Source organism: Aethalodelphis obliquidens, unplaced genomic scaffold (assembly GCF_003676395.1).
Source record: "Aethalodelphis obliquidens isolate GAN/ISIS:26980383/991018 unplaced genomic scaffold, ASM367639v1 scaffold35, whole genome shotgun sequence".
NCBI lineage: Eukaryota > Metazoa > Chordata > Mammalia > Artiodactyla > Delphinidae > Aethalodelphis > Aethalodelphis obliquidens.
The window spans coordinates 61,362-184,787 of NW_020837979.1; the positions used below are offsets into that span (position 1 = coordinate 61,362).

The 123,426-nt window shown below is 46.7% G+C and overlaps 2 protein-coding genes and 2 long non-coding RNA genes across 8 annotated transcripts; 1 reads left to right on the forward strand and 3 right to left on the reverse strand.

Annotated features, from left to right (window-relative positions):
• Nucleotides 1-51,966: 51,966 nt before the first annotated feature.
• LOC113631983 (uncharacterized) lies at nucleotides 51,967-53,642 on the reverse strand. Its single transcript, XR_003437607.1, has 2 exons — nucleotides 53,591-53,642; nucleotides 51,967-52,860 (listed from the first exon to the last, which is right to left on the reverse strand). It is a non-coding gene; the product is annotated as an uncharacterized LOC113631983 (long non-coding RNA).
• Nucleotides 53,643-53,807: 165 nt separating this feature from the next.
• SOWAHC (sosondowah ankyrin repeat domain family member C) lies at nucleotides 53,808-56,330 on the reverse strand. The gene has a single exon (XM_027128648.1). The coding sequence runs from the start codon at nucleotides 56,114-56,116 to the stop codon at nucleotides 54,800-54,802; it is 1,317 nt and encodes a 438-aa protein (XP_026984449.1). The 5' UTR covers nucleotides 56,117-56,330; the 3' UTR covers nucleotides 53,808-54,799.
• A 154-nt stretch (nucleotides 56,331-56,484) lies between these two features.
• SEPTIN10 (septin 10) lies at nucleotides 56,485-110,029 on the forward strand. Its single transcript, XM_027128647.1, has 11 exons — nucleotides 56,485-56,874; nucleotides 76,474-76,542; nucleotides 80,602-80,722; nucleotides 81,139-81,334; nucleotides 88,351-88,537; nucleotides 92,317-92,478; nucleotides 94,079-94,175; nucleotides 95,513-95,681; nucleotides 101,793-101,925; nucleotides 107,052-107,239; nucleotides 109,079-110,029. Exons 1-11 carry the CDS (start codon nucleotides 56,848-56,850, stop codon nucleotides 109,092-109,094), a joined length of 1,365 nt encoding a protein of 454 aa, XP_026984448.1. The 5' UTR covers nucleotides 56,485-56,847; the 3' UTR covers nucleotides 109,095-110,029.
• On the reverse strand, nucleotides 80,034-121,512 carry LOC113631982 (uncharacterized). 5 transcript variants are annotated; one of them, XR_003437606.1, is made up of 5 exons: nucleotides 113,057-116,359; nucleotides 110,676-110,816; nucleotides 106,403-106,491; nucleotides 90,084-90,184; nucleotides 80,034-80,346 (listed from the first exon to the last, which is right to left on the reverse strand). It is a non-coding gene; the product is annotated as an uncharacterized LOC113631982 (long non-coding RNA). The 5 variants fall into 5 exon arrangements; XR_003437605.1 differs by lacking the exon at nucleotides 80,034-80,346 and adding an exon at nucleotides 88,544-89,388; XR_003437604.1 differs by lacking the exon at nucleotides 80,034-80,346 and adding an exon at nucleotides 88,544-89,819.
• Nucleotides 121,513-123,426: the final 1,914 nt, after the last annotated feature.

A 123,426-nucleotide genomic window follows, 5' to 3' on the forward strand; every position in this document is an offset into this window, starting at 1 on the left:
GAGCCTGTGAGCAATTTTATTCACACAGGCACAGCCCCGGTACAAGCTCTTTCCTGTTCAAACCAGCAGGTTTCAGGTTAGAAACGAAGCAGGCTTACCGGCATCACGATGGGTGTGTTTACATTTAAGCACCGAAACCGGTTTCCTTAATAAAATTTGCGCTTGATGCTGCGATTGCTCCTAAAAAGCCATTCTGCCTCCTCACAACCGTCCGGAGGTCACTGGTTCAGGGCCTTGACTTGCTCTAGCAAAAATCCAGGGCCCCTGGAACCATTCTCACAGGCTGCCTCTAACACTGCAAAAGCCCTGAGACAGGCACCCAGTTACCACGGGACTGAGCAAAACGGGTGAAACCATCTAAAAACAAGTATTGAGATGTGAAGGCCAGAGGCTGGGAGCCAAGGAAATCCCAAAATTCACAAAATTAACCATGAATCCCTCTAAAAAATTACTCTTCTGTGATATTTCTTCAGGAATTTTAAAACGCCAAATTTCCCCCACGGTTTAGGCTTCCCCGGCCCCAGACATGATCTGCTCTCCAGAGTTCCCCCCCCCCCCGCCCCCCGCCGCTGGCCAGCACCCGTCACCCTCTCCCATCCTCCTCCCTCCTTCACCGTCCCTTCCTGGCCCTGGGAACCGTTTCCCCCTGTTCTGTGACCCTGAGGTGACCCTTCCCACAAACAGACCAGAACCCAGCGCCCAGGAACCTAGCCTGACAGGCCCCTGGGACCCATCGACGTGCGACTGCTGATCTCCGGGGTGGGGGAGGGGCGTCCCGCCAGCTGGCCAGCCTGTCGAGCCACAGGGGCTTTCAGGGGTCCCACCCCCACGGCCCGAGCAGAGCGCTATGGGGGCCTGGTAAGACCAAAAACCCTGCCCGGCTTCTGAAAACTACACGTAACTTGGCGTGGCCTCTACAAAGGCAATGCAGCACTAACCGCCCAAATTTGAAAGAGACGCATCCTGAGGCCCAGGACTTCTCTTCAGTGATTACCCTTCACTGGTGCAGGTACAAAACTATGTCTTAAAAGCTATTCAGTGTGACGTCATCTGCCCTACAGGCTCACCAGGGGTCACCTGGTTGAATAGATCACGTGCCTCTGCACGTGCACCAGCGCACAGCTGTTAGAAAGAAAGCAGCAGGACTAGGTGCGCTCCTACAGAAAAGCCGCAGGGTGTCTGGAAAGTGACGAAAGCAACGTGCTGAGCGTCATGCCGTTAGCGAGAAAAATGTGTTCACAGAAGCCCATAAACACAGGATGTTTCTCGTAGGGTTCCCAAGAAGCCTAGTAGCGGTTGCCTGAGGGAACTAAATGGAAGGAAAAGCCGAGGAGAGAGGGAAACTTGCTTTTCTCTTTCTCCCCAAAACTGTAACTTTACAATTTTGTTCATGTACATATTTACCTATTCAAAAAATTAAAGTATTAAAAATATGTATAGTTTTGTCTCTAATAAAGTTGGGGAAAGTGAAAGGTTACTGAATTTAACCCGGTGGGCCTGGCGCTTATCCCGAAGAGACACAGAGAAGAACATGACGTGGTCTCTACTCAGAGGGAAAGGGCCATTGTGGCCCCCAGCAGGGTCCCCCAGGGGTCAGGTCGTGGACAGGAGCCGGAGGGCCCTGGGGGTAGCCCGGCCAGCTCAGCTGGACGCCAGCCAGCCGAGTTCTGCCTCGCAAGCCGTGCATTTGATCAATCTGCCAGCACTTTGGCAGGACGGTCACCGACTGCAGGGCTCGAGGCCAACAGCCTAACAGGACACAGAGGTGACCAGGTCAAGGTTCTGGAAGCGATGTTGACTCTGCAGGTCAGGCTGACACAGAGGAGGGAGGGGCTGCCTGGCCTTGGGCCTGTGAGCTGGTTTCTGACCTTCCCTGGGGCCCTCCCGCATCCCGGCCACCCCACGCCCACCGCACCACCCGTGGCCCTGCCGGCTGTCCGCCGGCTGTCCTCCCCGGCCCCAGCTCACCCCCGCCCCTCCCCTGGCCCAGGCCCTGCACCTGTCACCCCCCCAGTGGGGCCTGCTCAGCAAAGTGCTTCCCCCTCCAGGCCTCCCAGCTCAGGGGTTTTGTTCTGAGGGTCACACAGCTGGACCTCTAACCACTCCTGGTACCCTTCTCCATCTCAGTCCGCTTTCCCTAACGCGTTATGAGCTCTCTGAGGGCGGGGACGATGTTATTCCACGTTTTAGCAGCCTCCCACTCAGGACTTTTCCAACAATCAAATGACTTCATCTCCCCTTCCTGCTCATCACCATCCGAGCCAGCCTTGGCCATCTTCACCCAGGCCATCCCGTGGGCAACCCTTAAAGGGATATTTAAAGAGAAAGCACTGTTTGCTTCTTATTTAACTAGGAAAATAAAGGAAAGGGTGATCTGTCCTGGTCAAAATCCTTAGAGGCAGTCTGCCAAGGAAATGAGATGACCAGGTCCTCCCGATGACGACCCGCCTCTGACCTACAGGTCGACATCCCACTGGCAGCAATGGCCACCGTGTAGACTGACGGTGAAAATTCCACTCCCACCACACAGCGCCAGAGCAGTTTCTGGGGTGTTGGTTTTTCCTGTCCCCAAAGTCCCATTGTGTGTCCCCATCCCTGCCGTGTCTGCAGATGGCACATAGCCATCCCATGGTCTCAGAGTTAGGAGCGGAGCCCACCTCACTCCCGAGCTGGGGGAGACCTCAGTGCCCCTCCACGCACACACAACCCCACACCAGCCACCTGGGGTCAGGCTTGGTGCGGGCTCACACCACGGTCGGGCCTTCAATGCCCTCTGGTTTTCCTTCCTGAAAGCCTGTGCTTCCCAGTTCCAAATGAAGTGCAAACCCCATCTCGCCATCACCAGCACATGCACACACGCACACATACACACATATGCACATGTGTATCACACATATGCACACGCGGAGCACACACACTGGCTCTTCCGGCTGATGAGGAAATGAGGTCATTTTTCTCCAGATACTGGGTCCACACCTGCCCTAGGTGGCTCTGTGGCAGCTCCCTGTGGACTGCCCACCGCACGGGCATAAGCTGCTCCTGCTCGGCCCTGACAGCAGCCCAGGACAAGAGGCACAGGCCCACCTTCTGTTTCACCCCATCTTTGCTCAGCTTTTGGCTTGAAAGGTTCCGAGGCAGCTTCTGGATCCCCATTCGTATAAATTTCCTGACGTTCGCGTCGTGGTTCTCAGCCCCATCCCACCTTTCAAATTCCCAGTGCCTTTACTTCCCTCCAGACCAATTAAATCAGGATCTCTGGAAGTGGAACTCAGAAACCAGGGGGATTTTGTTTTATTCTGTTTTCTTCACAGCTACCAAGTGGGTGTAATTTTCAGCCGCTGTAACTGAGAACCACTGCCTGGCAGTAATTAGCTGTGTCAGGTTAGGACGCTCTGGACTGCAAGAAACAGAAGATCCCAGGTCAACAGTTTAAACCCTAAGAAATGTCTTACGTCCTCTAACTACAAGTTCAAAGGTGGAGCAGTTCTGGGGCTGGTTTACCTCCCGGACGCGATGGCATCACCACCTCTGCGCTGGGAGGGTCCATCTCACCTCATCAGCCTCTGCCCCGATTCCTGGCACTACATCCTCACATGGACAGGTCCATGGGGCTCGGCAGCAATGGGACGGGGCAGGGGCACGCTGCCTGGGGTATGGAAGTCAACTCACCTCCCTTCTGGAAGTCAACTCTCTGGACTTGTCACGTGCCCTGGCTCTTTTCAGTGATGTCATTAGCTTATCTGAAACTCACTTATATTTTGATCACTCTGGCCTCAGGGAATTCGATCTGGTAACTCTGATTAAGAGCACGCTTCACTGAGCTCCTCCAAGACTGAATTCCAAACTGGGAGGAGATGACAAATGGATTTAAAGACGCAGTTGGTGGGGGGACAGCTATAGCCCCTCGATTCCGACGGCCACACTAAGCAGCACCATCCAGGCTCTCGCTGGGGACACACCTGCCGGTTACAAAGTGCGGTTGCCTGCCGGTCCCTTGAGCCCACCTGTGCCTGTCACCCTGTGGGTCAGCGTCCCTCAGCCTCAGCTGCACATCAGAATCATCTGTGGTTGAAAACACACTCATGTCCACCTCCAGAGATTCGGACTTAGCTGGCCTAGAATGCAGTTTGGACGGTGTTATGGGCTGAATTGTGTCCCCTGAAAATTCATATGTCAAAGCTGACCCCCAGGACCCCAGGATGTGACTGTATTTGGAGATGGAGCCTTTAAAGAGGTGACCAAGTTAAGTGCGGTTTTTAGGGCAGAATGTAATCCGGTAAAACCGGGGTCCTCATACGAGGAGGAGATTAGGACACAGACTCACAGAGGGAGGACCATTTGAAGACGCAGGGAGAGGACGGCCATCTACAAACCGAGGAGAGGGGCCACAGAAGGAACCAACCCGGCCCACACCTTGATCTTGGACTTCCAGCCTCCAGAATCATGAGAAAATAAATTTCTGTTTCTAAGCCACCCAATCTGTGGTATTTTGTTACAGCCTCCCGAGCAGACTGATACATATGTTAACATTTCTCACTCCCTAAGTGATTCTCACAGGCAGCTGGGTTGACAGTCAAGTGTTCAAAATGGTGAAGCCTGGGCCCCACCCATGGGTTTACCTGATCAGGTGTGGTAACAGCTCATTAGTGGTTTTGAAGGTCCCCAGGTAACCCCACCCTGCAGGTGATCCCGGATTATTTGGATGCTCATCTGGGCACAAGTCACAGTGACACCAGCACCCAGGAAGGGGAGGGATGGGCCACGTTCCCCAATTCCCCCTGCTTTGGGATTCAGCAGAGTTTACTGAGGTGAGTGGGGTTATTTACACTTTACTTCTTAGCTTGGGTTCCTTTCACTAGAATTGCTTTCCTCTTCCTACTAAGATGACATCAATCACCCTGAAAATTAGAATTTTGATTGGGGGAGGAAGAAGAGAGTGCAGAAGTATGAAATAAAAAGAAAAATCACACCTCTCTTCCACCCCAACAGCTCTCCCCAAAGATAATAATAGTTACCACTATCAATAATTAACAATGGGGCTTCCCTGGCGGTGCAGTGGTTGAGAGTCCGCCTGCCGATGCAGGAGACACGGGTTCGTGCCCCGGTCTGGGAAGATTCCGCATGCCGCGGAGCGGGTGGGCCCGTGAGCCATGGCCGCTGAGCCTGCGCGTCCGGAGCCTGTGCTCCGCAACGGGAGAGGCCACAACAGTGAGAGGCCCGCGTACCGCAAAAAAAAAAACAAAAATAATACTAATAATTAACAATGGTTACCAATATTAATAATTTCTTACGTGTCCTTCCAGAAGACGTTTATGTATATACCATCATGACCAGCCTCTAAACTTTTACACAAATGGGATCAAACTATACATGCCCTATTACACTCTACAGATACGTGCGTATACACACATTTGTGGCTACTGTTTTTAACTTAATGGCACACTGCAGCTGAATTCTGCCCTTTGGCTTTTCCATATTCAAGTTTCTCCCACTCAAAATGGATCTTGCAGTCCCCTCACCCACCTCCATCCGCCGCCTCACTTCCCTCAGTTTCCACAGTTTTCACGTTTCTCTAAACCTTCCTTGACTTTCCCCGTGTTTGCTTTTGAGGCTCTTGGGATTAACTGCTTCTTCCCCAGCACTGTGACCAGAACGTTGTAATTATGGTGACTGTGGGATGAATTCCTCAAGGGCAGATGCAGAAAAGAAGAAAGGTGTCTTGGGGAGCTTTCTAGCTCATTCCTTTTAATACTTAAGTGGAATTTGATTTTGCAAAGAAACTACAGACTATTTAATCATTTCCACATTGACAGACACTGAGGTTTATCGTTTCTGCTTTTCTACTGTTACACCTAGTGCTGCAGTAAACATCCTTAGGCAGGTATTTTGGGTTACGCCATATGGTGACTTCCTCCAAGAGACCTGGGTCAAAGGGTGCGTGTACTTTTACTTTTCATAGATGTTACCAAAATGCCCTCCAATAATGTGTTCCAAGTCACCCTCTCCTGGGGTGTGAGAGTACCTGTCCCTCCAATCACTACCAGCACTGCCGTCCTCACTTCTGGCATATGCTCGTCAGCCTGACGTGTGAAAAACAGTCCCACGGCTGTGATTTGTGTTTCCTTCATTACGATCCTATAAGAGTCATGTTTTAATGCTGTGCCTTCATTCGCTGCCTGGGTGGGGCTGGCGGGAGGGAGGGTGAAGGAAGACCAGTTTCTGTAAAGGCAGGGATGAAACTGGGAAGACCCCCGCTGCCAGGAGAATGGCTCGCGTTTCCGAAAAGGTGGAAAGTCTTCCCAGGGATGGGCAGTCTCCTGCTGGGTGCCAAGTCCTCCCAGACATGCCTCTGTGCCAAACTGACGCCCACTGTGAGGTCTTCAGTGGGTTCCAGGGAGCCTCCTCAGTCCTCAGACTGCCCGGGGGAGGGGGCTGGCCGACGCCTCTTGCTTCCCTGACCAAGTGCTGCTGAGTTGTCAGGTCAGCCGCAGGAGCACACATGGATGAGACACAGTGGGAGCCGACGGGAGGGTGGCCAGCCCTGGGCAAGGCAGCCGGAGGTTTGAGAAGGAGCCGGGGGGAGAGGAGCCAGACCAGTGGGGCCTCACTTTCCACGGAGGGGCCGGAATTCAGGGATCAGAATCTCTGACGAAGTTCTAGAACCAGCACCCCCGCCCCACCACTGTGAGCCCTGGGCCAGCACACGGCAGGTACACAGTCAGTATTAGCCGAACACAGGACGGACCGGGCCGGGGCAGGGACCACCCACGGTGAAGAGCCCCATTTCTGAGAACCCTGGCCTCTCCCTGGTGGCGGCCAGGCTGGCAGCTGGTCCAAGGGCACGGGTCAAACTGCCTGGATTCCTCACTGCCGCGATTTGGACCAAGTTACAGCTATCTGCCCCGTTTCCCATCTGTAAAAGGCGGATAAGAATAAACCTGACATCATAGGTTAGGGGAAGCAGTAAATCCACTATATAATGTGAAGTGCTTACGTAACAGTCAATCAATGTTCCCATCATACGAGCCTCTGACTGCCCCTCTGACCCCACCCAACCTGCCAGTTCCCTTCTGCAATGGCCCCAGCAAACATCCTCGGGGTCCTCAACCCTCTCCTGGATGGTGGTCAGATCTAGCGAATAACAATGCCGAGCATCCAGCTAAGTCTGAATTTCAGATAAACAGTCTAAGAACATCTCATTCCTACTTTACTAAAATATTATTCGTCGTTTATCTGAAACTCAAGCTTAACTGGGCAGCCTGTATTTTCATGTAGCAACTTCACTGCTGCACGCATTGGCAGGACTCCCCTTCTCCTTTTCCCCTGCAGGAAATTGTAAAATCATTACAATATCTTGGACGATTTTCAAAACGTCATCTCACTATTTACAGTAATGTGTTTATTCTTTTCCAAAGAATGTCCTTTGCACCAGAGCACTGTTTCCTAAACTTGTCTGATTGGAAGAAGAGCCTGGGGTCCTGGATCCCGCCCCAGACCAACTGAATCAGAGTCTCCAGGAAACGGCCTTGGGAGGACGTTTTCGGCAAGCGCCTCGGTGATCCTCAGACCCAGGACAGGCAGGTCTGGGGAGCACTGGGAGAAAGGCCATCTCTGCTCAGAGAACAGAAGAGATCATCCCCCCAGGGATGTCTTGTCTCCACCGGGCTTGAGGTGGATGGAAGGAGGAAGGAGGAAGAGCTCCGTGAACCTCTGACGGCCAAACGAACGAAGACGCGTCCCTGGGAAGCAGACCACAGCCATGCAAGCCTCCCCAAGGACACGATGGAGAAGGGCGGGGCCCCTGAGGTCACTCTGGGGCGCCAGGGCCACGCAACCTGGCTGTGACTCTCCAGGTCAGCCTCTATGAGTTCGACAGTTTCTGGGTTTCATCTTTCAAAATCGTCACAGTGAACAGTCCTTGACTTCCCTTCCTCTTTAATGCCACTTGATTTTTCTCCATCTTTGACATTGATCCCTGCTTCCAGCCACACACTTCTTCACAGCCCTGCCTTTCTTTTCTGAGTAAACTTTTATAAGATGTAATACAGGGGCTTCCCTGGTGGCGCAGTGGTTAAGAATCCGCCTGCCAATGCAGGGGACGCGGGTTCGAGCCCTGGTCCAGGAAGATCCCACATTCCGTGGAGCAACTAAGCCCGTGCGCCACATCTACTGAGCCTGTGCTCTAGAGCCTGCAAACCACAACTACTGAGCCTGCGTGCCACAACTACTGAAGCCCGCGTGCCTGGGGCCTATGCTCCGCAACAAGAGAAGCCACTGCAATGAGAAGCCTGTGCACCACAACGATGAGTAGCCCCCACTCGCTGCAACTAGAGAAAGCCCAAGTGCAGCAACAAAGACCCAACGCAGCCAAAAATAAATAAAATAAATTTTTAAAAAATGTAATACAAATTGCGTAAAGTGCATAAGTAAGCACACAACTAAAGAAAGTTTTCACGAGGTACAGACACATGGACAAGCAGCACAGGATCAAACGCTCAAAAACTCAGAGACCCTCCTGTCTCTCCTTCCCTGTCTTCCGTGCCCCTCGAGGGGACCCCACCTGGCCTGTAACATCACAGGCTTGCCTGTCCCCCTCTCCCCCGTGTCATGCAAACGGAACTCCACGGGGTGTCTCTTTCCCGACCCGAGGGCTGTGCGGTCCCTGCTGCGTGGATGTCCCAGCACTCGTGCCCGCTCCACTGTCAACAGATGCCCCGGGTGCTCCTAGTGTGGTCATTACTAATGCTGCTCTTGCACTTGACTTGGGGTGAACGTACTGAAGGGTGAAGAACGTGCTGCCCCGCTTATGCCGCGTTGACATAATGATGGTTTGGAGCTGAGGGCACTTGTGTCAAACGTATACATATACTCAAGACTTTTTAGAAGCTTGCTCTCTGGGTTTCTTCAACCTGAGGTTTATAGAATTAGGTCTGTAAAACTGTTTGGATGCCTTTCAAGGTTACAGTATTCTTCTGTCATAGTTGGCAAAAGTAAGATCCTAGTACTGTTAAAACTTGTTAATTTACTTTGTTCACAGAACATAGACCATCAGTGCAACGCAAGTAAAAGCACCAAGTAAAAAGCCAGTGAGGGGCTTCCCTGGTGGCGCAGTGGTTGAGAGTCCGCCTGCCGATGCAGGGGACACGGGTTCGTGCCCCGGTCCGGGAAGATTCCCACATGCCGCGGAGCGGCTGGGCCCGTGAGCCATGGCCGCTGAGCCTGCGCGTCCGGAGCCTGTGCTCTGCCACGGGAGAGGCCACAGCAGTGAGAGGCCCGCGCACCGCAAAAAAAAAAAAAAAAAACCAGTGAAAAACAGAAAAAAGAAGAGAGCTGCTAATTAAAGTTCACATAGTTGCATATTTGTGTATATAACTATCAAAAAGGTATTTATTCAGTGCAACAACCTTGGGTATTATTTTATTCACAAATCCATTATAAAATCTAGTTCTTTATACAGTTTTTTACATTACACTTTAAAATAAACGTCTGGAGAACTCTTTAAAACAGGTTTTAAATAATTGTCACTTTGGTAGGTCAAGTGTAGTAGAAGTTGATGAATGAAAAACAATTTTCACAGCGTGTCTTTTAAAGGCCCGTGTCTTCTTAGATTCTGCCCAAGTCAGACAATTGGCCCAGTTCCTTAGGGAAGTGAATGTTAGCACCTGTGTGTGACACAGGTCACCCAGCTCCAAATGCAGCTGCGGCTGTCTTCCCAGTCCTACGACGTCTCCCAGAGCCAAATTCAGACTGGTTTCATCTGCTCACAAGTTGGGAGCGGGGAGGAAGGGCTGTGGCTTGCCTCTTGCCCCCGGGGTCAGACAAAGTTTCCAGGCTGACGTCTCCCACTGTCTGGAAACCTTCACAGGTGATTCTCAAACTGTGAACTTTGAAAACTGTAAAATCTGCCTTCACACTCCTGGGCTCTAGGACTTAGTGAAACCTGATATGTTTCACTAAGTCAGGATACAAGCAGGGTTAGTCTGATTGAGATGGTGTGGGACGGTTAGATTTGGAAATTTCTCTGGGAAAACCAAGTAACCAGAAGTTTGCTCCAATCAGCTGGTGGAGGCCACCTTTAGGGCCATGCCTCCTCATCTTGAGGTGGGTGGTACAAAGAGTGTAAGCTTTACTTTTTAAAGACAAACACATGCATACGGTTGTCACATGTACCCATGCGTAGATGTCCCACTTTGTGTGCGCAGATGTCCCACTTTGTGTGCGTAGATGTCCCACTTTGTGTGCGCAGATGTCCCACTTTGATAGATATGCCACATACATCCGTACATACATACACAGTCGATCCTGTTGTTCACAGATTCTGTATTTGTGAATTCACCTGCTCTCCAAAACCAATTTGTAACCCAAAATCAACGCTCACCATGCGTTCGTGGGCATTTGTCCACACGCTCAGAGTGGAGAGAAATCTGTCACCTGTCTGCACGTTCCCAGCAGAGCTCAAACAAACAGGGCTCTGCTTTCTGTTTCATGTCACACTGTCAGCAAGTGCCCTTTCTGTGGCCTATTTAGTTTCCACATGTTTTTCACATTTCATGCTGTTGGAAACGGCCCCAAGCGTGCTGCTGGGGTGCTGTCTGGGGCTTCTAAGGGCAGGAAGGCTGGGGTGCACTGCAGGGAGAAGATGCACGTGTGGGGTGAGTCTCCTTCAGGCCCGAGTCACGGGGCTGTCGCTGAGAGTTCAGTGTTAATGAATCAACAATTTATATTCAATAAGGTGTCTTTAAACAGAAGCACAGGGACTTCCCTGGTGGCGCCATGGTTAAGAATCCACCTGCCAATGCAGGGGACATGGGTTTGATCCTGGTTCAGGAAGATCCCACATGCCACGGAGCAACTAAGCCCGTGCGCCACAGCTACTGATCCTGCGCTCTAGAGCCCGCGAGCCACAACTACGGAAGGCCACGTGCCACAACTACTGAAGCCGACACACCTAGAGCCTGTGCTCCGCAACAAGAGAAGCCACCGCAAAGCCTGAGCACCACAACGAAGAGTGGCCCCCGCTCGCCGCGACTAGAGAAAGCCCGCGCGCAGCAATGAAGACCCAATGCAGCCAAAAATTAATTAATTAATTAATTATTTTAAAAGTGTGAATTAAACAGAAGCACACAAAACAAGGTTATGTGTTGATTCGCTGATGAAAGTGCTGTGTCACGGAACCTGCCCTTGTACTTTCCTTGGGGCGACGAGCCAGTTTCCAGAACAGACCGGCCACGGAGGCTGTGCGGCTGACCAGACCGAGTGTGGGAGGATTTCTGCCTTTGTCACTCCCGGGTCAGCAAAGGGCGGGCCCTCAGCAGCTGCTGGCTGACAGCTGAGTGGTGGAAGGTTCCAGGTTTATTCACAGGCTGTGCTCCTACTGTGCGCTGGATCCACCTTGGGGGGTCCCACTCTCGGTGGGTTGCAGCTCCAGAGCTACGGGGCAGCGGGGCTTTCCCTGCACCCACAAGCCCGCAGAGCCCCTTGGGCCCCACTCTGCAGCCTGAGTCCAGGCTCCCTTGGGAGCCCAAAGGAAAGAGGAAAAGGAAAAACCAAGTGTTTACTGTGTCTCCGGCACCAGGGAAATCTGGTCATTCCTTACTACTATTTGACTCATGTGCAACATTGTCGATGCAAATCTTCAAGGAACTTAAGTTCACAGGAAGGTTCTGGATGTTTTCTTCCTGGGCTGCGTAAGCCCATCCAGAAGGCATTTCTGTCCCGGTCCAGGCCAGACCACGTGAGCACTCGGTTCAACTCCAGGCCGGAAGCACACCCGCCACCACGGGTGGGATTTGTCCCTCAGGTAGCGGAAGATAGGCTGTGGGCCCCTGGATGGCCTCCCAGTATCCTCTGACACAGTTAACCCTCTGATGAAGTAGATTCTTGGGTGTGAGTATCTGAGGTCCTCAATACTTTTCACCCTCGGGGTCCTTTAAGAATTATGGATTTTGAGCGGAGACAAAAGGAAAGATCGTACCTATTTTTAAGTGAGACCAAAGAGCTAGTCTTGCCCTAAGAATCGTTTGGTCTGTACGTTCTGAGTGACAGGAGAGTGAGGAACTGTTGCTAGGCAGCGCTGCACATCCCCCAAAGCCCCTCATCCCCAGCGCAGGCTCCTGCTGGACAGGAACCCCGCGGTGCATCCCCTGAGGCTGTCCTCTGTGTCTCTCAGCAGCTGGACTTACTGGGTGCTTACGAGTCCCCCTGCCAGGTTCTGGGGATGCATGGATCGAAAGAGGAGAGCCCAGCCTGGTTTTGGAAGGAGACACAGAAACGAAAGAGCAGCAGTTGCTCTGGTAAGGAAATAAAAGCTGCTTCATCTACACAGCTGACACCAGAGTTCTTCATTGGGAGGAAACTGACTTTATCTGGGAAAATGACTTGGTGAAACTTCTGGGTCAGGATTTGGCGCACAAGGGCATGGAGGCTGCCTGCGGAACAGTCCAGGGGTGGGAGGGAGCTCGTGGAAAAGAGGAGAAGAGACGGGAGGGAGGACAGGGATTCAGCTGCGGAAGTCCTGGCTGAGGCCCAGCTCAAGAGCCATGTGGATTTAAGTGCTTTGCTTTTAAAAGCACTTCCTGTGACCCATAAACCTTCAGGAAACTTTCTGCTGCTCCTGGCAGAATTCGGTTCGCTGTTACCATGGAGAGGACAGGCCTTGACTCTTACATGCTGACATCAGGGCAGAGGTGAAGGATGAGCCACATCTCGGAGAGAAAGAGTAGACCGCGGGGCCAAGGCTGGAAACTGGCTAGGCTTGACCTTGAGACGACCATTCAGAGAAAGCTCGGGCGGGGCCCGGGTGCAGTCTGAAAGCTGGGTGATGGGACCTGAGTGCTGCATCCAGGTGTTGGGGTGGTGAGGGCCTGCCGTCCTGTGGGCCATCCTGCAGCGCAGGTGAGGGATGAGTCAGGGAAGGTGCCCAGAGGGGCTGCCGCCCAGGAGAGCTCCCGATGGAGGAGTGCGGGTGCCGATGAGAAGGGCGTGCGCAAAGGCCGTCTGCAAAACGGGGTGTTTGCCTCGGAAGACGGAGAGTGTGCCGTAAAGGGATGGGGCCCCATTTAGTGAGGAGCAGAGCAGAGGTAGAGAAACTCAGAGCTGACTTCTTAGCTTCTGAAAGACAACTGGCCCCTCTGCTAGGATTCAGATCTCACAGAGAAGATGACAGAGACTGACGCCAAAGAAACGAGGCTGCGTCTCCGCAAGCGCGAGTCCCCAGATGCCCAGAGGGCAGCCTCCACTGTGGGCAGTGAGTCCAGGGCTCACAGGAGAATCAGCCGCCCTGCAAAGACAGGATGAACACCGAGGGGCGTAAGGCAGCGTGCACGTGCTCGTGTTGGTAAAAGCTTGCCGGCTTCCTTATTTTAGGAGGAAAAATGCTTCCTTTTCTTTCCATAGGAAGGCTCACGACCTCTCCTTTAGCTGGAATTTCCTGAGCCTCTCATGTCACGTCAGTTCTCTGGCTTCTGCTCTGACAAAGGTAATTTCAGGGCTTAGGGCAAAACCGGTGCTTCCTCCCCGGCTGTGCTGAATAGGTAGAAAATTTGTCCCGTTGCGACGACGTTGCAGGGCCCGGACTCCGGGCCGGGTGTGTTGGATGTGCCTGCCCACACCCGCCTGCGGATCCCCTGCTTCGCTGTGAGAACCACAGCTAACCTGCGCTCAGCAGTTACTCACTGAATTGGGCAGGGAGGGCAGGGCAGAGCACGCCCAGTAAGGGGGTTTTGCTGGGGAAGGGCGTCCCGCAAAGGGCCTTGAGATGCTGAGGAAGAGCCTGCCCCGCTTTCACCCGAGCGCCCAGGGCCTCACGGGTGGGAGGAGGAAGGTGGAGGGGGGACCAGGGCTGGAAGGGAGACGGAGCGCCATCCGGCGTGGTCCCTCCAGCCTGCCGGAGGTCCTCCAGAGCACTCTGCACAAGAAGCAAGACTCTGACGGTTGTTCCGTGGAGGAACCTCCTCGTTTGTAAATGTTTGTGGAAGGAGAAGCAGCCGTAATCTTCCTCCTCGGCCCCTGTGGTCCCCCTGCCCCGCCCAGACGCCTGCGTTCCCAAAGGAACAAAGCAGCCCGCTCCCAGTGACACGGCAGGGCTGCTGCCTGGGTGCCCGAGGGCCAGCGATCCGCGGGACCGTTTTCCTACACAGCCTTCAAAGCCCTCGCAGAGGCGGGCAGGCTGAGCCCCGCGCTGGTGGGCAGACGCTGCAGGACGTACTCGGGTCACGGCTTCGCCACCTCGTCCTTCGAGTTTGAAGGTAGCAGCCGTTCTCCAGCATCAGAGGAAATCGGCACTTGAGGGCACTTAAAAGTGTCCCTGAAAATGAAGTGTAAACAACCCAGAGCTGAATCAAAATAGAAAATTAAGGGAGGGAGGGGCCACGGTAAAAAGACTGGCAAAGAGGATGACTCCACGTAAACAAAGAGTGAAGACTGTTCCACGGTAGGAAGCGTGGTTTCAGAATAAAACGTAAACCTCGACAGCATAAACCTGGCAAACTCAGGAGGCTGGGAGAGAGGAGGAAAGGACATGCGAGAAGTTGATCTCCTTCTTCAAATCACGGCATTAGCAGATACTATCCAAAGTTATAACAAAGCTATTTTAAAATAAATGCTGCGACTTCCCCGGCAGTCCAGCGGTTAAGACTCCGAGCTTCCAGCGCAGGGGGCGGAGTCCCTGGTCGGGGACCTAGAATCCCTCATCCTCGTGGTGCAGCCAAAGCAAACAGACAGACAAAGGTAACCGCTGCCTATTAACGCTTTCCGTAGCCCCTGTCTTAATTCTAGCAGCTTTATTTTAGAAACCAGGAAAGGTGAGGAAAGATCTATCTGAAATTCAGCAATTCCTTCCATTTTACTTCCGTTTTTTTTCTGTTAAATCCAAGTACAGTGACTCAATATTTAATGTTTAAAAGAGGATGTTTGGGGACTTCCCTGGCGGCCCAGTGGTTAAGACTCTGCGCTCCCAATGCAGAGGGCCCAGGTTCGATCCTGGGTCAGGGAACTAGATCCTGCATGCCGCAACTAAGACCTGGTGCAGCCTAATTAATTAATTAATTAAAATAGGATGGTTGCGCTTACCGTCGTGGAGCAGCATTAAGAGAGTGAAAGGTATCTCACCCAGAGCATGAGGCAGTATCTGCAACATAATCCTAACACGTGAATGAGACACAGGCTGACAACCCAGCAGAAAAACTGGGCAGAAGACTCAGACAGGCGCTTCACAAAACAGACACACAAGCAGGCAATAAATGCACGGAGAGGCACTCAGCCTCATCAGCCTTCAGCAAAATGCAAATTAAAACCGCATGCGCTACTGCCTTACTCCCAGAATAGCTGAAATGAAGAAAGGACACCAAGCCACGTCGAGGGCAAACAAGGCTGGGGGTCCTAGAGCCCTCGTGCACTGTCTGTAAAAGTTGAACGGATGCCACTGCCTTGGCAAAGTGGCCTTTCTGACTAAAGTGGAGCGTGCATGCTCCATGACCCAACAACTCCACTCCTGGGAATATCTAACACCAGTGTGCACACACGGGGGCCTCCCTGGCGGTCCAGCGGTTAAGAATCCGCCTTCCAATGCAGGGGAGGTGGGTTTGATCCCTGGTCGGGGAACTAAGATCCCACATGCTATGTATGGGGAAACTAAGCCTGCACGCCACAACTAGAGAAGCCCGCGAGCCACAACGAAGACCCCGTGGGTGACAACTAAGACCCGAAGCAGCCAAAAAAAATATATATATATATATATATATTTTTTTTTAAAAAGTGTGTACACACAGGCCGAAACACGGACAGGAATATCTAGAGCAGCATTATTTATAACAGTCCCAAACTGAAATACACAAGTGTCCACGGACAACTGAATGATTTGTGGAATACAACGGAATACTAGACAACCATGAAAACCAGCTACAGAGACATATATTGATGTTGATGAATTTCACAAGCATAATTTTTTTTAATTAATTTACTTATTTACTTTTGGCTCGTTGGGTCTTCATTGCTGCACACAGGCTTTCTCTAGCTGCGGCGAGCGGAGGCTACTCTTCATTGTGGAGCACGGGCTCTAGGCGTGCAGGCTTCAGTAGTTGCGGCTCGTGGGCTCAGTAGTTGTGGCGCATGGGCTTAGTTGCTCCGCAGCATGTGGGATCTTCCTGGACCAGGGATCGAACCCATGTCCCCTGCATTGGCAGGCGGATTCTTAACCACTTCGCCACCAGCGAAGTCCCTCACAAGCATAATTTTGAGCCAAAGAAGCCAGAAACAAAGTAATGCCGAACAAATGATTACTTTTATAAAAAGTTAAAAAGAGGAACTTTCCCTGGTGGTCCAGTGGTTAGGACTCTGCGCTTCCACTGCAGGGGGCACGGGTTCGATCCCTGGACAGGAAACTAAGATCCCGCATGCCGTGAGGTGTGGCCAAAAAAAAAAAAAAGTTAAAGAGAAAAGGCAAAACTAAGCTATGATGTTAGAAGTCAGGACAGTGGTACTTGGGGGAAGAAGGAGAGAACAGCGATTAGGAGGACTCTTACGGGGGAAGCAGGAGTGGAGCTCTGTGAATGCTGATTCTATTTCTTGACCTAAGCGGAAGTTACACAGATGTATTCATTTTGTGATAATCTGTTGCATTTACCGTTTTGATTTTTTTCCCTTTTCTGTATGTATGCCATACTTAAAAACAAAGTTTTAAAATAAAATTAAAAATTACAAGTAGGATTGTGGTATCTCATTTTGGTATACTTCATTTTACCTACATTTAAGTATTTACTGAGAGATTTCTGTAAGAATATTCACTAAATATTCATAAAGGTACTTTCTGGGTGGGGGATTTGGGGTGATTTTAAATTTTGCACTATTGCTTGAATTTGTAAATGCACACATCATTTCTACAGAAATATAATGACGGCATTTTGCTACAAGCAGAGATCTTGCCCAACAAGAAGGATGGGAAAAAACCAAGATGTTATCAGAAGAGGAATAAACGTAACAAGGCCTGCCCAGCACCAGGACAGGATGGTCAGCTCACAGCAAGTGCCCAAGCAGAAGAGAATGAAGGCTCGTCTTTGGGGACTTTTTCGCCTCGTGCTGCCCCCAGCTCTCAATGTGTCTGGGTCCATGACCGTGCTCAGGTCAGCTGCTGCCCAGTGACCCTGGGGAGGTAGCCCAATGTCACAGAGCCTTTCCCCCAAAGCCAAGTGGAAATGGCTCCTGGACAGCCATGTGGACTCCTCAGCGTCATCACAAAGGCTGTTCCCTTCATTCTGGGTGTTCCATCAACCGTTCGAACTTTTGTCTCAAGTGTTCTTGGCCTATATTTGTGGCTCATTTCACTTTTGTTGGTGTAGTTATGCGATTTCTGCAGACATTGTGAGCCATAATTCCATTTTTTTCCTCCCAAGAGAGATGTGTTTCAGCACCGCCATTACCGATGTATTTCGTCAGTAGGTTATTTTAAATAACGTTGTCCTTTCAGTATTTACCAGTGAGGCACTTTGTCCATACGCAAGAGCGCCCTCAACACTGGGTCTAAACTAGAACGAAGCTCCACAGGGAAAGGGATGCTTTTATCTGTCTTGTTGTTTATCCCCAGCTCCCAGGACAAGAACTGGGGCACAGTAGATGCTGAAAGAATGAATGAATGAAACACCACCCTGCCTTCAGGTTTCTCCACTATAGGAGGAGATAGACATGCACCTAAGTAAAGAGACACAAGGTAAGGGGTCTGTGCAAAGTGCTGTGAGATCCCAGAAAAGGGGAAAAAATAGGTCTCTGAGGATCAGGAAGGGTTTTGAGCTGGGCTCTCATGAATGAAGCGGATTTTGATAGAATGGGAAAGGTGGAAGCCATTTCAGGTAGAGGGAGGAGCCCAGACCAAGGGGGACAGTACAGGTTCAAGGGAAGGACGTGTTCCTGGTGCAGAAAGGACAGTGGGAGGAGGGGCCGCGGAGAGACGGTGAAGGATTTTGAACCAGGTTCTAAGAAATGTAGGGGGATTCCCTAGGTGGCAGGTGGGAACCACTGAAGGCCTTTGGCCAGAAGAGTGACGTGTTAATACCTGCATTGGAAACGGGCTCTGAGGCAGTCTGGACACTCGTTTGAAAAGAAGAGATTGGAGGCCGGGAGGCCATCGGGAGCTTCTGCAGTAGTTCATGGAGAAGGAGGCGCGCCTGAATCGGGCGGTGGCAGTGGGCGCCAAGGAGGGCAACTCTGAAACGTACAGGCCGGCAGAACAGACTGAACTCAAGACATTTGCTGCAGGAAACGCCTGCGAAAGGCAAAGGTGGGAGAGCCTTGGACAAAGCAGAGGTGATCCCGGTGCAGAGAGAAAAGGAAGACAGGTCTGAGAAGCTTCCGCGGGAGGATGGGGCATCCTCAAGCCGAAGGAGGGGCGGCCGGGCCACTCAGCCACAGGGGGGAAGTGTGGGCTCAGTTCAAACACAGAGACAGGCCCAGCAGGGGTCTTCAGCTGCCGGGGCCGCGGCCAGTCACGCTCCCAAGGAGAAAGTACGAGCTGTGGTTTTCATGGCCACCACTGCACCTGACTTTGTAGTGGGCGTCGGAGAGGAAGGAAGGTAGCAGAAGGGACACAATTTACTGGGGACATTAGTGAGCTTGACCTTGGTCAGATTTAGCCCTCATCCTGGGGGGCATCCGAGGGATGAGAGCGGGAAAGCAGGGTGATGGCAGCTGCCCACGAACCCACATCCCCGCCGACCACGCCCCCGGGGGCTCACCACCCGCCTGCACGCCCAGCCCTCCCTGCAGTCAGGGCAGCCCCGCGACCAGGCACGAGGCAGGGGAACAGAAGCAGAAGTGGGTGCCACCTTCACTCCTTGTGCTCCCTCGTTCCCCTCCCCTCCGCCAGGGCACGGACAGCACAAGTGCCAAGCCGCATGCTGAAGGTGGCAGAGCCTCCTTCAACCCGGGTCCCTGGATGACCGCGGGGAACAAAGCCACTCTGCCTGCCCGGCATGACCAGGGCTGTTTACCTGCTGTGCTCAGGCCGTCCCCATTTTTTTATAAATCTATGTATTTCAGCAGATAAGCCAGCCCTAAGTAGCCTAATGAACCCTACCTGGTGCACCAAGCTCCAAGGAAGAGGCCAAAGATGCAGCTGAAGGAACAGATGAGGGCATTCAGGTAGAGCCTGGAAGGAGAGGATGGACACGGTTTCCCGCCTTCTCTGCACCCAGGGCCGGTGGCTGGCAAGGAGTCGGGGAAGGAGAAGGAGGTCTTGGCCCAGATGTCGGGAGGCAGAGCTGCTAGCACTGCTGTTCTTTCAGAAGAGGAAATGGGTCTCTGAGAGCTTAACATCATTTGGGGCAGAACCAGAACAGGCACTCTGCTGCTCAGGCCCTCGACAGTCTGGCCAGCCGGACCCCACCCTTGGCCGCCTGGGTCTGGGGACAGCTTGCTCCCCACTGAGGCTCAGCCCTTTCTGCCTTTCATTTCCTGGGACCAGCCCTGACCCAAGACAAGAGCTGAGCCCCTGCTGCTCCCCCCGTGCCCCCACCTGGCACCCCAGTTCAGCCATCTGTCCACCTGCTTGTGCCTGAGACTCAGCCCCACCCTGGGCCCCCATTCTCATAACTGGGTACCAAGGACAGGCAGACCCATCATTCAGGTGCCCTGGCCCCTCTGCCCCCCTTGTGGTAGAGCTCCCACCATGCCAGGCCGCCTGCATCCCTCTCCCAGCCCCTCCCTCTGTCCAGCCAGCCGGCAGCAAGCCTCTGACCACACTCACAGCTGCCCAAGGATAAGTCGGAAGACACGACTCCGGTACTCGTCACCATTCACTTCTGAAATGGAGCCCAGGCCACTGCATGGCTGTTACACGAGCTTATTTGATTTTATCTAATTGCCTTCTTGGGATATCGCGGATGTCATCGCTCAATATATTTTTTAAAATTTATTTATTTTATTTATTTATTTTTGGCTTCGTTGGTTCTTTGTTGCTACGTGCGGGCTTTCTCTAGTTGCGGCGAGTGGGGGCTACTCATCGTTGCAGTGCGCGGGCTTCTCATTGCGGTGGCTTCTCTTGTTGCGGAGCACGGGCTCTAGGCGTGTGGGCTTCAGTATTTGTGGCACACAGGCTCAGTAGCTGTGGCTCACGGGCTTTAGAGTGCAGACTCAGTAGTTGTGGTGCATGGGCTTAGTTGCTCCACGGCACGTGGGCTCTTCCCGGACCATGGCTCGAACCCGTGTCCCCTGCATTGGCAGGCGGATTCTTAACCACTGTGCCACCAGGGAAGCCCCCATTGCTCAATATTTGAACAGCTTTAATATGATCCTTTCACTGTGACTCAACATTATTCTCAAAGAATCTTAGCACTAGATATCATGGTGTCTGTTTAAATAAGGAGAGAACAGTGCGATCCTGATTTATATTTGTTACAAATGAAATCATTTTATTCAGGAGAGAAAGTGCGAATCAGCTTATACAACATGAATTCTGATTTGTGCTAATTTCAAAGTTATGAATTTGGGTAAGACTTTACGTCAAGTGACTAATGACAAAGGGCTAATCATGCCTTTGGAGACCTCAGTCAACTTGGATTCCCTTCTGAGAGTGCATTCTTCCTCTTCTGTAATACAATGTCATTCTTAGTTATTAAAAGTCACACACACCAGACATGAAGTTATAACCAATTTAAACATTTATTTCAAGTTGGACATCCCTCTGCACACATGTGTGATGTTCTTTCTATGGAAATATAGAGAAAGAACATAGGTGTGTCCCATTCCACTTAACAAACATCTGTCTGGCATTTGAGATGCAGGGGTGCCTGCATGTCCCCACAGGGCTGGCCATTAACCGTCACCAGGTAGGTGAGGTCTAGCTTTGGGCCATTCATGAGAGCAGGCTATCCAGAGGGTGTTTCTAATTTAGCTGAAATGACTTCTCTCAAATCACATCATGGATTTTCTTGGCCCCAACGTTGAAATAATTGGACCAAAGATCAACCTCAGCCTATAGTTAATTTTTACCATCTGCCTTTTTGTTTCTCCACCGGGGAACTTGATTCCTCCTATGAATCTTCCTACTTTTCTAAATTCTTTCCATTTTCTTAACAGAATCATACACCATGTTTTATCTTTTTCCATCCCCTTCAGACTTTATTCTTCATTCACTAAAATTTGAGCTGAAGAAAACCCAGAAGACTCGCATGACATTAATTAATGCCAGAGTGTAAATGAATTTTACAATTGCTAACTAATGATCACATGAGATACACTTCAGAAATGACTGTATATGTTAGGCACCTGAACAAATGAAGCCGGGCTTCCTTTGGGATTTTACTTTTAAGAAAAGGAATTGAAAATTAAAGGAAATAAAGTGGCTCTAACGGACTGTGGACGCTTCACTCGTTCCACACCTGCTCCCCGAGAGGCTCTCTGCTGCGCTTGCTGGGGCAAAGGAAGGTTGGACGCGGCCCCGATAGGAAGGCGTGTGAATGCGTGTACAAGGTGGAGTAGGATGGATCTATGGAGGCCAGTGACGCCATAGGACTTAGAAGGGCTGTGGGTATCACCTGAGCTACTTTGAAGAGTGGGCTGGCAAGTGGACATGGGTAGGGCTGGAAGGGCATTCCAAATGGAATTATTCACTTTACGGGTGAGGAAACCGAGGTGCAGGGAGGTTAAGCCACCCAAGGCCATGAACTTGAACCATGAGCTATCTGATTCTGAAAACAATTCTTTTTCCAGTCTAGATACACACAACAGTGTATTAGGGGTGTTCTTTTTTCCCTTTTTTAAAAACAATTTATTGATTTATTTATTTTTGGCTGCATTGGGTCTTCATTGCTGCACGTGGGCTTTCTCCAGTTGTGGCGAGCGGGGGCTACTCTTCGTTGCGGTGCACAGGCTTCTCATTGTGGTGGCTTCTCTTGTTGCGGAGCACAGGCCCCAGGCACGTACGTGGGCTTCAGTAGTTGTGGCTCACGGGCTCTAGAGCGCAGGCTCAGTAGTTGTGGTGCACAGGCCTAGCTGCTCTGCAGCATGTGGGATCTTCCCAGACCAGTCGAACCCGTGTCCCCTGCACTGGCAGGCAGATTCCCAACCACTGCGCCACCAGAGGTGTTCTTTTTTCCCCAGGCCAAGACCATGCAAACAGTTCAGGTGAAAGGCAGGGTTTTGTTTTGTTGGCTTTACTTCTGCTTGCTTGCTTTCGATTTAAATTAAGGCTACGGGGGTCCCTCAGGGAACCCATGCGCGCAGGGTGGGAGGTGGGGTGGGATGTTGGCACCGGTGAAGCCCCGTCTCCTGCCAGTCTCCCCAGCCTCCACCTCTCCCCTCTTCTCATCCTTCTCATCCTCTCCTTCTTCAGCACCCCAAACGTCCCTAGTAGCTGCAGGGCCGGCCTCATCCTAATTCTCAAACGAGAGCCTTGACTCTATCTGGGCAGAGCCCTTCACTGCCAGCCATTCATAAGCTGCTGCTCCGGTGTCCTCCCAGTTCCAAAGGACTGTGGTTGGAAGCAGTGGGAGTCAGGATGTACGGCTCCCGGCCACTCAGAGGAGTGCAGTGGTACAGAAATGACACAGCTCCAGGGTACAAACCAGAGCCTCCCAGAGAAGTCATACAGCTAGTTCATCATCAAGGACAAATGCTGCACCCCAACACCACGCCACAAACGTATCTGCTCGGGCTTAGATGGGTTCCCGGGTGACCCCAGAAGCGGTCCAGGAATTCTGAGATTGCTTACCTATTTGAGCTTAAATGTCATCTGTGCTGACTCAAGGTAAAAGGCCAGTGGAAAGCAAGACTTTGGGACATGAAGTAGCTAATATACTTGATAGTTATGGTTGTAACGAGGGTGGTAGTAGTAATGGTGATAGCAATGATGGCTAGGGTAGTGGTGGTGGTAATGGTGGTGATGGTAGGAATGGTGGTTAGGGTAGGAATGGCAGTAGCAATGGTAGTTAGGGTAGTGATGGTGGTAGTAATGGTGGTGATGGTAGTAATGGTGGTTAGGGTAGTGGTGGTAGTAATGGTGGTAATGGTAGTAATGGTGGTTAGGGTAGTAATGGCAGTAGCAATGGTAGTTAGGGTAGTGATGGTGGTAGTAATGGTGGTGATGGTAGTAATGGAGGTAGTAACGGTGGTTAGGGTAGTAATGGCAGTAGCAATGATAGTGAGGGTAGTGATGGTGGTAGTAATGTTGATGATGGTAGCAATGATGGTTAGGGTAGAAGTGAAGAAGGACTGGTTTCTTCATGTTGCACTACAGGGCTCAGGAAGAGAAAAAAGCTAAGCTCAGGGCTTTAAACTCTTGGCTCAAGGCAAGGCCTGGTCAAAGGAACAGAACTCCCATGGAGGCCCTAACAGAATTTCTTATTTTTATGTCACAGGCTGAGGACTAGACCCAAAATCTAGTTGTGCAAGCTTCTGAATCACAAGAGAGTTCCACCTTCAGCCTTGTAAAGTCTCTCATGTTAAGGGTTGGAAATTGTTAGTATGGCACGTAGGACCTCGAGATTGAGATGAGGACATCTGGATGGGTTTGTAAGAGTCTGACAACCTCGTACCCCAGATCCACCGAGACTTCCTTACCAGTAGCAACATGCCTTCCACAGCACCTGAAGCCACTCACCTGAGGTAAGTGTCTTTTAAGGAAATGCCTATTCTCCTGAAGACTTACTTTCACCTCTGCTCATTACTTCCAAACCCATAGTTACAGTCGGACCCATGCATCCTAGGTCTGTTCCCAGATAACTTATAAACCAAAACAACTCAAGATTTTGCTAAGTTTATATCCACAGTCACCTGAGATGGAAAGAAATGTTGCACTGGATAATGCACTGGATAATGGGGACTATTATTCAAGACCCTGGACTTTGTGCGCTGGCTCTAACAATCTGGTTGGTTGGTTGACTGAAATGTGGGCCCGACGGTAGTCTACATTTAACAAGAGAGGCCAGAACTTCCCTGGGATAATGTCAAGGAAGGAATCCAAAGATTTAGGAATATGAGAAAGTTGAAAAGAAATTATTTTGTGCAGCCCACCTCCTCACCGCCTGACTGTCTCCCAGGAGGACCTGGAGACTCCCTTTATTAAGGCTCTGAGAGATGCTTTGGTGAGTAGAGGACCAGCAGCCTTGAAAAGCCCAGTGCGAATGACAGCGGGAACCTCTGCACTGAAATGGGCTTTCTGACCAGCAGGAATGGTGGGGTCCTGCAGCAATGGGTCCAGCAGACAAATGGGTGCAATTACTGTGATGTGCAAAAGGGGAGAAGACTGTCTGAACTACAGAGATCTGAAATGGAAGGGCACCCGACTAAGGTTACTTCATCCACACAAGCAGAAAAGTTCTAGGTCAGCGGAAGCATGACTGAGTGACCAGAAAAGGAAGTTATTTCTCTTTTGACTCCCAGACCTTTGTCAGCTCACAGGAGCCCCAAACCCTGAGGAAGAGGAGGCCAGGTCCTCTTAGGAAGGAATCTTCAGCACTGTCAGAAATATAATAATCTACGAGTCTTCCTCAGAGCCCTTCCCAAAGGGACCTGAGGTCAGTTACCAGGTGACTGTACATCTAGGAAAGGAAACAACCAGACTTTCGAGGGCTGAGTCAGCACTGAAATACGTCAACGTGAACCTCTGGAAAGCCAAAACACCCCTGTTTCTACCACCCAGCGCAAATCTATTTTATTCTACCAAGAACTGTAATCCATGTTTTTGAGAAACAGCTGGAGGTTTCCTCCTGGGCTTGTCTAGAGACTGAAAAGTTGACCAGGGGACACCAGATCAGCGGGCACTCAAGCTGCCATCATTACTGGGTGCTGTGTGAGCCACCAGGCCACACGGCTGTGCACGCACAGCAGGAATCGTCCAAGTGAAAATGACTTACTTCTTCTGATGCATGAGAGTCGCTTGGGCAGAGGAAGGTTTTGCCACGATGGTAAATAGAACATTTATCATGATGGTAAACAGAACATTCTTTGAATCCAAGAATAGTGGGGTTAGCAGAAGCAGCGCAGGCAGGGAAAGCAAGTCCACAGCCGGAACAGTTGTCTGTTGTAGTGACAAACTGCCGCCCTGTCCATGGAGGAAAGGGGTCCAATGCAACCAACCTACGACCACGTAGTTGGCCCGTCACCACCCCCTCTTGGAAGCAGCGCCCTTTCGGGGAAGAAGCGTGGGCTCTGCCACCAGCAGGCTGGGCGCTCAGCAACAGCAGTGGCCAGACCAGCCTTGGGGAGGGGTTGTCCATACGCACAGGCTTCACCCCTGTCGCTATGACCACTTTGCACAGGGGGCCACCGAGCAAGTGGGGGCGTGGGGAGCAACATTCACACACTAACGTCGTCTTGTTCACCTGACTTCTGAAAGCCTCCTCTGTAGTGGATGCCATTGGAAGCTCTCACAGGGGACACAGACATCACCGTGCTCTGCCCACTCCCCAGGCTCCCTGTCAGAGCCCCCAAACAACCAGCCAAGCCATGAGCCGCCATCTACGAACCAGTGCAGATCCTTACCTCCGGCTCTCTCTCCAGCTGGGCAAGGTGCCCACAGTGCCGTCCACTGGGAAGGTCTCTCTCCACGCTGTCCTCGAGGGAGGCCCTGGAGAGGGTCTGAGTGCAGCCACAGTCCCTTCCGTGCTGGTCCAGCAGGCTGCGCAGAAGCATCTGTAAACCAGACCCAAGCTTTTCTGTCCTCTCATATGGACATAAGGAGCTTCCACGAGGGCTTGAGTTTGGGTGAGGGAGGGAGGGCAAGGCAGCAGGAGCTGTTATGGGACCCTAACCTCCTGGACCTGCCTGAGCCCAATCTTACAAATGGTTGGTTAAGGAACCAGCTGGGAAGCAAGGCTGGGTGCTGCCCCTGAATGCTTTGCACCAAGGAGGGTATATGTGCTGTTTCTTCCACAGCAGGGTTCACAGGTCCAGGGGTCAGGGTAGAGATGATAGGGACCTTCTCACCACCACCTGGTAAACCATTTCCAGCCTTGAAAACTGGATCCGCAGGCCTAGAGTTCTCGGTTGTCAAGGGGGGGAGCCTTCGTCCGAGGCTGCAACAAGGTGCCACTGACTCACGCTGAGGCCTGGCTACTTGGGGCTCCTCACGCCACTGACCCACCAGGCAGACAGAGAAGGGGACATGCTGAGCTGGCTTTCCCTGGGGATAGGCGGTTGGCCCTAGATCCTGGGGACAAGAGAGGACCAGCTGGGGCGTCCAGGGGTTTAGTGGGTCCTTCTTAATACTTCCACGTCCCAAAGTAAAATCTAAGGGAAAACTACAGGCAGGACCACAGACGCGTCGAACTATTCAGAAGCAAACGTTTGTCATCCCACCAGCTAGAGAATGTCAACCATACGATGGCAAAGGGAACTTGGAATGGGGGTTGAAGAACAAAAAAGTGACCATATCAACCCAGTGACGGTTACAGAAATGAGAACCGTAGTAGTTTTAAAGAGTAAAATACAATGAATAAATAAATATAAAACATAACACGTCAGTAAGTGTTAAAATTACCCATACACACGCACCTATATTTCCGCTTTATCTCTTGCTTATTACTTTAGACAAGGAAAATGGGTGGTACTTAACCCGTGCAGTTCATAGACCACATTTGAAGCCACATCTGGATCTGACAAAGGGGGCTGTGCATCACCAGAGATCCTGGACTTTGAGATAGATCCAGAGATTGCTGAGACTTTGTGTCTCTCCACTTGGCAGGAGAGGGTACATTAAGGAGAGCTATTCCTGGTGGTTGGACCCATGACGTCATCAAACAGGAGTCAAATACAGGCGGTATTTGAGCCACAAATGAGTGCCACAAATGCTGAGCCACAAATGAGTGCCAGCTATTTGCCGTCTGCTTCCAGGTAGGACTGGACAGTGGGAGGTACTGGCGGGAGATTGGCAGGAGGAGGAGGGAGGCAGGGCCCCTCCCCTCCCCTCCACCCCTCCCCTCCCCCTTCCCCCTGCTCCTCTGGCTGTGTCTCATGTGTGCTGTAGCTCTGGCTGGGCAGCTCCTCCCCCAGGGCCCCAGCCCCACCGGGCAGCCCCGGTGGCTCCAGCTCACACGGTGGTCCTTGCTCTTGGACACCTGGATTCACCCCCTGTCAGTGTCCTTTCTGCCTTTCCTGAAATGGCTAATGTCTGGGACAGCTTGCCTTCCACCGTGTTCTGTGGGCTTCCTCAGACATTGCTCCAAATTCCCCAGATCAAATTCCCACTGTCAATCTGTGCAGCTTAGGCCGTTTCCTGAGCCTGGCTGCTACCACGTGTGCCGTCACACCACTAGAATGTATAATGAATTTCCATCATCTCCCTGACTTTTGCTTCCCACAAAATCCAAACAAGCACAAATGTTTGTGAATCAATTGAAAAATCAAAGCCACACACAGCAGTGCCCTGCAAGGCACATCCAGAACCGGGACTGTTCTGGGAAGCTTCAGGGAAGCCTTGCCCTAAGAAAAGGACACAACTGTTTTGCAACAAACGGTTGCATGTCATGTCATCATATCAGTGTGACATGCTGTGAGGGCGGGGTCACAGCCCCCACGGGCTGTCACGCGTCCCCAAGTTCATCTCTGCCCAAGTAAACACGCGAGGGGGGGAATTTCCATAAAGGAAATTTGTGTTCTGGAATTCAGCTCTTAGAAAATGGAATGTAAAAAAACTTGGAATTTTAGAACAGATAAATGAGGAATTAGTCAGATGCTTTACCAAAAAAGAAAACAAATTATTTTAGGTAAGTATAAAATTCACAATACCTTTAAACACTGAACCCCTGTGACGCATTTCAAGCACCATTTTCAGGAACCTGGATCACTAGGACTCTTCTGCTGAGGCAAGGAGACAGGTAAATTACTCTTTTCCAAGCCGTCTCCAAGCTTTCCGTTCCCAGCTTGAAAGAAGCCTCCCTCCGCCACCCCTTTCCTTTTGGCTGTGCCGCACTGCAGTTTGCAGATCTTACTGCCCCTACCAGGGCTGAAACCCAGGACCGAGGCAGTGAAAGTCCTAACCACTGGACCGCCAGGGAATTCCCATTCCCCCCTTTTTGAATGCTTAGGTCGTCAGGTGTTTATTTTCTAGTTCTCAACAAAAGCTGCAAGATTTTCACTTTTTGGTAAGCACTGTGTCTTACCTTCTTGTTTATGGGGTGAAGGTAGCAGTTAACAAGCATGGTTCTAAGTGAAGCAGCAGAAGCCTATTGGCTCTAATTAGGGTAGAGGCAGGTCCGAGCCAAGGTGACCTGGCCAGGTTACTCTACTCTTAGGTCACCTGGGCGCTGGTTAGGAGTTAGGGGTGTCTACCCCACCACACACCTACTGAATCCGCATTCAACAAGGCTCCCAGGTGATGCACATTCGCGTGGAACGTGGAGAAGCCCCACACTGTGGTGTAGGGGTTCCCACTAAAGTCATGAAACAGAATGGTTGTGCTTGGTGCACAGACTGGAGGTTTGAACCTGCTGGCTGTCCCTGGCAGGTCCCGCAGGGCTCCCCACATACCTGGGGCCTCTTCTGAGACTGGGGTCTCCTCTCCTCCCCAGCCCTGCCAGCACAAGGAGCATCTGTGGCCTCAGAAATGTGAGGTGACACCCACTGTCCTAACTGACTCACCAAATCTGCATCAAGGACTCTTTGACTCTATGTAATAGAAATCGGGACTTCCCTGGCAGTCCAGTGGTTAAGACTCTGTGCTTCCACTGCAGGGTGCACGGGCTTGATCCCTGGTCGGGGCACTAAGATCCTGCATGCCACGTGGTATGGCCAAAAAAAAAGAAAAAAAAGAAATCCACTTACACCAGCTGAAGGGGGAAAAAAGGACTTGAGCATAAGGACAGGCGAGTAGATCACGCAACTCAAGGCAGCCTCGTGGGGGAATTTCCAGGACCTAGAACGTTGTTCCAAGTCTGCACATCCCATGTCTTCTGTCTCTGTCTACATGATCAGCCCTAGCTGTCTCCTCACCTCCCCACCATACTCACCTAGAAGGTCTCCTTTCAGACAGAAACTTGGGGGGACCTGGATTTATTTTAATAAGGCACGGTCTCACTCACTAATGGCTTTACACAGAGAAGGAAATCTCTGGCTAAAAGGGTGAGTTTGAGGCATCACCCACTGACCTTGACTGATTGCCCACTCGGCCAATTCATAGACTACCCGCTGCTCTAGGAGAAGGAGCTGAAATTACCGACTAAACTGGTGAGAATTTGCAACGTGAACCCCACCTCCTTCCTCCAATCCGCCTCTAAAGTTCTTTACCTTGGAAGGCTGACCCTGCACTCCTGGCAGTCAAGGCTCAAGAGACAGAGGTCAGGGAATTAAATTCACAGCCCGTGCAGGCACGCACCAGGGAGAACTTTGCCAACAGACTGAACAGTAACCTTGCTGCTGGCATCTGCAGACATTTGGGGTCCCACTGGCTTGTGAATGTGGCATCGTCCTTTGGGGCCACGGAGTCAGGAAACAAACAAAAGCCGCTCAGTTAGCACTGCACCGCTCTCCCTAGGGGTGGGTGGGGGCCAGCAGCAGCAAAGGACCAAGGGAAAGTTTCCCAAGTGGACAGTTCGATCAGCACGGTTCCTGTTGACTTCCTCTTCTGTTTGTTTTAAGTGACAGGCCTGGGGTTTGGCAATACGGGGTCCTGTGATCTGAAAATCAAATACTGACAAGCAGCCGGGGAAGCAGACAGGAAACAAGGTCCAGGTTTAGATGACAGCATTGCTTTTTGGAAAGTGGAGTGCTGACCGCAAGCTTACATTCCACCCCAGGCTGCATCCAGACGGCACCGCAGTGACTTCCCAGTGAGAGTTCCCGAAGCCTGTGGGTGTAGAGACACCAGCCAACACAAGGCGCCTGCGGTCTGAATGTGTGCTTGAACGTGTTACTGCAGAAGCCTGATTTTCCTTTTTGCCTCAGATTTCTTAGTGTTCATCTCGGAGATTCTGGAAAATTCTAGCGCTACACAAACTACTTTTCTTTAACCATACTCTCTCCTAGTGAACTTACTCAATCCCCTAGTTTTAATGCTATCGTCTGGCTGATGAGTCCTAAGTGTGTCTCTCCCCTGAGCCCCAGGGCTGGATGTCTGCCTGGGGACCGAGATTTCTAATCCCATCTCAGACTCAGTGTGGCCACAACCAAACTTTGGAGCTCTGCCTACCTGTCCCATCTCCCAGTTTTCTTCAACAAGTTTATGGCCATCCTTCTGGCCGCGGCAGCCAAAAACTGAGGAATCATAATCAATTCCGCCCCCCCCCCGCCGTCGACCGAAACAAATGCACAACCTAAAAGTTGTGAATTAAGTTTTATTTGGCCGACTACTGAGAACTTAAGCCTGGGATGCAGCCTCTCAGAGGGCTCTGAGGGGCTTCTCTGTAGAGGCAAGGCAGTGGTGGCTAGGTTTTGGGTCGGGGAACGGAGCCAGGATATATAGGAGTTTTTGCAATAAAAACCAGGTCATCAGAACATCAAAAGATTACTGTTGATGAATTTAGAGCTTTTCTATGTATGGGAAGATGCAAGAGTCTGGGCTCATTGAAATCATTCCTTTGATGTGCACCTTAATGATCTAGGGCCAATATCCTGCTTTTCTCCATCCTGAATCTCCTCAGGGTGCACATCAAGGCGGCTGCAGTGGCTGGTGGCTTGATGGCCACAGCATCCTTTGTTTACTGATACGGCAGGTGGCATTCTTCATCCTCACCCCTTTCCTAATACCACTAGAAAACAGCTCTCTACTCCTCCCAAATATACCCCGAATTGATCAATTCTCGTCATCTGGCTGGATAGAAGCAGGGTACAAGGCACCTCTGTCTCCACCTAGACCATATTGTGAAAACTTCCCTTCCTCTCCCTCTCTCACTTTTTTATTTTTACTGTTTTTTGCTTTAAAAAACGTTTTTGTTACAGAAAGTTTTAAACATATAAAAAGCAGAGAGAATAATATAATAAACCTCCTTAAACCTACCACCCAGCTTCAAAAAATCAACATCTTGCACATGTTATTTTTATACTTCTTCCCCACAAACACTGGTACTTTGTTTTGTTTCAGAATATTTTAAAGCAAATCTCTTATATCATGCCTTTCTTCCTATAAATACTGTAGTATGCCTCTGTAACTGATGAAAAGTTTTTAAGAAACATACCCACTATACTATTATCATATGTCACAAAATTAAGTTTTTTTCATATTGTACATATTGTCTTAAGAACCTATTCTTACAATTGCTCTGGTGGAATCAGGATTCAAACAAATTCCACATAGTATATTTGGCTGATCTGTCCCTTAAGTCTCTTTTGTAACCATCCTTCCCTTCCCTTTTTATGCCATTAATTTTGGGAGGACCTGGTCGCTTGTCCTCTGGAGTTTTCCACATTCTGGATTGACTGATGACATCCTCATGATGTCATTTAATTGTTTCACTGTCCCTGCCATTCCCTAACGGGCAGTTAGTGTTACAGGCTCGATGAGATCAGGTTCCATTTTTTGCAGCAGACTATATGTAAGTGGTGCTGAAAGCCTCCTAGTGCCTCACCCAGGGGTAAAGGGTCTACTGCCCCAGTTTTAGTGAAGCTATGGTTGACCTGTGGGTTCAAGTGTCTTACTTAATTTTAAATAGTCTAAAATTCAGAACTCCAAATCAAAATTAATGAAATGGTGCTCTAATTTTACAGATTCTATGGGAATTCTATTTGGGAATCAAAGCCCAGAGCCTACACAGTAGGTGGGATGGGTTGAAGATAAGGGATGGGGTTGAGACCTGGAGGTGAGGCGTCTGAAAACCGCAGGCCACTTGTCTCCCTGCTGGGATCACATACTGAGTGGACACGGTCCTGAGCGGCCAGGTCTGGCCCTCCCCCCCTCCCCCCACGAAGCAGCCCCTGGCTCCGTGCTGGCCTCCTGGAGCAGGGCCTCTGCTGGAAAGGGGCTGCACCAGGCATCACACTGGCTTTTACTTTCTACTTTAAAGAGAAAATGCCGGCTGCTTCGCAAGGACCGAAAAATCCGGGTCTCACAAGAGTGGAGGCATCAAGAGGCATCCCTCGCATATTTTAGGAAAATGATGAAACGAGTTTAAGAAAAAGCTGTCAAGAGAGTGCTGGTCAGCGAGAAGTCGGGGATGGCGAGGTGGTAGCTCTGCGTTTAGGAGGGGCTGTGGCAGGGCCGGTGCTCTCAGCCTTCACGTCTTCCTGACCACCCACTGCAGGCTGCACCCCAAAGAAGACAGGTCGATGGGACTCCCCTAAGGACCCCTATTATGAGGGGTATCCTGTGTGCACTAAGAGGGAGGGGCAGGAAGGAAAGGAAGGAGATAGACTGCACTTCGAGGCTATCACCTCCCAAGAGCACATAAGAGCTTACGCACAACTGGTCTAAAATCAAAGTACAGCCTGTGACTTGCATTCCGAGCTGTGCAGAGGGACATCTGAGTTAATCGCAGCATGTGCTACCTTGTTAAGTTCCTGTAACAAGCCTATGAGATGGTAGGGATCACTCATCTTTACTTTGCTGATGAGAAAACTGCGGCTCAGAGAAGTAAATCATATTGATCTAAGTCTTACAGCTAGTAATATATTTTATTTCTAAAAATGAATTCTGGGACTTCCCTGGTGGCACTGTGGTTAAAAATTCACCTGCCAGTGCAGGGGACACGGGTTCGAGCTCTGGTCCAGGAAGATCCCACATGCCATGGAGCAACTAAGCCCGTGTGCCACAACTACTGAGCCTGCGCTCTAGAGCCCGCAAGCCACAACTACTGAGCCCATGTGCTGCAACTACTGAAGCCCGCGCGCCTGGAGCCCGTGCTCCACAACAAGAGAAGCCACTACAATGAGAAGCCCGTGCACCACAACAAAGACCCAACGCAGCCAAAAATAAATAAATTAAAAAAAAAAGAATTCTGTAGCACTGTCCTCTGAAAGACCTAGAAACAATGATAAGCCCAATAGCAGTGAGCACCTTAGAGGTCCTTACAGCATTTCTCAACAAAAAACTAGGCTGCCTTAGAGAGATGTCCAATTCCAGGTATGCAGAAGACAGTGTACCAAGGAACTTGGAAGATATTGTCATATTGGGAAAGAAAAGAGTTGTGTCAAAGGTGTTATCAGCCAATATGAGAGCCAATCAAAGGTTAGAAAAACCCTCTCAAGTTAGCTTATAATATGAAAACTAGAGCATAAAAAATAATTTCAGAAGGCAGAAGCCCAGTAAATGTGTTAAAGCTCAGAACTCATCATGATGTCTTTGTACAGATCACTGGTCGCCTCTGGAAGATGCTAGGAAACCATTTTGTTGTTTGGAAAACCTGCAAATAAAGGGGAAACCCAGGCATGTACCCTTCTTTTCCTATATGAACTATACCTCAGGGTAACCAAATAATTGATGAGAAGAAGTTTCCTTTTACAGGAGTAGACCAGCTAACAATTGAAGAAGGAATGACACAATTAGAAGGTCAGCATTTTGACCCTCTAATGAAATAACGGATCCAGGCAGGCACTGATCTTCCACACCCGCTACATACAAACAACAGCTCTTGTGGGTCTGCTGTTAAAAGTGTTCTTGCCAAAATGGAGCCTGAGTGTGACTCAGCCTTAGATAGGACACCAATTTTCAGGAAATAAGGAGACAGAAGATCATGTTAAATGACACTATGGGGATGCAGTTTGCAAAATCTAGACTGTGGGAGCTCGACAGCAAAGATGGCCCAGTTTCTTCAACATAAAAAAAAAAAAAAATGTTGATGGGTAACTGGGGGAACCTATCAGTTAAAAGAGATTTAAGAGACATAATGAGAATGACTGATTCAAATGCATGAACCTAATTTTTAAAACAACCAAACTATTTAGAAATATGAGAAAATTGGAGAAATTTGAGCACTCTGAGTATCTGATGACATTAAGGAATTCTTGCCAGTACTTTAGGCGTAACAGTATTGCGATTGTGTGTGTGCGCACATGCACACAAACGCGTTTTTTCAATCTTGAGTTTTAGTGAGAATTTAAAAATCCAAACATTTCATAGAGGACCAGAAATTTCCAAATTACACATGCCCATGTCCTTCACATTCACACACCCTGGTGACGTGTAACCTGGCAGCACAGTAAGTTCTTTTATTTTTACTATCTGTAGAAAACTGGCAAATTTATATTACAAAATTACCAGATGCAATTTTAGACATTTCAACAATGCTTATGAACACTTTTTTTGATGTCCGGGTTTGCTTCACAATAACATGAGATGGGGAAAGTGGGTAGGTGAATAGATGAAAGACAGTTTCACCAAAACGTTGATAACTGTGGAACTTGGTTTGTGGGGACACTGGGATTCACATACCTTCCCTTATTTTTAACATTTTCCAAAATGCAAAGTTAACAACATAAAAACCACCCAGAGGGCTTCCCTGGTGGCGCAGTGGTTGAGAGTCCGCCTGCCGATGCAGGGGACACGGGTTCGTGCCCCGGTCCGGTAAGACCCCACATGCCGCGCAGAGCGGCTGGGCCCGTGAGCCATGGCCGCTGAGCCTGCGCGTCCGGAGCCTGTGCTCCGCAATGGGAGAGGCCACAACAGTGAGAGGCCCGCGTACCTCAAAAAAAAAAAAGAAAAAAAGGAGATTCGGGCTTTGAAAACACAAGAAATCATATAATTTCTGAGTATTCCTGTGAACCCTCCATTACGCTTAATGCACCCTTTCAGAAAAAAATAGAGGGCAGGAAAAAAGAAAATTCCCAGCCCTTTAAGAGCAGGAAGTTCCTCACTGACACTATGGATAAAATGGACAACTGATGGGAACATGCTGTTAGCACAGGAAACTCACCTAATGCACTGTGGTAACCTAAATCGGAGGGAAGTCCAAAAGGGAGGGGATATCTGTATGTGTACGGCTGATTCATTTTGTTATGCAGTGGAGGCTAACACAACATTGTAAAACAGTCATACTCCAATAAAAATTAATTTAAAAAAATAAATAGGGACTTCCCTGGTGGCACAGTGGTTAAGAATCCACCTGCCAACGCAGGTGTCATGGGTTCGAGCCCTGGTCCGGGAAGATCCCACATGCCGCGGAGCAGCTAAGCCCATGCACCACAACTACTGAGCCTGTGCTCTAGAGCCCACGAGCCACAACTACTGAGCCCACGTGCCTAGAGCCTGTGCTCTGCAACAAGAGAAGCCACCGCAACGAGAAGCCCATGCACCGCAACAAAGAGTAGCCCCTGCTCGCTGCAACTAGAGAAAAGCCCACACGCGGCAATGAAGACCCAACACAGCCAAAAATAAATAAGTAAATAAATTTATATTAAAAAAAAAAAGGCTCAGCCATCAGGCTGGATTTGGCACACACACCCACCCAATAACAACAACAACAACAAAGAGCAGCAAGTTCCCTGGGTTCTCTTTCCCTCTTAACCTTGCACTGTTAGAAAATATAAATGACCTTTTGTAAAAGGCAGGTCAGAGCCTCTAGGTTACAACTGATTCCCTCACAGAGTTTCCGAAGTAAGATCACTGTTTCACTGAAGGCTGCAGAAAACTCTGGAGAAATGTCTGGTTTTTTCTTCGAGCAGATCTGGCCTAATGCTTAAATCCATCACTGAGTACAAATACTCTTTGAATTCAGAAGGTAGAGAACAAGTGCACTTGAAAAAATCTGAATGAATCCCTACAAAGGGGGAGATGCTGCAGATGAAACCACTTTGACGTGAACGGTCGATGTGACGACAGAAGCATCCTAAGCACTGGGCAACAAGCTCCTCTTTCCAAGAATATTGGCGAGAAAACCCAGGGGTGCTGCGCTAGATTGCTCCGTGTCTGCTGGAAAGGGGTTTGGCCAGCAGCGTCATCTTCTGGGCCCAGGCTCTGTTTGGAACGTGACCGGAGCACCACTGGAGGTGGGAAAAAGTCCCCAGCCTCTAGTTACAGCAAGAAACACCATCGCAGAGGGTTGGCAGAAGAAACAGGGAGTCTTACAGGAACATCATCTCAACAATGCAACACCCTAGGCATTTGAACTGTTTCTTAACAGTTTTAGTAGTTTTTAACAGTTTAGTGCTTTTTAGGAGAACCAGTCCTAGTAGCTGAGACCATGCCCTCATAAATGAGCCAGTAAAGGAATCTAACAGACAGCAATAGTGTATTATAACCATCAGTCTTGCCAAGAACTAAATGATTCTTAAGTTCAACTACTCCTAAAAAGCCCTGCTGTGGACCACAGTGAGTCATCAGCTCCACCCCGGCTGGAGTTTACCTGCTTTTGGGAAAGGGATCCTGAAATACTACTACTAAAAAGAAAGGATAATTATGCAATGTGATAGAGGTGCTAATTATCGCTACAATGTATAAATGTATCAAAGTAACATGTTGTACACCTTAAATTTATATGTTATATGTCAAATATATTTCAATTAAAAAAGAAAGTAAAAAATTTTAAAAAGAATCTAAATGAGAATTAAACAAAGGAAACCCTGTTGCTGAGATTCCATTAAAACATTTTTTTATTACTGTGCAAACCTACTATACAGTACATGGGGACTCAGGAATTGATTTGATTAACACATTTGTGAAAGCTAAGTCCAACTGGACTGATTTTTAAACGAGTCAATGGAAGAGGTTGCACAGAAGGCCCAGCCCTGTCACTGTTACCTTTGGCAGGTGGCTTAGTCCCACTCTAGAGGTGCCTTCAAAAGCAGGTTCAGGAAAAACAGTAACAAAACACTCAGTCCAAGCACACGACTTGCACACCTGGTGGGGAATTTGGAACTTGAGTTTGCATTTATGGGATATAAAAAAGGAAGTTCCAGGGACTATTAAATCTCATGTTTTCAGAGAGCAACCCAGTGTCTTCCCCTTTAAAGGGACTTAACCTGCTTCTAGTGAGTGCTACCAATACTTGAAATGCTTTATCTTAGTTTGAATAATAGTTGAATAATAGTTTTATTGAATAATAGTTTTATTCTGTTACCTTTTTTAAAAAACTGTAAGTTGCAATAAGAGCACAAAGAATTTCCATGCATCTTTTGTCCTGATTCTTCAAATGTTAACATTTTGCCACACCTGCCCTGCCCTTCTCTGTCTCTTGCTTTTTTCCCTGAATCATATGAGAGTAAGTTGCAGACGTGATGTCCTTAAGTGCAGATAGTTAGTGTGTATTTCCCAGAAGCAAGGACAGTCTCTTACATAACCACAGAACAAAGACCAAAACCAGGAAACTATCATCACACAATACCATTATAATCTACAGGCCTTATTCAGACTTGGCCAATTTAGCTTAATAACGATACTGAGCAGGGCCCTGTGGGGCTCCTGGGCACAAAGCCTTTCTGTGTCCCCCATTTCTTTTCTTTTCTTTTTTTTTAAATAGTAGGTTTTTTGTTTTTGGCTGTGTTGGGTCTTCATTGCTGCGCGTGGGCTTTCTCTAGTTGTGGTGAGCGGGGGCCTCTCATTGCAGTGGCTTCTTGTTGCGGAGCACGGGCTCTAGGCACGCGGGCTTCATAGTTGCGGCACGTGGGCTCAGTAGTTGTGGCTCGAGGGCTCTAAAACGCAGGCTCAGTAGTTGTGGCACATGGGCTTAGTTGCTCCACGGCATGTGGGATCTTCCCGGACCAGGGCTCGAACCCGTGTCCCCTGCATTGGCAGGCGGATTCTTAACCACTGCGCCACCAGGGAAGGACCCCCCCCCCATTTCTTTGATCACAGGAAACAGACTTCTTCCAGCCCCCGTGACCTTCCCTGAGTTCCAACGGGCAGATTCAAGCAGTTGTTAATTAGGGGAGGGAAGGGATGTGAGACCAGGGAGAAACAGTCAAGAGCAGCCTTGGGGCAGGGTCCTGTTTCCCCATCAACAGATAGACACAACAATATCTTTGAGCTATTTTGCAGATACTGAAACCCCCTCCAGGTGGGAGAAGTTAACTGTCTGCTGCCCACAAGCATGTAGACCCCAGATCAGTTGGAACCAGAAGGTTGATGATGCCGACTCCCGATTACCTCACCACCAGCCAATCAGAAGAGTGTCCACGAGCAGACCATGCCCTCTTTGAACAATTACTATAAAACTTCTATCTTCTCCAAGGAGGGGGACACATAGTTTTTCAAGGCAGGAGCCTGCTGTGTCCCCCTTTGCCTGGCAAAGTAATAAAGCTCTCCTTTTCTATTTCACCCAAAACTCTCTCCGAGATTTGATTCAGCACCGGTGCACGCTGAAACTGAGCTTTCGGCATCAAAAACGTCCTTTTAGCAAAAGAAAAGCCTGGCTCCTGTGCTGCACTTGCTGTCGTATTTCTTGAGTCTCCTTTAATCTGGAACAGCTCTCAGTCTTTGTCTTCCACAGGCTTCACAGTTTGGAAGACTACACTTCAGTACACTGTAGAAAGTCCCTCCATTTGGGCTGCTCGGCTGTTTCCTAATGACTCCGTTCAGGTCAGGCACCTTTGGCAGAGACTTCATAGAAGCCGTGTGTTTTTCTAGTGCAACATATCAGAAGCTGACGTATAATCATTGTTAACAGGAAAACTGTATCTCGGTATGCCCTTCTCAGTGAAATAAGAAACCATAAGAATTCTAAACTATCATCGGATTCGTAATAACTGTAGTACGATTCTTTGATTACGTATCAATTTCCAGTCGTAGGGAGAGTAGAGACTGGGTCTCATCCACGTTTATGACTTAGCAGTAGTGAAGGGCATGACCTCCAGTTGGCACCCACCATGGGAATGAGAACCGCCCGTCTTTCCTTTTGGTTTCCACTGTCTCCCCCCATCTCCGTTTCTTCCTCAGCTCAGACAGGGTCAGAAAGTCCAGTCCAGGGGCAGCTGCCTCTCAGGATGTGCTGTGTGGCTCCACTGGTGAGCAGTGGCTAAAACGTCCTCACCCACCACTTGACAAGGTCGGATCACTGAAAAATAAACGATTAAAATTTGAGGGACTTCCCTGGTGGTCCAGTGGTTGAGACTTTGCCTTCCAGTGCAGGGGATGAGGGTTCGATCCCTGGTCTGGGAGCTGGAATCCCACATGCCTCGGGACCAAGAGATCAAGGCATAAAACAGAAGCAGTACTGTAATAAATTCAATAAAGACTTTAAAAATGGCCCACATCAAAAAAAAAAATCTTTAAAATACGATATGCCAAATAGTTATCTCGCTTCTGCTAAACACTGAAGTTGTGTAAAGTGGACTAAAGAACTAGATCACAAACAGTCAAAAACTGTTCTTTTTGCAATTTCAGAAAAACTTAGGATAAAACATCATCAGTTTCAGGATTCTCCATAAACTGGTAATAACATTTAGGCTCTTGCCATAGCCCACGTGCAAGTGGGCGCTGGCACATGACAAAATAAGTAAATGTATCAGCAGTGCAATATTTAACGAGAAAGCGATGACCATGACTGTTTACCAGTGTGAAATAAAATTCATATTTTATGGCAAGACAAGAAAAATTTAAACATAAAAAATTCTTCTCTGCCCTTTGGCCTCCTCTCTCCCCTCACTGAGCATTGTGTATCTGCATTAGGCATCCACCAAGACTCCCCACCAGCTAGAAATACCTGCTCGACCATAAAGAGTAACATTCTCCCAGCATCAACAAGACAACTCCTTAAAAGGTAACGCTCCTTCTGGATCTTGTAAGCGCTCACGCGGCCCACCAGGACTGTGCTTAGACCTGGATTATGTAAACTGTCAATGATATGTCACTGGAAGGGAATTCCCTGGAGATCCAGTGGTTAGGACTCTGCATTTTCACTGCAGGCGCCTGGGTTCGATCCCTGGTCGGGAAGATCCTGCAAGCCGCGCAGGTCAGCCAAGTGAAATAAAATAAAATTAAATAAATAAATAATGTCATTTGATGTACAGCCCGCTTTCTCAAAAAACTTGACTGTGCCTTGACTTCTAATGGGTGGAAGAATTCTCAGAGCTTTCTGAGATGTTCTTCCCAGATTATAAAATAAATAAAATCTTCCATTTAATTCCTAGATTGATTAATTTTTCATGGACACCAGGTTTTTACTTCTTCATGGATACTCATTTGTTGTTGTGACTTTATATTATTTGCAAATAACTAGTATTATAGCCATCATCCCCCACTTTCTGGGGCTTACTGTGCTATCAAGACATCAGCTCTCAGCCTAGCTGTCCATTTTCCAGAGATGACCTCTTTTCTCTCTGGTTTGTTTTAATGTCTTCTCTTTGTTTCATGTTCGTCAGTTTAAGTATGTCTCTAGGCCTGGGTTTTTGTGGTTTGTTGGACTTCCTGGTCAATGACTGGTGTTTTTCCATCAGCTGGGGAAAATTCCCAGCCATTATTTCTTTAAATATTGCTTCTTCTTTCTCTCTATTCTCTCCTACCGAAATCCTAAATGCATGTATCTTTGATGTCATCCTATCCTTTCTGTGTCTTAACTTCTTTTTTACACTAGAATAAAATCTGTCTCTCTGAGCTATATTCTAGAAAAATTCTTCAAATGTGTCTTCCAGTTGATTGTTTTTCTCTCCTGGTGTAAGGCTGTCCCTTAAGTTTATTTTTTGTTTAAATGTCAATTATTATACATTTTATTTATGAACATTTTAATTCTTTTTCAAGTAATCTTATTCAACTTACAGTCTCTTGTTACTTGTTCACATTTTTGTGCTGACTATTGAGAAAGGAACATGAGAAAATCCATGCCCTGAAAAAGCTTACCATGTAGTAGGAAAATAGGCAGGTAGAAAAACTAAATCACAGCATCACAGGGGAAACGCAACAGGGAACACGCAACATATAATGTAGCCAGCTCATCAAAAGCTTCTCGGAAAAAGTGACAAACTGCAATCAAAACCACCAGTTAATCCATATTTCTACAATGGCGTTCGTATGGTATCAGCTGCTGCACAAACTAGATTTTTAAGAGAATTAAATAGAATCAACTCTCAGCTATAGGAGAAGCACATGTCCGCTGACTCTGAAAATCAGCCAGTCGGTGGGAGTCTAGGAAGCTAGCTGTCTCTTAGGCTGAGTCCGACACCCATTTTCTGTGCTGTTACGTATCATCCGTTTGCCCCCAGATTCATTCTCTAGCCAAGTTTCCTTTTTAGCCTTGTCTTCACCGCCACCCACCCCTGAGAATCGCTGCAGGAGGTAGACGAGGGCCGGACAGCAGTGACGTGTCCTTCTGGGGGGCAGGCCCGGGTGGGGGGGCAGCTTCCCTGGGAGCCTCAGCCTTCCCTGCTGGTTCCCTTCCTCCTGTCTATCCTTTTAAAAATCATTACTTCATTTGAAAGTCTTTCCCAAAATTTTAGCTGAATGTGCCTTCTGACTGCTGCCAGGACCCGCCCCGAGCAGTTCTCCCAAACCAGTTTCCACAGAGCATTAGCACAATAAAAAGGAACCACAGTAAGTTTATGGCAACTTATTAAGATTTTGGAGCCGAAAGGAACTGGAATGGAAAGAAACCCAAAATGGTACCTGTGCACTTCACCTTGGACAGCACGTATTGAAGAGATAACGTGACACCTGTTTCCTCCCACCTGGCTGCTGCCCACACCCAGTTCCAGCCACAGGGGTCAGCGTGGGCCCCACGGTCAGGGCGGCCTGGCCTTTTAAAAAGGCTTTGCTGAAACCCTTCAGGGAGCTCGAGGCTTTTCAGGGCAAGAGCCACCTCGTCTCCTTGTATGGCCTTGCAATAAACCTTTCTCTGCTCCGAACTCTGACGTTTCAATTTGTCTGGCCTCAGTGTACATCGGGCACATGAACTTGCATTAACATCATATGTGGACAGCAAGAACTGGAAGAGATGGTACTGCAATCCGATGATGACCACGAGTCAACAGTTCACACAACCTTCAGAGAACCAGTGCTCTCAGGGTATTTTCAAAATATTTATTTCAAGTGTTTAATCTTGGAAACTTTCCATCCTTATACATCTTTAGCTGTTACCCCACAAGTCTTCCCTGATCCTCCAGATGGAAATGATCTCATCTTCTTGAGAAATAAAATATCACCCGCCATATCAGTAAAGAAAGGATGTCACAGTCATCAGCAATTGCACCCCTCCAACCACGAGTTGGTGAGCCCTGAGGGGACTCAGGAAGGAAACAGAGAACACCTGCCATCAGCAGCCATCAGACTGCAGCCACTCTGGTGAGCCTTGAGGAAGCTGGGGATGTGAAAACACAGGATACTGGCCCCAGATAGCTGAGGTGCATATCAAAGGAATGCTTTCAGTGAGCCCAGACTCTTGCAACTTCCCATACAGAGAAAAGCTCTAAATTCATTGAGATATCTGGTTTTCTTTAGTTAACAATAATCTTTTCACGTTCAGGCTACCTGCCCTTTGTTGCAAAACTTTTATATAACCTGGCTCTCCCCTCCCCTCCCTGGAGCAGTTCTCTCAGGGTTACTTGAGATGCTGCCTCCCAGGTCTGAGGTCCTAAGAATATCTGCAGAATTAAACAGAACTCTCAACTTTTAGGTTGTGTAATTTTTTCAGTCAACATTCTAAACCTCTGCATCACCTTGTCTGTAGAAGCCACACAGATGTTTTTCTTATTCGTTCCTGCACTGCAGCTATTTGGGGGCATGTTCTGTTTCACTTCTGACTGGGTCTCTTAAGGGCAGAGCCTGGGACCTGGATCACTGTTTCCTCAATGGGGGAAGCACGCTGCTGCTCTCCTTGTATGAGATCAGAGTGACTTTTAATGAATAAATATCAGCAAATATATAATACACATACACACTTATACAAATATTTTCACACTTAACACTCAAATTGGTACCAAGTGGGATTGAGATTTTAAAATAAATTATTTAGTAAATATTTATAAAGCTAATTTTTATATTAAGGTAGAGATTTATCATTTTTCAAGCTTGTGGAAATAAGGCCCAGTAAAATAAAAATCAGTATGATTTATTTTTCAAAAACTACTTTAGGGCAAGTAATGTTTGTATTTGCTTGTGGCTGCTCAGTAGGATTTATATTTAGTAGGACACATAATTGCCAACTTGCTTGCCAAGAACATGAGATTCCTCTAAAGGGAAAGGAATAATGATCTCACTTAAATTTTTTACGGTTTAAAAATATATACTGTTTAAAAGTAGACTGAATGTACCACCTGAGCTGTACCGCTGTGCAAAGGTAGCATGTCGTCATGTTGGCGAAACGTGTGAAACAGAAAAAGGTATAGAGCAAGCAGACAGACTTTGCTGTACGGCAGCTATCGGCACAACATTGTAAATCGACTATACTTCAATAAGGAAAAAAAAAGAAAATCTATTCCATGTAATTTAAAACAAAATAATTAGCACATTAAAAAAAACGCAGACAGCTTTGGGGAGAAAAGGATGAGTTTAGCATAAATTATTAGAACACAAACGTGGACATAAGTGAGGGAAGCGTACACGTGTAAACTGATGTGGCCACATTCGGGAAAATAGGAAACACCCTTTTTTAATGGTTAGTGATTAGCTGCCTGTGACAGAAACCAGGAGACGGGACCCCTGCCGTCCCCCGGGCCTCGTGAGTGTTAGGGGGTGACCGCAGGCCGTGCTTTGAGGACCCTCCCAGAAAACCACCAAACAGAGGGCCATGGGGCCGCCCCGTCTTCACCACCCGGAAGACGGAGAAGCAGGAAGTCAGGCCCCGCCGCCGCCGCACCAGGACCAGCGCTTCGCATCACACAGCCGCCGGCGAACAGCAGCACAGCACGAGGCCCCAAACAAAAGCGCGCATCGACATCAACAGGAGAAGAGAGAAACTGTTACAGTCACGCAACTACACAGCAAGGAGAGTAAACAATTACCACCATAAGCGAGAACATGGACGAATCTTACAAATACTGTTGAGCAGAAAAGTCAGACACAAGGAGTACAAAACAATCAAAATGAACCTTTGCCATCAGAGTCACAGGCCAGGAGAGGGTCGCCCTTGTAAGGAGGGCAGGGACTGGAAGGGGCGTGAGAGGGTTTTCTAGGGCTGGTATCGCCTTGTGTCTCATTCTGGGTGACCCGTTACACAGCTGCTGTGATGAGTTTATTGAAAAGTCATCAGTGTATACATAGAATTGAGTGCTTTCCATATGCATTTTCTTCACTTTCATACAGAAGTCTGGGTTTTTGCCTCGGCTGTGGATCCAGGCCCGCACTGCCCCAGCCGCGTCCACACCAGGGATGGGTGCCTCCACACGGCTCTAGCATCCCAAGGCTAAGGACCACACCAAGACTCTGCTCCCGGAGGAACCCCACGGCCAGCCTGCCTGTGGGTGACACAGCACTGTAGCCCACACCTCACTTTGATCTCTCTAACCTGAGAGCAGCAGTTTGGAAGCCAGTCTAAGTAAAATTCCCAGATTTGCGGGTCTGACAGGCGTAGCTGTGAGTGGGAGACACGTGAGGCTTGGACGGGGCTGCAATGGAGTTGTGTGACCGCCTGCAGACCAGCCCACTCCCCTTCTGCTCCCTGGTGCTCCTGCCGTGGCCTCTTCCGCGCAATCTCGCCGCGTCTCAGGGACAGTCATGCTTTATCACTTAGATTTTTATCGTGAATGAGTTCAGAGAAGCAGCACAGTGAGGGAGAACGGAAGTGCCGTGACACAGAAGACCAAAGAATGCCTGTCTTGTTCTTTTTTCCCTTGTGCAATATTCCAAACATATAGAAAAATATAGTAAACGTCTACCCATCACCCAGCTTTATCATATTTAAACATCTTGCTATGTTTGATTCAGATTTTTTTAAAGAAACAAAACTCCATAGATACAGTTAAGTTTCTCCACTTCGTTCTCCTTTTCCCCAGAGGTAAAGATCAGATTAAATGTGGTATACATTACCCTATGCCTTTTTATGATTTTAGAAAAGGAAGAAAACAGCCTGATTTGGTGAGAAAAGAGGGAAAAAGAACTCCTGCTTTAATTCCACTTGTTATGTGGTCAGTACTTTATTTAGTATTTTAAACCATCCTCACGATATATCATTTGAATCTCAAAACCACTAAGTGTGATGCGCTGTACATACAGCATTTATCACCTCCAATTTATAGATGAACTACTGAAACTCAAAATACATAGCTGCCTAGGTTTAAATGGCAAGTAAATGGCAGATCAATTTTCCAGTTATAAAGAAATAGTGGTCGCTTTCAAGGACAAAGTAATCTAGGTTTTTCATGAGTCAATTATATCTAAGTAAGTATTTTAAAATACTAAAAGCAATACTAATTGAGGGTGAGATCAACATGAATTGATGAAAAATCTGAATTATAAGATGTGACAAGTGCAATTCATTTCTATTTAGCAAACTCAAACTAGGCTGACAAATGTCTGCTTCAACATAGGTCCTGGGGTTGGCGAACACGTAGCGCGACCTGCAGCTAAGTTTCTGGGGCAGGAGAACAAGCATCCATATCACACGAGTTTCTAATTAAAATGACCTCAAGGTCTAGCCTGGCACTAGTGGCAGAATTAGCCTCGAATGAAAGGCACGTGGTGGTGGTTTAAAGTCCCCCTCGCCCCCAGCAACATTTCGCTTAAATACTCCTCTATTCTGTTCACTTGCTCCACAGTTAGTTAAGGGATTAATTGCAACACAGCCCACACCTGAATAAACAGATCCTGTGTTCAAGCAAGAGAAGGCAGGAAGTGCGTGGAACCCGCCGCAAGCAGAAGGGTCAGAGTCTATTATCCCCGCCAGGGAGGAAGGAGGAGCTGACCTCCAGGAACATAGGGGAGGTTCCCGCAAAACAGTTTTGTATGATGGGCTGAACCATGGCGTTGTTTTCATCTTAGCCTCAGACCACATCCAGGCCCCCATGGTCTCCTTTGAACACTTTGATGCAAACAGCTGCCACAGCAGGGGATGCAGAGCTTCCCTCCTGGAGCCTGCAGACTGACAGGGGATGCCGAGCCCTGATGGTGCACAGAAAGGTGACCATCATATTTCTGTAGACTTAAACGGGCACAAAGATGACGCAGGAGAAGATGGCCATCCGGTGCTCCCCACCGCAGGCTCTCCTGGGTCCTCTCTCCCTTCTTTCCTCTCCCCACCCCAACCTTACCAATCTTGCTGTGGAGTTTTTTCAAGACGCTAAATTTGTTTGAAGGTGGTTTTCCAGCTTTTTGATCAAGGAATGCACGGTTTTCTAGTGGCGATTAAGGTTTAACGTGTTACCTCTCCTGGAAAGAACTTTGCCAGGAACAGGCATTGGGCAAGGCCTTGGGGAAGATAACCAGGGTGGGATGGCTTTTAAACGGACAACATGGCCTCACACAGACCCCAGACTCACCTCCTAGCAGCTCTCCACCAGCGCCACTCAGCACAGGTCTGAGGAAAAGCAGCTCCAGATGCACCCTTCTTGGAGATCCGAAAGCTGTGGGCAAAGTATAGATGGCGGGAGGGCCAGGCGGCCGGAAGAGCCGTTCATTCCTCAGTCTTTAAACAGCTCCTGAGAGGAAGCACGTTCAGGGTGGCTGGGCGAGACGAAGACACCTGCTGTTGGGAACAGACAGGGTCCAGAAAACCAGGGCCCCGGGAGCGGGGGGCGCGCAGCGGCAAACTGTCAACTGGTCAGGGTTGGGGACGGAGGCAGGGAATGGGCAGCGGCAGGAAGCGACCCCGCTGCCTGCGCATCTCGGAGAAGGGTGCCGGGCCTGGAGAGGGCCTGCTGTGGGCAGCGAAGGGCTGGAAGTGAGACAGGAGACCGGAAGCCGGCGCGGGCGGCGGTGGCGGAAGCCCTGGGGCGGGCGTGCGCACGCCTCCCGCTGCAAGGGCGCCCCGGGGCGGGAAGCCCAATACCAGCTTTTTCTCACTTCTTCAATGTCTGCATTCCATATAACCCAGCAGAAACTGGGTAAATCATTTTAAATCAAGGAGAGAGGCCAGCCTGAATTAAAGAAAAGTCCAATACCCAGAAGTATAGAAGGAACCGTTAGCTGGAGTTACACGGAGATGCAAATGGCGGAGAAATGAGTAGTCTTTACTTTCCGCCCTTTCTTCTTCTAACTGTCCATGAGCATACACTTTTTAAAATATAAAAATAGTAAATAAATTAAAACAAGGCATTTTTATTCATTTGAAGTTCATGCATAGTTAATTGGGTATCAAAGTTGTAGCGAGTAACATTTTTTAAGAGTAGTTTGCAAGCAATGAGCAAATATCCTTAAAGATTCTGTCCTTGGGACTTCCCTGGTGGCGCAGTGGTTAAGAGTCCGCCTGCCAACGCAGGGGGCACCCGTTCGAGCCCTGGTCCGGGAAGATCCCACAGGCTGTGGAGCAACTAAGCCCATGTGCCACAACTACTGAGCCTGCGCTCTAGAGCCCTTGAGCCACAACTACTGAAGCCTGCACTCTAGAGCCCGTGCTCTGCAACATGAGAAGCCACCGCAATAAGAAGCCCGCGCACAGCCAGGAAGAGTAGCCCCAGCTCGCCGCCAGCGTGCAGCAACAAAGACCCAAGGCAGCCAAAAACCTAAATTAATTAATTAAATAAATCTATTTTAAAAAAGAGAGAAAAGTAACTTCAAAAAAAAAAGATTATGTTCTTAAAGACATTCAACCATCTTCAACCATCACCCTTTGTAGTAGAGCAAAGGCAAGCGTCTGCCTATTCCAAAATGAGATTTCAAAATTCGGAATTAGTGGGTTACAAATTTAGAAATTTATGGTAAGGAAAGTGGTTGCCATGTTGGTGTTTCTCCTCCAGGTCTACCTATAATCCCAGGATTATGCAGAATGGGCCCTTCCACTAGAGCTCAAGTGCTCAGACAAGTCGGTGGAGGTTGGAGAGGAAAGAGAGAAACGTAACCACACACCGCACGTTTTAGCAACTCCACCACTGGGAGCTAAGGAGATGTTCTTTCCCACCACAGATGAATTTTACCCTAGGTGAGATGGAAAGGACCAAACACCCAAAAGTCCAGTTCTATTCTTTTCCTGTGCGGAAACAATAATAAATGTGCAAGTCCAATCTGTCTCGCCCATTCATGCTTGTCTGCGGTTTGTCTGTCTCTTCTTCCACAGGGACAGTGCGTTCTCTGCATCACAGGGTGGTAGCATTGCCTTCTGTGCTCCCAGAGAAGTGGCACAGCTCGTGGTCCCCGTGCGGCCTGGCACCCAGCTGCCTGAGTTCAAGGCCAGGCTCTGCTGCCAACTCGCTTTGTGAACTTGGGCAAACAGCCAGTTTCTGCCATGGACTCCTCATCACGAAACGTAGATGCTAGATTTGGGGCGGGGGGAGGTGGGAGAATTAAACAGCTTACTTTTCATAAAGTGCTTAAAACCTTGCCTGGCGTACACAGCCTGCCTCCTGGGAGAACTGACGGTGTTTACAGCCAAAGAACACCCTTGGCCAGCTTTCAATCCCCTCGGTGCTGACTCAGCCTGCAGCAGGGCATGGAACTGCTGACTGCAACTAAGTAACTGCCTGGTGAATGCAAGCTCGTCATGGACTGAAGGTTTGTGTCCCCCAGAATTCGTGCTGAGACCCAAACCCCAAGCTGATGGTGTGAGAGAGTGGGGCCTTTTGGAGGGCTTCATCTAATGACAGGATTAGTGCCCTTACCAGAGACCCTCTGACGCGACAGGGGGAGGACACAGGGAACAGCCGGCCATCTGTGAACCAGGAAGCGGGCCTTCACTGGACACCAGATTTGCCGGGGCCTTGATCTTGTGCCCCCGGCTTCCATGACTGTGAAAAACAAGCTCAACTTGTAACTGTTGCTTACAAGCCACCTAGTCTATGGGATTCTGTTTCAGAAGGCCGAACGGATGAAGACAAAACTTGAAGATCACATTCATCAATGTTGGAAACTTCTGGACAAATGTCAAGGATTCTCAATTATCTTTCTAGAGTATTTAGCTCAAAGTTTCTTAGACACCCAGAAGAATATTCTAACAGGCGCTTCCAGGTTCTTTGATCAGAGCGGCGTAAAGTTTGGTTTACAAAAAAAACAACAAACTTGGGCTTCCCTGGTGGCGCAGTGGTTGAGAGTCCGCCTGCCAATGCAGGGGACACGGGTTCGTGCCCCGGTCCGGGAAGATCCCACATGCTGCGGAGCGGCTGGGCCTGTGAGCCATGGCCGCTGGGCCTGCGCGTCCGGAGCCTGTGCTCCGCAACGGGAGAGGCCACAGCAGTGAGAGGCTTGTGTACCGCAAAAAAAAAAAAAAAAAAAAAAACAACAAACTTTTACGATCCTACTTTACTATTAAACTTCATTCTAAGTCAGCCAAATTTGGGCTGAAACTTTGGTCAGAGTGGAAGGCCTAGAGCAATGTTTCTCAATACTGCATCAGTCACAGGGGTGCTTTAAAACGATCTGTTTTAGCTTTTCAGGTCCTCATGCAACCCCTGACCAAATATTTCCAAAGGCTGAGTGTTCTACCTTATGCGACAGTCCACGGCATGTTCAAAATGATTATTAGAAAGTTCTCTAAGCTGAAATAAACTTCATCTCCCTATTCTCTTGCTTTTTATGGTTTCACAGAATAAGTAGTCATTTGTATGCATGATAATACTTAGAATATTTAAAGCCAGTTAAAGCAGATTCTCCTAGGGATTATGTACTTGAATAAACTTGTAAGGTAAAACTCCTTATAATCAAATTTACTGTTGAAAATCTCTTAAGTTGCTTACAAAGTAAAATCCTAATAAAGCCGATTTTACCTCCAGGATTGGAATAGGTTGTTCCTTGGGCTGGGCTGCAGATGCAGGGGTTGGCTGGCAGTAGAGCCACATTGTAGGAAAAATTCTTACCTTTATTCAGTTGGAATGAATGCATATTGTTGAAATTATCATTGTGATGCAACATTATGAAACATTTCCTTAGTGTTTTCCATTAAAACAAAACACTTATTGTGTACCTTCGACATGCCAGGCATTGTGCCGGTGGGGACACTCGTCATTCATTCCCCGATAAATATGGAAGAGCAGACACTTTATTAGCTGAATGGGGAAGTCACTTCCTGAGACAAAACTGACATTTGAAGAGAAGATTGAGGAGAAAAAAGTTTGGTAACATGAAAGCAGTATACTTCAGAAAAAAGAAATCTGATAGTGTTGCAAACAACTCTGCTGCTATATCTTGAAAAACAGGTTCAGGAAGGGTCACCTTCCAGCCCTCTAATAGTAACTATTTGACTCATCATTGAAGGAACACTGGTTTGCAGCAAATTCCCAAGTACTTTTAGGATTAATTTACAAGAAACTAAATAATACCATGTATTTAGCAAAACAAAAAATACTTTCACTAGGAAAAATTAAAGATATCTTCATGGGGGCTCCTCAATGAATCCTTTTAAGATAAGTACTTCTAAGGAAAGAATCATTCTAGAAACGGAAACTAGACTTATCTTGTTTTATAAGCTGTCCTAAATTAACAGCAACAACAAAAAGCCCCAGCAGCAATCATAGCAGGATCTTCCTAAGAGGGACCAATGGCGGACAGTTACAGCAAAGATTCACAAGTCCCTCTGCCACCTGCTGAACTTGGTTAAAACAAAGATCAAAGGCAATGAGGAAATAAATTCATTAATGTCCAATGTTTGATAGATATTAAAGGAAATGGAAAAAGGCATTCCCATCTTCCTTAAGCTCCAGTCTGGGAAGGGAGGGTTTATGGTAGCTGGTGTGTGCTTGAGCCATGGGTTTTTAAAATTATTTTAAATTAATTTTTATTGGAGTATAGTTGATTTAGAATGTTGTGTTAGTTTCTGCTTTACAGCAAAGTAAATCAGTTACACTCATATATACATCCATTCTTTTTTAGATTCTTTTCCCATATAGGTCATTACAGATCACTGAATAGAGTTCCCTGTGCTATACAGTAGGTTCTTATTAGTTATCTATTTTATATATAGTAGTGTGTATATGTCAATCCCAATCTCCCAATTTATCCCCCTCCTTTCCCCTTTGGTAACCATGTTTGTTTCCTACATCTGTGACTCTGTTTCTGTTTTGTAAATAAGTTCATTTGTACCCCTCTTTTTAGATTCCACATACAAGGGATATCATATATTTGTTTTTCTCTGTCTGACTTACTTCATTCGGTATGACAATCTCTAGGTCCATCTATGTTGCTGCAAGTGGCACTATTTCATTCTTTTTTACGGCTGAGTAATATATATACCATATATATGTATATATATATGTATATATACATATATATGTATATATATATATATATATGTATATATGTACCACATCTTTAACCATTCCTCTGTTGATGGACATTTTGGTTGCCTCCATGTCCTGGCTATTGTAAATAGTGCTGCAATGAACATTGGGGTGTGTGTATCTTTTCAAATTACACTTTTCTCCAGATATACGCCCAGGAGTGGGATTGCTGGGTCGTATGGTAATTCTATTTTTAGTTTTTTAAGGAACCTCCATACTGTTCTCCATAGTGGCTGCACCAATTTACCTTCCCACCAACAGTGTAAGAGGGTTCCCTTTGCTCCACACCCTCTCCAGCATGTATTTGTTTGTAGATTTTTTGATGATGGCCATTCTTCCTGGTGTGAGGTGATATCTCATTGTAGTTTTGATTTGCATTTCTCTAATAATTCGTGATGTTGAGCATCTTTTCATATGCTTTTTGGCCAACTATATGTCTTCTTTGGAGAAATGTCTATTTAGATCTTCCACCTATTTTTTGATTTTTTTTTGATATTGAGCTCTATGAGTTGTTTGCATGTTTTGGAGATTAATCCCTTGTCGGTCCTTTCATTTGAATTTTTTTTTTTTAAGGTAGTGGTAGAGGTACTACCCTCTCCCCAAGCTGATTCCTCCACTACTGGTGCCCAGCTGCAGCACCTTTGCCAAAATTTGGCAATTCAAAGTGCAGAAAAGATAATGTTGTGGAAAAGCATCAAGTCTTGAGATCTTACAGTCATTGACTTTGTAACCCTGAACAGCAACAACCTTCATTCCCTTATCTGTAAATTAAGGATATATGGCCAGTGATTTAAGGGATAGAAAAAGGATCAAATAGATGCAAACTTCAAAAAGCATTGTGTGAAATGTAAAACCCCAGACAGGTAAAAATATAAAGAACTATAGCGATTTAGACAATTCAGAGGAAAAATCTAGTGTGAACGTTTTATTTTGACAAAACAAACTTCACAAATTTTACATTCTAAACTCCCAAAGTTTCACTTATTTGAAAAGTAAGAGACAAGGCATCCTGGACTCCAAGATTTCAGGCATGAATAGACTAGTGCCATATTTTCAAGTTTTATAAGCTAGCTGTACTTTATACACCATAAAAGTGAAGAGAGCTGTGACAAATTCACTAGTGTCCAGTGCACCTGTAAGAAACACACCGACACACCTGGAATTTCTAACCAGTTTCACATCAACAACCTCTGAGTAACTGACGTGCATATTTCCATTAATAGTAGGCACAACTCCACAAACATCAAATTACACAAATCACTTGCTTTTTATAATCTCAATTTGGAAATTGAAAAAATAAGAGGAACAGAGTTAAGCAGCTGCAAATGCTGCACTTACTGCACACAAGTACATCATGACAAGGAATGCTAAAAGTTCCCCCAGGAATGATTTTTGAAATTTTAAAGTATATTTTATCTGAAAAGTTGAATTCTTTAATGTGAAAAGCAAGTTAAGTATTGACTCCATCCCTAAAGATCTAGCAAGTTACAGATTCTGTGCAATTAGGCACTAACATACACATTTGAGAGATTAACACTGTTCAGTGGAACATGGAGGTGGTTCCGCAGTGTTTTTATGGTTCACTTTGGCTTCACACGTCCTTGAAACCTTAGACTCAGTGAGAAGTTACAACTTATCCCACACTAGATACAGGCAATGTGGTTATGATCCGGAACAAATGACTGCTTTTCACCTTCAAGGAACCTAATTTTGATTTATACAAAATTAGATTTTCACCCACATGTATGGATAAAAGTGCTTCTCAAATGTACATATCCCACTTCCATAATCCTAAAACAAAAGTAAAGGCACACAAATGGACAATGGTTTATATATTTTATGTGAATGTTTTTCGTTAGTCTTTAAACAAAATCAATTGCTGTCTAGAGAGGTGTGACCAACTTGTTACAAATTTCTACAACTTTGGAAATTAAAGATCTAAGAACTCTCTAAACACTGCAGTTCTGTGCAATTCATGTATTGGTTCATTCACTCTGCAATCTGTTAACTCACTCTGTCATCACTATAGGCTGCAATACTTATATTGCAGCAACTATGAGACCAAAAAGGCCAAGGGAGAAGGACGTTTTGGAATTAGTCTCCCACAAGTCATTTTGAATCTTGTTACAAGTGAATTTAATATGCCTGTGAGCTAAATTGAACAATAATTATAAAGACATTCACCCTAACATATTTGAACGAAATATAATTAAGAACCACAGTTAAACGAGTCTTTAATTTTAATGACCGATGTTTTTTCACTTATATGTGAAGGGATTCAATAACCAGCAGCATTTAAATATAGAAATCGTCCCATCTATTTTCTTTTCCCTTTTATAAAGTGCTATTTTTAACTGGGTAGATTTACTAGCCAGCTTTCCAATAACTTCATTCCATGTCTCTAATAGATTCAAGGAAACACTGGAAAACTGAAAAGATTGAGTATTTTAAACATTTGCAAAACATTGCTACAAAGTATTGAGACTATGAATGTATTTCATTAGTAAAATAAAAAGTGTACCTTGGGCTTCCCTGGTGGCGCAGTGGTTGAGAGTCCGCCTGCCGATGCAGGGGACACGGGTTCGTGCCCCAGTCCGGGAAGATCCCACATGCCGCTGAGCCTGCGCTCCGCAATGGGAGAGGCCACAGGAGCGAGAGGCCCGCGTTCCGCAAAAAAAAAAAAAAAGTGTACCTTATGTGAGAATATTAAGTTGATTTAATAATTACTTCACAGAAGCATCAGTTCATTAACATTTATGTCAATTTTTGTTAATAATCTAAACCAGAAACAGTTTCTGTAGGCAATTCAACTCTAAGCACTGTCAAATAGGGTCATGCCAAGTAGAACCAACGGTTAAATTACCCCCAGAATAAAAACTCAGACAAATTCAGACTTTTGGAAAAGCAAAACAAGTTAGTGAGAATCAGAACCAGAGGTAACATTTACTTAAAAGTACCATAGGTTGCTAAAAAGGGTTTTCTTTAAATAAAAATTTATGTAGTTATTAATAATGTACCTTAATACTAAGTGCAGTGGTATTAGAGATAAGTAAGAGGAAACCACACAACAGATTAACTCAAAAGTGAATGTTGCCTATTTCTTTAGTTCAGTGACCAAAGCTGAAATTGCTTTTGAAAAGAGGTGAACACTACTTACAAGTAGGGTACCAAGAGATTTCCAATTGCATTCACATTATTCTCTAATTAGTATTTGTGCATTTCAACTCTGACCTGACCTTCAGTAGCATCTTAAAATCAAATGCAATTAGTAAAAACACAGGGTAGTATGTCGGTTTGTTCACACTTACAAACACTACCAGCTTCATTACAATTTGCATTTCCTGTTGCTCTTGGAAGAGTCGCCACTATTAAAAACAGATACGAATGTGCAATGCTCCTTACTCTGCATGGTAGCCGGCAATGTTTCAATCAAAGGGACCCTCAGTCATCAACTCTGCACCTGATTTTGATACACTTTCAGTCCTTAGAAACAGGGACTCCAGCGCAGAAGGGTGGCAGGGGGAAAAGAGGCCTAGGTCAAGGTTTGAGGAATCGCTTGGAAATCCACTGCAGCCATACTGCTAAGGAGAATTCCTCCCCGTCCTTTCCAACCCCCCGAAGTAAGAATGCAGCATTTAGCTTAAGTCTTTTCTGGTCTCACTTCCTTGTCTACACCTAGTACCCTATTCCTAAGACGACAAACAAGTCTTAGAACGTTCTAAAATCATTTTTACCCGAATACATTGGACTTGGGTCTCAGTTTGAATGAGGATGAGTGGCCTTTAAAAGACCGGTCTTCCTCTTCGTCCTCCCCCTCCTCCAGGGGCTGCTCCGGGTCTCTGAAAGAGGGTGTGGTGTGGATGATCTGGGTTCGGAAGCGGATTTTGTTGAGTCTGGGTTTCATCCGCCCACTAGAGCTGCCCGAGGCTTTGCGACCCGGCTCCTTCGCTTTGCCCGCAGCCAATCCCTCGGCCAGGTGATGGTGATGGTGGTGGTGGTCCCCGCCGTCCTCCAGACCGTGCGAGAGTCTGCCGGAGATGAGGGTCGAGGGCAGCACCCTCGAGAGCCTCCAGCGCCCTCCCCCGCTGCCCGCCGTGCTCTCGGCTTCGTCCTCGTCCAGGGCGCCCACCAGGGTCCGGATCTCCTCGGCGGTGCTCGGGCTCAGGTACTGCGAAGGCTTCTTGCCGCTGTAGTCGCGCACGTCCACGTCCGCGTCGTAGGCCCCGACCAGCAGCTTCACCACCTCCACGTGCCCGTGCATGGCCGCCAGGTGCAGTGCGGTGTAGCCGCCGCTTGTGCGCGCGTTGATGTTCACCGGCAGCCGGTGCTGGCCCGCGAAGCGCACCAGCAGGGCCAGCAGCTCCTGCCGGCCGTGCTTGGCCGCCCAGTGCAGGCAGGTGAAGCCGGTGATGAAGTCGCGCTTGGCCAGCAGGCCGGGCTCGCAGGCCAGCAGCCCCTCTAGACTGTCCCAGCGGCCGTCGGCGGCCGACAGCATCCACGCGTGCTCCAGCGGGTCCAGCGTCAGCGCGCCCGCGCCCTCCTCCTCTGCCGCCGCGCCGTCCGCGCCCCCGGGGCCGCGCCGCAGCTGCGGGGAGCTGCCCGCCGCCTCCCGAGGCGCGGGGCGGCCGGGCCGCGGCGCATCGCCAGGCACCTCGGGCCGCGCGCCCTCTTCCGCGGGGCCGCCGCGGGGCCGCCTCCCCGGGGGCGCGCTCGGGGCTTCGTCCGCGGGGTCGGAGGGGTCGGCGGGGTATGCCGCCGAGTGCCCCGGCTCCCTGAGGCGGCCGCTGGCGCGCTGCTCGGGCGTCCCGCCCAGGGCGCCGCCGACGGGCTGCTCCAGCTCGGCCTGGTCCCGGGCGCCGCACTCCACTGGACCCTCCATCCGTGGCCGCGCACCTGGTGGGCTCCGCACCGACGCGGCTGGCCCCTCCTCAGGCCCCTCGGGCGCCGCAGCGGCCTGACTAGCCGCCACCGCCCCCCGGCCGCGCCCGCGGACACGCCCCCGCCGGACGGACACGCCCACTTCCGGCCTTCTCACTGGCCGCCTCATAGCTCCCGCGGGCCCCGCTCCTGTCCGACCCGCCCCCTTTCAGTCCCCGCGCAGGCCGCAATCAGTGCTCTCCCCGGAGAACACGCCCTGGCTCCACCCACTTCCGGCCCGTGAGCGGTCCGCAATGGCCGCTCCTGCCAGGGGACACGCCCAGACCCTGCCCACTTCCGGCGCCAGCTCCGGCCGCAATCTGTGCTTCAGCCCCGCCCCGGCGGTCGGAAAAGCAGTGTTCGCTTTTCCGCGCGTCTTTCTCCTAGCGTCCCGAGTGTGCTCCATTCCCTCCCCGGCACTAACTGGTGGTTCGCTAAAAGGTCCGGGCACTCCTGTGACAGGCCCGCTTCGCGCGCGCGGCATCTGGGCGCGGTGGAGACGCGCAGCCCGCCCCGACCCCCAGCTCACTGAGGCCGCTGGACCCCTCCTCTCATTTCCCCTCCCCTCCCTCTTGGACCCCTGCCCGCCGCGCCATCCGCCCGGACCCTACGTCACTGAGGCCACGGGACCCCTCCCCTCAGCTCCCCTCCTTTCCCGACCGGACCCCGCCCCGCGCCATCCCGCCCGGCCCTCTACGTCACTGAGGGCGCCGGACCCCTCTCCGCCGCTCCTCCCTTTCTCCCTCCCGTCCGCCCCCTCCTGTCCCGTCCCGCCCCCAGCGCCCCTCAGCCGCCGGACGCGCCATTCGGCCGGCTGCAGCCGCATCGCTGGCCCTCCGCCCGCCCAGCCCCGCTCGTACCATGTCTTCCGAGGTGGCGCGGCACCTGGTGAGTCCCCCGCCCCCCCTCCCCGGGACCCCCGCCTTCCTGCCACGGCCCCTCCCGGCGGCCGAGGCTTCGCGGGGCTTCCCGTCTTCCCTGAAGTTGAGTCTGAAGCGGGGGCGGTTTCTGTAACGGTCCCGAACGCGCGAGAGCGGGCCGGTGGCGGGCTGGCCCACTGACTCGGCCTCCCAGGCCTATAGAAGACCCCCATTTTACCCAGTATCGACCTCCTTGGGATTGGAGCCTTTTTCTCCCGCCTTGGCGCCCTTTTCTGTTAAAATAACTGATGTGGCTGATTTGTTCGGTGTTCTCTACCTTTCAAGTCCCTTTTATGCACTGCTCTCATTTCAGAGTAAGCCGTGGGATGGTCACAGTTGTGTCCTCGGCCATTCCAAGCTGTTCCTTGCCCTTTTCACTCTCATTCTCTTGTGAGTGCCGTGGAGTTTTCCAGACGCTATAAGTTGTGGAAGGACCACTTGCCTTTTGAAAATTTTGTTTTAATCTCTGATACTACAAATATCAGTGGTCGTAATCCTTGTAAACAAAAACTCTTCGGGGGGGCCACAATAGCGAGAGGCCCGCGTACCGCAAAAAAATAAAAAATAAATAAAAAATAAGGGAATCAAAAAAAAAACTCTTCGGGGGCCTGAGACCAAAAAGTTTGAAAAGTGCTGGTCTAAGCAGTCTCCCAGATTAAAAGTTTAGGTTGTGGGGACCTGAGAGGTTGGGTGATGTTCCCAAGTCACACAGCCCGTTTGTTTGATAGAGCCTGGAGAAGGGTTTTTGTCCTGTTCGGCCCAGGTCTCTTTCCTCTGTGTCCTGTCGTTAGGGAGGTCTCAGCTTTCCTGTCTGGACTGCCTTGTTACCGTTGCTGTGTTTGTGTGCACGTGTGGGTGAGGAAAATGTGTTTTAAACTCTTTGGTTCAGAGTGAAGTTCAGTCTTCAGAATTAAACTTGGGCTGGAGAGAGTTTAATCATTTAATTGATGGTGGATTTCTTGTCAGTTGCTGTGCTTATTTTGCAATAAGTTTACCTTTAATTAAACTTTTTGAGATAATTGTAAATTTTTGTGCAACTGTGAGAAGTAACAGAATTCCCCAGCACCCTTTACCCAGTCTTCCTTAATAATAACATGCTGCCAACCACAGTGAAGAGCACATCCAGGACACTGACTCTGCTGTGTGAGGACAGGGCTCTCCTTCGCCCCAGGGCCCGTCGCTGCCCTTGTGGAGCCACAGCCACTTCCTTTCCACTCCACCTCCTCCTTAGCCCCTAGCAACTACTGCAGTCTGTGATTTCTGTAAGTTTGTCATTTCGAGACTGATATATAATGGGATCGCCCAGTGTGTAACCTTTGGGGATTGGATATTTTTCACTCAGCAGCGTCCTCTGGAGGTTCATTCAGGTGTCGCAAGTATCATTAGTTTGTTCCTTTTAATTGCTGAGTAGTATTCCAGGGGGTGGATATACCACACTTTGAAGGACACCTAGGTTGTTTCCAGTGTTGGGCTGTTATGAATAAAGCTGCTTTAGTAATGTAGCATGAGGAAGGTGTAAGTCGTCAGTTCTCTGGGATTCACATGACAGTTGCATGTTTAGTTTCATAAGAAACTGCCGAACTCTTTCCCAGAGTTTCTGCACCGTTTTTCATTCCCGTCAGCAACGTATGCAAGACCAGTTTTTCCACATCCTCCCCAGCGCTTGGTGTTCCTGTTTTTTTATTTAGACCTTCCGATAGGTATGTAATGATACATTGGGGTTTTAACTTGCATTTTTCTAATGTGCTTGTTTGCCATCTGTATATTCTCCAGTGAAATGTCTCTTCATTTCTTTTGCACATTGTCTAATTGGATTTTTTTTTACTGCTGATTTTAGACGTTTTTAAAATGTATATTCTAGACACCAGTCCTTGCAAATGTTTTTCCTCATTCTTTGTGGGTTTTTTTCATCCTCTTAAAGAATTTTTTGCAGAGCAAACATTTTTAAAAGTTTTGATAACATCCATTTTATCAGTTTTTCGTTATACGGATTGTACCTTTGTGTCAAGTCTAAGAATCCATTGCCTAACTCAAAATACCAAAGGTTTTCTCTAATTTTTTTCCTAACAGTATTATAGTTTGTTTTACATCTAAACCTATGACCCATTTTGAGTTAATTTTTGTATGAGATACAAGACTTAGGTCAAGGGTCATTTTTGGCTTATGGATGCTCCAGCATTTGTTGAAAAGGCTATCTGTCCTCTCTTGAATTGCTTTTGCACTTTCGTCAAAAATCAGTTGAGCGTGTTTGTGTGGATCTCTTTCTGGGGTCTCTGTTAGCATGCAGTCTTGATTCCTGTAGCTACATAAATAAGTCTTGAAATAGAGTCGACTGATGCTTCTCACTTTATTCTTATATTTCAAAAAGTTTTTTGGCTATTCTGGTTTCTTTGCCTTTCATTATAAATTTTAGAATAGTCTTGTCTACCTACAAAGAATTTTGCTGGGATTTTGATAGATATTACATTAAGTCTACATATTAGTTTACGGAGAGGGATTTTTAAACTTACAGATTTCAATTCCTTACTAGTTATCTGGCTATTCACGTTATTTCACATTGGGTGAGTTGTGATGGTGTGTGGTTTTGTGATCCATTCCTTCCAAGTGGTCAAATTTCTGTGTATGGAGTTGTTCATAATATTATCTTATTATCCTTTTGATTTCTTCAGTCTGTAGTGACAGTCCCTGTTTCATTCCTGATATTGGTAATTTGCATCTTCTGCCTTTGTCAGTCTTGCTAGAAGTTTGTCAATTTCATTGATCTTTTCAAAGAACTATTTGTTTCATTGGTTTTTCTCTATTATTTTTGTATTTTCAATAAACTGATTACTGATCTTATCTTTATTTCCTTTGCTTGCTTTTGGTTTATTTCGCTCTTCTTTTTCTAAGTTCTTGAGGGGAGACCTTAGATCACTGATTTGAGACTTTTCCTCCTTTCTAATATAGGCACTTGGTGTTAATGAATTTCCCTCTCAGCAGGGCTTTAGCTGTCTGTGTTCCACAGATTTTAGTATGTTGTATTTTCATTTTCATTCTACCTTTAGTTTTTAAAGAGCTCTGTGTTAAATCTCACTTGAAACTCTTCAGATTTTCAGACCTTTTTTTTTCATAGAAGAGGACATTAAGACTCAAAGATATGTTGTACAACACAGGGGGTATAGCCAGTATTTTGTAATAACTGTAAATGGAAACTGACCTTCAAAGGTTGTATTAAAAAGACTCAGGGAGGTTTAGTGCATGCTCAAGGAATCACAGCTAGTGATGATGAGGTCTGCTTTGGGCCATATTGTGCCTGCCACTGTCTCCACATGTCCCCCATTAGTAATTGCATAAGTTTTATGATTCAAGAGATCTTGACTGTATAGTTATTTATTGCTGACTCTGATAGTGGATCTTGTGATGACGTTGACTACCTTTTCCTGTCTCTTGAGAAACACACTCATAATTTTCTGCTTCTTCAGACTATCCTTACCAAAGCTTTTAAATGGTGTCCAGATCTTTTCAATTTCAAACTGCCTCTGTCATTTCCTGTTTCAGATGCTATACTTTTGAACTCTTATGTTTCTTTTTCAGTTATCACTCAGTGAGGATAATTTTTTTATCTTAGAAGCTTCCCTCATTTGTTTTACTTTCTACCTTGAAGTTGTGACTTTTAATTCTTCTCTTTTATGTCCTGGAGTTAATTACCGTCTCAGTGTTTCTGATGTGGAGAGACATCCCTTCCCACTGGTCCAGGTCCTGTAATCATCATAAGATAATGAAAGACCGAGTTCCTGGCCCATCTTCTCTGAAGCTTACCCAGAGCACTTTAACCTGTGGCAGTCTGTTGTACTGCTTGTTTGCCACTAGTCATGTGCTTCCTTGCAATACCTCCTAACTTATGTTTTGTATTGTTACTTAACTTTTCACATCAATTAAATTTTAGTGAACCTTGCATTTCCCCCCCACCCCCTAAATTAAATGATCTGTCTTCAGGAAAAGCAACCTGTAATATTCTTTGTATCCTCCGTAGCCATGATTATACGTCTTTGAGGACCGGTGTTGAATATTTTTTATATGGGAAGTATGTTCACCTTGAATCATTTTATTCTTGTTGAATGTTACACACATCAGTTATAAAATCTTACGGGCAGCTAGGAGCTGTTAGTCTGCATTTATGTTCTAACGAGGCTCCACCTTCCTCCAAGCTTTTGAGGTTTTTCCATGCTGATTTTGATCCTAACACAGTTCCAGACTGTAACTGTTTGTGTTGATTATTTATTTATTTATTTGGGTGTGTGGGAAAGGAGAAAGAGGATGTTTTAAATTTTTGTAGTTTACTACAGAATAGACTTACTCTTCTCAAGAATATTTATTATCCCTTTATTTTTTATCTATCTATCTATCTATTTATTTATTTTTGGCTGTGTTGGGTCTTTGTTGCTGCATGCAGGCTTTCTCTAGTTGTGGCGAGCAGGGGCTACTCTTTGTTGCAGTGCACGGGCTTCTTGTTGAGGTGACTTCTCTTGCGGAGCACGGGCTGTAGGTGTACGGGCTCAGTAGTTGTGGCTTACAGGCTCTAGAGCACAGGCTCAGTAGTTCTGGCTCACGGGCTTAGTTGCTCTGTGGCATGTGGGATCTTCCTGGACCAGGACTCAAACCCGTGTCCGCTGCATTGACAAGTGGATTCTTAACCACTGTGCCACCAGGGAAGTCCCTGGCCCTTTATTTTTAACCATACTAAATTAATTTTCTCTGCTTAAGATTTTAAGTATTCCTAGTACTAAATACCTGATTCTCAAGGCTTTTTCAATGAGAATAATTTTTACACTTCCTTTTGATCATATCTGGGAGAAAGTCTGATTTAAATGATGCTTTATTTTAAAATTTTATTTAACACCTTTTACAATTTGTGTCTACCACGGATTTGAAGATCACGGAAATAAGCAGCTCACAGTCTCAATAACAAAACCACAAGATTAAAACTACCATTTTAAATACCTTCAAAACCAATCATGATTTAGTATGCTTAGAATTTTTTATTACTTTTAGTAAATACGCATATTCTGCTCGAGTGTTCTTCCTGTCTTTGAAATTTTGTATTTGGCAGTTACACTTATTTGAAATTAACTACTTTCTTTGTATTTCTCAAAAAGTCCGGAGATTTCTTCATTGAGGATCTAGCTGAAGCAGTTTAGATACAATAGAACTCAAGGTTCCTTACACTATGTGATTCGTTCCAGAACTAGTCATTGTAAAGGTGAACTTTTGTGTGCTAATCTTAAAGTTGTCCAGAATTGTGTTTTGATGGCCCCTTTTTCCTCATTTGTTTTGGTTAATTTAAATAATGCCACAGGGATGTACAAGCTCCCTTTTGGCTATCTGCAGGCTTTCCCTGTCAGAGGCAAATGAAGGTGTGTGGTTAGACTTTTACCAGCTTAGGGAAGCTCTGAGCCCTGGGTTTTCTGGAGCACTTCCAAGGACAGGATACTTTTAGACCATGTGTTTGGAGCATCTGTTTTGAGAAACATTGTGACCATATTCTCTCAGGAGCCATGATTGACTACATTCTAGAATTTTCAGATTTCTTTCAGTCTGCTTTTTCTGACACTAGAAAAATTTAAATTATGGAATAACTAAATTGTTGGGGCAAATTAAAAAAAATGAACCGGGTATTGAGACTACAAAAGGAAGGTAGAGTCAAACAGAGCATGTGAAAGATTTTTGAAATGCAGCCTTTGGGAGAAATGAAGTGGAGGAAAATGAACCTAGGTGTCAGAATTTCACTCCCATTTCTTTGTGTTATGAGGGAAGATGCTTGGAGATGCAAGTAAGTGGAAGTGGCAGCTGTGCCATAATGAACATGGAGGGCTGAGGCTGTGGAACCTCTGTTAGGGGAGAGGGATAAAGATACACCCTCTCAGCCGTGTTCCATTTAAGGCCATCCGGAATCTTTTCCTGTTGAAACAATCCTAAATACTCTGACATCTAGGCCTGAGACAACTGACAGATGGAAATGTAAGCATATAGCAGTTTAGCAGAGGTTGCATGGTAGTCATTTAGTTCACAAAGTATGTGTTTCAGAAATACTTATTAACAGAAGTAGAAATTATATAGGAGGAATAGGGTTGTTTTCTGGGATGTCAGACCTGAGTAAAACAACTGAAGCAAGTATTAAAATTATGACATATGCTGAAAAAATAAAATATGCATCGTGAGGCATAAGAAGGAGTTAAGGTTGGGGGAAAGGAGAAGAGGCAGTTTCTGTTTGAGACGTGTGTGCGGAGGGACCGGGAGGACGGGCTGGCCCTGCAGGTTCCTGCCAGGTGTGATGGGGTCCCCGGCCCCTCCAAGCCAGTTTCAGGCAGCCTGGCGTCACACAACCACAGGGCTTACCAAAGATGAGGTGCAAGAACTGTGGGACGTCTTCTCTGGTTTCCTTTCCCTCTCCTCTGAAGAACCGGATCAAGGTTATCCTGCCCTCTATTCGGACCATGTTTATGGAGACAGTGAGGAGTCCTTTTGTTCTCATTAGACAGTGTGATTGGTATGTGTAGGAAGAGGCCATAAGTAATGAAATGCTAGGTAGAGAGTATATTGATGGATACCATAAATGTTTTGTGAGTGGTCTGTACTCGTTTTTTCATGGACAAATGTAAGTTGTGCACAGTGATATTTTTGCTTAGTTGAGTGTATACTAACTGGACTGTTACTTTGCGTTATTAATTAAGCCAGGATTGCTTGAATGATTTTCAAACATTAAAAGATGTCTTTGTTATAAAGGAGCTTTGTTTTAAGATGAGTTATTAACTGGGACCGTCCTGTATGTGTAAGTGGGAAATTGTCCTCATTGGCAAATTGGTAGCTAGGATGCTCAGTCTTCAGGGCAGTGACTCAGGGCTTCAGAAACAAAGGCATTGAATTCTCCTCACCAAGTCTCCTCTTGTGAAAGTATAACTAGCTTAGGGAAGGTTAGTCAGAGGTCACTTTCCTAACCGCTGGTGAGATCTCGGGAACCGAGAAAGGAGTTTGATTAGCAGTGAAAACAGGTGGGCAGTTGATTTAGGACCAACCTGGGTGAAGAGACTGGAGCGCAGGGCAGCGTGGAGAGAGCTGCGGAGGAAGGTGGGAAATGCTGCATGCAAACGTGGCCTGTTTCAGTCTTTTGTCTAGAGCAGTAATTATCATTTTTCATTATTGCCCTTTCTGGAGAAAAATGAAATTTAAATCAAATTTAGTTAATTAATAACATTTAATTAGTCTTATTAAATTAATTGATCCAATTAATTAAGGTTTCCCTAATGAGAGGAATTCAGTACTAAAGAATAAATTTTTTCAGATAGGGTTGATTGAGCTTTGGAGGTCCACAAACCACTGATTTTTTTTTTTTTTTTGGTCCCCCAAGAACCAATTTCTACCACCTTTGTGGTGAGGGGATACCCCCCATTGAGAATGCATGATCTAGAGTTAGTTTTTCTAGGAATAGGGCAACAGGTGTACTTTGTCTGCTGATGGATTTGAAAACTTAGTCTAAGACTGTAAATCGTCTGTACATTATGGGTTAAATAAGGCATTTGTGAACCTACTCAGGACCTTAACTGTAGTGTTGTTTCTATGGAAACTGTATTCTAGATCCAAAAAGCTTACTAAAATGAACTTTTGGAAAATACAACCTATATGTGAGATGGTGATTTGTACTGGTTTTAAATTTATATAAAGAGTGAGGCCTTTTTGCCAAAACTCAATATTGAGCTTAGTATTAAAGGAAGAGATGGCCATGGATCAGCAGAGAAGTAATATTTTAGGCAGGAAGAAGATTCTTCATCTCAGACTCAGCCTGTATACTCAATCTTAAAATATCACGAGATGCGTTTCAATTGTATTTGCCAATCATGAAAAAAATAGCTTTAAAATTTAATGTATATTTTAAAAAACTAAAGGAAACTTTAACCATTATTTTCAACTTATTTAGATGAATCTTTACTTTTTTAGTGGTCTGGTAATCTCTAAAGATCTTTGCAAGCACTAAAGTATTCAAGGTATATTTTTGTCTGGGACACCACTGGGGTAACTGAATGCTCCCCGTGCTAACATGCATTCACTGGGGCAAGTGCTTGACTTGCATTATCACGTTTCTCCTCCCGACTCCATGAGCCGAGTACTGTTATCTCCGTTTTGGGGGTTGAGGGTTAACTCTCTCAAAATTTGTTAACAGACTGTCTCTTGTTTTTCTCCTGTTGTGCTGGTGCCTCTTTGGCCCGGGCCCTGGCACATGGCTTTGGCAGTTGCTTAGTGCTCCCGACCTTTGTATCTCTTTCCACCATAAGCAGTTAGCTCCAGCAGCCCTCTTTTTTAAATTTATTTTTATTATTTATTTATTTATTTTTGGTCGCATTGGGTCTTCGTTGCTGCGCGCGGGCTTTCTCTAGTTGCGGTGAGTGGGGGCTACTCTTCGTTGCGATGCACGGGCTTCTTATTGCAGTGGCTTCTCTTGCAGAGCACGGGCTCCAGGCGCGCAGGCTTCAGTAGTTGCGGCATGCAGGCTCAGTAGTTGTGGCTTGCGGGCTCTAGAGCGCAGGCTCAGTAGTTGTGGCACACGGGCTTAGTTGCTCCGCGGCATGTGGGATCTTCCCGGACCAGGGCTCGAACCCGTGTCCTCTGCACTGGCAGGCGGATTCTTAACCACTGCACCACCAGGGAAATCCCAGCAGCCTTCTTAAGCCATACATTTACACTGATGTCATGTTAACCCTTCTCTCTTGTGACCTCGGTCATTGAGACAATTTCTAGGGGCTCTCTGTTTCGGGAAAAGATAGGCTGCTTGTCATATAGTAACAGAGATTCTGTTGTGTGGAAAAGAATTATAATTTACAGTTTCCACATGACTCTGAGAGCCAAAAGAACCTAATACTTAACTGTAATTTGAACAATTGGAGAGACTGTTTTATTCTCATTGCATATTTGCATATTTTGTTGAATATTTTCTTTTTTATTGCTTCTCACAAATAATCATACATGTATCATCTAAATCATTTAGTTTGTCTGCAGATATTCTGTTTTTGTTAGCTACTGCTTTCCCATGTATTGATTACTTACTTAAAAATTTTTGTTATATCTTTAAGAATTAACTTTTTTATTAAGCTATAACTTATGCACAGTGAAATTTACTTTTTTAGTACAAAGTTTCATGAGTTCTGATGAATACATACAGTCATGTAACCACAACCACAATGAAAAATAGAGAACTGTTCCAGCATCCTCCACCCCACATTCCTTGGTGCTTCTTTGCAGCCCTCCTCCTAGTCTCTATCACTTTTCTGCCCCTATTTGGGCTCAGTAGTTGTGGTTTGCGGGCTCTAGAGCGCAGGCTCAGTAGTTGTGGCGCACAGGCTTAGTTGCTCCGCGGCATGTGGGATCTTCCTGGACCAGGGATTGAACCCGTGCCCCCCTGCATTGGCAGGCGGATTCTTAACTACTGCACCACCAGGGAAGCCCGGTAAGTGTGTTTTAACCTTATAAACTGCCAAACTGTTTCTCAAAATGTTTGTGCCAAAATTTGCATTCCCACTAACAATGGTTCTGCATCCTTGCCAGATAGTTTTTTTTTAAGTCATTCTGATGGGTATGTAGTGATACCTTGTGTTTTAATTTACATTTGTCTAATGACTAATGATGTTGAGCCTCTTGTCATGTGCTTATTTGCCATCCCTATATCTTTGATGAAGCATCTGTTCCAATTTTTTCCTGTTTTTTTAAATTGAGTTATTGTCTTTTGAGTTGTACAAGTTTTTAAAAATAGATATTTCTGACATAAGTTCTTCATGAGATAAATGATTTACAAATCTTTTATCCAAGTATGTGTCTTGTTTTTTCATTCTCTTAACAGTGTGTTTTGAAGAGCAGAAGTTTTTTAGTTTATTAGGTTCAGTTTATCATTCTTCTCTTGTGGATCATGCTTTGGGTACTGTAGCTAGGAAATCTTTGCCTTCCTCAGACGGAAGCTCCTTGACTGGAGAGGAGGAGCCTCTGTGGGGGACGTAGGGAGGAGGGGACCGGCAGCGGGGGGCTGTGTGTGGAAGCTTCCTGTGGTTCACAGACACCTGGCAGCACAGAGCCCCGAGGGGAGGTGGTCGCCACTCCCCATCATTCGCTCTCATCCTGGAAAGTTCCGGGCTTTGACTCTTACGGGCCTGGCATACTGTATGCTCACCGCCTCTGTTCAGCCATCTCTGAAACGCCTCCTGCCGCAGGGCCTGATGGATCTCCAGCGAGTGACCTGTGTGATCGCGGCCCATTTCAGCCTCCCGCCTCCTCTCCTTCAGTGTCCTGCTCTCCACCCTCCACCCTACTTTAGCCTCACCAAGGTGCTAGTGGGGAGCACCTTGACCTTGTCATCATCCATAAGGGCACCCCTGAGATCTCAGTCTGACCACACCTCCCCTCTTCCTGTTCACTCCACCAGCTGCTCCCGGTCCTACGGTTCTCTGATCCCGCCACCTTTCCCTTCCCCTCACATCCTCCATGCCCTCTTGTCCCTTCGTGGCACGTCTCAGCCGCCTCTCTCGCTTCATCGTTCTCCCCCGGCAAACCCACACCGCCTGCAGTCAAGCGGTGCCGGACTCCGCTCCTGCGTCCTCACAGCTGAATGCGATGGGGGAGCATCGTGCTGAGTTGTCTTCCTTCATGTCGTGACCACTCGGCTCAAGAGGCCTTGATGCTGCCGACAGACTGTACTGCATGTTCCTCATTCATTCACCGGCTCATCCTTCTAGGTCGAGGGTTGCCAAACATTTTCTTTAATGGGTCAAATAGTAAACATTTTTGGCTTTGCGAGCCATGTGGTCTCTGTGTACATTGTGTCCTGAAAGCAGCCGCACACGGTCGGTCAAGGAGTGGGGGTGGTACTCATTCTCTTCCAAAGCTTTCTTCCAGGACTCCATACTTATCCGGATTTCTTTCACCCTCTTTGACTGTTCCTTCTCAGTCAGTTGGACTGATTACTCCCAGTGCCCCAAACTTGAAGTGTCAGAGTCCCCCCAGGGCTCAGTTCTGGGAGCCCTCTCTTTTCTAAGCACCTTCACTCCCAGGGTGACTCACCTCGTCCCACAGCGCTGAGGACTTGCCATGTATAGATGACGTCACAGTTGTTACCTCCAGTCCGGGTATCTCTGCTCTGTCCACTTGAGCATCCTGCTGCCTACTCAGGACCTTCACTTGAGCGTCCAGCAGGCATCTCCAGTTCAAGGAGAGCCGCCTTCCCTAACCCCTCCTTCTGCGGTCTTCCCAGTTCCAGGAAGGGAAGCTCCCTCCTCCCCGGTGTTCAAGCCCAGAACTTTGGAACCGTTCTCCACATCGCTCCACATTCTACACTGAGCCTTCAGCAAGTTCCGTTGGCTCTGCTGTCGAGGTGGATCCAGAATGTGCCCACATCTCACCTCTTCCACCGCTAACAGACTGCCATGGGTTAATGCAGTAGCCTTGCACCTTGTCTCCTTGCTTCTGCCTTGCCATCCTTCAGTGTCCTCTCAACACAGTAGCTGTAATGAATCTTTTACTACAAAGATAACTCACGTCCCTTTATGCTAAAAGCCCTTCAAAGCCAAGTTCTTCAGTATGCCGTGGGAACCCTGTGAGGTCCGGCACCACTCTGCCTTTCTCTCCCTCTGCTGCTTCGCCTGCTTGCTGTTCCAGGAACCCAGGAGCGCACACAGCTGCCACATCTTTGCAGGGGTCCATTCCCTCTGCCAGGAATGCTCTTCCTCCTGGTGCCCCTTCACCGCTCTGCTCCCTGTGCTCCTTCCGGCCTTCGCTGAGCTGCCGTCTCCCCTGTAACCACCCTGCTCAGAGCGGTGCCCCTGAGCCATGCCTCCGCCTCATTTCCTACCCCCATCCCCTTCTGCTGCCTTATTGTTCTGTGCTGCACTTATTATTCTCTGTTATCACATCAGAGCATGTGTTTTACTTTGATTTTTGCCTTTCTTCCCCTAACTGGAATGGAAGCTCCATAATGACTTCATGTGTTTTCTTCTATTTTATTAAGTTATTCAGCCCCAGGGCCTCGGACAGTTCCTGGAATATAGGAGGCACTCAATTCATATCTGTTAAATAAATGCATTTTTATAGATATTTGAGGAAGACATATTCTTTTTTCCACATTAGTCGTTGTTAAATTCACATAAGTAATAATATATATATATTTTTTTGCGGTACGCGGGCCTCTCGCTGCTGTGGCTTCTCCCATTGCGGAGCACAGCCTCGGGACGCGCAGGCTCAGCGGTCATGGCTCACGGGCCCAGCCGCTCCGCGGCATGCGGGATCTTCCCGGACCGGGGCACGAACCCGTGTCCCCTGCATCGGCAGGCGGACTCTCAACCACTGCGCCACCAGGGAAGCCCAGATGATAATATTAATGGATATCAAGAAGAAAAGGAAATATTTATTCTCTTCCCTTTAAAATCAGACTCTATACATGCTTGCTCATATGTATAATTTTTACTTGTAACCATGGTGTCAACAAAATCTTATATTCTTTTCTTGCCAGTTAATATCACATATAATTTCTCTTAATTTTCATAATTATTGCTTCTAATCTTTGTAAAAATATTCCCTGTAGCCAGTATTTCAGTATAGACTCAGTATATGCAACTTCATCCTTCCTTTTGAAGATTTATCTTTTTCTGACTTACAAAAATGGGATAATAACTTCTAAACTGTTACTAGTAATATAGTATTAACTAGTATAGTATTAACTATGTTCTGTGTGAAAAGTAAACCTGACTGGCCTAGTGAGTTGGGCTGGATTTTTAGTGCTCTTATCTATGTGGAAGAGTACAAGTCTTATGGAATCAGGGGACACTTTAAGGCAAATGGGAACTACCACTGTATTTGTTTTTAATAACCCTGTAAAAATTTCCCTAGATTTAGTTTACACTTGACTAAAGATGCCAGTGATTAGGTGGAAGCTCCTTGAGGGATCCGGGGCCGTAGGAACCTTAAACTCAAATTTTCTTTCCTGCTAAGCACTGCGGCCTATCAGTTTACCTTTGTCTGAAAGGCGTGGAGGTGCTCCTGGCCTTACTGGGAGGCTGAGGGAATGTCCCACCCTGCTGCCTTCTGCTGTCCTCCTCGCACTTAAACTGAAGCCGCCTTAGGTTACACTGCACTTACTGCAGCTTCCAGCCACGCCAGGGGTGCGCTCATGCTTTTGCACACATTGACTCCTTTACGTCCTTTTCTCCTTCGCTAGGAAAATTCCTATTTCTCCCTCAAGGCTCAGCTCAAGCCTTTTCTTGGCAGTGCCATCTCTAACAGTGCAGGCGTCATTTCACCACAAGCCACTCCTGTGCCCTGTCCATAGTTGTATGCATGTCTCCTACCTGTGCTGAAATTCAAACCGCAAAGATATGACTTATTCACCTTTGAGCCTCAATGCCTGGGGTCCTGAAAATGTAGGTCTTTTAGTAAATACTGTGTATATTTGTGGAATAAACGAAAAGCAATGTATATTGATATATTTCTCACTTATTTCTGAGTATTCTTTTCTTCCCCAAATGTTCCTTGTCAATTTTAAGTCCTTTAAACGAGTTTTTCTGCCTTCCCCTGTCCTAAGTAATTGACTTCTCAACTTTGATTGGCTTGTCACCTAGCCTGCCTGGGACATACTACCTCCCCCTGGAATGCAAACCATCTACTTTTCATTTAAATAAGCCTTTCCGTATCAACTAGGTGTGGTTGTGTTCTGTCTTTCCTTAATCCACTTTGTCTGTACTTGCAGTTTCCCATGACTCATCCTTCATTCTCCATCACATCACATACTTTTCCTCATTGCTTGCTCACAGGTCATACATTCTGAGTTGAAAGCGAACTTAGAAGATCAGAGCAGGAACTGGCGCCACAGTTTGCCCGGGTCAGCAGCTGAATCCTTCCCGGGCAGCCCAGCCCATCTTGTTAGACACCTTTTTTTTAGAGACCTTCAGAAGTTTCCCTTTGTTGTGTCAGGTCAGCCTCTCTAGTTCATTCGTGGGTCCTGCTTTTTCCCTTGGGAGATTCATCTCCATGAGACAGACTATAGATGTTTGAATATGCTTTGCTGTCCCCTGATGCTGCAACAGGCCAACAACACTGGGGAAAAGTACCTCACACAGAACTAGAAAGTAATGTTTAGAAGGCTTAAAAGCTTCTGTATAAGACATGAAGCCATGAGAGAACTCGGAAAAAATTTAGATTCATGTTTTTAAAAAACTTGGAGTGTGGAAAGATTTTCTAAGCCTTACATTTAAGGAAGAACCCATAATAGAAAAGATTGCTCGATTGAGCTCTATGGAAACCAAGAAGATCAGTGACAAATCCAGAAAAGACATTTGTAATACACATGACAAGCATGGAGTTACATCCAACAGCTCTCGTTAATAAGAAACAAAAAAGGAATACCCTAATAGGCAAATGGGAAAACGCGAACTGGTGATGAATGAAAATATACTATGTACTTTTTAGGCCAGTAACCTGAAAAAAAAATGTTCAGAATACCAGAAATCAAATTAAGATTTCAGTTTTTGCCTAACAGATTGACACTTAAAAAATTGTTAACACCTGTATTGATGACTATATAATGAAATGATACTTTATTTTTATACTGATTTTGGAAATGTAAGTTTGGCAATATGTTTATACCTCTGACCAGTAATTACAGTCTAGGGATTTCTTGTGAGAAAACTTATCAGATACACAGTGATCGATGGTTATACAGGTGTGTGTGGGGTCCTCAAGGAAGAGCCAGGAGTGTTAGAGATTGACTGGGGAGCGGTCGGGGGGGGGGGGGGGGGGGGGGGGGGGAGGGTAACGCCCTAGAGGAGAAAGGGGAGGAAGCAGAATCCACAGAGAGACCCTCAGAGGCCATGCGGATCCAGCAGAGTCTGGGCCAGCCCAGTGTCTGCCAGGGCAGCCTGCGTGGGGCAGAAGAGCCCAGGTCCTGACACCGCACTGCGCTCAGGCCTCGGCTAGGGCTGCCTGGGAAGGCGTGGTGTGGGTCCAGTCCTGCAGGCCCAGCTGCTGGAGGCCATCAGCTCATTGCATCCTGTGTAGCCAGAGGGCAGTTCTTGTTGGAGGGATATCTGTGGGGCACACCATTTGGCTGCCACGGAGGAGTGTTCATGGTAGTGTTATTAAAGTGACACAATTAGAAAGGGTGTTTTTTTTCCTGTAATAAACATAAAATACTCCTTTTCTAATTAAGTGGGGGAAAGTAATTTCAAAATAAGATTGCATTTGTATCTAAAGCAGCTACATACACATTACTGTAAGGGTTTCTTTTGAGTTTAAAATCCCTAACTCTTTTTCATATGAATTACTCTCAAGAATTTTCCCATCTTGATGATCTTTTGAGGCTGCATATGAGACTCTGTAGTTACCCTTTAACTTTTATGTTTATTGGAGATGGTGGTAAAATTGAAGTGATATTTTGATGGAACTTGGCCTACCCTAAGCTGCCCTCGACCAAGACTGTCTTGGAGGGACAGGAGGCCAGCATGTTGCTTCTCGTGACAGTGCCCAGTCTTATTGATTCAGTTGGATTGTTTCTTTTTTTCCCTGGTTGTAGTTAGTATCCACTTCCAAAATCAACTTCTGTATAATTTGAATAAGGTAATTTTACTACTTGTTTTTAGGAAAATTTTAGATGAGTATATTAACTTTACTTTTAAAGTTTACTTAAGCTGAAGATTTAATAAAATGATTTTAAATAATGCATCTGTGGAATCTTTCAAAGTATTGTTTGATCCAATCCAAAGAACGTGGATCTCTTGAAACCCATAAAATAGGCCCAGATAACTATTTTGACCTCTCTGCTCTTCATTCTCTCTTTTTTTTTTTTTTTTTTTTTTTTTTTTTTGGCCTAAAGAACTCCAAGCAGTACCAGAGGATAATTTGAAAACTGTGGTTCTATTTCTTGGATTAGCTTTACAAAGATAAAAACTGTGGAAAAGTGAAGTTAAAATGAAGCTATTGTAACCCAAGTCATAATTCTGTTCCTCCAAAGCTCATTGTTGTACCTAGAGAAGTGATGAGGCATTACAGAACTGTTTCCAGGAGAGTCAGAAGAGTCGTCAGGAAATCTAGGGTTCTGTTGTGAAAGAATCACCGAATTTTCCCCATAACTGACCGGCAGGAAAAAGGTCACCTACCACCTGTCTCCAAGGGACCCCAGGACAGACTGTGCGCAGCCTCTGTTGCATTGCCTCAAACTGATATTTTGAAGAAGGTGGAGAACCTGATCTTCCCCAAAATGTTCTGGCATTTTTTCTGTGATTCGTTATATACTACAACTTTAAAAAAATTTGTTAGACTTTGCCAGGAGTTAAAAGTACTGTATAAAGTTTTTCTTTCTGGGATGTAGGTGTAGAGATTTAAATACATGTGTGTTTGTGTATATATGACGTATGCTTGTATTTAAAATAAAAGCTACTGACTCTCATCAAAAATGTAGATGGTGATTTTGTTAGTTTCCCTGGTGCCTTGGAATGAGATTTGATTGCCTATTATGAGCTTGTGTTTTCTCTGAGATAAGTTCTTAAGATCAAGGGCCGTGTCTTTTCCTCCTGAGACCCAGTTCCCAGCATAGGATTTACTAAGAAGCTAGTCAGTAGTGGAGCAGACTGGAATTCCACTTCCAGATTTTTTTTTAATTTAGTGTTTGCCACTAGAGGGACTGGATCAACTCTTGTCCCTTTGTTATTTTACCTTCAATAATGTCTTGTTAATTTATTAAAAACTGTTTTCATTCTAAAATGTGTTTTGGAAATTTGACTAGTCAGGTAGTACCAGTGGAAAATACTAAAAATAACTATTTATAATACTTTTATGTGACTCATTTTTACTTCCCGATCAAAATATTTATCCACAGAGATTTTAAGTAAGCTTTTTGGCTGGTGTTCAGAAACACAGGAAATGAATAAACAAAAGTGGATATTTGATATGAACTTACATAAATGACAGAAATGTAACCTTGGTTTTATTAGTCAAAGTTTAAAGTTTAATCATAAAGGAGTACAAACCCTATCTCATTTTTTCTAAGCAAATTTTACACATCAATGAAACTGCTTCCTAAGCAGCATTTCACAAAAATTTCGATATGCTCTCCATTATATTAAAACCCCAAAACTACTTTCTTAGTATAGTTTTATAAAGATTAATTTTCATTAGAGTTCTGTAGTTGATGAAGTTCAGTTAGACGTGGCGGCACCCGCTCCCATCCCGACGGCAGCGCATGGCCGCGTGAAGGCTCTGTTCGCTTTCCCTCTGGGCCTGCGCGGGGCCCTGAGCCGGAGCTTCGGGGGCGCCTGGGTCCCGACAGCAGGTCCCAGCCCAGGCGGACACTCCAGGCCTCAGCCCACAACTCGTCTGCCCCTGCTCGGCTTCTCGCTTCTTCGTAACTTCGCCAGAGATGATGAGCGTTGTGTTTCCAGCAAACTTTCCCTCACGGTTCACTTTATCCAGATAAGAAATCCGGCCTCCCTTCTGGGGCTCAGGGGTCTTCCCACCTTATGCCGCCTTGCCTGATGCTTGGCCGTCTCTTGGCCCAGCGCAGTGTCACTGTCTTTCCTCTTTTTGTGCGTAGCCGTGACCACTGCTCTCTTTTCCCTCTGCTCTCACTCTTCTGTGCTGGCTCAGAGTGGGGATGTGCTCTCTGGCTCGTGTGACACACTGTGACGGGCTGGGAGGAGTCAGGGAGCTGTGTGTACAGTTAAAACCACACTAGGCCAGTTCTGGTGGGCTTCGTATCATTACGTGCTTTTCACTTTTTAAATGGTAAAAACACAGCCAGTGCTTGTGTGTTCATCCCGAGCCTTGGCTGTGCTCTTATACGGGGCCTCTTCCCACTGGCCAGAGCCACCTGTCACCACAGTGAGCTCAGTTAGTTGGCTGCTCAGAGTTTGGACTTGCTACGTGTCCTGTTAAGTCCCAGGGTCAGTCTTCAAAAGCTTACATTACCCAGAAAGTACCAGAGGAAGGGGGTCGTTAACGTTGTGTAGAACGCAGTCCCGACGTGCCCCGTGTGTCTGTTGGTGTTACCTTCACAGCCCAGGGTGGGGGGGAAGGGGCGGTTCGAGGCGCCAGACATGCCCCTCCCTTGCTGCAGGGTCCAGTCCCCGTCCCACATGTGGGCAAAGCTGTTCACTGCAGTGTAGTTCACTGTATTTAAAGACAGTGCATCCGCATGTTGTGTAGTTTACGGAACAGAGCGCTGTCCTGTAGATGGAGTGAGGCAGCTCACATTCTGCGGAAACAGTCTGCACCAGAGAGGTTTTTTTTTTTAAGAGGGAGTGTTCATTATTTATTTATTAAACAGAGTCACAGATTTATTTATTTTTGGCTGCGTTGGGTCTTCATTGCTGTGTGCAGGCTTTCTCTAGTTGTGGGACGCAGGCTTCTCTTTGTGGTGGCTTCTCTTGTTGCGGAGCACGAGCTCTAGGCCCGTGGGCTCAGTAGTTGTGGCTCGCAGGCTATAGAGCGCAGGCTCAGTAGTTGTGGTGCACGGGCTTCTCATCGCAGTGGCTTTTCTTGTTGCGGAGCACGGGCTCTAGGCGCGCGGGCTTCAGTAGTTGTGGCTCGTGGGCTTAGCTGCTCTGCGACATGTGGGATCTTCCTGGACCAGGGCTTGAACCCGTGTCCCCTGCATTGGCTGGCGGATTCTTAACCACTGCGCCACCAGGGAAGTCCCCCCACCATAGATTAAGTGGAAAGGAAACACCCGCTGCAGAGCATGGGTTATGTGCCATGTCTGTGAGCCAAAGAGACTGCACGTTCCCACCACACGCATCCTCTACCCCCAGGAGGTGGCCTCTGGGGAGAGCACTGCTGAGGTTGCAGGGAATCAGGGGAGGAAGGGAACGTACTTATTCTGCTCTGTGTTCTCATTGGCACCGTTTGCGTTTTTTCTTACTACATCCATGTTCCTGTTACTTTTTAAAAAGGCCACGTTTTCTCCTTGCCTCGCACTGCCCTCCAGAGTAGGGCGGCAGTGCCCTTGAGGCGGTTGCTCGGAAATTAAATTCCCACAGCTTCTCTGGTACTGTCTTCCCCACTCCCTGCATACAGGTGACTGAGTACTTGGTCTACACTTGGTACAGTAGAACGAACACCAGCTTTGCAGTCAGAGTAGACCTGTGCCTACAGCTTACTGGCTTGTACGGTTTAGGGTGAGTTACTTAACCTTTCAGAATCCTAATTTTCTTGTGCAGGCTGTGGAGTGGTAATGTGTGTAGCTCAGATCTGTCCTGAGGATCAAATAAGAGCACGTACTCCGTGAGCTGGCATGGTGATGGGCATGTGGTAGGGGTTCTATACATGATAATTTTTACATTTTTGTGTGCGTGGGTGTAAGTGCAATAATGTGTATCATGTGTTGACTATCACATATTACTTACCTGTGCAGATATCCTTCCAGCAAGAAAACCAGTTTTAAACATGAGTCACTTGTGTAGATTACAAGTCAAAGCTTGGTGATAATGACAATATTGGAATTCCTTTTTAATGTAAGTACATTACTTAGATATAGGGTTTTTTGGAGTAATACCTGTGTTTTCTTTTTCAGCTCTTTCAGTCTCACATGGCAACAAAAACAGCGCATATGTCCACACAAGTATTTGACAATGAAGAGAAAGTGAGTATATCTTTTAAGTAGACCCACCTTGTACTCTGGATGCCTCTGTGGTTTCAGAATAACTACTGAGAGACCTGAAAGACTTTTGTTCTACTTACCTTGAATATGAATTAACTGTTATGTTGATCCAAGTTAAAAATCAGTGACAAACTGCATCACTGTCGACTGTCCACAGCGTCTCTACCCTGCCTGGCGTTAAGCAGATGCAGGTTCCAGCTCTGCCACGGCAGGCAGGGGGAGCCTGACACTGCTGTAGCTGGCGTCCTCACAGACCTTGATGATGACAGGGTGGGACGCCACGGGACGGCCCTGTCAGAGCCTTCCTGAGTGCGAGGTCAGACCTTAGTGCTTCTGAGGGCTTTCTGAGTGCCTGCACAGGAGGGATGTGTTTGGGTAGTTTGTATTAAAAGTTATATTTAGAAAGAGGGAGTAAATTTAATTTGGTGAACGAGGTGAGTTGTCAGTGTTTTAAGAGAGAAAACAGTAACTGTGAGCACGGGTCACGAGGTCCCCTTCCTTTAGCTCCATGCTCCAGCAGCCTCTGCCTCCCCACACGTGCTGAGGCCCCCCCAGTTCTGACACTTGGTCATCTGGCCGCCGAGCTGCCATCATTTTGCCTCTGTTCTCTCGTTGGTAGTTGCAGTCTGTTCCATCTGTATTTTATCACCTCGCAGACTTTGAATTACTCTTAATCTGTCTTCTAGCACGTCGCTTTGCTGAAACTACTGTCATTGTTTAGTGACCGATGCACTGAGTGCTCACTGCTCAGTCCTCATTCTCTCCAGCCCCTCTTCTTCATTAAATGATGCTGACCACTCCCACATTTTTGAAAAGATTCTTTTATTTCCATGACATTAAAATCACATGCTTTAGAACCAGGAGGGATTCTATAGGCCATTTAGTTCAACTTTTGTGCTTCCAATAGAAACTCTAACCAATACTGTTCTAATCCTCTTGAACGCTCTCACGGCCAGCTGGGAAGCATAGTGTGTTTCTTCATTCTTTCTTCTTTTTAAATCACAGAGATAACAGGCTTACCTGGTAAAAGGGACTCGAAGGGCACAACTCGTTTGTGGACTAGTTTTCTGTTGCTCCGTAACAAATGGCACGGACTGGGCTGCTTAAAACAGCAGCTGTTGATTAGCGCCCAGCCTGCGGGTCGGGAGCGCCAGGCTGGCTCCCCTGGCTTCTCCACCCAGGCCTCACGTGCAGGAGGTCGGCTGCTGGTTCCCAGCTGGGACCGCACCCCACCCCACCCCCGACCCTTCCAGGTTGTCAGCAGAGTTCTGTTCTTTGCTGGTCGGTTGCTGCCAGCTTCTGGAGATCGTTCTTAGGTCCTTGCGACCCATACAGCAAGGGGAACTGGAAAGGCAAGGCCCCTTCATGCTTCAAATCCCTTCCACTCGGAAGTCCTCTGTCCCTTTTATGGGTCCACCCTGGATAATCTCCCTTTCTAAGGTTAACTGATTTGGGACCGTAATGACATCTGTCAAACCCCTTCACCGCAGCACCTAGATTAGCGTTTGAATAACCAGAAGGTGTGGGTACACCGGTGCCAGCAGTCTTGGGGTCCTCGTGGGAACTCTCTCACCATATACAGTGACAAGCTCGTCTTTCTCACCTACACCTCCAGGTCCACTCCCAACAGTCTGTCACTACCCTTTGAGACATCTTCATCCATGTTCATATATATATGAGAATATATGAAAAGATTTTTTCTTTCTGAAACTGAAATCACAGTGAATAAATCACTGTTTAGATACTTAGCATTTGAGATTTCTCCACGTGTGGAATGTGTCAGTCGTTCAGGATTCCATCGTGTGGATTCACTACAACTTGTTTATCCATTTGCCAGTTGTTGGGCCTTTGCTTGTTTCTTGCCACTTCTGACTGTTTGGAGGAAAGCTGCTACGACCATCTGTGCGTCAGTCCTTGTGTGGATGGGTGCTCTATCTTGGGTGCTGGCAAGCGGGGTCTTTTGGCTGTGTGGTTATGTGTACTTAACTTTATAAGAAACCACTGCCCGCCTTCCAGAGCGGCTGTGCCATTTTGCATGTGCAGCAGCGAACTTATCATGAGTTCCCATCTTTTTTCATCATCTCCAACGCTTGATGTTATCAGCCTTTTAAATTTTTGCCATTTTAGTGGCTGTTCAGGGGTATCTTATTGTAGTTGTGCTTCACATTTTCCTGATACCTGTTAATAATGTTGCGCACTCTTTCATGTGCTCATTGGCTGTTTTGTTATCTTTTTTGTGAAGTGTCTGTTCAAGTGTTTTACCCATTTTTTTTTAAGTGGGTTGTCTTGTTATTGAATCTTACAAAATTCTTTATGTATTCTGAATACAAGTGCTTTGTCATATATATACTATTTTCTCCCAGTCTGTGACTTGCATATTCCTTGATAACTCTAAGTTTTTAATTTTGATTAAGTAGACAAATAGATAAATAATAGATTGTCACAATACCACACTCCTTGGTGATTGTAGCCTCAGATTAGGTACTGTAAGTCCTTCAGCTTGTTCTTTTGTACAGTCATTCTAGCTGTTCTAAGTCTTATGCCTTCCCATATGAATTTTACCATCAGCAGTTGGTTACTGTATCGACAGCATATATTTGGGTCTTGCTCTTTTATCCAGTCTGACAATTTCCTTTTAGTTGAAAAGTTTAGACCTACACTGTCTAGTATGGTGGCCACTAGCCACACGTGGCTATTTAAATTTAAATTAGTTAAAATGAAATAAAATTAAAAAGTTCCTTCCTCGGTTGCATGCGTCACGTGCAGGTGCTCAGTGACGGCACGTGGCTGGTGGCTCCAGTTGGCAGCTCAGCCTTGTCATGGAAGGTCCTGTTGGACAGCTGGCTTAGACCACTTCTGCTTAATTATAGACGCAGCTGGTTTAAGTCTACCAACTGGCCATGTGTGTTCTTTTTTTTTACGTTTTTTTTTGAATTTTATTTTATTTTTTTATACAGCAGGTTCTTATTAGTTTCCATTTAATACATATTAGTGTATACATGTCAATCCCAACCTCCCAGTTCATCCCACCACCACTTCCCCCCTTGGTGTCCATACATTTGTGGCCATGTGTTTTCCATTTGTCCCATTGGTTCTTTCATTTTTTTTTCTTTTCCTGCCTCCTTCTGGATTAATGGAGTATTTTTATGATTGCTTACTAGCTAACCCTCTTTGGTCTTTTATTTTTTTAAACAGTAATTGATGTGGGCTTTAACTTATCACTCACTGCCTTCAGTGTTGCAGCACTTCCTGTATAGTGTAGAAACCTTACGACAGTGTAACTCCATTCCCCTTCCCATCTTCTGTGCTGTCACAGTCATGCATCCTGCTTCTCCATGTATCATAAATCCTGCAATACACTGTTGTTATTGCTTTAAGCAGTCAATCTATATTTTCAAGAAATTAAAACAAGCAAAAAATTCTCTTACGTTTACCCATGTTTTTACCTTTCTGACAGTCTTCATCCTTCTTGCAGATCCGAGTTTCTGTCTGTTGTCGCTGTCCTTTCTCTTGGAGAACGTTTAGCACTCCCTGTCCTTTAGCATTTCGGGCCGGGCCGGGCCGTAAATGTCGTCTGTACATTTAGCAAATGTAGCTGTCTTCATTTGCCTTCACCTGTGAGGGGTGTTTTCATTGGACACAGAACTCCGGGCTGTCACTTCTTCTTTGGCGCCTTACTGGTGCTGTTCTGCCGTCTTTTGGTGCGCGTCTTATGTTTTACTTGTCTGTAATACGCCTTCCCACCCCTGGTTGCTTGTAAAGCTTTCTTCATCCAACAGTATTTTCCTGTTTTGGAAAATCAAATATTTTTATGTCATAAGTAGTGCTGGACTCTCATCATAGGAAGATAATAAGAAATATGTGTTTTGAGGGTCTGGACACAGGTTTCTCACAAACTTAACCAGTTGTATCTTGGGGGAGGTATAATGATCAAAAAGTCTTTAATTTTTTTCTGATAAATTATGTTTATCTCTAATGTGCCTATATCCTGTTTTAGTAAGACTTTAAAAAACTGTTGCCGTTGTTTTTGTTTCCTTTCAGCAAAAAAAAGAAAATCCTCGTTCTTTAGCCATGTCTGGCCATGTTGGTTTTGAGAGTCTGCCTGATCAGCTGGTCAACAGATCAATTCAGCAAGGCTTCTGCTTTAATATTCTCTGCGTGGGTAAGTGCCAAGCCCCGCCAGATTCCTCCTTCCTGTTCCTGTGCTCACTTCCTTCTTGTCATGAGCAGCATGGTGCCCACATTAGCAACTTAAGATCATGATTACAGATTTTTTTCCAGTTATTTAAATTCTATCAGTTTTGGTTTTCTTAGCTCTACTGCTTTAAACTTTTTGTTTGTTCTTTAAACATTTCAGTGCTTTCTTCAGAGTTCTGAGTAACTTAGCACACGTGATTCATTTTTATGCTCTGCTGGTGACTCAGTGGACCAGCCTTAGCATGTATTTATTTCAGGGACAATCCAGCCTTTGAAGTATCTGAAATATTTGGGATCCGTGAAACCATTGTAAGAGTTTACTGTTCTGTTTTTCTTCATCCATCCTGTGCACCTGTGAAGATGTACCTGCATTTCTTTCAGGGGAGACTGGAATTGGAAAATCAACGCTGATTGACACACTATTTAATACGAATTTTGAAGACCATGAATCCTCACATTTTTACCCACATGTTAGACTTAAAGCACAGACATATGAACTCCAGGAAAGTAACGTTCGATTGAAATTGACCATCGTGAATACAGTGGGATTTGGTGACCAAATAAACAAAGAAGAGAGGTACACGCTTTCCTCTTGTAATAAATAGGTTTTTCTTATTTCAGGATATCTGCCTTCTTGCCCTATGTGCTGTGATTTGATTTTCAACTGTGGAAACCCATGCCTTTCCTCCCAGACTTAAAATTTTAAATAATTAAGCAATATTTTATTATTGTTAACAAATTGACATTTTTCTATCCAGTTGTCTAATTTCTTTAGAGTAATTTGAATCACATTTTTTAAGTGTGTGTTTCAGCAAAAATAGTTTTAGTTATTTCCTGATATGACAATTTGGTGTATATTAAGTGATTTTAACTAATTTTCAGGCAAGACTTGTCTTGTTGAGGAAAAAAAACAACAACAAGGCATATATGGCAAATATATAATCGCCAAATCCATGGTGCATGAATTGTTCTGTGAAATTCTAACTAAATTAGCCAGGTACATTATTAAGCATCGCAGGAAAGGTTTGATAATGAAATTTTTATTTGTATTTTATATTAGGTCACTATTTTTGTCATTATTTCTACGGTATTATAATTATTCTTTTTCTTTAAATTTATTTATGTATTTATTTTTATTATTTTGGGGTGGGGGTGCTGTGATGGGTCTTAGTTGAGGTACGCAGGCTCTTTGTTGTGGCGTGCGAGGTTTCTCTCTCTAGTTGTGGTGCGTGGGCTCCAGAGCACGTGAGCTCTGTAGTTTGCAGCACGCGGGCTCTCTCCTTGAGGTGCACGGGCTCAGTAGTTGTGGAGCACGGGATCAGTAGCGTGGTGCGCAGGCTTAGTTGCTCTGTGGCCTGTGGGATCTTAGTTCCCAACCAGGGATCGAACCCACCTCCCCTGCATTGGCAGGCGGACTTTACCATTGGACCAGCAGGGAAGCCCCTCCTATGGTATTATAAAGATTGATTATAGATTCTATATGAAATTTAAACTATAAAAGGAGGAAATAGACTGGGGCAAAGCAATGACTTTTTGTTCTTTCTCCTTTTTGAAAGTTATATATTTTCATTATTAGAGGTAGTTTCCTAGGTCCTAAAAGTTTGCTTTAGAGGGAAAATATGTTGCATCATTGACTGTCTTTATGTGTTAGCCTGTTCAGAACACTTGTGTGTTCTGCTTTAGATTTCAGGAAACAGTTTTGTGGGCTTTCTGGAGGAAGCAGGTCGGTGGAGGAGGCAAAGGCCTTTTCTGTGTAGAAATCACTTACATTTATTCTTAGATATTTGGTAGTTTTGATGATCTTGTAAATGGCATCTCTTACAAATATTTCATTTTCTATTTGGTGTATGGAAATGTAATTGATCTTGCATATAGCCACTTCTGTGAATCCTCTGATTAATTCCAATAACTCGTCTCTAAATTTGTTTAGGTTTTCTATGTATGTAATAGTATAATCTGCAAATAATGGCATATTCCTCCTTTCTAATTCTTTTGTTTCTTCTTTTTAAATAAGTTTTATTGCTGTATAATTTTTTTTTAATTTATTTGTTTTTTATTTTTGGCTGCATTGGGTCTTCATTGCTGCGCATGGGCTTTCTCTAGTTGCAGCGAGCGCGGGCCACTCTTCGTTGTGGTGCGCGGGCTTCTCATTGCAGTAGCTTCTCTTGCTGCGGAGCACGGGCTCCAGAGCGCAGGCTCAGTAGTTGTGGCGCACGGGCTTAGTTGCTTCGCAGCATGTGGGATCTTCCCAGATCAGGGATTGAACCCGTGTCCCCTGCGTTGGCAGGCTGATTCTTAACCATTGCACCACGAAGGAAGCCCTATTGCTGTATAATTTACATAGAATAATACAATGCATTGTTTGCTTAAGTGTACAATTTAGTTACTTTTGACAAACGTGTAGTTCCTACCCACCACCACAGACAGTTATAGGAAATGTCCACAGCCTTGAGGCCCCTCACGTGCCCTACAGCCCACTTCTTCCCCAGGGGCTCCCCCGGGGCGGTGCCTTCTCCTGGGGCGGGTGCTGTGGCTTCTCCCCGGCGCCCTATGGTGAAGTCTCAGTACTTTGGCCTCCCTGAGCGCCTGTCTCTCCTCCGTCCTCAGTGGGTCTGCCAGGCTTTGTGCCCTCTTTTGTGCTGGGCCCCAGAAACTTGTCTACAGGCAGTGGGGCTGGGAGGCTGTAGACTCGCCTCATTCATCTCCCAGTGATCAGCATTTTTACTGCCTGTTGTCCTGTGTCTGAAACCCCCTTTCCATATATTTTGTCCGGGCGGGGGTGGGGGCGGGGGCGGGGTGTGGATCCAGTTGCTGCTCCTCCAGCATGGCTGAAGACAGTGGTCTTTATTTCCTTTCTCGCATTTTAATACCTGACTGCACTGGGACTGGCAGTACTCCACTAGAGTCAGTGGAGATAGTGGGCATCTTTGCCTTGCCCTGACTCCAAAGGGAAAGCTTCCTTTTTGCCCTGAATTGTGCTGCTTTCTTTTTTTCAGTTAGAATAAGGAAGTTACTTTATATTATTAGTAAGAGTTGTTTTTTTAAAATCATGAATACATATTATTATCAGGTATTTTTTGGATTCTGTGGAAAAGATTGTAATTTTTCTCCTTTAATCTTTAATAAGATGAATTACAGTAACTGACTTTTTATTGGTAAATTAACCTGGCAGTCTTGGATACCATTTGGTATTCTTTTTATATTGTGCTGTATCTGATTTTGTTTTTCCTTTTAGTATTTTTGCATGTTATGTCTATAAGTGAGGTTTTCAACCAGTATCTTATACTTTTTTTTTTTTTTAAATAAATGTTATGTTAGCCTTCTAAAATGAGTTTGGGGAGTTTTTCACTCTGTTTTTTGGAAAAATGTGTGTAAGATTAGAGTTATTCTTCCCTGGAATGATTGGTGGAACTTGCCAGTAAAACCATCTGGGCCTGGAGTTTTCTGAGAAGATTTTGAGTTATTAATTTTCTTTAATGATTATAGGACAATTTGGAGTTGCTTTTTGAGACAGTTTTGAAAAGTTACAATTTTCCAGGAGTCTGTTTCATCCAAATTCCCAAATATATTTACTTAAAGATGTTGATAATATTCTTCTAATATATTTTCATTGTCTTCATCATCTGTAATGACATCTACACCTCCTTTCCTGGTACTGGTTATTTGTGCTTGTTTCTTTTCTCCTTGGTCAGCCTTGACAAAGTGTGGTAAGTTTACTTGGCCTTTTCAAATTTTGGCTTTGTCGATCCTATCAATTTTATACTTACTGTTTTTCCTATTTTATTAATTTCTGCTCTTATATCTGTAATTACTTTTCTTTGGATTTTGATCTAATTTTCTCTGATTTCTCACTGATTCTCAGCCTTATGTATTTAAGATTATAAATTACCCTCTAAGTATGGCTTTACCCATACTTACCCTCTAAGTGTGGCTGCATCCCACACATTTTGATATGTAGTATTGATATTTCCCATTTCAATTAACTTTTTCTTTTCTTTTATCCTGAAGAATAGACGCTTTTATCACTAGGTAGCGACCTCTTCCTCTTGTGAGGCTTCTGTGTTGTCAGAGGTCACTTCCTTGTGGAGGCATGCTCTTCTTTTCCTTCACTCCAGCCTTTGGGTACTCTTGTACTTTAGGTGTGCTTCTGATCAAGCATATGGTTTTCCTTTTCAAAATCCACTGTGACAATATTTATTTTTAATTGTGTGCTTAGTCCATTCACAGGTAATATATTTACTGATATTAGGTTTAAATTTACCATCTTATTTTGAGTTTTCTGTTTGTCGCGAGTTTCACGTTTCTTTTTCCTTTCTTGCTTGATTTCTATTCTTGTAGCTGTTACCCTAGAAATTACAAACATAATCTCTAACCTAATCAAGGTTTGAGGTTAATTAATATTTGTACTTGTCCTCGATGATACAAATAGACAATAAAATGGAATTTTGAACAGTTAAACTGTTAACCGCCCCCCCACCCCTCCAACTTACCCTGTCATGTTTTCTCTCTCTTCTTCCTAACCACACAAGGCAGTATTATTATCATTTTATATAGCCAGTATTTACTACTCTCTTAAACAAAATTTTCTGCTTTACTCTCATACTTGAAATTTTAGTTGGGTATGGGTATACATACTTGAAATTTTAGTTGGGTATACAATTTATACCCAACAATTTAGTTGGGTATAAATGGGTGGGCATTTATTTTCTTTCCTCCCACTGAAGATACCATTCCACTGTCTCCTGGCTTCTGTTTTTACTGCTGAGAAGGCAGCTGTGAGTCTGTCTTCCCCTTAAGAGTATCCTCCATATTTTCCTCCAGTGCTTTTAAGATCTTTGTTTTTGTTGTTCTCCAGTTTTACCGTGATATATCTAGGTTTTATTTATTTATAATTTATCCTGATTGTGATTTGTTTGACTTCTTGAGTCTGAACAGTATCATCAGTTCTTTTAAACAATCTGAGACATCATCTCTTCAGATGCTGTTTCTGCCCCTTCTGAAACGGTGTTAAAATGTATGTTAGACCTTCTCGTTATGTCTTCTGTGTTTATTAATCTCTCTTCCATAGTTTTATCTTTTTTTTCTTCTCTCTATTGTTTTCTGGATAATTAGTTTGGATTTATCCTCCAGTGTACTGATTCTCTCTTTAGCTGTGTCCAATATGCTTTTAAACTAATCCATGAGTTTTTCATTCTGGTTATTATAGTTTTCAAATCTGTACATTCTGTGTGGTTCATATTCATATCTGTAGGATCACTTTTTGTTACTTTACTATTCCCAGCACATATATTCAAGTTCACCTTTATTTCTATTTCTTTTGTCTCTATTTTGTAACTATATCTTATAATTCCAGTACATTGCAATTTTGCAGTTATTGTACTGATGTTTGTTTTTTCCGTTGGTTCTTATTCATTGTGCCTTTTGTCCCCTATATGCTTGGTTGTTTTTTTATTGGAGTTCTCATGATCTTTGAAAAGTTATTTGCAGAGATACTCAGAACAGATTTGGATTTGCTTACATTAGGTCCCTCTGGGTGTTAATACTCAGGATCCTAGTTTCGTGGCTTGAGGTTCTCAGAATCAGAGGCCATGTGTGAACCCGGGCCGTGGATTCCTGCGAGGGCTGACCCTGTGGCCACAAGTTCTTCAGGCTGGTTCTCCCTCTCCGTTTATTTTCCCAACTTCATTTAGTGCCAGGGCAACCTTCCCTCACATCCTTGGGGAGGGGGGAGGAACTGCGGGTTTACTTCTAGCTCACTCCCGCACTGAGGTGTAGATCTGAGGACCTCAGCCCAGTGTGGGGAGGCAGTCTCCTGTGTGGACCTGGACTTCGCTTTCTTCCTTCTTGTCCCGCAGATCCTTCGGGAGCAAAGCCGAAGAACCACATTGACAAACTGGCCTCAGGATGAAACTAGCACTGATGCTTTTAGTGCAGGGGCTGGTACACCTTTTCTGTAAAGGCCAGAGAAGTAAATATCTCAAGCTTTGCAGAACCTACGGCCTCTGTCCAAACTACTCTGCTTGTAGCGAAAAAGCAGCCTCAGACTATGAATAACAAAGGAACGTGGCTGGATTTGGCCCATTTACCAAGCCCGCTCTGGTCCTCTGCTCACCTCCCTGTTTCTACTCTCTTCAGTTTTGAGGTGGTTACTTCCTTACCCTTTATGAGTACTTTGAAAAAGGAGGTGTTTTTTGTATTTTAAGCCAGTGTCTTTCATTTCATTGAAGACTGAACCTGCAAGGTACTGGAAACGGAAGCCTAGAGGAAAATACTGTGGAAGAATTTCTAATGTTATTATTATTTATTTAACAAAAAATGTTTATGGTTTTCATTTATGACAGGCATTATGCAAAGCATTCAGATAGAGGAGTGTTTATGGCTATTTATAATTGATCTATTTTAAGTCATTAATAGAAGCTTCTTTGGAAATTTTATGTTAAATATGTACTTACAGATTAATTTTTACTGTTTTATTATTTTGGGGATGGCATCACGTTGGGTCACATTTAGACCAGTTTCCCAAGGATGGTGTCCCCGATAGTACATCTGATGTGGTGAAGGTGTGCTGTTGTGTTGTTGTGTGGAGAGCACAGAAGCGTACGGTCCCGTCTCTGTCCCCAGCTGCGTGCCCGTGTGCCTGGGGACAACAGGGGTTCTATGAGTTTGAAAGAAGGAGGTGATGATCCTCGAGGACTGGCAGGGCCAGGCGTTCCGCTGAATGCACATTTATTAGTACTGCAGTTGCACAGTTACTGACTGCTCTGTTTAGGGGCTACAGGTAAGTGTAAAGGTGTCCAGGGAATTTGATAGAGGATCCGTTTGCTGCTTTTTTCACTTGGAAGCCCAGATTTGCCTGATGAGAATAGTTACGCATAGAAAGTTGAGGTTCACAGGCGGTGATTTAGCGTACCAAAATGAAGTGGACCGTTCACAAACTATTGTCTGCAGTGCATCGTGCTGTGAGCTGCACCCTGAAGGGTGAACAGCCTGGAACAGCTGTGGGGGCAGACGCACCAGGTGGGAGGAGGGTCCAGGCAAGGACTCACGTGTCGGCTGCGACGGGCTTTCCCTTGCTTGTAAGTAAGGTCATGCCTGCGTCACCAGTTAGGCGCTTCCACGTGGGTGTGCACTTCCTCCTTACTACGTTAATGCTTTCCACGCCTCACGATCCGATTTCAGCAGCAGGGAGTCATGGAATTTGACTTAAGTATCTTTTAAGTTGTTGATACTCGTGCCTTCTCTCAGCAGAATAACATGCCATGTCCAGTTTGGTTGCAATTAGATGCAGCCTGGCAAGTGTGGGAAGCGGTGCCAGAAGGGCTCCAGTGTGTGAATGAGTGTGAGAGGGAATTAGTGTACGTTCAGTGTTGTTTCTATAAAATGGTTTAAAGCACAGGTTGTTCTGATGGTTTCAAAGTACTGCCTTTGTACCTGCACGTTTGCACATTGTTTTATTACTTAAGTTATCTGTTTAGCATAGATAGCAACTGTTCACTGGTGAAAATACAGATCTCAAACTTTAGATTTATGCATATACCTTATTAAGGTATCATGAATATATTGTATTAAATATTTAAATAATTGTTTTTTCAGCTACCAACCAATTGTTGACTACATCGACGCTCAGTTTGAGGCCTATCTCCAAGAAGAGCTGAAAATCAAACGCTCCCTCTTTAACTACCACGACTCTCGCATCCACGTGTGCCTCTACTTCATCTCCCCGACAGGCCACTCTCTGAAGACACTGGATCTCTTGACCATGAAAAGCCTGGACAGCAAGGTGGGTTTGGAAAAGGACCAACCATCGTGCTTCAGTTCATTTTAATAGTTCCAAGTTCATTCACTTGGGAACTATTAAAGTATCTTTATGATATATACATATGTCATAACTCTTATTCTGTGCATTTTAAAAACATTTGATAATTTTCAATTTTAGGATATTTTCCAGAGAAATTCAGTTTGGGAGATGAGATGCAAAGAAAAAGCATTAACATAAAATTTTAGTGCTTTTTTAGTGATTAAATTGCATGCCAGAATATGGGTATTCATTTTCACCTAACTATAGAATTTATTTGACACTAACTTTACTGTATGACATGTTAAGTGAGAAGCAGCTCACTGATGAAGATCAAGGTCTAAAGTCTCACCACATATTACAGTAAATTACATTTTTATTCCAACCGTATCCAGAAAACCTATTTTTGAATTTCTGAGCCAATGAGCTATGTATAAGTTCAGGGAGCTGTAAAATATAGTATCTACAAATTAAGTCACTTCAGATTTTTTTTATTTCTTTAAAAGACAGTTAAAGACTACTGTCTTATACTAAAAAAGTCTCCAGGGTTCTCCTGTGACCTCTGATGGTGTGAGGGATGCAGCTCCGTTACCTGGCTGAGCATTTCGTGAGCTAGGACTGGGAAAGCAAGGGCATCTGGCCACTGCTGCTTTCTGTACGGAAGTCGGCGTGGAAGGCACGCGGGCCAGCGGGTGCAGCGTCGGTGCAGAGACGGGCTGGCTTCTGACCAGTGCCACAGTCCCCAGGCTGTGACGGGCCTGGAGGAAGCTGATGTGAGAGTCTGTTCACCTGATCGGATGTTCTGACCATTTAGCCGGTTGTTTTCATAGTTGAGTCTGATACAGGAAACCCATCTTATTCAAGGGACATAAACGCAAGAGCACACAGCTCTGTCTCAGGCTGCGCTTGTCTGGTGGCGGCAGAGGTGCCTGCAGTACTCGCTCTGCCACCTAATCGCCCCTTGTTCCTGGCAGGTTTCTCCCCTCCGAGCGTCCGTCTCCCTGCCTCTCAAACCAGAACCAGGAGAGTATCTACCTCGAAGGCAGGTGTGAGGGTGGACTAAATCGACAGTGTGTCTTGTTCTTACTACAGGGCTCCACGGCTCCCTCCACGTGGAGAGTTACCTGCTGTGCGGGTGGTGCCACGTCCCCCTCCGCCAGGGCCACTGTCGTGGCTGGGCCAGCCCTCTTGGTTCTTAGGGTCCCAGGATGCACATCAGCAACAAGCCTCAGGGGACTCCGAGGAGCAAGGGTTGTCCCTATGGGTCCTGAGGGCACACAGCACACTCAAGGCCACACGGTGGGGTGGGAGTGGGGGGGAGGGAGGGAGGGAGGGGTCGTGAACCTGGGCTCAGCCTCTATCAGGGTCTGAGGGTGAGGCATCTGGGGTTTCACAGGTTCCCCCTTTGGTGGTGACTTTAAAGCACTAGCGTGCAAATTGGGGCTGGCAAGGGAGAGGCAGGTTGCTCCAGGCTCGGCCATCTAGGGCTTCTGAAAGGGGGTCCTCCAGGCAGGGCTGCCCGGTTCCTTACCTGATGGTAGCCAGTAGCTATGTCCGCAGCTGCCGTAGGTTTATTCGAATGGATGTCTTTGAAATAGATGCCTCAGCAAAGGTCAGTTTCAGGCACATATGCTACAATCAAAAAGCTTAACGTCATGTATGTACACTGGCCTGCTTCTGCTATTAATAGTGGAATCAATTAGAAGTTACTAACTTGGCATAATTTATTGAATATCTATGTATCAATATTATATGATACCAAAATCAAGAATTTGGCATCAAATTTTTATATACTTTGACTAACTTATCTTCAAAGCTGTTTACCCACAATTGCTGAAAAGTTTATTTCATGGATAGTTGGAAAAATCTTTACCTCCTTTGGAACGTATTTAAGACCAATAAATCCAAATGTACACAGTAAATCAGTGTGAAATTGGAGAAGAAAAATACATTTAAGAATAGAAAAGGAATTATGATATTTAGTTTTCACTTTCATTCTGAAAATTACATTGATAGCTCACTCTCTGGGCACACATGACTACTTAGCCTGAAGTCTTTCACTAAAAACGAACTAATAACCCAAAAGACCTATAAACCCCTGAATTTGTGGAGATATCACTCTTCGGTGGGGACGTTAATCATACGGAACTAGCGTCGCAGGTCAGTTGGTCTTCAGGACCCCACATCTCTTCCTCTCAGGCCAGTGATAGGACTTTTAAATAATGCTGAGAAAGGGGGACTTCCCTGGTGGCACAATGGTTAAGAATCCACCTGCCAGTGCAGGGGACACGGGTTAGATCCCTGATATGGGAAGATCCCACATGCCACGGAGCAACGAAGCCCGTACACCACAACTACGGAGCCTGCGTTCTAGAGCCCCGCGAGCCACAGCTGCTGAGCCCATGTGCCACAACTGCTGAAGCCCATGCACCTAGAGCCTGTGCTCTGCAACAAGAGAAGCCACCGCAATGAGAAGCCCGTGCACTGCAACGAAGAGCAGCCCCCGCTCAGCGCAACTAGAGAAAGTCAGCGTGCAACAATGAAGACCCAACGCAGCCAAAAATAAAATAAAATTATTTTAAAAAAAACAATGCTGAGAAAGTTATTCCTTTGAGTCGTGAACGTTTTTAGTTGGTATTCGTAAAATCTCCTTCTTTCAACATCTGGGTAAGAGTCTGACAATGGGGTGCAGGTCAGATGAAGTCACTGGGAAAAGGGACCTGCTTAAATGAGAGGCAGAAGGAGGCCCTTGGCCTGTTCCGTAGGTCTGCTGAGATCAGTCACCCTGATTAATTAGTGCTTAGAGTATTAAGAAATAAAAAATTCTTAATAATTATGCAGTGGATTTCAGCTCACGGCTTACATTTTATTTATTTTGTGTATGATGGAATTGTCAGAGACTGAGAGAAGAAAATGTGAGATTTCTAAACCTGAATTCAGATGAAAGATGAACTTTATAAGAGCTGTGCTTTATTTATTTATGTATGTATGGATGGATGGATGGATGGATGGGTGGATGGCTGCGTTGGGTCTTCGTTGCTGCGCATGGGCTTTCTCTAGTTGCGGTGAGCGGGGGCTACTCTTCGTTGCGGTGCGCGGGCTTCTCATTGCGGTGGCTTCTCTTTTTGTGGGGCATGGGCTCTAGGCCCGAGTTCTCCAGTAGTTGTGGCACGTGGGCTCAGTAATTGTGGCTTGAGGGCTCTATAGAGCAGGCTCAGTAGTTGTGGCGCACGGGCTTAGTTGCTCCGCGGCATGTGGGATCTTCCCGGACCACGGCTTGAACCCGTGTCCTCTGCATTGGCAGGCGGATTCTTAACCACTGTTGTCACCAGGGAAGTGCCAGAGCTCTGCTTTTTAAAAGCAGTTATTGTAAGGCCAGCATTTGTAGGAGTGGTTGTATACGATTATCTGGTAAAAATGAAGCCAATGATTCTACGTCAGGAGTTGGCAAGCTTTTCCTGTGAAGGGCCAGGTAGTAAGTACTTAAGGCTTCGCAGGTCGTGGGCCTCTGATACAACTACTCACTTCTGCTATTATAGAATGAAAGTGGCCATAGGAAATATGTAATGTGTAATGAATGGGCCTAGCTGTGTTCCAGTAACTCTTTATTTATGTAAACAGGGAGTGAGTGGACTGTAGTTTGCCTGTCCTCTGACCTAGGTCAAGGAAATTTGTCAGGGACTGAGTGGTTTTGAATGCAAAAGCTTCAGGATTAAAAAATAAATCCTCAATCATGAGATTTTGTTTCTCTTTATTCTTAATAGGTGAACATTATACCAGTGATTGCCAAAGCAGATGCAATTTCTAAAACTGAATTACAGAAGTTTAAGATCAAGCTCATGAGTGAATTGGTCAGCAATGGTGTTCAGATATACCAGTTCCCAACAGATGATGAAACTATTGCTAAAGTCAATGCTTCAATGAATGTAAGCTCTTAACTGAATATTATTTCTGTTTTACATATGAAAAAAGTGATTTATAAGTAACGCTGCTACTAATGTATTTTCACTTCTGTCTTCCAAAACAAGGTGAATTTTGAAAGAGTCCAGTATAGGGAAATGTTTTATTTTCTAGAGTTGGAAAAGTATAATGAAAATATATTTTTGAGCATTTTTCTTTCCTCCCTACTTTCACCTAAATGAAGTGATACATCTGTGAGACCGGGCTTCATCTTTTGTGGAACCATATTTAATTGCCTTAGAAAGATTCCTTTCTGTCCTGTCTTTAAGAACATGAGAAGACATTACGGCCTCCCTCAGAATGCTTTAGGATCCTAAAATCTTTAAGGAGAGCTTTCTAATCTGGTACTGAAGCTCGTTCTCCCTTACAGGGTCACAGGTACATATGAAATATTCACATACTTTTTTAATATTTTAATACAGAATATATTTAGTATATTTTAATTATACATAACTTAATGTGATTGAGGATGACTAAGTTCTTTGTGTTACTTGAGGCTACCAGATTTCTTAAATACTTGGTTACATTTTGACGGATCATGGGTTTTGGAGTCAGACTTTACCATGTGTTCTTGTGGGAATTATTAACCTCCCTGAGACTGTTAACTTATCTATGAAATTGGGTTAATAATACCTGTCTTAAGGGTTGTTGTGAGGATACAGCTTTGTTCACTGCCTGACACAGTGACATTCAGTACCTGTTTGTTCCATTTCTCCCCTTTTTTCTGATTTTTTCATACTTTGTTCATATTAAGATACTTAAATATATAGAAAGCTGACTAATGTAAAGGGAAGTGATATTAATTTCTGTGTGTTAAATTGTCTTTATATCTAATTTGTTTTTTGTGCCCACCTGGCATAAGTTTTCAGAGGGGTACAATTAAGAGACTAAATATTGTCAATTATTAAAATATTAAACATGATACTGTTTACATTAGACTTTTCCCCTACATTAATCCTCAGCTTCAGACAGGACGGTCTACTCACTGCTATTAAATCCAGCTATTGTATCTTTGTTCAAAATCTTCTCCTTACTATGCTAGTTCTTCCTATTCTGCTTGATCTGTCTCCAGTTTGGGTTGTGTCTTCCTGCCCAAAGAGACCTCTCCCTCCTCTAAATTTCTATAACATTTGTATTTAGCATTAGTTTGGGACTTAAATATTATTTTATATTTGTGTTATATATGTAGATATACACTATATATATACACTTTGGTTATATGGGGGGTGTGTGTGTGATTTCCTCAACGTTATCTTTGTCTTTTAGGACCAAGATAATAATGAGGGAAATGATACCTGTGCTAGAATTCTGTTTTTGTATTCTTGCAGCAAAATAGGAATACATGTGGGGCATGCTCAGTAGATAATTCTCTCTCTGGGGCCTGAAGATGACTCTGTAGAACAGTTGGCGTACACGTGGACAGCTGTGAACACATACTCACGGGGCACATTTTAAAAGCTGAGGCACAGCAGATCTTTTGGCTTTGACACATTTGTTATTTAGTAAATTTTCTCTTCTCTGTTTTTACTGGTATGAGATGTGATTGATGTCCTGGCTCCTTTCCAGGGACACTTGCCGTTTGCTGTGGTAGGAAGTATGGATGAGGTGAAAGTTGGAAATAAGATGGTCAAAGCTCGCCAGTACCCTTGGGGCATCGTACAAGGTAAAGGAGATAAACGAGGATATGTGCGCTGCCTGACAGCCTGAAAGTTGAATTTAATGTGTTCTAGGAGTGGCTGTCAGAAGGGTTGGTTCTGTTCTGTTTTAGCCACGTCTGCAGAGGCGCAAGGCACAGCCTCCCTACTTTCTGTCTTAGATCACGTTACCTGCCCAGGTGCACCGGGACGTTCAGAAGGTGGGAGTCACTGGTCGGGTACTTTGAACAAAATTTGAGCGTAAATAGTATTGTTTAAACATAGTACGTAAACTAAGTACTAGATAATTCTGTGACACAATAAACCACTTTGTAAATTTATATATTTTTACTCATCAAAGTATTGCCAACTATTTCCCAAACAAACCAGTCAGCCAAGTAATAATTTTTAGCATTTGTCTAACTCTACAATGAGTAAGTAATTAGCACTTGACTGGCTCATTCATTCATGATGCCAACTAATGGGGAATGGATTACCCCTGCTGGTACTGGTTTCCCAGTGCTGCTTTGTGTGTGTGTGTGTGTGTGTGTGTGTGTGTGTGTGGTACGTGGGCCTCTCACTGTTGTGGCCTCTCCCATTGCGGAGCACAGGCTCCGGACGCGCAGGCTCAGCGGCCATGGCTCACGGGCCCAGCTGCTCCGCGGCATGTGGGATCTTCCCGGACCGGGGCACGAACCCGTGTCCCCTGCATCGGCAGGCAGACTCTCAACCACTGCGCCACGAGGGAAGCCCCAGTGCTGCTTTTTTTAAGTTGACAAATTTTGTAATTAGTGGAAAATATTGACAAAACTTAACATTTTTAATGTATAGAAAATATAAAGGCAATAATTGTACTTAAAACTATTGATCACAGTAACACATGTGACGCAGAATCACAAATGTGGCATGGTGTGACAAGCATTTGATGTTTACAGCAGGCACAGGTGGTGTTCTCGAGTGTGCAGAATTTACCACCTTGAAGTTTTAGTGAAAAAATATTACATACTCTTTTCAGGCGGTATGTGAAACGTCCTAAGGATGGTTTATAAACTGTTAACAAAATACTAGTGAAATGATTGGAGCACATGGTACAGAATAGAATGTATTTCTTTCCTATTTCCTGTTTATCCTTGGCTACTAAATTTAAGCAAACCTCTGTTAATCAATAGCGCCTATAATTCGGTGTGTGTAATACAAGAATTGCTTCCTTGGTTACTTGTATGAAACCACCATAGCTGTTAATCAGCCTGATCATTTCGCTGTTTGGGTTATTTCAAATGTGCTTTCATTTACTCGTCCATTGAACAAATACTAATTATATGTCAGGATTAAACATCGGTGTTGCTGTTTTCTGTTTTCCGGCTAGTGGAAAATGAAAACCACTGCGACTTTGTCAAGCTCCGGGAGATGCTCATTTGTACGAACATGGAGGATCTGCGAGATGAGACGCACACGAGGCATTACGAGCTGTACCGGCGCCGCAAACTGGAGGAGATGGGCCTCACAGACACGGGCCCAGAGAACAAGCCGCTCAGGTGAGCAGCCAGGGAGGGAGGTGGGGTGGGCCTCTCCGTCTGCCCAGGATGACAGAGAGTCTCCCACATCGGGAGGTGGCGCCACCTGCTACGATTAATGACTCTGCTCTCCGTGCCGCCCTCGGAGGTCTTTGTCCTTACTCGACTCAGGGAGTTCGAGTAGAAGGGAGGACACAGGGCAGAAGCCCAGGATTTCAGCATCCGCTGAAGTGAGTAACCAAAGGAAAAATCTCTCATTATTTGGTTTTATTTTTGTATTTATGTGAAGAAGGTGAAAGAGTATTGATTATTATTTTAAAAACCTGGACTATGAATCATATTAACTACAAAGCTGTTGTTTTTTATCCTGATGAAAGTTTTGGAATGACTAAACTTAGGAAAATATCTTGTAAAGGAAGCACTAGTTACGGGCCAGCTCTGGTAAAGCGATGATTTTCTCTGCTGAAGAGAAAGCATCTAGCATTGGCTTCCCTTCGTGTTTCCCAGGAGGCTTCACTTCTCGCTCTTTCAAGTCTGTGGGTGGTGAGGGGTCCCCACGTGCCTGAAGGAGACGCGGATCCTGAGTGACAGCAGGCGGGGCGGCCTTGCGTGCTGGAGGAGAGGGATTCAGGTGCCTGGTGGCTCAGTCATCAGTCACCTGTGGAGGACTCAGAAATGCAGGTTCGCAGTTTCCGGGTATGGAGCCGAAGAATCACATTTAAATGAAAATTCCCACTCAGCCCTTCAGCAGACACTTCCTGCTGGTCACTGGCCAGGTGTGCACCGTGGGTGCAGAGAGGAAGATGCTCTTGCCCTGTGTGGTGATCAGGGTCTGGGGGAGTGAGGAGGCCCGGGCAGGAGGCTGCTGTGGGCATCCAAGTACGAGCAGACAGGGGCCTGTGCTGGCGTGGCAGTGGCGGAGGTGGTGAGAAGCATGGCTACCACATGGGACTGGAAGGTGACGTCAACATGACTCTCTGATGGTCTGGATACGGATGTAAAGGAAAGAGGAAGCCAGGGTGGTAGCTGCAGTTACTGTTTTCCACCTGAGAACCTGGGTGAACGGTGGTGATGTTCATTGTTATGAGCAAGACAGGGGAAGGGGTAGACTTCCTGGTGGGTAACTGAGAAGTTTGGGACATGTTACATTTCAGTTGATTATTAAATCTTCAGGTGCAGACTTAGAGGAGGTTATTTCATAAACGAATCTGGAGCTCGGGGAGAAGTGAAGGCTGAGATGATACTTTGGAGTCAGCAGTGAATAATACTGCATCTAGTGTTCGCAGTGCTCTAGGCTAAGTGCTGGTGAGGTAATACTGAATGAGACTAGTCCTGGCTGTCATGGGGTTTATATTCTCACGGGGAGGGAGGCCAAAACCAAACAACTAATTGCACAATGAATTATGGTTGTGAAATGTGCACGAAAGGAGAGGTGGTGTATCATGGGGGGAGGGCATCTGGATTTAATCTGGAAAATTAGGGAAGGCTTCCTTGAGGCACTTATTGTTCTGAGCTTTTACTACCTGGGGAAAACAGAGGAGACATATGCAGAGACCTGGAAGGCAGAGAGAGAAAGGCACCTTTAAGTCTCTGCAAGAAGGTCGGAGGAGCAGGGCAGCCTGGTGGGGATTTGGTCTTTGTCCTCGGGGAAAGACACAAAGTTTGAAGCAGTGATACCAATACGGTATTTGCACTTAAAAGATCACTCTTGGCTGCAGTGTGAGGGAGGGGTCGGAGGGTGTGCAGAGGTGCTGAGGAGCTAAGTACCAGCAGCAAGGACAGAACTGGGCGTGTCTGAGAGGCGCCTAGAAGATAACAGTGAAAGAACTTAGTGACTGTTCAGATGCAACGAGGTAAAGGAGCAGAAGATGCCAGAAGAAGACTTCTGCTGGCCTGGATCAGTTCGGCAGGCAGCTGTACCCCTCACAAGGTAGTGTCTCTGGAGGCGCACTGGCTGCTCTGTGGGGCAGGATGGAGGTCGTTAGCTCAGCTGGGACCTGGGGACTTAGAGTTTCCTCTGAAACATCCAAGTGACAGTGTCACGTAGGCACTTTGGCTGTTTATCTGGAGCTCAGAGGAGAGACAAGAGGGCTGGGCCAAAGGGATGAACTTCAGAGTCACAGACGCTAAGAGGTGGTTAATTGAATACTGCGTATGGGTGAGATGCCTGGAGAGAGAAGTACATTTGGAAAGAAAGGTGCCTTGGAAACAGCCTTGAGTCCGTTGAATGTGTGTCAGCAGAAGAAGCAGACAGAAGCGGTTGAGAAGCCTAGGGTAGAGGAAGGAGGAAACCAGCAGGGTCGTGTCGCGGAAGCCAAGTGAAGAGGGTCTCAAGAAGGAAGGGAGAAGTGGCCGTGTTGAAAGTGAGAGGGTTTTGCTGTGGAAGTACAGCAGTGTGATACAGTCCAGTTGCTCCCTTGACCGCTCTTTGACAATAATGAGGAACACGCCATCTGAGTCAAAAAGGATGGCACAGGCCAGGGCGTGCAGATTTTTTTTTTTTTTTTTTTTGGCGGTACGCAGGCCTCTCACTGCTGTGGCCTCTCCTGCTGCGGAGCACAGGCTCTGGATGCACAGGCTCAGCGGCCATGGCTCACGGGCACAGCCGCTCCGCGGCATGTGGGATCTTCCCGGACTGGGGCACGAACCCGCGTCCCCTGCATTGGCAGGCGGACTCTCAACCACTGCGCCACCAGGGAAGCCCAGGGCTTGCAGATTTGAAGGGAGAAAACCAGTTTCATTCATGAACAAACCATTTCCAGCCTTCCTTCCAGGAAGGGGGATGTCCAGCAGGCCCAGCTTAGGACACGTGCCCGTGTTCTGGCTGGGTGGGTGTGAGCCTGACTGCCCGTCCCACCAGAATGCATCCCGCGGGAAGAAGTAGCTCTCCAAAGGTAACCAGAATAATAATACAACAGGAGAGAGAGATGGTGGGCGGGCACTCAGAACAGCCGTTTTTTAGCATTTCCTCAGTTTGGGGAGCGTCTGCCCACTGGACAGGTGAAGAATGGAAAACTGGGAAAGGAGGCTCTTCAGTGGAGGCCAGGTTACAGAGTGGGCAGGAGCAGTGGCTGCAGGTTGCTTGCAGAGGACAAGCAAGAAGGCCGGGGGCTCGAGCTCAGTGTGAGGGAGGCCCTGCCCACCTGCCTGGGAGCTGGTGGCCCTCTGCTCTGCCCAGGCCTGCAGTCCTGATGAGATGGGATTCCTTGGGTCAGGCGCAGCAGAATCTTCTCTCCTCTTGGTGCTTTCTCATTTGTGAATAAATTATTTGATAAAATTCCTGTAGTTCTTTATAGCCTGAGGTCTAGGAAGGTTTCACCAGTGTGGTTTTAAGAACTTGTATTCTGTTTTCTTAGGAATCTTCCCATTTAATTTGGGATGTGTACAACAACAGTCACTATAATTTGGTTGGCACGTAAAATCTGTCCCTCAGTATTGTATCTATCAATAAGAACAGTTAGTTACATGAGCCTGTTAGGCTGCGCTCTGCTCTTTATGGCCCGGCCTTTCTCTCTGCAGCCCCGCAGTGTCTCCATCTCTGTTTCACTTGAACGGTTGTGCTGAGTCATGGTTTGTGTCCCCACGTACCCACACCCATCTCATGCTTGTCATGAGGTCCAGGGGGTCGGCATTATGTGTACCCCTGTAGTCTTAATTAACTGATGTTTACTTATTTAAACTTCATGAAACATGCTTTTATCAACCTCAAATCCCCAAGTTATTTTAGATGAACAAAACCAGTCTCGTTTACCATCACTGAAGTGCTCTGGGCCCTCAGAGTCTGGAAGGGAGATTTGTGTGGTATTTTAGAGTTTCTTAAGTGTTTGGCATAATTTTTTGTGTCATAACCTTTGTGTCTTTCTGCACTTGGTCTGTGGTGGGCGCTCATCAGGCCTGTGAGAGCTGCACCTGGAGCTCAGGGAGGTCCTGAGTGAGGGGGACGCAGCGGTTTTCCTGATGGGCACGAGCAATCAAGGATGCATTTTCTTCCTCTTTCATTTTCAGCTCTGCCTTCAATCAGTGACGTTTGCAACTAGGGTAGGATGCTGCATTAACTATCACGGCAGCAGGAGAGCTCTTTTTCATTCTCAGATCCATGGCAGTCAACAGTGGTTGCATTAGTTTCACAGCCACTCCTTGCAGGCCCTCTCAGAGTTTCATTACCACCTTTTGAAAGACAGTGCGGTCTCTTTCCTTGCAGTTGGCTCTGTGAGTTTACCTGTCACAGTGGGCGTGTGTGATGGATGCAGAACACGCGGGACCAGTGTTTCCTCTTTACCTCTTGCTGAGGCATCACTGTAGGTGGGATTTATGCTGGTTAGGGTTACAGGCTTTGGAGCACGTCTGATCAAGTTCCAGCCCCAGCTTTGTACTTGCTAACTCTGTCCCTCTGTGCAGGTGACTTTACCTCTCCGAGCGTCGTCTTCTTACCTGAAGGACAGTGTTAGTGCTTTGTTCTTCATGGCGCTGCGGGAATTAGTGAGTCCAGACCAGTCCCTGCTGGTAGCAGCTATTCCGCAAGTGTTTGGTCTTTTCTCTTTGCCAGGTGGCTTGATTTTCCTCCTGAACAACTCAAGTGCTTGTGTAAGTAAATTAGTGAGAACTTTTTAAAACTTTGATTTGACATGATTTAAATACATTATTTAAACTAAGTTTGCCACTAAAGGCTATCAGTCCAGTGTAGGACCAGTGAAACGTGGGCGAAGGTGACCTGATCGATTTAGAGGCTTCTTTAAAATAAGACCAAAACAAACACAGAAAAACAAAAAACCTTATAAAAAGTAAAATGCCTCGAGATTAGAGGCATTTATGTGGTTACCTAGGGCATTCCGTACATTTATGAACTTTGCTCTTAAAGACAATGTGTAGGATTGTTCCTCCTTGGAATACATGCTCTGAGTACCACACACTCATGCTCAGCTGTAAGTGCTATGGTGTAACATTTCTTCCTTTGTTTTTCCTTAAATTTATACAGTTCTAGCCATGAAAGATTTCTCCAGTTATAAGATTAGTAAAATTCCTGAATTTCATCACATTTTAAATCTATTTAGCTATATTTTTATAAGTAATAGAAATTTCTAACTGTGACACAGCTGGAAAGTGAATCTGTGTTCCCTGTTAAACCTTGGGGATATTCTCCAAGTGAGCTGAAATGGAAGGGCCCTGCATTGCCGGATATAAGGTCTGTGGTTCTTCTGAAATGCCATGAGTAAGACAGGCAGGCACTGGCCGTGGAGTTCCAGGACAGTCCCTGCGCTGCTTGGTTAAACTGGCTCTACTTCCCTGCAGTTTCTATCATTAGGTGAACATCTGTGAAGAAACCGAAACATCTGGAGGGCTCTACTGGATAGCTGGGTTATGGAGATGCTGTTAGGGGAGAGAGGCAGGTGGGGTGTAAGTGCCAGGAAGAGGTATAAACAAAGAGCCATGGAAGTGCTTGGGAGGAACAGTGGATTCCAGCTGGGGAGACTGGAGAAGCGAGGGACAGGACTTGTGAGTAGAGGGAGGGCTGGGAAATGGGCAGTGGCTGGAGCATGAAACGTGTGGCACGTCTTAGGAACAAAGGTTAGGTTGGTACAGCTGAAACCTTAGGGGGATTGGGTCTGTTGGGCCAGATTGTGACGTTTCTTAAGTGCTGCTATCCTGTAGATAATATAACTAATGCAGAGGAAAAAGATAAGGAGATGTCTGTTTTTGGTGGAAAAATCTTAGGAGTGGCAGGAAGGACGAAATGAAAGAAAGAGGAACTAAAAGCCTAGAGCTCAGCTGGGAGATTATTCCAGTAGCGAAGGCAGAAAAGCACAAAGATCAAGTTGGGCTGAACACGGTGTCTGCAGAAATCAAAACAAGACGGGACTGATGTGATGTCGGGGTCTTAGGCTGAGCCCGCAGAGCCTGGTGATCGGACGTGGCAATGAGGGGAGGGGAGGAACCAACAGAGGTGGAAGGAGGAATCCATCTGGGGTGAGATGAGCACCTCTGGGAGCACCGGCAAAGCAGGGACCCGCAGACAGATCCGCGCTCCCTGGAGCCACGTGTGCTGTGATGGTCACGGGGCCTAACGCGGACCGAGTGTTCGCAAGTTTGTGATGTAATCTCGCTAATATGAGAGTACCATAAATAATTTTTCAGTCTTCAGGAGACCTACGAAGCCAAAAGACACGAATTTTATGGTGAACGTCAGAGGAAGGAGGAAGAAATGAAGCAGTTGTTTGTGCAGCGTGTGAAGGAGAAAGAAGCCGTATTGAAAGAAGCTGAGAGAGAGGCAAGTGCGCTGGTTTGTTGGGATGTGCACTTATTTGGGGTGTCCTGTTAACCTGGGGATAATTATCTCAAGAATTCCGAGATGGTTTTGAAAACTAGTTGTTCCTTAAAAAGCAGCTGTTGTATTTTAACACATACTCTTTGGATGCAGACTTCCAAAAAAAAGCATAGGCTGGAAACAAAAATTTTTGCCTTTTTGAACAAGGTATCTTCCATTAGAAGTGGTTTATCGAGGACTTGTAAAGAACTAGGTTACTAAGAAGCATTTTAAATACCTTAACCAGGAGCCAGAAGTGTTTTAGCTGTGGCTTGATGAAGCCTTTTCTGAGAGTTTTGAGTCCTTGGGATTGTTGTTTGAAGTAGGTGACTCTGAGAGCTGTTAACTAGCCTTTGAGTTTGAAGTCAGGCTTCCTGGAGGTGGGTGGTCTGGGCAGCCTGGGCGCAAAACCATCCGCAGTGAGTTTGGTTTGCTTCTGGTTCTCCAAGGATCAGTTTTAGTTTTACTTGAGTTAAGGTATTTTCTGTAGACTTTACTGTAATGGCTGCTTTTAAATAAATGGCCACATTTAAGATGAGGGTCAAAAAGGATGAGCTGCAAAAAGGAATCTCTAAGAGAAGACAGAAATGTTAATACAAATGAACTTGCGATGTAAGAGTTCCTGAAGAGTTATTTGTAAAGTAATTTAATGCTACAAATTTATTATTTTAAGTACCCTTATAGTACTTGCTATTTCAATAAACTCTGTAGTAAGTGGTTTTGTAAAATAATCTATCTTGTTTATAATTTGAATTTTGATCTTTATTTTGAAAAAGTTCAAACAATGGGAAAGTGAAAGTACGGGGTACCTGTGTCCCTCCCCACACCTAGACTTAGGATAGACGTTTTGCTGTCTTTAGTGTGTGTGTTTCCCTGGTCGTCTGAAAGCTGGTTGTAGACATCACAACACTTTATCACAGGCACTTTCATGCATCTGTGAAGCTCAGGTGCATTTTCCTCCATAACCACAGTACCAGTACTACACCTAAGAACAGGAATAGCATGCCACAGACTCTCCTAATCCCCAGTGCACAATCAAATTTCCCCACTCGTCCCAAGATTGTCTTTTATTGTTGCTTTCTGTTCGGTGATTTTTTGTTTTTGAACCAGAATTCAATCTTAGGTCTCATATTGCATTTGGGTGTTCTGTTTTGTTCAATCTCTTATTTGAAAACAGTTCCTAGTTTGGAGTTATTTTTATTTATTTAAAAATATTTATTTATTTATTTATTTATTGGCTGTGTCGGGTCTTAGCTGTGGCACGCAGAATCTTTCGTTGCGGTGCATGCATGGGCTCCTCTCTAGTTGTGGCACACGAGCTCAGTAGTTGTGGCATGCAGGCTTAGTTGCCCCACGCCATGTGGGTTCTTAGTTCCCCGACCAGGGATAGAACCCGCGTTCCCTGCATTGGAAGGCAGATTTTTAACCACTGGACCACCAGGGAAGTCCCTGGAGTTATTTTTAAATACAAATATTGAGGAAGGAGTTGTGATGAGTAGGAAATAGGGTGCTGATTTTTCTTTTGATTAGTAGATGCTTCTCTTTTAAGAGTTTCTCTCTCATACATCATGGTTCTCAGTTTCTCCAGTGAGGAGAGAAGATGTAGAAGTGGTTTATAGTTGAATTTTAATTTTTCAAACCCCACATAAGAATAATTTGCTTAAATGCATATTGTTTAAAAGGAAATTGAAAATTCAGAGTGACCAAATGGTTGAAAGAAAAAGAGAAGTATTATTTGTCAGTAGGTGCTTCATAGATGTTTATTTTTGTGATTCAAGCGGTTTCGTGTTAAGAATATTATATTAAAACTAATGAAGTTAGTTAGTTTAAACCAAGTTGTCACAAGAGTTCTAAACTTTTAATTATATAGGTTTAGAAGCAGATTACTGGCCTGTTTCATTAATATTACAATAATATTAGTAAGTTCCCTCATGACCAGTTTCATCCTGCAAGGCTGGTACGTTAGAGTCAGGTCTGGTGCAGGGCATCTGGGGGTCATCTTCACTCGCATAACTCAAGAGCCATCAGTTAGGACTTCCCTGGTGGCGCAGTGGTTAAGAATCCACCTGCCAATGCAGAGGACACAAGTTCGAGCCCTGGTCCAGGAAGATCCCACATGCCACGGAGCAATTAAGCCCATGTGTCACAACTACTGAGCCTGCACTCTAGAACCCGCGAGCCACAATTACTGAGCCCGTGCTCTAGAGCCCACAAGCCACAACTACTGAAGCCCGCAGGCCTAGAGCCCGTGCTCCGCAACAAGAAAAGCCACCACAATGAGAAGCCTGTGCACCGCAATGAAGAGTAGCCCCCACTCACCGCAACTAGAGGAAGCCTGCACAAGGCCACAAAGACCCAACACAGCCAAAAATTTTAAAAAAAATTTAAAAAAGAGCCATCAATTGAAGGACCAAGGAGGGCCATATAATCTACCGTCAGTGTAAGTGCAGTTTTAGAGGGAAAGGAGGCTTTTTAGTAGTTACACTGGACAATAGGTAGGTGTAAACCAGGTCTCTACTGGGCAAAGTGGGACATTCAAAGCTAGTTACATCAATAAGATACTGGCAGGTAACCCAAAAGGTTACTTAGGTCTGTATTAGATGGCCTTGTTATTAAAATATCCTTGGCAATTCACCTTTTGTATGAATTTGGCGGATTTTCATGTATAGTACAGAGTTAGCTGAAAATGCAGTGAGCGTCAGGTAACTAGAGTAGGCAGATGCACAGGACAGATATCATGTCAGGATACTGTTTGAATGGCATCTTTGTTAACATCATCCTGGATGCACAGCCCTTCCCCACCACAAGAAAAAGTGCACTTTATATTTATCCCTCAGGTGAAGTGCATGACCAACATTAAAATGTTACTACTTCTGAATTTTATAGGCAAGTCTGTTTTTTGGTTAGTTGTTCACTTAGTATTTATGCCTCTCCTGTTTCTAAAAGTATTCTAGATAATTTTCAGTAAACAAGTACAGCTGCACTAGAACCTGGACGTGGGGAGTCCAGGATGAGCAGCGAGGTTTGCACTCAGTGCAGCTGAGCCGCAGCGCTGGGTGCTTGTCAGTGACACTTCCGGGGTCTCCAGCCAAGTACAGAGGTCAAAGACACTGACTAGTTTGGCAAGAGAGGAATGTTGTCTCTGGTATTCACTTTTTAAAATGGATACTTTAAAAAGGATCACTGAGCAACAGCATGTATAGTGTCCTTAGAAGCAGGTTTACAAGAGACAGCAGCGTACCACATTGGCCATAGAGGCTTCAGAGCATCCGTGAGTAGTTTAACAGCACAGAAGAACTTGAAAATGTGTCTGAGTTGAAGGCCTTGTAGTGAATATTGGAGCTGTGAGCAAGCGCTTCCTGCAGGTGGAGGAGACTGTCACTGACGAAAGCCATGAACTCCACAGAATGTGAATAAGTCACATGCCCCCTGACCCCTTTCTAAGACGTTTTTCTCTTCATAGTTTTCCTGGAATTTTTAGTCAACCTCATAAATGATATATGAAGTACTCCATAACCTTTCAGGATATTTAAGGATATAAAGTGTGCACCCTCCGTTTAAGTGTCTGTCAGAGATGTATCTCTGTTCACATAACGTAAATCTGCCCTGTGGCCTCTCTTTCCAGGCGTCACCCGCCAGCTGCCCCGCTCCTCTCCCAAATCCACGGAGTGCAAGCATGCTCAGAGAGCTGCCAGTCTGTGTATTCATACCACCGATTTATGTTTCTTTTTATAAAGAACATGCTTCCTTCCTTTATAAGGAACCACTTACATAAGCAAATACTAAGGAACTGATCCCTCTGGAAATGACATCCTCAGGAATAAGAGAATCTTCGGGCCTTACTTCATCTGTTTCAACCCTATCCTGTAAACTCTGCCATCAGGGTTGCCGGTTCACTCGCCAGCCCGCTCCGTATCTGGAACATCTGATTTTTATTAGGAAGCAGCGTAGCTCTCTGCCCTCAGCCTCTGATGAATTTCCTCAGTGATCATAAGCCATCTTTTCTGGAAACCAAGTCCTACTTTTTGTATAAATGTTAGGTTGCTGCCCAGAACTGAAAATACTAATTGAAAATTTATCTAACCAGACCAGAGAACCAAAAACAAAGCTATTTTTTGATGCAGATTCTAGATGTTGTGCTTGTGTTCCTGGCACCACAGCTGATTCGTAAGGAACCTGCTGAAGTCTCTAGATCTTTTTTCAGATAAACAACAGTCAAACCAGGGAATTCTCATGTTGTACTGTTACAAACTTTGGCAAAACTCATTTTAATGACTGCACCGAGTGTATTTAGCATAAGTGAATTTTAAAATGTTCTCTCTCTTAGAGACACAGGCATATTTTCCCAATTATGGTGTAAACCCAGCCAGTGCAGCTGACCCTTGAACCACCTGGGTTTGAGCTGCACGGGCCCATTTATACGTGGATGTTTCTCACTCACCGATTCCACAGGACTGCACCGGTGCATCTGTGCTTACGGAGCTGTGACACACGCGAATCTTCAACCAGCGGGGTTTGGCGTCTTCAACCCTGCAAGGTTCAAGGGTCAACTGTATTTTTATGTATAAAACTTTAATCTAAATTCAGGACTTTTTGATTTAGTTTAGATTTCAAGAAGGTGAATGACCGTGGGGGAAACATAACAGATTTTAAGGTTCTTGATTTAAATTGACACTTGCTTTCCAAACAGGTTCACCAGTATAGTCAACAGCTATTTCACTACCACGTAGTAAATTTATTTGGAAAATAAGGGCTTTTTTCCCTCTTTTTGATAACTTGCTTTTGTAATTTGTCCCTCACTTTTATTAAGAATGGATTTTTGAAACTTTATTTGAAGAGGCTTTGTGGGGAAAATGTAGAGCAAAAGAAAAACTCTAAGAGGTCAAACGTTTAAAAAACTGAGGTTTGTGCATGAGGCTGTTTTTATGTTTTGTTCATGCGTTTTTTGCATGGCAGCTCATTCAGAGTTAAAGTTAGAGCAATTCCACATGTCACTGTGCAGGCCGCGTGAGCAGGACTGCAGTGGGGAGGTGCCGGGGCATGGGCTGCCCCAGCACGTCCCTCAGCGGGAACCGTACTTCACTTCACAGCTCCAGGCCAAGTTTGAGCACCTTAAGAGAGTACACCAAGAGGAGAAGCTGAGGCTTGAGGAGAAGAGAAGACTTCTGGAAGAAGAAATAATCGCCTTCTCTAAGAAGAAAGCTACCTCCGAGATATACCAAAGCCAGCCCTTTATGACCCCGGGTGGTAACGTGCGGAAGGACAAGGACCGCAAGAAGTAAGCGCCCCCCACCCCGCGCCTGTCTCACTGCCCCGACCTTCAGGGCGCTTCACCCTGTCTCCTTACTCCCATCTGCTCCTGCAGCTAAAGCATCAGTTCCTTGAGAGCAGAGAGCTTGTCCCTCTTGCTGTGCTGATTCCCCAGCAGCTAGAAGGGCACCTGGCACGTCTTCCGTGCTCTGTGCATCCTTGAGTGAAAGTCTGAAGTGAATGAACGAACGAAATAGAAATCTACAACACGTAAGGGTCAGCGACCTTGGGACACTGGCTGCTCCAGGGCACGTCTAGTAACTGCTGACCACCCCTCCCCCCGTTAGTTATGTCACATTTCATGCCTGACAGAGGCTGTATATTGGGGGGAATCATAGACATAATAGTTGATTAAAAAAAGTAATTCTTAGGTTTACTTTTTTAAAACAAATTCTGATAATGATTTTATGAGAATTCTTATTTTAATAAGGGAACCAGGCTATCGATTGGAACTCCTGTGCTTTGATGTCAGAGCTTGTGAAACGAGTGGTGGACGTAAAGATGCAGAGGAAGGTAGAGAGGGCCCCCGTGCATCGGGGCGGCCTTGGTAGCAGGTGGGGGATGGTCCCAAGGCTTGTAGGTCTGGGGTATGTGTTAAAGACAACGTAACCAAAGTCTTAGAAAATAAGGGTTTTTTTCTTCCTTTTTTTCATTTATTTCTCCCGCTTAAATGTCCTCATCACTTTGCTTGTTTGCTCGCTCTGTTGAGCACCCAGCCCCCTCCACGTGGGGAGCTCAGGTTCTCCCGTGCCCCAAAGGGCAGCCCTCAGGTTTATGACCACATCATATTTCAGACTGGTATTTTCAGAATATTGTAAGTCACCTTCAAAAAGGTAGGAGAACATAACATCGCCCATGATGATAGCTTTCCATTTTTGAACTATGGAGAAGTAAATCCACACGGTTTTGGGTGCATTTAATTGGCCTCTGGATTTTATGGTTTTGGGGAAGAAGGAATTCTCATGTATGATCTTTTCACATAAGCTCTTCCAGGGAGTGGATCTCTGTTTTGTCCGTTGATGTATCCACCCCCAGAGCCTAGAAAAAATGAATACACTGAATTTCAAAAGGTTAACCACCCTCGTCATCTTTGTCGGGGGGACTGGTTCCAGGATGCCCCGAGGACACCAAAATCCACAGATGCTCAAGTCCCTCATATCCAATGGCACAATTTTCGCAAAGAACCTATGCACATTTTCCTGTACACTTTAAATCATCTACAGATTACTTACAACACCTAATACAACGTAAATAGAATGGAAATGCTAGGTATATAGTTGCCAGCAAGTGGCAAATTCAAGTTTTGTTTTTTGGAACTTTCTGTTATTTTTTCCCAAATATTGTATTTTCGATCCTCAGTCAGGTGAATCCTCAGATGTGGAACCCTCGGATCCATAGGACCGAAGTGTATAAACAGAATTTATAACTTGTTTTCGGTGTGCCTCGAATTAAAGCTGAGGGGTCTTTCACCTCATCATCTCAACTTAGTCCAGTGTTACTAGATTTGGACTCCCCTGACTTTATTCCATACGCGAAAAACCATTTACAATCACCTTGTGGAAGTAAGGTATGGGCTGCTGTTTGCAAAATCAGGGCCAAGCCCATAGTTTGAGAGCTCAGAAAAATTTCCCCTCAAGAAATTTTGGTGTTTGTTTTTTCTTTTCTTTTCCAGAGTCCCATGGCTAGATATCCTATCATATCCTCGATGTACATCTGCTCTTTCTGTAAAAGCTTTGTAAAACCAGTGATTTTTATTCCTATATGGTTTTCTGTTGTACCAATCAAAAGGTTTTTTTTCTCTTTCCAGCTCCAGTTTTATGTAAAACAAAGGTTCCTCATCACAGAAGATCATCACAAGCAAAGTTATTAAACTGTGAGAAGTATGCTTTGATTTTCTTGCTGTTTTTATTTGCTGTATCACTTACGCTGTATCACTTACTCTATATCTGGCAAAAGGCCACAGTTGAAGTATGAGGTCAGTACATAAGCCAGACTGGATGACGTTACTCACGCACTGTTAGAAGTTTAAGTTGTTGGTTTGTGATGAACCGAGATCATTTCTCCTGCTGCCCAGTGCTTGCTGTCACTTTGCTGTGACAAGAGTGTCGGTGCCTTTGAAAGTACAGGACTCGTTTATATTGCGGCTCTGATTGCATACATATTCCAAGATGAACCTTTTGTGTAAACTTTTGGGAATATGTTTTAAAACGTATTATGTACCTGAAACTCTAAGCTCAATAGTTCTATAGAACTTTAAAATTTTTCATACAATTATCCAATTGGTAACATGATCGTAAGCTTTTGCATCAAATTACATAATATGTGCTTCAGTGTTGTGGTCCACGGGTTGTTGTGATGAAACAACATGTTTAAAGCAGAAACACTCAGGTAAATAAGCCCTCTTCTGGTGATAAGTACCTTTGGAACTGGGTGTCTTCACACTGTTTGCATGAGTCTGTATTACATACTTGTTGCAAACTGTCTTCCAGGGAAAATAAATAATAAAGTTGAATCATCTTATTAAAAATATTTCTTAAAAAAGTTACTATGAACATCTGAATATTAAAGATAAAAATTTAGATAATTCGTACTGTAAAGGATATTTGAATTCAGTGCCTCAGTATTTGCAGAACGATTTAATGGCTTCTAACTTTTTCTTAACAGTCATAAGTTTTCATTTTTTGTACTTGAATATTCTAAATGAAACTGATATTTACACCTGACAAATAAAATGTATCTACATCTTCACTAAACTGCATTTAAATTACTGTAACTCTTCTTTTTGCAAACCATGATCTTAAACATCTTACCAGAACTATTTAATTATATGTTTGAGAATAATATGTTTGAGAATTTAATTATATGTTTGAATTATTTTAAGACAGAGGTATATTAGCAGTATTTTTCAGATAACAGAATGTTTTACTTAGCCCATGTCAGATTCTGAGCAGTGTATTTTTTTCATGAATTTGCATTAAGTTGCAAATAAAACCTTTCATTTTGTAGCACAGCTTATCTGGACCAACACTTTAAATTCCATTTTTGCATTTCTGCAGTTTAGTAAAGTAAGTTACAAGCATCACAGAGAAAGCTCTGCACTTTCTTCTCAGGATCAGTAATGCCCAGCCTCTGGAAGGTGGGAGCGGGAGAGTCGGTGAGCCCCTGAGGGCAGGTAGCCTGGCTTCCCAAGCCCGGTCAGTGCTGCAGCGCTGAGCCTTAGCCCAGGAGCTTCGCGGCAAGCTCCGTGATGTGCTGCGAGTGGTGGTTGTTCGTAGCCTGTTACATCAAGCTGTGTATAAACAGCTATCCTGAACTTTCATAAAGTTACTTTTAAATGCCAGAGTGGTTGCTGGCATGTTAAAACAGTTATTCAGTTCCTAGTTGAAAAGGTCACGGAAACCTACCTCAGACCCGGAGCTGAACAGAAGGGCCGTCACCTTGGGCTGCTAGTGACTCTGCTGTGACGTGCACGCCCACAGTGTGAATCCTGAATTCACTTCGTGTATCTGGGATTCCACATAAGATTGTATTTTAGAAGAGTTGCACTGCAAAGAACAAAAATGTTTTTAAACAATTACAGTCCAGGCGGACCTCGGAGATAGTGCGGGCTCGGGTCCAGACCACCCAATGAAGCGAGTATCGAAATAAAGTCAGTCACGTGAATGTTGGCTTCCCCGTGCATATAAAGGTTATGTTTACACTGTGCTTTAGTCTGTCAGGTGTGCGACAGCTTATGTCTAAAGAACAGTGCACATACCTTAGTTAATAATTGCTAAAAAAAAGGCTAACCATCCCAAGCCTTCAGCGAGCAGCAAGCCGTGGTAGTAACATTAAGATCACCGATCACAGATCACCGTAACGAATATAATGATGAGGCAGTTTGAAGTACTGTGTACAGTTTGAAGTACTGTGACACAGACACGAAGTGAGCAAATGCTGTTGGAAAAATGGCGCCGATCAGCACAGGATATGCAAATACAGTGAGATCCGCCTGGATAACGCTCAGCTTCTCCTAATGAAGCTTATTAATTCTCCAAGGTCACAGAGTGAGGTATTAGCCACTGGCGCTTAAGTCAAATTTCCCGGGAACAAAATAAAGCTAGACATGTTTTATTTTTTTTCCATAAAGCATGTAAAACAAGAATTGCCTTTCACCGCCAACCATTAATCTTTGTACCGACGACTCTGAATTTGTAAGTTCTTTCGTACAGACTATGATTTCAGCTTCCAAGCACTACCAGGATGAGTACTATCTCCATTTTGAAGATGAACTCATTTTAGGCCCCGTTTTCCCGTTTGGCCAGGAAATGGGAGCACAAACTGATGAGGCCCCTGTGGAGCGGCCTGAGAAGGGCTCCTGCCCCTGGCCGTGGAGCGCAGGGACGCAAGGGGGTGGGTGTGACTGGGCCTTGAAGGACTGAAGCAGCTTCAGAAGCAGGAGGGGAGGAGGGCCACCCAGATACTTGGGACAGCAGGCTCCCGACGAAGCCTGTGCCCCCGGGGGGCGGAGAGGATCAGTGAACAGAGAGGACCGGGAAGACAGGCAGGGAACAGACAAGGGGTTCATAAGCCTAGCCCAGCGAGCAGGCGGAAGTCTGACTCACAGGCCAGATGCTCACGGAGCAGAGGGAGAGGTGTGTTGCAGGGGAGAAGCCAGGCCAGGGGCAGGCGGACTTGGACTCAAGTCCAGGCCAGGAGCCCTCCTACTGCATGTGCAGGAGGATAACTAGGTCACGTTTCAAAAATACTGACACACAAAGGAATACGTTGTGTAAAACCATGAAAATGTCCTGTCGAGCTAGAAATACAGAGGGAACAAAAATTCAAGACTGCAGGGACATGTTAAGTTGGGAGAGTGGGACGCATGCAGTGAGGAGGTTCTTGCATTAACTGGGAAGAGGATAAAAGTCCCGTCAGCCGGGTAACGTGAGACTCAGGAAGGACCACGTACGCGTTGGAACACATGTACCTTTCAAGCCAGCAGAAGGAAAACTGGTCTCATAAATGATAATCCAAAAGGAAGCAAGGACGTAAAGGAAATAAAACAGGTGTGACAGCTAAAAAGCATTTAGTAATATGGTAGATTTAGACCCAAATAAATCAGTAATCACATGCTCTAATTTTTCTAGATAGAAGTTTTTAAAAACCAGCTGTGTCACTTTACAAGAGTGAGCCAAAGCTTTCTGTCCTGATAGGAAAAGGTACATCGTGTACACTGAGCCAAAAGCTGACGTGTAGCTACATTTTCGGCAAAAGGCAGCGTTAGGGAAGAAGACGGCCCTGCTGGGGGGCGGCCTGGCCTCCGAGGCAGGAGGGCATCTGGCGGCTGGCGCAGGTCCCCAGACCCACGGCGTGAGGGGGCTGCGTGGCCACCGACGTTCGTAAAGCACGTGCAAGTGGCCACGTCAGCAACCTCTTCCTCTCTGTACATTAAGCCTCAGTAAGCCGGTCTTTTTTCTTAAAGGCTGAAAGTTAAAAGGCAAGAGCGGGGAATGAAAAAAGAGTGTCACTACAGATCCTGGGCCATTAAAGTGTCTTTGATAAATTAGAAAATACAGAAGTATCAACAGAAAATACTTTAGACAGTTAATTTACTGATATAAGAAATACAAAATTTCTTAATAAAAGACAATTTATAATTAAAATCCCCCTACAGTTTGGGCCACGAATCCTCTCAGGCGTCTCAAGAGGAAAGGCATTTGACCAGCTCTCCCGTGGTAGGTGGGACACTGCCGCCACCCCAGAGATGCCCACGCCCTCGGGTCAGGCGAGTGTGCTTCCTCACCTGGCAGCAGGCTGCAGAGGGCCTGAGACCGGGAGGTGGTCCTGGGTGGTCTCGGGGGGCCCGCTGGAGGGACGTGTGGCCGGCGAAGCAGGGTCGGAGGGGCAGCACTGCTGGTTGTGATGCGGAAGAGTCCCTAAGCCTTGGAACGTGGGCGCTTCCAGGGGCTGGAAACGGCAGACAGGGATTCTCCCCTGGAGGCTCCAGAGGCACACAGCTGTGCCTGACACTTAGATTTTAGTCCGGTTCTGACTACCAACATCATAAGATAAATAAATTTGTACTGTTTAAAGCCACTACATTTGTGGTAATTTGTTACAGCAGCAATAGTAAACAAATACATTCCCTAAAAATGTATAAAAGAAACATCCCAAATTCATTTTACAAGGCCAACATGGCTTTCATTTCAAAGCCTAATAAAGACATTCTGAGAAAGGACAATTATAGTCTGATCTCATACATAAACGAACATGCAAAAATCCTAAACAAATTACTAACAAACTGAATCCAGGGACATATCTTTTAAAAGGTAGTTCCTCATATCCAGGAAGGCAAAGACGTTTTAACATTAGAAAATTAATCAGTGTAACTCACAGCATGGATATTAAAAGAAAAATCATATGGTCATCCCTGTAGAATCATAAAATACTGTTAAAATTTAGCATCTTTGAGATGTAAAAAAACAAAAGACTCTTAGAATATCAAATAGAAGGAAACGTCCTTAACTTGATAAAGGGTATCTGCAAACAGTAACCAGCGCAGGCATCACACTTACGATGAAACACTGAAAGCACCTTTAAGGTTGGGGGCAAGGAACGCTGGCACAATCGTCCCCTTCCATTAGACATGTCACTGGAGCCGGCAGCCCCCTCAGGAGGCAAAAAATAAAGACAGGCTGGGCCTCAGTCCTCACAGGTGACATGGCTGTATATGCAGCGAGTCCACATGCAGCTGTGGCCAGAGCACTGGGATCAGGAGTCCACAGAGTCGTGGCACAACTGCCCACCGATGATGCAAGGGGGTTGGCCACCGGGCAGGCTCGAGTGTCGAGTGTCTCACTGAGCAAAAAGCAAAGAATCTCAGCTCCGGAAGGTGTGTCCTGGGCTCTGTCCCGCCCGCCCCCTCCGGCCTCAACCACTGCCCTTTTGTTAACTGGCTTGTGCTCAGGCTCTGCTGCCCCCAGGCCTGTCTAACTGTGGTTTGGGGTCAAGGTCAAGGTCCTCCACAAGGCCCACCCACTCTCAGGTGCCTGCACGTGGCCTGTGCCTCAGTGAGGGAGGCCCAAGCAGCCTTTGCTTAAATTCCTGCCTCTGTGGAAACCATCGCTTGTGTGGACGGAGCCACCGCAAGCCGTGGTCACCCATGAGGTCAAAGCCGCGTGGCCCCAAACCTCCAGTTCTCCTGCCCAGGCCCCCGGGAGGAGACAACCGCACAAGTAAACCACCCCAGGGCACCGGCCCTGACACGGCGGCCTCAGGTCCCAACGGTGGTGGTTCCAGGTCAGGAGTGGTGACCCGGGAGCCCGGGGGGAGGCCGAGCGCCTGGTCCCTCAAAGCCTTGCCCTGGCTCACTTGGTCGGCACCGTCCTCGGTGCCCTTTCTCCACGTTCATGACGGCTGCCCCGAGGGTCAGCTTCCTCCCCCGAAGTTCTGGAGAAACAAAGTGAAAATGCAGCTGCTGGAGGATGAGTGTCCCTTTACTGCTGACAAAGGCTACTCAGTGTGGGACCCGAGGGGGCTGTGGGACGAAACCCAGTACTAGGGCACTGGCCCTGCTCAGGCAGAACTGCACCCAGACGGCCTGACAGGAAACAGAAACACCTGCTCCGTGACGGTCAAGGGCAGGGCCATGTCCAGCTGCTCCTCCTGGGGTCGCCCACTCCGGCGGCTTCTGAGGCTCCTGGGAGCCCTCCGACACCCCTCGGGCTCCCGTGTGAACTCTGGGGAGCAGGTAGGCGGTGCTGCTGCCCAAGCGGACCGGGAGGAGGGTGAGGCCCAGAGGAGAGCGGCCGGAGTCGGAGGCTGCCCTGCCTCCCGGTGAGGCCAGCCCGGCTGGGGGAGCCCTGGCGTCCGAGTCTTTCCAAGCAAGAGGGAAGCCGTTTGTCCACAACACTTGGCTATGAGCGCCTGGCAGGTCAGCACAGGCTGGTGCCCAGAAAGCGCATCTGCAGCTACTGGGGCGCTGACCTCCGGCATCAGGAAGCCGCTTGGCAGGCCCGGGCGAGACGACGTAAGGAGAAAGCGGCCAGCCTCCGCAGCAGTGCCTGGAGTGCTTGCCGGGGCCGCCCGATTCCTTATTTACCCTCTTTATTCCCCATTTCCCTGCCGAGTCGTTAATCTCAGGGTTTAAGGTGCTACTCCACGTGGGAAAAATACTAGCTTTAAAACGAGATGCTTATAGAAGGAAACATCTTGCAGACTCCAGAGAGTCTGAATGACGGTGTTACCCAGTCCAAGCTCGTCCTGCTCTCCACACGACAGGCCAATAAACTGAGAGGCGAGCTGCTGGGGCAAAGAATAGCGGCTTTATTCGGAAAGCCAGCAGAGCAAGGCGGCGGGCCCGTGGCCCAAAGAACCCTCTTGCTGAGTCAGAATTCAGGCTTTTATACTAAAAGGGGCGGGACTAAAGCCAAGCACTTCCTGGTTCCCGGCAGCCTCCGGAGGGGAGGTGTTAATTTCTCCCTCCTGCTGTCATTCACAGGTGGGCCTGCTCAGGAGGTTTCCTGGGAGCTAAACACAGGTATTTTAGCTGAATGCTCATTACCTGGGAGGCAGGGGTCCCAGAGATGGGCCGTTATGGAGAATTTAAGCTTATAGGCAGCATCCCTTTAGTGATTAACTGGTAACAGGATACAAAGGCTCTTCCCGATTACAAGAGAAACTAGGTTAACAATGAACAAACACATCTTATCAAGAACAATGCAAACCAAGAGACAATATCTTCTCGAATGCTGAATGAAAAAAAGTCAACCTAGAATTCCATGCCAGTGAAAATATCTTTCAAAAATATGGGCAAAATAAAGACATTAAGACAAACAACAGCTGAAAAACTCCACTGCTAGCACACTTCGATTACATAAAATGTTAAAGGAAGTGCTTCAGGCAGAAGAAAAATGAAACCTAAAGGAAATTCAAATCTACACAAAGTAACTGGAAAGAGTAAACACATAACATAAAAGACTGTTTTTCTCCAGTTTAAAAATTGCCTTGGGATTTCCCTGGTGGCACAGTAGTTAAGAATCCACCTGCCAATGCAGGGGACACGGGTTCGAGCCCTGGTCCTGGAAGATCCCGCCTGTCGCAGAGCAACTAAGCCCGCGTGCCACAACTACTGAGCCTGAGAGCCTAGAGCCCGTGCTCCACAACAAGAGAAGCCACCGCAATGAGAAGCACGTGCACCGCAACGAAGAGTAGCCCCCACTCGCCACAATTAGAGAAAGCCAGCACGCAGCAACGAAGACCCAACGCAGCCAAAAATAAATAAATATATTTTTTAAAATTGCTTTAATATTATACTACTATATATAAAACAGATAACCTAAAAGGACCTACTGTATAGCACAGGGAACTATACTCAATATTTTGTAATATAAGGAGAAAGAATCTGAAAAAAATAGATATAATTGTATGTGTAACTGAATCACTTTGCTGTACACTTGAAACTAACACAACACTGTAAATCAACTATACTCCAATAAAAAAATTTCTTTTAAATTGCTTTAAGATAATCAACTGTTTAAAGCAAAATCAAAATAAATTGTGGGCCTCTGTAACAGATGATAAGGAGCAGGGCCCTGTGGGCTCCTGGGCACAAAAGCCTTTCTGTGTCCCCCATCCATTTCTTGATTACAGGAAATGGGCTTCATTCAGCCTCCAGGACCTTCCCTTAGTTCCAACGAGCAGGTTCAAACAGTTGCTAATCAGGGAAGCGAGAGGATGCAGAGACCAGGGAGGAGCAGTCAGGAAGCAATAGCGCAGCCTTGGGGCAGGTCCTGGTTCCCCCTCGAGGGATGCACACAACAATATCTTTGAGCTGTTTTGCAGATACTGAAACCCCCTCCAGGTGGTAGAAGTTAACTGTCTGCTGCTCACAAGCACGGAGACCCCAGACCAGTTGGAACCCGAAGGTTGATGATGCCGACTCCCAATTACCTCACCGCCAACCAATCAGAAGAGTGTCCACGAGCTGATCACACCCTCTTTGAACCATTACTATGAAACTCCTCACTACCCTCTCGAAAGGGAGCACAGTTCTTGAGGCCCTGACCAGCTGTGTTCCCTCTTTGCCTGGCAAAGAATAAAGCTATTCTTTCCCTTCCTCCAAAACTCTGTCTCTGTATTTTTGTTCAGCATTGGTGCACACAGAGCCAAGATTTTCGGCGCAAACATAGAAGTAAAATGTATGAAAACAGTGGCACAAAGGCTGAGGAGGGTAGAATCAGTGTATTCGAATGATAAGTGCTCACAAAATATGTGAAGAGGCATAATGTGTATCTTTAACATTGTGATAACTATCAATGACAACTAAATACACATACTTCAAACTCTAGATCAATCACAAAATTTTAAAACAAAGTATGCCTCGAGTCAAAAAAGGAAATAAAATGGAAACATAAAAAGTACTAAATTAATCCAAAGGAGTCAGGAAAAGAGGGGGAAAAAAGAAATAATGAAAGGATGAAATGACAAAAAAGAGCAAAATTGTAGACTGAAACCCAATCACATTATGTGAATGGTCAAAACACTCCATGTTAACAGGCAGAGACTGGCAGGTTGGATTTTACAAGGAAGATACAGCTATCTGAAACACTACTTTAAAGATGAAGACAGACTAAAAGGATAGAAAAAACATATGAGAATAGGAATGAGACAAAAGCTAAAGTGGCAGCGTAACCAAGACAAAGTCAATTCAGAACAAGGAACTGCACCAGGGAGAAAAGGGGCCATTTCTAAATGACAAAGGGGCCAATTCACCACGAGAACCCATCCATCTTACATGTGTTTGCACCTAATAACCGAGTCAAAATACATGACGCAAAAAACCGGTGGAACTAAAGAGACTTGCAGATACCACAGACGTTAGAAGGACAAATCCACCGTTGTAACCGGAAACTTCAACTATGTTCTCTCTGTAACTGACAGAACAAGTCCAAAGAAGATCTATAAAGATATAGAAGGCTTAAGCAACACTATCAATCAATTTGATCTAACTGACACACAGAGATCACAGCCACCCACAGCAGCAGGACACACGTTCTTTTCAAGTGTACACAGAACATTCACCAACACAGAACATATTCTGGACCATAAAACCAGCCTCAAGAAATTCAAGAGGGCTGCAATTGTATAAAGTATGTTCTCTGACCACAATGGAATTAAACTAGCAATCAACAATGGAAAGATACCTGGGAAATTCCTAAATACTCAGAAATTAAATAACACACTTCTTTTAAAAAAACCCTACAGGCTCTCCAAAAAAAGGCAAATTTACAAAATATTTTTAACTTAATGAACACAAAAACAGACAAAAAATTTTGTGTGATGCAGCTGAAACATGCGGTCGTGTTCTGTGTTGGGCCTTTAAAGAGGTAGGTAAGGCAAATGAGTTCACATGCGTGGGCTCGAATCCAACAGGACTGCTGTCCTTATAAGAGGAGGAGATCAGGACACAGATGCACAGCGGGAGCCACGTGAGGACCCAAGGAGAGAGGCCTCGGGAGGAGCCAGCCCTGCTGACACCTAGATCTCAGACTTCCAGCCTCCAGGGCTGTGGGAAATGAAACATGCTGTTTAAGCCCCCAGGCTGTGATGGCAGCCCACACTCACTAAAGGGCCCCTTCTTCCTGACAATCACTGTTCTGTGGCGCCTGTGTTCCAATGTCCTGTGTCTTGTCTGGTTTTCTAGTTGTGTCAGGCGGAAGGGTAAATCCAATGCTGTTTTTCCATTATGTCCATAGCAGAAGTCAGTTTTGGTCACTCAGCAATGTGCTCCATCCGTGATCCACAGAGAGACGGCCATTCTAGAACGGCAGGTTAGAAGGCAACCCAGTGGAGATGGTAAAAAGAAACACAGGTGTAAGAGGAAGAGTCTCCCAGTGACGGTGGCTTAAACAGACAAACGTTTACTTCTCTCTCCCGTGGGCAGGCCATCCACCACGGGTTGGCTGGTCAGAGCCCCCCCCCCTCCTTCTCTGTTGTCCTGTCTTCGTGGCCGGAGATGGCTTTGGCACATCCACGCCCCAGCTTTCGGAAAGCCGGGAAGAAAGGGGGTCCCCACTCGTGGCCTGGGCTGGCTGCAGGGAAGTTTGGGAAATGCATTTTGCGGGAGGACGGGGCAAGTGGCAGCTGTCAGTGCCCCCCATCCAGGGAGAGAAAGGCAGCCGACCCAGTGGGACGCAGGCGCGAACTCCCCTCCACCCAGGGACGGTGGCCACGCCTGTCTCCACCGCCTCGAGGCTGTGAAGTGGCTGCACAGGGAAGCCCCTGACAGTGGCCTCATGCCTGGCACCGAGAAAGAGGAGAAATGAGCAGCGCTAAGACTGGACCCAAAACCAAATGCTGAGGCGTCCCGGGAGCACGGCCTCTGCTGAGTATGACGGACAGGGCTGAGTGGGGTTGCCCAGCTGTTAAACCTAACTTTGCAATCTCAGTTCTGGATCACGTTTCCAAGTCTGACCATCCTGACGAGACCCTCCAGGAGGCCATTAGAACAGCAGGCCCCCGACCCCCGGCTTCTTGTCAGCTGCTACAGGAACAGAGCACAGAAGCTCCCACTTGCCTGGGAGACGCACAAAGGGCCGTGGACTGTGGGGGGGCGCCCACGCAGATGGGTTTCCCGGCCCCCGCCCCGTTTCAAGAAAGAGAGCCCTGCTTTCATCGGCTTTACGAGCTACTCTTCCACAGAAGATTTCATTTGAACAAAGAGTTCTAGCGTTTTAAAAATATAAAATCGAAAGCACTTTTTTTACAATTTTACTTGGCCAATGCAACTTGACCGTTTGTACTAATAGACAATAATTCCAAGGCCTGGAAAGTGACCTAGTCTATAATTGAGGAGAAGCTCGCCTGCCTTGCCAGTCCTGCCCCTTTGTCCTGGGAGTCCCCCCGAGTCCTGATCCCTGGGGGCAGCTGTGTCACCACGAATCCTCCCCCAAGCGCCACAGCTGCGACAGGCGAGCGCCTCACAGGACCCTCCGCGCGCGCACCTCGGCAGTTCTGCATTTACTTATGTCACATCCTCCTTTTGAGGAACCCTGGTCGCGCTGGTCGGTCAAACACAATAAACGGCAGGTTTTCGTATGTAAGATTCTACAATTACTCGGGTCGTGCACGAATCTCTTCCCTTGAGGAAACTGTGACCTTGGTTCCGCTGTCTGTCATATCCACCTGCCCCACCAGGCTCTGGGTAACTGACAGATGTGATATTCACGCCCTGCCGCCTTTACCTAAATTACAGCGTGCTCTACTGGCAGAGCCCTGTGGTGTGCCACCAGAGACCTCCCTTCGGCTTCACAGGGATTTGACTTGGCCCCACAGATGATTCCGAAGCCTTTGATTAAAATCTAGGTCCTTTGATGAGTTCACCGAAAAAACATGCCTCAGCGATGCGGCAGGCGAACAGCTGCGAAGTCATTCCCAGGATGACTCACGTTTATCAGGGCTCTGATGCATAGTTAAGAGGCGCATTAAAGCGCTGAGTCAGCGGCGCGCATGGACGTGCCACGGTGCTAATAACTCGGCCGTGCTGCAGAGCCTGCCCCTCTCCCCGCTGTAAGTCAGCGCTCAGGCCACGGGGGCCGACAAGGGAGAGCGCCCTGGACCCTCCGAGGGCCGCCGCGATCCAGCCCGGAGGGTGGGAGGCCGCCGCGTCGGAAACCAGAGTCAGGACCGCAGCTTCCGACGCGAAGCCCGGGAGCACCGACGTCCCGGGACGCGCCCCAGCCGGCCCTCGGAGGCCCGGCCAGGCCTGGGGTGGGGACCGCGGCCGCGGGAGGCTCCGGGTTCTCCCTCCCTCTTCCAGCCCCGCCCCGCCCCGCCCCCAGCTCAGAGGCTGCTGCCCCGCGGCGCCCCCGGGTCCCTGTCAGCCGCGCCACAGGCGGCGGCTGCTCAGCTTCTGACTCACTCCAAACAGGTCATCCGACTTAGACGTGAGGCTACGTTTCAGTGAGGCAGCGCTGAGGGACCTCCAGAGACGCCCCGCCCACTGCCCAGGTTCCGCTCCCGCGCACACACGAAGCACATTCCGGTGCCCGTCCCCGTCACACTCGCTCACTCCTCCACGTCCCCTTCTCACAAGAACACGCGCGCCGCCCCCGCATCCTCACCTGCTCCTTCATCCACTGGCGTGGAGCGCAGCACTCCCCCGTCTCCCGGGTCAGAGGGCGGAACCCGTGCGCCGACGTGCCGTGCGCCGACGTGCCGTGCGTGGGCCCGTGCGTGAACGTCCCTGTGCGTGGGCTCCGTGGGCCGACGTGCCGTGCGAGGGCCCCGCGTCCACGTGGCACCTCCTGGGGCGCAGGTGCGCCGGGTCCCCTTCCTGGGCATCACCTGCGTCCCAGCGGCTTGGCGGGCAGAGCAGCGTCCCGTCTGCCGGTCCCGGTGTCGCGTGGACCCCGTTCCTCTGATTACGAAGGCGGCTGCACGTCTTCTCTTATGGGGCCGTCGTGTTTCTTTCTTGGAACCGTCAGGGGAAGAGCTGCTTATTTAGAGAAAAGGGCAGTTTGGTACCAAAAAGTTGAGGCCCTGAGGGTCCTGGAACGGGAGAGTCATTCCAGGAACAACAGAGCAGGGAGGACTGTTTCCCAGCCTAGCCCGAGGCAGAGGTTTCATCCAGGGGGTGGGGTCCCTGGGAAGGAACCTGGCCCCCCTCAGGTTGGGCCCCGGCCGAGCGCGGGGGGGCAGGTGGCAGAGCCCGTTGCCGTCCGCACACCCCTGCCCGCCCTCCGCGCCCCCCGGATGCTCCCCTCCAGGGGACCCGCACGCACGCCGTTTCCTTGGCCTGTGTTCAGCCCCTGCCGCAGCCGTGCGCACCCCCTCCTCGCGGGGCGGGCGTCCTGCCCGGTGCTTGCTGAGCCGCCCCCTCGGTGGCCCCTCCGCCGCAGCGCGGTGCCGGCACTCACCTCCTCCGTGGGGGCCTCCCGGTCCGCCTGGAGCCTCTTCCTCAGCAGTTCCGGACGCTCCCCATCAGGAGGCCCCTCCCCCTTTGCCCCGCTGGCCCTCCTTCCGTCCCTGTTCAAACAGACCCACTAGCCCTCCCGAAATGGCCCAAGGCCCGGAGGGGTCCCGGGGGTCATTCAGGACCCGACCTGGGTCAGAGGAGCGTCAGCCTTTGGTCCCTTCAGCTTCAGAGCAGGCCCTGGGCACCTCCCCTGCGCGGCTCTCGGCGCTCCGGCCTCCCTGATGTCCTTGCAAGGCCCTGTGGGCACTCTGGGCCCACCCAGGGCACCAGGAGGGTCTCCCTAACTCAGGGTCGGCAGGTTAGCAACCTCAACCCCTCTTTGCCTCGTAACCTGACAGGTTTTCAGGTTCCGGGAGTGGGACACGGGCCGTGGTTCTCAATCTGCAGGGCGCTTGCACACAGCCCCTCCCTGCCGCCCTGCCAGTGCCCCCCCTGCTTTGCCGCCCTGTTATCTCTGCCCTGCCTGGTGCAGGGGCTCCTCACGGACCTCCTCTCCCCTTCCTTACCCAGAATCCCTTTTCTGAACCACACACCCTCCCCTACCCCTTCCAGGCTGAGTCCTGTGACTGGAGGTCTGGCTCCAGGCTTCCCAGGAGGACCGGTGGCTGTGGACGCAGAGCCTGAAAAGGCGCGTCTGTTACGGTCCCTGGAACAGCCCTCGCTCTGCTCTGGGCTTGCGGGGAGGGATGGGGCAGGGTGAGGCCGCGGGCGGGGCAGAGCACTGCCACTGCACACTCCACGGTGTCACCAATCTGTCCTTGCCAATGAAGGGCCGGCTGTGGAACGGCTCCCCTGGGGAAAGGAGACCCGAGTTTCCCCAGGGCCGATGTGTGCCACCTCGTGAGTGTCGGGGACAGAGAAATGACTCCAGCTGCCAAAAGCCGTGGGGCTGAGGTCTCAACAGAGTCCCAGTTCCCTGTGGACAGTGGGATTGTCTCTGCTTCACAGGTGAGTGTCCAGCTGCCCTGACCAGCCTGGACTCGGACGTGGCTCCAGGCCCAGGGGCAGGGGTGTGCCGTGTCCATCCCTGTGGTCAGACTTACCAGGCGGCCTGCGGGTCGTGACGGCACTGCCTCCTCCGGCCCTCAGGCCCGACGCACTGTTTCCACGGAGGGCCTGGCTCAGTGCCCGGCCTTGGGCACGGGTCTCGGGGGTGCACTGAGCATGAGAACGGGCGCTTCATCTAACGCCCACCT

Bases quoted from the DNA above. Each gene is read 5' to 3' on its own strand.
- SOWAHC (XM_027128648.1), bottom strand. From the start codon at position 56,116: ATGAGGCGGCCAGTGAGAAGGCCGGAAGTGGGCGTGTCCGTCCGGCGG.
- SEPTIN10 (XM_027128647.1), top strand. From the start codon at position 56,848: ATGTCTTCCGAGGTGGCGCGGCACCTG. The intron at 92,479-94,078 runs GTAAGCTCTTAA...GCTCCTTTCCAG, and splicing joins AAGTCAATGCTTCAATGAAT to GGACACTTGCCGTTTGCTGT. The intron at 101,926-107,051 runs GCAAGTGCGCTG...TTCACTTCACAG, and splicing joins TGAAAGAAGCTGAGAGAGAG to CTCCAGGCCAAGTTTGAGCA.